Source organism: Salvelinus sp. IW2-2015, linkage group LG30 (assembly GCF_002910315.2).
Source record: "Salvelinus sp. IW2-2015 linkage group LG30, ASM291031v2, whole genome shotgun sequence".
NCBI lineage: Eukaryota > Metazoa > Chordata > Actinopteri > Salmoniformes > Salmonidae > Salvelinus > Salvelinus sp. IW2-2015.
Window position 1 is genome coordinate 13,189,195 of NC_036869.1, and position 106,572 is coordinate 13,295,766.

Here is a 106,572-nt window from a genome sequence, read left to right on the forward strand (position 1 = left end):
CTCTCTCTCTCTTCTCTCTTCCTCTCTCTCTCTCTCTCTCTGCTCTCTCCTCTCTCTCTCTCTCTCTCTCCTCTCTCTCTCTCTCCTCTCTCCTCTCTCTCTCTCCTCTCTCTCTCTCTCTCCCTCTCTCTCCCTCCGTCTCCCTCTCTCTCCTATACTCCTCCCTTCTCTTCCGTCACTCCTCATCTCCGCCCTGTCCCTCTCCCCTATCTCTCCTCTCCTCCCTCTCTCTCCTTCTCTCCCGCTCATCTCTCTCTCTTTTTTCTGTACACTCTCCTCCGTACACTCTCCTCCGTACACTCTCCTCCGAACACTCTCCTCCGTACACTCTCCTCCGTACACTCTCCTCCGTACACTCTCCTCCGTACACTCTCCTCCGTCCTCCATGACCCAGAAACCGATCGGTGGTCGAGGAGTGTGTCAATTCGTTAGTAGGCAAACGGAAGACGGTTCTCTCCTCCTCGATAGGCTCCTTTTGGTGAAGAAGCACAAGTGTAGTTTTGAAATCTGCCACATCCCCTTTGAATCAGCTGCTGCTTTCTCAAAGGAGAAAAGCATGCAAACATTTAAAAACGATATGCTACTCATCCTTTTAACTTTAAAATGTCTTGCACAACTAGCTACATTTGTTTTGGGATTCCACCCTGTAAACAAGCGCATTTTCGTCAACTTTCCCTCTCCTCGCCACGTCTCCTCGCCACGTCTCCTCGCCACGTCTCCTCGCCACGTCTCCTCGCCACGTCTCCTCGATTACCTTTGACCTTTTTCCAAAGTCGGCGAGAGAGGACAGCGCAGAGAAGACGCAGAAGTTGAGCGGATCTAACTGAGAAAAGGCCCGTGTCTGGGTTTTCCTTGTCTTATCTCTGTGGCCTAAACTGCAGCTCTGCGTCCAGATCAGTCCCTCTCATTCTCTCCTCCTCTTCCTCTCGCCACCTCTCCTCACCCGCACTAGTATAGAGCGCAGCGCCTCTGCGGAATGTACACTCTTAGAAAAAAAAGGTGCTATCTAGAACCTGAAAGTGTTCTTCGGAACTGTCCCCAAAGGAGAACCCTTTGAAGAACCTGGTAACAAGGTCAGGGGGTTGCTGAACAGGCTGCTGAGCGTAATGACAATATCATCATGAGAGAAATAAGGCTTTTTATAAAGTGTTGTTATTAACCTTTCAGGTAGTCTGCTGTTAAGACCGTTGGGCTAGTAACCAAGAGGCTGCTGGTTCGAATCCCTGCGCTGACTATGTGAGCAAGGCACTTAACCCTAATTGCTCCTGTAAGTCGCTCTGGATAAGAGCGTCTGCATAATGACTGTAACGTAAAATCCCAGTCTCATAATTTATTGTGTGAAAGAGATCGTTTCAGTGTTTTTCTTCTTCTTCGGTCATTTGTGATAAATCCTAAGACATGTGGTATGATCTGGGATAACAGGTATGGGATTAGAATTCATTCAAACTACACAGAGAGAGCTGTGAGCCCACCAGTCGTGTTACTATACTGAGACTACAGAGTAACACCTTGTGTTGGAGCATCATTTGACAGGCAAATGATCCTAGTAAAATATGATAGCTACACAGAGGACTACATGACGACTCTTCAATGTTCAGTTGAGTGGTTCACGGTTTCATTTATGACCACAACGATGGTTATCAGAGCTGTATTCTCACGGAGAGGATGATATGACCAGGAAGTGCTCGTGAGCCCTTATTACAGAGCTGGACTATAATACACATGTATTACTACTAGTTACCATCCCAACACACTGACAAGGTCGTTATTATTACTCTGGGGTACATGAAAAGTATTTCGTAACAGACAGAGGTTAATGGTCTGAAACGAAGCGTTTGAGAAAAGTAAAAGGTTAGATCGATTAAATGAGGATCACTAAAAAGTATATTTTATTGAACACAGGCCAGCTATCAGAGTAACACAGGCCAGCAATCAGAGTAACACAGGCCAGCTATCAGAGTAACACAGGCCAGCTATCAGAGTAACAGAGGCAGCTATCAGAGTAACACAGGCAGCCTTATCAGAGTAACACAGGCCCGCTATTCAGAGTAACACAAGGCCAGCTATCAGAGTAACACAGGCCAGCTATCAGAGTAACAACAGCCAGCTATCAGAGTAAACAGGCCAGCTATCAGAGTAACACAGGCAGCTGATCAGACGTAACACAGGCCAGCTATCAGAGTAACACAGGCCAGCTATCAGGTAAACACAGGCCAGCTAATCAGAGTACACGAGGCCAGCTATCAGAGTAACACAGGCCAAGCTATCAGAGACACAGGCCAGCTATCAGAGTAACACAGGCCAGTTATCAGAGTAAACACAGGCCAGCTATCAGAGTAACACAGGCCAGCTATCAAGAGTAACACAGGCCAGCTAATCAGAGATAACACAGGCCAGTTATCAGAGTAACACAGGCCAGCTATCAAGAGTAACACAGGCCAGCTATCAGAGTAAACACAGGCCAGCTATCAGAGTAACACAGGCCAGCTATCAGAGTAACACAGGCCAGTTATCAGAGTAACACAGGCCAGCTATCAGAGTAACACTGGGGGACGTTTCACCACCATTACAACAGGAGTTCATATAGAGGAGCTAGAGAGGATTTGAGATTGACTCGAGATCAACACATAAAAACAACTTCCTCTCTTTTCTCTCTCTCTCTCCTCGCTCCCCAACCAGCATGTAGTTCTTCAGTTAGTTCAAGTACAATTACAGCCTCTCAGTTTCAAATCAGGCCGCTGTGGAACCAGGAAAGACCAACAAGCGGTTGCCTCCAGAACACAACCCTCCTCCAACCCTCCTGTCATTCACAACCCTCCTCCAACCCTCCTGTCATTCACAACCCTCCTCCAACCCTCCTGTCATTCACAACCCTGCCTCCAACCCTCTGTCATTCACAACCCTTCCTCCATACAGTCCTCTGTCATTCACAACCTCCTGCCACCCTCCTGTCATTCCAACCCTCCCTCCAACCCTCTGTCATTCAACATTCTCCAAACTCCTGTATTCACAACCTTCTCCACCTCCTGTCATTCAAACCTTCTCCACTCTGTATTCCCACCCTCTCCAACCCTCCTGTCATTCACAACCTCCTTCCAACGCTCCTGTATTCAACTCTCCACCCTCCTGTCATTCCAAACCCTCCTCCAACCTCCTGTCATTCACAACCCTATCCAACCCTCCTGTCCATTCACACCCTCCTCCAACCCTCCTGTCATCAAACGCCTCCTCAACCTCCTGTATTCACACCATCCTCCACCTCCTGTCATTCACAACCCTCCTCAACCCTCCTGTCATTCACAACCTCGTCTCAACTCCTGTCATTCACAACCCTCTCTCCACCCTCTGTATTCACAACCCTTCTCCAACCTCCTGTCATTCACAACCCTCCTCCAAACCCTCCTGTCGTTCACACCCTCCTCAACCTCCCTGTCATTCACAACCCTGCGTCATCAAACCTCCTGTCATTCACAACCTCCTCATCCAACCCTCCTTCCTGTCACAACCTCGCTCCAACCCTCCTGTCATTCACCCTCCTCAACCCTCCTGTCATTCACAACCCTCCTCCACCCCTCCTGTCGCATTTACACCTCCTCCAAGCCCTTGCAGGGCTGAACACCCTTCATCCTCAGGAGAGACGAGGTGCTAGGCTTAAAGGGAAATGTCACAATTCAACTTTCATATTCATCATCTCCAGCACACGCCAACATCAACTATGTGAAATTGTGCATTTCCATGTTTTGTAATAAAGAAATAGTGGAAGATAGTGTTTCCATGACATCATCTGTGCCATTTTACCAATTGTGAGTAGGGCATTGCCTAATAATTGCCTACTAATTGGTTGTGATGTATAGGAACACTTAACTTCCTCTATATTTTTACTACAAAACATAGAAATGCACAATTTTCACATATGATGATGTTGGGGTGGTGCTGGAGAGGATGAATATGAGTTGAAAATATTTTACATTTCCTTTAATGACAGAGCCGGGGAACAGGGAAAATGCTTATATCAACAGGACCTTCTGTTACAATCACCTTTTCTTGTTATCATGCAAACCAAGCAGCTAGGACCAGCTCCATATTAAACACAGGGAATATTCCACTATGTCTGTGAAAAGGCTCTATTCTGCTCAAACATTATACAGTGGAGGCTCATTGTGCTCGGAATCCTGGAACAATCTGAACGTATTTGAGCAACACTGATGTAAATGGCGCGCAATTACTTAGTTACTAGGTTGATCATTTGAGCAATAAGAAATTCTTTAACACGATCGAGATCGGGTAGGATATTCCATCCTTCTCTCTGCTCCCCCTTTCCCAGACCACCCAGTCAGCCATGTCGTTTCTGTGCTGTGCTCCCAGCTGTTCTGGCCATGGTCGTTTGTGTTACTTTGTTTCCACATGGCTGAGGTCAGTGGCAGTGGCCTACCTCGCTCTCTCTCTCTCCTCTCTCTCTCTCCTCTCTCTCTCTCTCTCTCGCTCTCTCGCTCTCTCCTCTCTCTCTCCTCTCTCTTCTCTCCTCGCTCTCTCTCTCTCCTCGCTCAATCTTTCTCCTCGCTCGCTCACTCTCCTTGCTTGCTCACTTTCCTTGCTTGCTTTCTCTCTCTCTCTCTCTCTCCCCTCTCTCTCTCCATGTGATCACAAAGCAGAGGAAGGATGGTCTTTGTGAATGGTGCAGGTGTCCTGGGCATGAAAGGGCCCTCAGGGCCACACGGAGACCCAGGAGATTCAGGTCCCTGTGGAGGCCTTTCAGACCCACCTCCCATCTGCAGTGGAGCTTGACCCAGCTGAGTCAGCCAGTCAGTCAGCCGAACACCTTTTGTAGCCACTCTTTACGTGGCTACACTGAGGGTGGCAGGCCTCCCCTGGTCATCACTGAATCATGGCTAAAGACTAATCCACTTCAATCAAACCTCAGAATGTGAGGAAGAGATGTGAATGGACTCCAACTGCTGAGAGGCAGGAAGACAATGAGAACCAGAGTGTACCGTTGAATGGAGCGATCACAGAGAGACAGTGACAGACAGAAGATACAAAGTCTCCACATCAGACTGGATCACATGGGGGGCGTCTCCACGCAACAGGTTCTGGACACAACCACGTCCACATCCGACAGAGTCCCATAGATACAGAATGAAGACAGTGTTCCTAGGTGAGAACAGGTAAGGCTGTGGGTTCTCAGGTGAGGCTGTGACAACCAACATTGTCAACATACACAACGGTGGGTGTCACACCCTGACCTTAGTTATCTTTGTTTTCTTTATTATTTTGGTTAGATCAGGGTGTGACATGGGTGATATATGTGTTTTGTTCCTGTCTAGGGTTTTTTGTATGTCTATGGGTGTTGTCTAGTCTAGGTGTTATATGTCTATGGTTGCCTAGATTGGTTCTCAATTAGAGGCAGCTGTTTATCGTTGTCTCTGATTGGGAACCATATTTAGGCAGCCATATTCCTTAGGTAGTTTGTGGGTTATTGTCTATGTGTAAGTTGCCTGTGTCTGCACTATTTTCTATATAGCGTCACGTTCGTTTTGTTGTTTTGTAAAGTTTGGTTAAGTGTTCTTCGTTATAATAAATAGAAGATGTATTCATATCACGCTGCGACTTGGTCCTCCTCTCTTTCACATTACGACGAGCGTGACAGTGGGGCAGCAGCACCCTTGTGGTTGTGTTTAACCAACCAGTAGAGCAGTAGGGTAACTGACATATCAGGGCTTGAACAGTTACACATTCTTTGGATTCTGTTGTTATTGTTGTTGTTGTTTACGTTGAACCTGGCTTTTCTCTCTTTCTCATTGATGTTTACATTTGAGTCCACCTGATGCAATTACCTAGCATGCATTTAATTCCAGAAGGGATTTAGGAACTCAAGGTGTCCAATTATCCTGCGTGGTAGACTGGGACTCTCAGTCTCTCTGCGGGGGGCTAGGGCCATAAAATAAATGTTGTTTGGGATCCTGACTGGTCCCAGCAGAGAGGAGCGGGTCAGGGGAGGTTACACTTTAATGAGAGTAGGTACAGGATTTCCACTTCAACAGGGTCATTTAATACTAGCGCGACCCTCGGCACGCCACACCATTTAAAACATAGTTTCTCACTCTTTTGTGTAATATTCAACGTCCTCACATGCTCGTAATACTTGAATTTTACAGCAGCTTGAAAATACCAAATGGTACAAGCCTCTATTTTACAACCTCCTTCCCCCACAGAGCAGAATAGGGCTGTTCTGCTGCCTGTTTTTGCAGTGGAGTCGTAACGTGGTGTGGCAATGAGGAAATCATCTTCCTATAATAAAAAGAGTAAAAGAAGCCTTGCTATTTATACCATATTCAACGTTAAAATACCACCAGAATGTACAATACAGTTCAAAAGTTTGGGGCCACTTAGAAATGTCCTTGTTTTTTAAAGAAAAGCACATTTTTGTCCATTAAAAATACATCAAATTGATCAGAAATACAGTGTAGACATTGTTAACGTTGTAAATGACTATTGTAGCTGGAAACGGCTGATTTTGAATGGAATATCTACATAGGTGTACAGAGGCCCATTATCAGCAACCATCACTCCAATGGCACGTTGTGTTAGCTAATCCAAGTTTATCATTTTAAAAGACTAATTGATCATTAGAAAACCCTTTTGCAATTATGTTAGAACAGCTGAAAACTGTTGTTCTGATTAAAGAAGCAATTCAACTGGCCTTCTTTAGACTAGTTGAGTATCTGGAGCACGCATTTGTGGGTTCGATCACAGGCTCAAAATGGCCAGAAACAAAGAACGTACTTCTGAAACTCGTCAGTCTATTCTTGTTCTGAGAAATGAAGGCTACTCCATGCAACAAATCGCCAAGAAACTGAAGATCTCGTACATCGCTGTGTACTACTCCCTTCACAGAACAGCTCAAATTGTCTCTAACCAGAATAGAAAGAGAGTGTCATTAGAATGTCTAGTTTGAGAAACAGACGCCTCACAAGTCCTCAACTGGCAGCTTCATTAAATAGTACCCGCAAAACACCAGTCTCAACATCAACAGTGAAGAGGCGACTACAGGATGCTGGCCTTCTAGGCAGAGTTGTAAAGAAAAAGCCATATCTCAGACTGGCCAATAAAAATAAAAGATTAAGATGGGCAAAAGAACACAGACACTGGACAGAGGAACTCTGCCTAGAAGGCCAGCATCCCGGAGTCGCCTCTTCACTGTTGACATGAGACTGGTGTTTTGCGGGTACTATTTAATGAAGCTGCCAGTAACCAAAAAAGTGTTAAACACCCTGAGGTCCAACTCATCCCAAACCATCTCAAATGGGTTGAGGTCGGGTGATTGTGGAGGCCAGGTCAACTGATGTAGCTCTCCATCACTCTCCTTCTTAGTCAAATAGCCCTTACACAGCCTGGAGGTGTGTTGGGTCATTGTCCTGTTGAAAAACAATTGATAGTCCTACTAAGAGCAAACCAGATGGGAGGGCGTATCGCTGCAGAATGCTGTGGTAGCCATGCTGGTTAAGTGTGCCTTGAATTCTTAATTAATCACTGACAGTGTCACCGGCAAAGCATCCCCACACCAGACCAAAGGACAGATTCCCACCAGTCTAATGTCCATTGCTCGTGTTTCTTGGTTCAAGCAAGTCTCTTCTTATTATTGGTGTCCTTTGGCAGTGGCTTCTTTGCAGCAATTCAACCATGAAGGCCTGATTCAAGCAGTCTCCTCTGAACATTTGATATTTATATGTGTCTGTTACTTGAACTCTGTGAAGCATTTATTTGGGCTGGAATTTCTGACGCTGGTAACTTGAATGAACTTATCCTCTGCAGCAGAGGTAACTCTGGGTCTTCCTTTCCTGTGGTGGTCCTCATGAGAGCCAGTTTCATCATAGCGCTTGATGGTTTTGCGACTGACTGACCTTCATGTCTTAAAGTAATGATGGACTGTCATTTCTCTTTGCTTATTTGAGCTGCTCTTGCCATAATATGGACTTGATCTTTTACCAAATAAGGCTATCTTCTGTATACCACCCCTACCTTGTCACAACACAACTGATTGGCTCAAACGCATTACGAAGGAAAGTAATTTCACAAATTAACTTTTAACAAGGCACACCTGTTAATTGGTTGAGAGAATGCAGTGTGCAAAGCTGTCATGAAGGCAAAGGGTGGCTACTTTGAAGAATCTGAAATATAAAATATATTTTGATTTGTTTTACACTTTTTTGGTTACTACATGATTCCATACGTGTTATTGCATAGCTTTGATGTCTTCACTATTATTTCTACAATGTAGAATAGTAACAATAAAGAAAAACCCTTGAATGAGTAGGTGTGTCCAAACGTTTGACTGGTTCTGTATATCAAAAGATCTTTCAACATTCAGTTGGTTTCCCTTTTTTTCAATGGATTATTAGCCATGCCAAATTAACAGTCTTTTTCCACCACTGCACCTCCCATTCCTTCCCTCTACTCTGTTACGGGACATCAGTCTGAGTAGCACCGTCTGCTCTGTTCAGCCTCACTCACCAATTAAAACAATGGAGAGTGAGAGCTCCAATCAAATCCTGCCCTGGTCTGACTGCCCCTCCCCCCTCCCCCCCATCCCCCAGACCCCCTACCGGAACCCCCACGGCCCATCAGGACACGGTCAGACTCCTCAATACACCTCCACCCCACCTCCACACCTCAGAGCAGACCTAACACCAAGCAGCCTGTTAAAGGAGGTTTAAACATGTCTGTCTGCTCAGCGTCATGGCCTGCATGGGCCCCTAGATCAAGTCAAATTTACCTACAGCTATTAGTGGAGAACATGCGTTTGCAATAGAGGCCAGCAGGAATAGTGAATAGGGGCCAGGCAGCCAAGAAACCCTCTGGTCATGGTCCTCTACTATTTTCCAGGCCCTCTTTAGTCGAGGAGGAATAGAGCATAAGCAATTGTAGTGGAAACACTAGCCTGCTTGCTGTGTGGGGGCTAACTCCAAGTCACTGCACTGCACACTGCACAGTCTGGTTCATTGATTCATTTAGGCTTAAATGTCACTCAACAGGACAGAGCCCCACAGAGTCCCGGGGTGCAGGAGGACATGGAAAAACAGAAAGAACTCACGTCCCAAACATTAACTGAACTATTTATGTCTCTACATCAGGATGCCACATCACTGATGAGTAAATTGATTATTTAAAAATTGATTTATCCCTATACATGAACAAACGTTATTATGCAGTGTAACAAGTTTCAGTGTAACAGTTTATAAATATCTTACGGATATTTCATAAATGAGTCATAAAAGTGTATAAATATTCAGGCAATCATCAAGACATACCTTATAAATTATCTGATAATGGCTTATAAATGAAAAGTATTACACGTGTTACTACCTTACAGTATATGTGAACCCTGTGGTTAACTGGGTGGGCCTGGAAGCTGATGTGATTTAATCAGACCCATAATATCATGTTAATATCATGTCATCTGCAGCTTTCACTGCGGCTTATTGATCTACCAGATATTGATCCATAGTCTTTATTCATTCATGGACAAGTTCATTGCTTTGATCAGTGTGAGCATGGTGCTGAATCTACATCAAACATGCTGGGGAGTGATATCCCATCCTTGATGCAGGACTATAATGAAATCAACATGTTCATGCGCTGGTGTTCATCTGTTCCCTGTAGGGCTCATTTCAGCACCTCGGGTCCCTATCATCAGGAAGTGCACCTGATCCATCCCCAGTGGAAATAGACTGATGTTTTTATTTTTGCTTTAGGAACATTAAAGAGCCAATCCAACAGCAGAAGAGAAGAGACAGCAGAAGAGACACCTTATGTTTTTACATGATCTCAGAGACTTGACTTTGCTTCTGTGAGCAACAGTAACCGTACTTACCCACATCACACAGGTCCACACCAGTGGTGGCTGGTGGCAGTTTAAATGGGGAGGACGGGCTCATAGTAATGGCTGGAACGGAATAAATGAAATAGTCTCAAACACATCAAACACCTGGTTTCCATGTTTGATACCATTCCATTCACACCATTCCATTCATTATTATGAGCCGTCCTCCCCTCACCAGCCTCCTCTGGTCCACACAGTCTTCCCTTCTCACACTGCATCATCATGTAGGTTTGTCATTCCTCCTGATAGGTCACTGAGGGGCAAGAGGAACCAGTCAGAGAACAGTCATCACAACCAACCAAGATCCTGCTCATCAGTCCCTCAAGACGCACACACGCACACACAGTTCTGACGACTTCAAAGTAACGCTAAGCCCTGACAGCGTAGGGGCCAGTAGGGATGTTCTGAGTAACAGAAGGCAGCAGAGTTGTTTTTGACTTGAAGTTCAGTAACCTTCCTTCCAGTCGAAAATAGTCATATGCCAAATGTGAACGAAAAAGGGAAAGGGGATACATAGTCAGTTGTATAACTGAACGAATTCAACTGAAATGTGTCTTCTGCATTTAAACCAACCCCTTTGAATCAGAGAGGTATGAGTGGCTGCCAGTTTGAAAAACAAGCTCTTTCCAGGGATGGAAGGTGTCGCTGTACTCCTAATTATCCCAATAGGCAAATCAAGAAGATTGAAATACTGCTGTTTTTTTTTTTATAAAACATGCTTTTCCGTCAGCATGATAGGCTAGTTAATGCAGCTCATTGGATTCCATAAAAACGCAACACTTAGCATTGGAGTGAGTAGCTACCAGAAGGGTTGTGGAACTAAATGGGCTGCTTTACCAGTAGCTACCTAGCATGAGGACGAAGAAGGCAGTTTAATTAATAACTAGCAGTATTTTAATCTTCTCAATTTGCTGAATATGATAATTAGGAGTACAGTGACACCTTTTTTCCTGGATTGAGGTGGGTTTTCAAACCATTTCTCTTCTTGTTCACCGAGATGAAAACATATTGGAATTTGACCATTTGGACTTGAAGGTTTACTGAACTTCAAGTCAAAAACCTTTGGTTAATTGGTTCCCTGGTCACTGCGTAATAACAGTTTTTCAGGAAAGAGATGATATTTTCCCTTAGTTGTGGGGGTGGTAGATGCCTACAGTATCTTAAAGTGAAGTAAGGATGCTTAGAGTCATGATCAGTAGGCTATGATTAATCTACTGAATCTTCTAGTCAACTTTAACACGAAACGCTCATTTTGAGTCATATTGATGGTGCTAGCAGAATGTGTCACATTTCTAAGCAATGTGGCGACAATTACTGTAACCTCCTACTGTAGCCCAGATCTCATCTGGAGTTAGTTTAGTAGGCTACAACAGAAACCCATTCAATGTTTATTTAAACGGAAACGGTGCTAGAATAACAGGTTGAAGAAGCGGACTATAGTGGCCCAGAGGGCGGTTGTGTATGGTGTTGTGCTGCACCAGTTTTGAGATCATTAATGGTCACACACATATTGATCAGGCCACACCTCGCTACACCCACTAGGCAGGTAGCCTAGTGGTTAGAACTTTGGACTTGTAACCGGAAGGTTGCAAGATCGAATCCCAAAGCTGACAAGTTAAAAATCTGTTGTTCCCCCCTGAACAAGGCAGTTAACCCACTGTTCCTAGGCTGTCATTGAAAATAGTAATTTGTTCTTAACTGACTTGCCTAGTTAAATAAAGGTTAAAAAAAACTGGAGGAAATGTACCCGAAGGCTGTTAAAGAACAGTGCACACTGTTTTATGGAAATGTTGTCCATGAACGTACAAACCACCACGCAATGTAGAAAACATTGAACCGAACTGAACGGCAGTGGTGGAAAAAGTACTACATTGTCATACTTGAGTAAAAGTAAAGATACCTTAATAGCAAATGACTCAAGTAAATGTGAAAGTCACTTAATTTCAAATTCCTTATATTAAGCAAACCAGACTGAACTATTTTCTTGTTTTTACGGATAGCCAGGGGCACACTCCAACCCTCAGACATAATTTACGAAAAGAAGCATGTGTGTTTAGTGAGTCTGCCAGATCAGAGGCAGTAGAGATGACCAGGAATGTTCTCTTGGTAAGTGTGTGAATTGGATCATTTTACTGTCCTGCTAAGCATTCAAAATGTACTGACTACTTTTGGGTTTCAGGGTTTTAGTATGGAGTAAAAAGTACATTATTTTATTTAGGAATGTAGTGAAGTAAAAGTTGTCAAAAATATGAATAAAGTAAAGTACAGATACCCCCCCCAAAACTACTTAAGTAGTACTTTAAAGTATTTTTACTTAATTACTTCACACCACTGCTGAACGTCATCACTAGCTTCCATAGCTTCAAAGTCATAAACCCAGTCCATTTCTACAATTTATCTTCTTAAAATGTGATTTTAAACGTAACCTTAACCACACTGCTAACCTTATGCCTAACCCTAACCTTAAATCATTACAAAAAAATCTATTGTTTTGGACAATTTGGACTTTGTAGATGTGAATCTGACTTTGTGGCTATTGAAGCTAGTGTAAACCAAACTGAACGCACCCCTGTAGGTTATGTGCTATTGCAAGCTGCATGTGCTCAGCGCGAGTGACTTTAGGAAGTCATTTTGGAAAATCGGAAATTCTAAGTTTTCACATACACATTTTATAAGCTTCCCAAAAATAATATGGTCTCTGTGATGAAGGTTTATTCGATCGCTTTCCTTACCTCAATGCTACAATGCCATTCTGAAGGTGATTGCAGGCCTGTGGCCTAAAAACATGACAGAGGTCTAAGGCACTGCATCTCAGTGCTATAGGCGTCACTACAGACCCTGGTTTGATTCCAGGCTGTATCACAACCGTGATTGGGAGTCCCAAAGCGCGCACAATTATCCTGCGTCATCCTGGTTTGGCCAGGGTAGGCCTTCATTGTAAATAAGAATGTGTTCTTAACTGACTTGCCTAGTTAAATAAAGGTTAAATCAAATAAAAAAACATTGTCAATTACTTTGTAGCATTGGCATTGCATAGATTGAGAGCTTGAAACAATGTTGATAATTTGCACACTAAATATGAATGGGCTCCAGGTCAGCTTTTCACGGGATCGCTCGAGCCACTGAGGAGAAATAGGAAACGAAGTAACTTGTAATTAGCGAAGAACCAACTAGCCTACACGTGGGATCCCATTCATCAAACAAGATTTTACTTTATCCGGGATATATTATTCATCTCGCGTTTTGTAAAATCATTTTTACTCGGTGCCTGAAAAACGGACTTTTAAAGTTGCCGCTGTCCATGGTAACGGATGTGATAGGCTGAACCAGGGGAAGAAAGAAACTCGCCTCTTTTAGAATAGCTGCGGTGCTGGAGTAGTCTACACTCGTCGCCTGATAGTTCCAGGCAAAACGGAACATTGACCCTTTTTTATTTGATTCGATTTAAATCCTCTTCTCAAACAAGATGTGACTCTTTTCAAAGAACAGACTAATACCTTTAGAATATCCATGTCGTTCAGGATAGCCGGGAGAGAGAACGTCAAGGGCTTTTCTACGAATGGAAGTTATTTGTTGTGAGTTGTTTTGAATATGTTATTCCGAAGTGAGTTTGTTTTTTGTTTGTCTCCGTTCGTCGTGGACCTTTAATTTGGAATCTATCGACGAAATCCAGATCGTCAAGGGAAACCCAGAGCGAGGATTCTACAAAGCCAGAGAGCTCACAGACCGGGGATTTAAATTGTTTGGTGTGCTCCGGGAGAAGCGAGAGTCAAAGAAAGAAATTCATGTGGCCATTCTCTCTTTAGCAAAACATTTTGGATTGCAGAATGAGCAAGGAAAGACCTAAGAGGAATATCATCCAAAAGAAATACGTGAGTAACTACTAGCCTATTATTGTCCAATGTGTAAAATAATTTAACCTTTACAAGTTTGCACGTTCATTTCGCCTGTTTTGAAGAAAATGCATAAACTTCGATCACGGAGTGTGAAGGTTACCATTACACAGCTGTGGCCTATTGGGGCCGAATTTCCTTTTTAGATGGTCAAGTTGTAGAATGTGTTATCAATTAGACTTTATTTAAATTGTCGATTTATATTCACAGTGTCTGTGTTGCTTCATTTCTTCAACATCAGACAAGACGATTTATTTGATTATTAACTATCTATGGAATGGCAATGCGCATTCTGGAATCATCTCTGTACAATATAACAAACGACTTGTGTGAGGTTTATTGATTAAGTCAGAATTTTCCACAGGAGCTGGCTAATTGTTTTCAGAATGTCTTTGTTTTCTCCCATAGCCCCTTTCAGAGCCATGAAGACACAGCCATATCGCCCATGTCTGATTCCGGGTTTTATACCCCATGCTGAGTAGCCCTATATAAACTGTTATTTATAAATAAACACCTAGTTTTGCTATTGGATATCATAACAACATTCACTTTAGTTATGTTGATGCGACTTGAGAGTACCTGACTAGCACGGTCCGACCATGACGAGTGGACTGGAGCTCTTTAATTTTCTCCGTAGGGGGAGAGCGCAGAAAGGGGGTCAGGCAATTTAACATTTCCGTAGAATTTCCAATAATTTACAATCGTAGTGGAACGCTCAGGAGGAGTTGCTTGTCTGTGTTTGTTTACTAACGTATATACGCAATAAAGGGTCTGATCATTTTAATTTCGCGTAGCACGTCTGTGTGACCTCTGTGAATGGGATATATTGCAGCCTGAGCTTGCTGAGCAAGAATGTTAGATTCTCGGAGAGTTTTTTTAAATTATTCCAGTTAATAGTTTTTAAGCAGACGAGAGACCATGGATGCAACTAAACGAAATGTTAGCAGTTAGTTGATTAAGCGCTGGCTTGTTTATGGTGTAATTTTAAGGAGGCAGTGTTTCAGTCGCATTGCAGAGGTTCATGTGAAGGGGAAGCAAGAAGCGACCATTTTCTTTCTGCGATTACCTAATACCGGCGAATTTGGCAGAAGGGGGCGATACCAATGTTGGTAATTTCAAGGTTTTTACCCTCGGTGTAACCTACAACATTTAAAGTATTTTAAATTGGGGTTTAAAACAGGCGTAAGCTAGGCAATGACGTACTTTCAAACGGAGACACTCAGCACATCGCATGGCTGAGTTTAACCCTCACATTACAGCGTGTGTTCTCGTGTGAACTTTCCTCGCGTGAAAACAATGTGAAGTTATTATGAACCACAATGAATAATACTTTTATTTCAGATGTACCTTTTCTGTTTCCATTTAACTATTCTCAAAACATTTTGGCCACGTGTGGGCCTGCTGCTGACTAGGCTACTTTGTTTGTGGCCCACGATGCACTGAGAATAATCAAAGTCCATTATAACTGGCGATTGTTGCCTTCCCTAAGCGTTCCACTCCAATAACATGGTTGAAACATTATACTTTTATATTATGAGGTGAAATAATACTTAATTCTTGAAGTGTTAAGCATATAGTTTTCAAACTTTTGATTAAGTCAGTACATTTCCCCATGAGTTTGATACTATTTCTCCCCAAAATACTCACCTCTTATAACAATGCTATTAAAGTAATCAATGCATTACATTTCCAACTTTATTTTGGGGACTGGTGAGATGATTTGACAGTGAAAAAGACATGGGGAAAATTGCGGCTGAAGTCTAAAATTGTCTATTTTTATATTTTATTCTTAATTTCCTGCGTAATGCTAGATGTATGCTCACGTGGCTGTGTGTGGAATTGGACCGCACAGAACATGGCTTTCACATCTGCTGAGGTGCAGCAGCTGGGGTAGAAATCTGCTCAGACCAAACCATGCCAACAACAAAACAACCTGGAGGTGCCCCCCTCTCCTTGGGCCCCCCACTCAAAACGCAACACCCTCCCCCTCAACAACTCTTGGCCCCTCTGGTTTAACCTCCCCTTAATTAGCGTTAGACAATTATCCATGCTTGGCTTAAGCATGTCCCCTGGAACACTGTGAGTTGTTATTCTCCCCCATGTGCTCCATCCATGTTATTAAAATTCATCAGTCAGGAAAAAAACGTAATAAAAGCAAACAAGGCAAGGCAATTACCGCTCCTTTGATAGGACACAAAAGTTCGAACAGGCCCTCTCAAATAACTCTGGTTTCTATGATGGCTGATCACTTTGCCTGGCAATTTGACATACATTTAGAGGCACAAACACCTTCTCTCCTATTCTGAAATTCTATATTTGTATATTCAGTGAATTTGTGGGGGTGGGTTTAAGTCAGTTGGGTAGCAGCGCTAGTTATGTTTGTGGTGTTGTTTAACTGAACATAGCATTGAGAGGAGATGTGCAGCCAGGGCCAATTTGTCCTGACTAGGCTGTTCTCAGGGTGTGGTGGGATAGAGCTGCCTCTGATTCAGGCTGTGTGGAGCTGCGCTGGTCTCTGTGTGGTGGGATAGAGCTGGGCTGTGTGGTGGGATAAGTACAGCTGCTGCAGGGGTCTTTACAAATGTAAAGAAGCTGTCAGTGTTTCATCAGTCGCACAACTGATGAGGGCGAAGTTGAGAAATCCACTGCAGTGTGTGGCGCACAAAAAGAGGAAACAAAAATAGAGCGGGGGCCGGGAACGAGGCCTGTAAAGGTTCCGTCCCCTCTCACCCTCCCTCCCCGGTCCTTCAGCTTTACTATTTAAATGTGGGCCTCGTGTTCACCCACAAGGGTTTGTGGACCTGAGCATGAATGTGCTTAATTTAACCTTCTGTTTTAATGCAGATGGTCATTTATTTATTTTTATCCTTATTTTCTTCACGTGTGGTACACGGCAGAGTTCATAGTTCCTCTCTGAGGAGCCCTGGCACTGTAACTGGGTCAGTGAGATGATGTGAGGTAGGGAGGTTGTAACAGGAACGTTTCAGATACTTTCTCCTTACTCTATACCACTACCCTCCCTCGCACCTTCTCTTCAAGCGTTCTCAGTATTAGCTCTAGTTATATCCTCTCTTATATCGGAGGAACCACTCACACCACAGTACGTGGAGAGCCGTATCTCTTGGAAGGCAGGCAGCTGGTAGACACAGCATTTTGATTCAGTTCTTCTCAGTGTTTTGCTGTCTGCCAACAGACAATGTTCCACTTTACTGCATCGTTATGGGAGCTCCCCAAACTGCCGGTTTTAATTTGGGCCTCCGGTGATCAGCAGCAGCCAGCCCATCGCTTCCTATTCTCCGTTTTCTCTCTCTACTCTCTGTCCTGATTTTTATGGCAGCTTTACATCACACACCCTGACCCTCTTACCCACCCTGACCCTCTTACCCTGTCATGTAATGTGACCTTTCTCTTATCAGATGTTATCATCTCGGGACAATCTCTGCACACGCCACAGTTCCTCCTTTGTTAGTTAGACCAACCTGTTTATGGGCAAACTACCAGCCAGGATCATGCCTTACTGTACCAGGCAGGTGAACACAGTGTAAGGAATGTGCTCTGCTGTATTGATGTGGGTAATGACTGTCTGTGCGGAGGAGGATGTTTCCCTATGGACTGTATCCTGTCTAAAATATACACTAGCATATGTGCCAATATTCTGAGAGGACAATGTGTCGGACATTGTGCTGTATTGAAAGACTGTTCAGGATATATAAATAATCTCACTTAAACCATGTGTATTCTGGATCTATATATATGTGTGTGTCACGTACACCACATTCTCACTGAATGCACCGTTTCATTTTGCCCCATGATTTATGTCGTGTTACTCCTGTGGGTTTGGCCGGACAGCTGGACAGCCTTGAGAGGACCCAAGCTGTCTACACAACGTGTGTGTGTGGCAGCCGCAGCTCATCCGTCCAAGATCCCTGAGAAGCTGAATCAACATGTTAGATGTTTCTGGTTTGGCCTTAACATGCTTAAGCTCTGAGGAGGGAGGACACTGGACACTAAGCTGGACAGTAGTAGGGAGGCTCCATAGGTTTGACTGGAGGGCAGAACAGGGGTGACTGGACTGTCACTAGAATGGAGGCCATTATGAACACGAGACCGTGACCTCACCAGCTGAATGGATGAGGTCATGTTTAGAGATCTAGTGAGTCTCTACTGACTGTAAAGCCTAATGAAACTGTTGGTGCTGCAGCGTCCTGCCACCCAACCACTAACCTAACAAAGCAGGCCTCGAAAGACACTTGAGTCCCCACTTCTGTTCTTCGGGAGAAACGGAAGTTAGGTTGAAAATACGGTATCTTTGAAACCTGAAAACATCCACTTTCTACCTACCCTGCGGAGAGTGTCCAACCACAGACAGCAGGTCAGTTTTCTACGCTCTCGGTCAATCCGGTATTATCCCCAGATCCCCCTCTACCACTCGGACTTGTCTTCATCAGGCAGCAGTAAGCCTCCAGGGATAAAGCAATAGAATGGAGCCTTTGATTATATTGATCCGCATTAGACTCTTAACGCCTGTATGGCTACAAGCTGCTCAATGGGAAACGAGGAGGATATATCTTTTTTTTGCGTTATTCAACATGATTTATAAATCATTATACTCCATGTCTAAATATAGTTTACATTAGACTGTTGATAATCAGACTACACAGTTGTGTTAGTGCTTAGTGTTATACCTGGTTTATAGGCCTCGTATTTACTCATACAGTATCTGAGTCGTAGTGCACTCATAACAAAACTCTTATGGGGTTCTGGGTTTCCTCCAATTTATTCTCTATGAATCATGAGTGATGCAATCATGGTGATGTTTATAATGACGCTGATATTTCATATATATGGCTGTATAATATCTTTGTTTCCTGCCAGACAGCTCACATGGACCTTTTGGCCACTGCTCTGTGTTAGATTGGCACACTGACTTATCCACAGGTTGTTACATTGTAGTCAGCGTTTCTCAGATGTCACATTTACTGTGACGATGAAGATATCTTTTTACTATTTCCATTTTTATTGCAGCCATTTTGAGGCCTTTGAACAAGCCTGGGTCGTTTCTGAAAGATGACCTCCCTCTCAGTGCATGTTAATGCAGCCTTTTCAACATGCATCAGCCCCTTAGAGGACAGGCCTAAATCTGGGTGGCAGCTCCCCTCGGCTTTCTACGGTAATGAGCTTGTCCGAAAGTGGCTACATTGTGTACTCGGCTCACTATGAACTGCTCGAGTAGTTAGGCGGGCTGCATTGGCTTTGTGTGAGCTGTGTGCAAAGTGAAAGCGGGCTAGAGTGTGTGTGGGGGGGGGTCTCAAAGGTGGGGAGACAAGAAACAGTTGATTTTATTTTTAGGTCAATGGAGACAAGTTTCAGAGTTACAGCTCTGTGTGCTCCGTCGCCGTGAGAAACGCATTAGTCTCCCGCTCCATCTTGTCTTGTAATAGAATACGGAGTGGCTCTTAAAAAAAAAAAGTGATTCACTCGGTGTCATTACTCAGCCAGGTACAAAGAGCTGAGCGACGCCATTTCCAGTGGGATCAGCACGAGAGCAGAACGCTACGGCAGTTCTCTCCCGCTTAGCCAGAGATTCTCCTCCAAACTGCTGAGGGGTTGGCGCTGTTGCGGGGGGCTCTCGCTGCTTTCAGCACTCTTAGATTAGTTTCGTGTGTTTATGTATTCATCATCTGTTTGGTGGGAGATCCGTCTCCTTGGTGGTTTCTTCTCACTGCACTCTTCCCCCATTTTGTTGTTCTCGCTTCAGACTGCCAAAGGAAACGTTGGAAGCTTCCCCAGATAGATGTCATGCAGCTGGAGTCTAAACTGTGAATACCTCACCTCTCCCTCGCACCATAAACAGGCACCCTGTGCTTTGTCCCTGTGGGTCAGCTAAACGCATGAGGCCAGGAGTTTGGTTAGCCACACGGTCTGTCCCTCACAAATAGCATTAGAGCGATGCTGTTGCCTTGGCGGCCTGAAACATGGAAACATGAAGATGACTCAAAATATCACGTGGTTTCATAAAGCACTTTGACAGATGTTCATTATGACCTAACAGTGAGATTAATATTTAAAATAGAAGAATTTTCAGAAATCTGATTGTCTGTCAAAAGTAATGTCTTTGATCTCCTCTCTGCACAATGGCAGCATTTTAATGGCACTTCTAGCTGCTAAGTTTCCACTAGGCCTCACAGCAGGGTACTGTAGTGTTTAGTACACCCATGGAAGGGAGCCAAAGCCCAGGCTGAAAGGCTGGCCCTGCCCCCTGGCCCTGGATCAAATAACAGGCCCAAAGGCAGCACTAAAACACAACCTGTGACAGTCAGAGCAAACTAAAGAGGATAGAAATAATTAAATTGGGCACTGTCGTAGCTAATGACCGAGCCGGGTCTGGAAACTGATTTTAATCACTTCATGGAGTAAATGTAGCTCATGACAGATTCATATACTGTACACGCAGAGAACAAAGCCTGGCTTAAATCCCATTACATAAGTCATTTACAGCTGATTTACACTACAGCCATTTGGGCCCATAGATATCCATCTAGGCCTACAGTCTAATCTGACAGAGCGCAGTATGAGATTAGTAACGGTTCAGTTGGTCATCCTACAGCTCAACCCAAACCAACTGCCATGTAATGTCAACTGAATCTGGAAGTCACCTTAAAGACAGGGTAACCATAGTGACCAGAAGTTGATCTTTTTTTATACACCGTGCCATCAGAGGGGGCCTAACCACTCCGTTACTATAGCAACTGCTGGAGTGGGGCAGAACGGTACGTCTGTCTGTTTCAGACTTGACACTCAAGTGTCTGAACATAGTGGAGAGCTAAAGTTAGATTAAAGTATCCCTGCACAGAATGTACTGAGTGGTGGTTGTATAACCGGCTGAGAGGCATGACTTACTGTGGTGTGAAATGTGTGGCAATTTACACTCCGCTTGTGCTCCAAGCATTTCACACAGCAATAACTAAGGTATTGTCTGACAGAACGAGCTGTATCAGGCCTTTAATAGCATACTATTGTATTTTGAATGAAACCATTACCTGCTATTGTAAAACAGAGTTCCACTGAAATCAACTGTGGCATTTACTACTATCAGCCATTGTTGCCACATTTACTTGACTACCTGAATGGAGAGGGAGTGGAGGAGCGGCAGCCATTTAGTTTCCTCTGGCTTAGTATTGAATGGTCTTACTGGCTTAGTGCTCAGACATAGTGGAGTGGAACCACCGTTAGACTCTCCTCCTTCAAGGTTGGCTGAGTACCTTTATCACTGGACAGTCTGCCAGACCCGCTGACTGAGGCGGCAGCCATGGTTTGGTGTGGGGCTTTGGGTGACTGACTTGGCCTGATGGGACAGGAGGTGTGTGACTGGCTCTCCTGTTTACTGTGACATTGGCAGAGGATCCTGTAAGGGGTGACAGGTTTGTCTGTGTGCCTGAGACAAAGTACATTTATTTCACCTCCAGCAGGATCCCTTTTGAGCTCAATTACCAACAAGCGGGAGAGGAGCGAGATAATGAGAAGAGCGGGAAGGAGGCGAGAGAGGGAAAGGGGTATGGGTCAAACCAGCTGCTCCTCTCTGTACAATCTCTAATCTGCTGGAGATTCTTCCCTCCTCTCTCTGTATCTCATCGTTTCTCATACATCATCATAATGTTCTGCGCATGGATCCAGAGTATGCTGCCTCACCGTAACACCTCCCCATCCTACCCCTGTAACCCCTTCCCTGGGCCTCTTCTCTCCTGCAGTCCCCAGGCTGCCGCAGGGTTCTTTGTGAGGCAACGGGCCAAGCTGTGAGGTGAAAATCACTTCTTAATTGCCCATTTTCTGCAGCTCTGTGCCAGAGAGGGGCTTTAGTGTTGTGAGCCCCGAACATCCTGAACAGCTCCGCTAAACACCTGGCTTTGTGTTGATAGCAGGCTGGCCCACTGTAATCTACAGTCATATGGCCCTGCACTCTGAATGGCCACTTTCATCATGTGTTTCAAAAACATTGCTTGCGTTACAGATGTAAAAAGCATATCAAACATCCTTCCTCCCAATGAAGTTTATACAGTGTGAGAATTGCCAGAACAATCTGAGATACCAAATATTTGTCCAGGCTATGCTGGCATGGAATGGCCCTTTAAAAAAAGATATATGTGTGTGTGTCTTTGTTTTGCTATTAGATCCACCTCGGTCTTGTTGTTCTACATTCGAGAGTGTGGGAGCCCATATGCAGTACCACAGTGCAGAGCCAGGCTGGGGCCCCTCTGTGGTCAGTCAACTGTGTGTGTTCTGCTGCGGTCGCCACCATTACCAGCAGAGTAACGGCTAATCTTATCTACCTGACAGTTAGCATTACACTCAGCTTTCTCTCCTGCTGCCATCTCTTTTGAGCATCACTCTACAGTTCAGCCACACTGTCCCCTTGCCCTGTCTTCCTACCAGGCTGCTCATTGTCTCAGATGAAAGAGTGCTTTAGTTACTGAGTTGCAGTTTCTCCCTCCCAGTCAAACTGGCCTGTAAAGTCCAGGCCAGCTAATCGCTAGCCGCTTGTATCGGTCACCCACAGGGTGTCCTGTCGGTACACTGGGCCTGCTGCAGGAGTGCGGAGCTTATAGCTCCAGTAAATCACATGAAAACCTCTCCACTTAATTTTTCTTGGCCCTGATATCCACTGACCTGAGTTGTTTTCCTCCAGCTAACAACTAGAGCAGTGTAGTGCGACTACAACGTAACATAATAATTTAATCTCCCAGCATCTGGCAGGCGACTCTGCTCTCTGAAATCCACCCACCACTGGTTTTATGGGGCATGAATCTGTTGAAGCCACGGCTGCTGCTGGCTGACTCGCTCTTCTCTCCTGTTGTAAATAACTTCTCTCCATCAGAAATATTAGTCCTTTTATTATGGGTCATTTTCAGGCCTACTTTGTTTGAGCGTCTGAAAGGAGAATGACTTGTGAATGAAAGTAAATATGGTTGAAATGTGAGGGTCATATGGCTGGACTATATTGAGTAACCGTAGTGCTGAGAAAAAACAAATGGCATTTTCTGCTGCTGTTCTTTTGGTTCCTGGAACATGGCTGGTAGGTTGGCTAGGGGTTAAGCACAGCGTTTGTATACTGTGAACCCTCTGACCCTGATTGGACGTTTACAGATGGGACAAAGCAGCTTAGCGTCTCGGCTCAGTCAGGGCCTGCCGCCTCACACTCGCGTCAACACAGCTCCTCAACCGCCATGATGGAGCAGTGATTGTGCATGATTGGAGCTGCAGAATGCTCCTCTGTTTTTGTGGTAAGAGTAACCCTCCCACTACCCCTCCCCTCTGCCTCCCTGAGACACGTTTTTCCCGCTGCTAATTGACTGTGTGAGCATGGCTCTGGGAGCACTGTGCTGCATGGCTCTCCCTGGCTGTCAATCGCTCTGCTTGGTTGTGAGAGATGGCTACAGAGCTATGCCCTGTTCTGTCTGTCCTAAAACCACAGGACTGTGATGCTGCCACCCACACATGCATGGGACAACCACCTACCTTGCCCTGTCCAACTCACTCCAGAGAAACTGAAATTCTCTTCAGTCCATGCCACTGAAATGGATATTTGAGTTTGACTATACTCAGTTTATAATGTATTGGGGCTGGTTACTTGTCTTTCATTTTTATACATTTCTAAATGTTGATATTATACTGAACAAAAATAATAAATGCAACAATTTCAAGGATTTTACTGAGTTACAGTTCATATAAGGAAATCAGTCAATTGAAATAAATTCTTTAAACCCTAATCTATGGATTTCACATGACTCTGCAGGGGTGCAGCCAGGAGTGGGCCTGGGAGGGCATAATCCCATCCACTTGGGAGCTAGGCCCAGCCAATCCGAATGAGTTTTTACCCACATATGCCGCCACACCCTATTACAGACAGAAAAACTCCTCAGTTTCATCAGCTGTCCGGGTGGCTGGTCTCAGACGTTCCCACAGGCGAAGAAGCCGGATGTGGAGGTCCTGGGCTGGTGTGGTTACACGTGGCCGTGAGGCTGGTTGGACGTACTGCCAAATTCTCTAAAATTGTGTTGGAGGGGGCTTATGGTAGAGAAATGAACATTAAATTATCTGGCAACGGCTCTGGTGGACATTCCCGCAGTCAGCATGCAAATTGTACGCTCCCTCAACTTGAGACTTCTGTGGCATTGTGTTGACAAAACTGCACATTTTAGTGGCCTTTTATTGTCCCCAGCAAAAGGTGCACCTGTGTAATGACCATGCTGTTTAATCAGCTTCTTAATATGCCACACCTGTCAGGTGGATGGATTATCTTGGCAAAGGAGAAATGCTCACTATGAGGGATGTAAACAAATTTGTGCACTATTTGAGAAGCTTTTTGTGCATAATGAAAATTTCTGGGATCTTTTATTTTGGCTCATGAAACAAACACTTTACATGTTTATTTTTGTTCAGTATATAAACATCAAAAGGTATACAGTAGCCCTTCATGCTAGTTTAGTTTAATGTTCTCCCTCACCAGAGAAAAGCTAGTCTAAACCATACTGTTTTATTTCACGGTCCTGTGAAATGAATTCATGGAAAAGCTGAAGCCGTGAGTGTCTGACTCTGCAGTGTGCATATTCTCTCCCTAAATGAGGGCATTGATGTATGAATAACCTGTCGGAGGAATTGATTCCAAAAGCAGCTGTCTCCTCCTCAAACACATGGCTGTTCCCAGTGAGCCCACAGATTGACAGCCAAATGGAGGTTATCACCTTCTATCAGTCAGTAGGACGTCTTGGCGTCTAAACCTCTACCGCTCCCTGCTTCACTTTTGTATTCCGGGCCAAGTGTTTTTTCTGTCTCACAAAGGATTTGATGAATAGCTTTAATACAAGGTTTCCGTTTGCGCTCTGAGAAAAATAACGCCAATACTTTAAACTGAATGTGCAAGGGTCATTTTGTAAGCTGTAGCACTACTGCTGCCTTTTTCCTACTCTAGAAACTCCCCCTCTCTGTGGTTTCTCTTTCTCCTCACCCCTACTCTTTTTCATTGCCTGTCTCCTCCATCCATGCTGCAATTGTCTGTTCTGAACGAGACTCTAACGCCACATGCCTCCCTTTTGTGTGTGAACCTGTCCCTTCTGTCCCTCTAACCTGATGTCTGCAGGTGTTTGTTGTAAACGGTGTGGTCAGCCGTGTGTGTGTGTGGTCAGCCATGCATAGAGTAGCCCCAACTGTATGGTAATATGAGACTAGTCATTGTACAGCAGGGATTCTACTCTGAGCAACAACATGGATCTAGAAAGCACCTGAACCTTTATTCTCTTCACTCATCATTCAGCTTCTCTTACAATGGCTGATTGACAGATGGCCATATTTAAGGTTGTATAATTTTTTTTAAATGACAAACAAAGGAGAAAGGCATTAAATGTGCAATGTTAAAGGTCTTGTGTCCTGTGATTTAATGGAGCTAATGTATTTACAAAGGAGGATGGGACTGAAGCGGATTGCCAAGCCCAGTATCAATGTATTTTCTACGTTGAACTGGCTTTTATTCCTCAAGGCTGTTTGGACAAAGGCAGTGGTGTCTGAATAGGGATGCGAGATATTCACAGCTGTGTTCTGCTGAAGATGTTTCCTCTATAAAGCCACTACAGACAGGGGAAAGAATGTTGGAATTAGAAACGGATGATTTTCTAAGGACAGGTACACAAAAAAAGTATCCTTGTAAGAACACACACCACACTTTCTAATTTTTTAAATTGGGAAATTATAATTTATTCAATGTATTCATAATACAAAAAAATCGTATCTCATCTGTACCTCTTCTACAACTCTGAAATAAATCAATAGTAATTCAACTGCCCGTTCACAGTAGAGGAGGGCATGCGCTGTCAATCAGCGCCTCTTTTTTTCCATCTCATCAAAGGGCCACTGCTCCTCCTCACACGCCCAAACCTTTCTCCTCTCTTGCCGCATGATTCTGGCCAGGGTCTGTCTCACGGCTCGGCTCCTGGCGGTGTGTCTGAGCTGGTACATTCTGCTCGCACTCCCAAAGTCCCGGGCCGCCAGCCTCCACCTGTGCCATCCATGGTACAGCCTGTACAGATCGCTGGGTATAGGCACGCATGCAGGCACACTCACACACAGGCCGTATGGAGCAGAGCATATTTTAAGATGGCCGAGTTGTGTTGTGTGAGGCAGGCTGCTGTTAACACCTCTCTGTGCGGAAGGGAAGGGCCTCTTTCTTTGTTTCTGCTCTGCTCCCCTCGCTGGAGGAACGAGGGAGTACGACGAGGGGAGGGAGAGCCCAAGGCAGAGAGCCACAATGACATAACCCCCCCCCCCACCCACCTCCCTTACCCATCTCTTACTCTCCTCACCAGACGAAACATTTCACCTGGTCTTCTGTGGAACTGTGTATCCCTAAGCAGCCAGAGGAAGTGACCATCTGCCTCTTTTACTCCCAGTTCCCTTCCTGTAGTGATGATTGAAAAGTAGGTCAGAGCAGAGACCTCGTTCAACTCTGTTCTGTGCTGCGTAGAGTGGACCTGCGTAGAACGATATGCCTATGCTGCCTCAGCCTCTCTGTTTCTGTTCAGTGTTTCCTTCCGCCAGCAACCAGCCTGACATCCCGCTGCTTCTGAGCCGCTAGGCAAGAGGCCCAGGAGGCGTGTGTGTGTGACTGTTGAAACCCTTGGCTTGGAGGGGTCTGTTCAGTGTCCTCCTGAGTGGTTGAGGTTGGGGGGAAATGGCGAGAGGTGCGGAGGATGATGACTGCTTCTCCAAACCGGACAGGAAAACAGGGCGACAGAACTGTAGGGAGAGTGATCGACGAGAGCAGTTGGTCTGCAGAGGAGAGGGAGGAAGCGGGAGAGACTAGCATGCTGCTGCTGTTGTTAGGGGATGGGGGAGAATGGGTGGAGCCACCCACATGCCTTGGCCAATCCCTGCCAAGCTGCCTGCTCACCCTGCTGTGTAATTGGCTGATGTCTCCGTGGCAGAACAAAGTGCTTTTGATAGGCGAGCAGCCGTGTAACCAGACTGTGGGGGTTGAGGGGCTCTGGGGGGGGGGTGTCTCCCTCCTCTTCTCCCCTGTCTCCCTCCCCTGGGTATTTTCATGTGTTTAAATGGCTAATAAGAGCTGAAACGAGAGCTCAAGATGGTACTACTGCTCTCAGGACACTCTGTACCATCCTGACTATGATGCAGAGCATCTTGAACACAAATATGACTAGAGATCAATGCTGCCAACTACAATGGAAGCAGAGTTCAGAGTGAACTGTGTCAATAAAGTATTGATTAAGACCACAGCTGTTCTGTGTAATGTTGGATCAGGGTTATTTGAAGCATCCAGCATGCCTCGCAAACCGCATGGAATCACAGATGGATGTTTTAAGTCTACAAATGGCCAACACTGCTGTCTTTTAACTGTCAGTCATGCATGGCACCATGAGTTAGTCCACTTGGGGACCATGGCGCCGGTGTGGTTGTATGCTAGTTTCCTCCATGCCAGGATCAGAGGTCATCCAGTCTGTCAGTAAGGGCTCTCTTCTCCCCTCTCTCACTGGAGCCTTCTACAGACCCTGGTCACTAAGCCATCCCTCATGTCTCTGCTTTTCTTTTCTCATCCCTTCATCATTCAGACCTTGTCACATTTACCAGCATTCAGACTGACTCGTGCGTGCGACGATAATTGGCAGAAATTCCCATGTATTTGATATGTAAGCTGTGACTGGTGCTCTCGGGTAGACTGCAGCCTGGTCTTAAACCAGAGAACAGTTTCAATGACGACTTCTCCTCGAAAGGGGGGTGTGGTCTTCTTCAGATGACTGGCACTGTGACACGCGGGATCCTCCTGTAAGTGGGTGACCAACCAACCCTAGTCTGTTAGTGGAACCTGGAGAATTCACCTAAAGTGTGGTTGAGAAACTTCCCATCGGTCCTAGCCTGAAGAAAGCAGCGCTGTAGGGAAATGGACCGTGTTTCCTGTGGCGACTAAACAGGATCCTTCTGGCTGCTCTTCCTGTTCAGATGGTTACATCACTATCATGGCATTGTGGGTCATGGACTAGGGTCCATTCAGAAATCTGCCACCTGATAGGGGGATCCCCACTGCCGTCTGACAGGAAGACTGGTGTCAGAGGAGTTTCGCTATGAGAGGAAGATTATCAGATGAAGGGGAAATGGAAAACGTTTGTCACTGATTTGTAAGAAATAGTCTGGTCTCATTACCTCTTCATTTTTAACCCAAGATGATGCCACAGTTTTCCTCTGCCTGGTCTATTGGTGGCCATTAGAAACAATTACAATAGACCACACTGTGAGTCTGTAGCAAAGCCTTGCATCATGTGGATTGTGATCCCAGGGAGCAGACTCTTCTGTGTGGGTGGGAGCTGGGGGAAAGTGTTGGTATGGAAACAAAAGCTTTCTGTGCTCTGGTTGTTCCATAGCCTTGGCTTTCTTCTTATATGAGGGGAAACGAAGGAAGATGGGGGAGGGGAGAGTTTTTTTTTTTTTAATCATAACATGGAAGCTTTTATTCATAATTGAATTGACTTTAACTACGATGTGAGAAGGTGGTACAGTTACACATTTTAAGTTGGAGATGAGTGGGTGTGAACCTTAGGAAAAAATCACAATCACACTGGCTAGCACAAGGGGAACATCCTCTGATGTCAAAGGTTTTCCCACAGAACTGCCTACTCCAATACTGTACCTTCCAAGTGTTCCGAAGTAGCTTCTAGAAAAGGAAGTTTTAGTGTCCATACGAGGATGGGTAATTTGCAATAGAATGACCGCAGAGAAAATAGAAATACCATGTGATGTTTGTGTGTTAACATGGCTATTGAGGATACAGAGTTGGTTAGCCTGGTTCAAATCAAAATCCCACCACTGGCTTGGCTGGGCTGCAGTGGACTGGCTGTAGAGGGTAGGAGCAACCAGAGGAGAAAGACCCACATGTTTTCTACAGAGCAGATGATCAAGAAACTAATGGTAGACTGTGACTATGTCACACTTTGACTGGCAATATCCTTTGGCACTGACGGTGGAGGGAGGAAGACTGGGAGAGATGTCAATGGCTGCTCTCTGAATAACAGATGTTTGGGCCAGTGACTTCTGTACTTTCTGGTTTCCGCTGTGTGTAGACAGTGGTAGTTAACCTGTCTCCAGCGTCCTCCCCCAACCCAGCCCCTGAACAGTTTGTTATGAGAGCCACTCCAAGATGAGACAGCGCTACACATGCTGGTAGCTGGGCTCAGACCTGTCTGTCTGTCAGTCTACAGGGAACTGTGGTTCAGTGGGGTTAGAAATCTTGTGGCTTCCTATGGCTCGTCTGTCTACTGGGAACAGGCCCTCCCTGCAACAACACAGCTCTAATCTAAACCGGGAGAACCCTCTAAATATTCCGACTGAGGCCCCTGTGGGACTGTGTGTGTGTGCGTGAGGGAGTGTCTGTGTATAATTGGGCCTATCTGAGACTGAGCTCCCCTCATGGTTTCTCTTTTGGCTGATGCCTTGTCTGTTTGGCAGCCTCTGATAGGACAGCACCACCGAGCTCAATTCAAGGCTCTCGCTTTCTTGAGCTCTCCCCCTCTCCCTCATTCCTCCACACTTCTGTCATACAGTTCAAACAGAGCTTCTTCTGGCCCAGAGAATGAGTGGAATGTGAATGCAGGCTGAGGTAGCTCAGATCAGCTGGAGGTGGGTACAGTCTGCACACAGACTGACATAATTGATATGGATTATTCTAAATCTAGGCAGGGTGATTTTAAATGATTTGGATATTTTATTGTTCAAGTAAAAGGGAGTGACAGTGGTCTGATTAGAACAGAACAGGATAAACTTATCACAACCTGTCCCTCCTGCCTGTAGGAGGTAAAACTGATCCACTTCTGTGGTGTTTTTAGTTCCAAGACTGGCAGTCCAGTAGACATCTCCTCTGGCAGTGTAGTTCCCCCCCCCCCCTCTGAGCCCACTGGCACCCAGCCAACCAGAACAGCCAGGCGGAAGTGAAGACTGATTAAAAAGGGAAGAAGATATGGGGGTGGGAGGGACAGAGGAAGTTTCCTTTCCTGATAAGGAAGTGTACAATTAGGAGGCGAGGGCCTACATCCCGTTTTTTTATGGTGCTGTCAAAATGAACTGTTAATTCTCTTCAGCCTTCTCTGCCCCTGCATGCTGAAATCAAGCAAATGTTTTGCGAACGTATTTCCCACCCAGCAGAAATGTGTTCATGAGAACCTCCTCTGTCCGTAGAATATTGATGAACACGACATGAAAGAATGATTCAGGATGGCTGAGTCACAGTACTTTCCTCAGAGCTTCCTCCCTGCATCACATCCAATCGTTATGTGGGTTTTAACCCGAGGGGGTTGTTAGGAAGATGACATCAATATCTGAAGTGTTTTTCATTTTTTTACTCTTAGTTTATCCTCTACCAGAAGCTCCCTGCTTTGTTGACAAATGTTTGAGATCCTCCCCTGTCATGAGACTGAGCTGAAGGAAGCTAGTGTTGTCACCAAAGAAAACTCTTTCTCAGTTATTCCTCTTGCTGATGTCGGTGCCTTGTGGTGATGTCTGAACATTTCACAGATTCTGATCAAATGTACTTGTCACACGCGCCGAATACAACAGGTGTAGACTTTACTGTGAAATGCTTACTTAAAATAAATAACGAGGCTGTATACACGGAGTACCGGTGCAGGGGTACGAGGTAGTTGAGGTAGCTCTTCGGAGATGAACAGTTTCTCCACTTCAGTCCGTAGTGTTTCAGCTCTCTACCCTGTGATTCGGTGGACATTAGAACTGGTTTTGTGGTGTTTCTCCATGTGTCTTTGGTTTCAGGTTGAAGAACCCTGCCTGTCTGTCTCTGGGGCATACCGCCCCCTGGCTAACAACATTACTCTGAGAAGAGACGACTTGCCAAGGAGGGGAGAACAAGTTACTAACCATCAAAGACAAATGACCTCCAGTGGTTTCCGGAGCCGGGAGGCATCCAGTCATCCAAGCATCTAGGCCCTAACAATGTGACCTGGGTGGGCTGAAGTGGGATGAGCAGCAGGGTGGCCATCGGGGGCTTCAGAGGGTATGAAAGAGGAACTTGATAAGACAGTGGTCAGAGTAATCTGACACAAAGCGTTGGCAAGGCTTGAATGGTCTGTGTGTCAGTGTTGCTTTAACTCGGTCACATGATACACCTAACTGACTGAACCTCCGGTGGTTTGTTCCCCCACCACCATATTAAACAGGCTGTACTGAGTCATTTGTTTGGGTATGGGCTTTTGCATTATTAAGGCACAGAGGGGCTCCTCCATTAGTCTGTCAGACAAGGTCACTGTAGACCTATAAACACCCATGCGGACTGTATAAATGGGCTGTTTAATATAAACGTTGTTTGTCTGAATGAGGAGTCACAGCACTGCAGTGGTAGTGGGTTCTCCTGACCCCACCATGGTCTCGCTCAGGGCTGCCTCTGTAGCCCAGTCTTTGATCTGTCCTCTCTCCCAGGCAGCACCAGGCTGATGACTAGATTAAGGGTTCTAGAGTTTGGCACGGGGGGGGGGGGGGGGTCTGGGGGCTTAGCTGATGACGTGTTCTACTAATACAACTGAACTGTTTCAGCAGCAGACAGAAATATGTCAACTACAAAAGCGATGAACAAGGTCTCTCTGCCTCAGCGGCAGCACAAGCCTGTGATTTGAGACATAAGTGAAAAATGCACAGACAGAATGTTGGCTATTCCAATATAAACTTCCAAAGTATAGCCAAGCCCAAGCAACACATGGCTGGTGGCTCCGAGTCCAGATTTATTATTTAAATTGGACGCTCAAAGACCCAGTGGAATGTAGCTTACTCCAGAGCGGAAGTGCTATTGCCCTTATATGGATTTATGACCGACCCGAGAGGAGAGGGCTGCTAGGACAGATTATTTAAAGACTATTTGTTAACCCTGGAATGTTCATATTGATGTTTGTTACGTTCCTTGTTACGTTGTATAGATTTTACTGGAGGGCCAACTTGCATCTGAAAATGGGCCCTTGTGGAAAGTGTGTTATGTTGCTTCCAACATAACAATCAAATCTGCAACAGCAGTCATAAACAGTGTTTGAATGCTTATCTATTTGATATTACTGTAGCGACAGGAAGTCTAGTACATAATCTGGCCTAGGGGATAGTCCTACTTCTGTGTGTGGGTTGAAAGAGTTCCTAAGGGCACAGCCTCCTCTCTTTTCCTCCCTCTCTCTATCTCTCACACTTAACGTCCATTTTGTGCCTGCCTGGTGAAGTTTGTTGAATGTGGACCTTTGACATCAGCTCCTTCAGCCTCCCACCCGCTCTCCACCCACAGCGCTGGGTTTCTGTGTTGTGGTCTGTCGGGTTGAGAGTGCACGGCTACTGCAGCTGAACTGGTTGCCCTGCACAGAGAACAGAGCTGCATCTAATGCAGTAGTCTCCGCTGGGCTGTGCTCGGCAGGATCTCCGACGTGAAGCCACATACATGACTATGAGAGCCTCTCCCATCCATCCAGCCTGGATGTGCTCTGCCATTTAGTCCGGCAATAAGAGGCCAGGTTAAAGCTACAGCATGGAGCCTCGGACCTAGTCAAGCGTACTCTTAGGTCTGCGCTCGGCGCATAAGAGGCCCACAGAGATGGTGAATTAAATATTTCAAAGGTTAACTAGCAGATGCTGCTGTGGTTTTAGCTGGATGTTTGTTCGCTCCAGTGGCTGTCCCTACTAGACCTTCCAGGTTGACTTTGTCAAGAATATGTAATACAGTAGTGGATGGGGTAGTGGAGGGTTGTTAGGCTCTTATCATACTTGTCCACGACCTCTGAGGCCCCAGTTTTACTCGCTGCCCGAGCTGCTGCTCCAAAGTGGCCCTGCTTCCTGTCCTCCATTCTCGATTTCGTCATAGAAATGTGCTTGTGGGTGTGTATCTGTCTGTCTATGTATTTGAGTAGGAGGTGAGTGAGGGACAGTCATGCAGGATCTCGCAGTGCCAGTATCCACATATTTGTTGGCTGCACATCAAGATCATGTCTGTGTCTCTCTCTCTCTCTGTTCGCTCAGTCTGTTCATCTCGGGGTCTGGTGCCTGAGTCATATACGCACTCCAGCGCAGCGCGCCAGCCAACCCTGTGTGCGTCCTGTTATACCAGCCCAGCAGGACTGCCAGTCAGTCAGACACTGACAGCACGCCCCCCTCATGTTTCCCTCCCTCCGCTCTCTCCATCTCTCTGTAATTGGAAAGTATAATCAGAGTAGAGGAGGACGTAGCAGAAAGACTAGTCTTTTTTAATTAGAGGCTTGTTGTTCATACTGTGAGTCCACATTAAAAGCCCATCTTGTCTTGTAGGATGTTTAGCCTATTGGATGTTGGGATTATAGCTTTTTTTCTGATCGGCTGGAGCCACATCAGAGTGCTGTCTGTTGGGATGTGGTGATGTCTGATGGCAGGCAGCCTCAGCAGACAGACACCATCTATAATGTATTTCTATCTTCCCCATGAGAAAAAGGATGTGATGTGTTTGTACAAATTCGTGTAAGTATTTAACCCCCCCCCCCCCCCCCCCCCCCCCCCCCCCCACCATGAAAAAACATCCCTCTGAGAAGATGACTGTTAGCAGTTCCAGTTTCCGTGGGGGTTTAGACTGAACATCTGTTTCTTTATTTCTGCCCAAATAGGAGTAGCTGTATGGATGTCTTTCTGGCACACTGCCTTCCTAAGTACCTGCTTCTCAGCCAGGGCTGTGGGTCTGCGGGCAGCAGCCAGGGCTGTGGGTCTGCGGGCAGCAGCCAGGGCTGTGCTGGGTGTTTTCCCTGGGCTCATGGATGACTGTGTGGAATAATCAATGTCACCCCCTGGGCTTTAGGGAACCTGCAGGTCTGATCCGGTCCCCTTTTGATTTGACTCCAAACACCATTCCATTCTCAATACTATATTTTTCACACCTGGAATACAAACGTAATGTCCGTATTGTGTCATGATATTCCAGGCCTTTTGGGATTTCAGACTAATCATTTACTATGTTATATTGCCATTCCTGTCTGTCAGTGTGTGTTGCTGCTATATATAGAGTCCTGCCCCTGGTGTAAGTTTTAGGGACGTGATTACAGACCGAGGCTGTTAGCCTGGCCGCCTCCTCTCCTCCCGCTGTTGCTATTTTAAGCCTCTTTTGATTAGTGCAGAGGCCCTTGCACACGCTGCAGACCTCCTGGCTGACTCTTCAGCCCTGTGTCTCCTCCTCTCCATCTCTCTCTCCTTAATGCACTATCGACCCTCCCTGGACCCTGCTCTCCTGTGGCCTTGTCCTGATAAGGCAACTCACACTACCCTGCTCCACCTTGTCCCACCTTGTCCCTCCCATCTCCCTGCTGAACCAGCTGATCTTTATCCTCTAAGAAGCAGCCTTGATTTCTAATACGGCTGTGTCTAACAGGAGTCACCCCCCCCTCCCCCCAGTAGTAATGTAATTAGACTGTGTCCTGTCCTGGCGGAGCAGGGTAATTCAGTTTTCTCTGCTGCTGCTTGAGGCTTTCTGACGGCCATCACCAGTCTCACTCTTTGGCAGCATCCCCCTCTTCTCCCACCTCTTCCCTCCCTCTCTCCACAGCTAGTTGACACCCTGTCATTTCCTGCCTAAATTGGGTGAATCTGCTCCGGCTCAGAGACTCACCAGAGACTTAATGAAGCGGAACGCCCACTTTACCTGCCGCTTAACGCTCAGCCTAGTTGAGGCTCTGCCTGAAGGATGTCTGGTTAAAGCTGTGTCTGTCTGCTGCTTGGTTATCACTCTGTCTGGTCTCTCTACCTGCTGAGCATGCTGCCTGGATAAATCTATGCCTGCCGGTTAATGGTCTGCCTGGTTAAGGCTCTTTCTGGGACTCACTCAATCAAATGTATTTATAAAGCTCTTTTTACATCAGCCAATGTCTAAGTGCTGTACAGAAACCCAGCCTAAAACCCCAAACAGCAAGCAATGCAGATGCCTGGCTTTAACTGCGTGGTTAACATGCTGCCTGGATAAATCTATACCTCCTGGTTAAGGCTGTGTCTGGGACTGCCTGGCTTTAACTGCCTGGTTCACGAGTCCTAAAATATCCATCTACAGACGTGAATGTCATGTGTAAATTGAGCTGAATATTTTCAGATTAAGGGGATAAGTGTGTTTTATTTCAGGAAGACCCCTCTCACCCAAACTGCGTATATTTAGACAGTATTATCTAGATGTGCGTTGGCTCAGGGGATAAAATGGCATTAAAGGCTGCATAATTGCCTGAGATATGGCTCGAATGACACCCATAGGAAAAAGATGACTTCACCCAGTGAAATGTACTCGCTGCACTCTCCCTCTCGTCTCTCATCCCCCTCTCCCTGCACTCGGAGTCTGAGAATGCTCTCACACGGCACCTCTCTCTTGCGCTCTCTCTTTCTTCCCCTCTCGCGCTCGCTCTCTGTCCATTTTCCATGCGTATGATTCTTCTCTTGTGTGTAGGGGTGTAGTGTTGTGATTTTTCTATGAAAAGTCTCTCGGCCTAAATGAGCTGAAACGGAGACTGGAGCACTGTTACGGTGCGTTGAGCCCTGCGCTGCCAGAGTCACTTAGTCATTTAAAGAAACCAGCTCATTGTGCTAAATATTTGCAAAACATCAAGACCATCCTCTCCTACTGTACCCAACACACTCTGTTTTCTCTGAGTATTAGATGTGTTTCTGAGTTGTGTGTTTTCTTACTCTTTTGTAAAAATCATTAGAGCCTGTCTCCTTCAGACACTGAATGGATGGCTGTTATTCTACATTCCCTCCTCGCTGCGCCCCTCCTCCCTCACCCGCCTCTCCGCTCCTCGCAGCATCAGCAGAAGCCCTCCCTCCCTAAACCGGGCCGGGGAAGCCTCGTGCCCTGCCCGCCAGGCGCCAGCCACATTATTGGCTCGCTTAATTGTGGACAGGAAATCTGGGAGTCCAGCGTCCCCCATGCCCCAGGGGCACTCCGCGGGGGAGGGGGGGGGGAAAGAGGCCAGGACGCTCTGCTCAGTCCTCTAAGGCAGGCAGCTTGGAGAAATATGGCTGCTCTCTGGAAGCTTGATTTAATGGTTCTATGTGTAACTGGGAGAGTAATTGAGTAAGCACTTGTTATTTAAAATGAGCCTGGCTTGGGTCTGAACTAGCCAGCATCAATGCAGCCTATTGTGTCACTACAATGCTAATTAGGCTGCTATCAGACACAGCTTTACTTTGCTAAATGGTTGGACCGTAACCATGAACATCCAGTATACTTTATTGATATACTATTGAGTGTTCCACACCTACATTTTAACAGTAGCTGCTCCTTTGAGATCACTTTTGTGATATATATTAGACCTCATTTTATTTGTCAAGTCTGAGCATTTTAACGCCCTGGCACCAGTTGTGTCATTAGACATTCTGGTGCTGTACTGTTTTGGCTGCGATAGGGGGGAAACTTTTTTTCTGATCCATTTTTTTTCCTAATAAACAAGGTTTCTTTTCCAGCAGCAGCAGGGGCCTTCAGCTTCAAACCTCCCACTAATGGAACGTGACCATTTACCAGTGCAAAACCCCACTGCCATTCACCATGTAATTGAACACAGGACTTGATTCCGTTCCATATTGCTGACATCTTTAGAGCATCTTTTTATTCTGCTCCCTCTTTTTACGATACACAGAAACTGTAAAACCGACATCAAACCCAAAAGGCCCTTGGTGAGCCAGTACAGGAGAGTTATTGTGAGGTTCGCTAACAGAAAAATTGGTTACATTTAAACTACACATTTTATGAGGCCCTATAAATCACATAACATGTATAAGAGTCACGAACATACATTAAAATGCCAGGACTGGTTTAAATGCCTAGTAGGGTTTAATATAACAACCCAATCCGCTTGTCTCTCTCTCCTCCTATGGGTCTCTGTAGACAGACGGGAAAAGACTGATGTCCTGAGCCAATACTCTCCTTATTAGAGTCTTACAGAAGACAAATCGGCACTGTCTGACTTTGTAGTCGGTTAACGGTAGACCCTCTTGTCCTACAGTGAGTAGGCCTATGTGTGTGCTGTTGCCAGAGGGCTACATCCTCAGGTCTGCCTGACGCTTCTGTCTGGCTGAATTGTATTCACTGCCATATTTATTGTGTGTGTGTCGGGATAGAGTTCAGGGGAATGTGAAGCCACCGCATATCTCTAGTGTGATTCCCGGTGACTGGCGCAGTGGATTCCTACAAGGTTGTAAAAAAAACACAAACATTAAGTTATGACTCCATCAGGGTCAGTGAGAGGCCGTGCTGCTCCTCTCCTCCGAAAGGCAGAACTATCACTGTCCTTAAGCTCTGGGGATGAACACCATAGAAATTTAGCCGGTTGGGATGAGTGTTATCTGCGTAGGATCGGGCTGGGCAGTGCCGAGTCACAGACATGTCCTGACGTGCACAGTGAGGTATTGGGTACCTGTCCGGTAATGGCACCGGTGTAGCCGGTAAGGTTCCTAGTAGGACTACAGATGCTTATCCGGATCAGCGGGTAATAATTATGTGACCTGGCTTGACCTCTGACTGTGGAATGACCAAACTGGTGTTTGCTCCCAATATCCAGACATCAGAAATGAGTTTCTTAGGATCCAGGCCTGCTGCTAATGTGATAACATTATGTCCCAGTGACTGTCAGAGCTGACGGTCTGTCTGCTCCTAGTGCCACACATGCCATGGTCATTAAACAGAGCTGGAAGGGACCGACTGTCTCAGCCACAAAACCAGCCTCCTCATTCCAGGTCGTAAAACAACATGCTGTCACCAGTGGATCCAGTGTATTAGCATTGTAAATCATATTCCAATCTAGGGTGTTCGTCTGCAAATCCCATGGACTTCCTTGAGCTATATTCTCTCGTTAAAATATATCATTTCACACACACTCCGACACACAGGCACACGTCGCATGTACGCAACCTGGCAGCGATTTCAAACTGTCTGACTGTTGGTGTCTTTAAATAGACAGTGATTGATGGGAGGTATGATTTGTTTATTTAGATGCTGTCAGTGATTGATGGGGGGGACTGACATGTCTGAAGGTGTTAGGTGGGATTGGTTACTACTTCTCCCTGAGGAGGGCTCTGATTGGGCTGTTGGGAAGCTCTGTCATCATGGACCTAAGGGAAGGTCTGTCACAATGGCAGTTCTTTCAGGAAGTAAAAATTGCCACTGAAACATCAATGTCATATATTTGGTCTATTTTCTCATGAAAGCCAGGTTTAATTCCTCCTAGACCTAGCCTATATGTATTGACTGGCTCTTGTCTTCCAGTTTGGATGAATTGAATTCCCTTTGAGCCCTAAACAGAGAATTGTCTATTGATGGAGCTAGCACCCTGTCCTCTGTCTGCTGATATCCAGGTCAGATGCTGGCAGGGGAACATTTAACACCTTCTCTAGTATCACCCTGGAGGGGAAAGACAACCAGGGATGAAAAGACCCAGAATATGAGACACAATACCTGTCCCCCTCCCCCTGTCCTTTCCTCCTCCTTTGTCAGGACGAATTCAGCTGGTTGTGGGATCGGTTTCACCTGACAGATGGTTTGAGGGCGTTCTCCCTCTGGGAATCTAAACTCCAACGGAATCTTTACTAGCACAGATTGATGTTGTAGGCGATGAGCCGCCCTGTCCCTCTGATTCTTCGGTTTAAAGCAGGGTACTGACGATGGACCTGGTGCTACGGGGATTTCAGCCACCCTGGTATTGAAGAGTTTCTTTCATATATTTTTTTTGTCCTCTTTCCCCTCCCTCTGCCATTCTCTCCAGTACCACTTTGTCATGTAAAGGGGCTTCTATCTAGCAGAGACCCCGGGGCTATGAGGGTTAGGGTGGGGGAGACTCTGGATGGTAAATAATCAATATTGATTGACAGGCTCTTTGAGCAGAGCAACTTAGAGGTGTCTGCTGCGAGTCACCTTTAACCCCAGAGGCCGGCTGCCTGCCTGACCCCTGACCTCTAACCCTTGACCCCTCTGGTGCAGCCCCCTGGACATGATCCTGTCTCTGTTCGGTTATCCCTCCCTCCTGTCTGCTCCCACAGATGTGTTCTGTCTCTCCTGCTCCCACAGAGCTTCGTAATTTCTGTAGACATTTTGAAGTGTCCCCATCTGTCCAGACCGTTCCTCCTGCAGGCTCCAGTGTGTTCTAACCTCCAGAAGCCCAGCCCGCTCCGCCTTTAAGCCTGGCTGGCTGCTGTTACGTGTGATTTATGTTATTAAACATTTCACTAAATCATTTATTTCATTTTGTTGCCTTCGCAATGCGGTGTAATTTCTGTCTGCCCGCCAGCGCTAGGCATTAGTTTTGTACTGTCTTGTAAACGGCCACTAACATTGACAAGTTAATGGATGCTGGTGAACAGGGAAGTGTAGATTTAATTTCCCTTTCTGTTTTAAATTGGGTCAGTGTGTCAGATTGAATAAACAGAACACAGTGGACTGCAATGATAATTAAAGGCCCACAGTGGCTGTTTGTGTCTGTATGCCCCTCACTTGTGTGTGTGCTTTTCTCTCCCAGCCATGTGGAAAAAAGCAAAGCAAAGTGTGAGGTCCTAGTGGTTGCTGCCAGATCTGTTTCTTTTGACTTCTCTGTAAAGATGAGAGGACGGGAGAAGGCTGTGTTCGTTCTTCTAACCGTAATGGTATGCTTTTGATCAGCTTAGATAAGCTACTGGTTATAGCCATACTACTGCTAACCTCGTGGTAAACTGAGATGGTCATCACTCTACTGTGAATCTGCTTTTGACAAGCTGGTGCTGTCTGACTGATACTGGCTGACTGTTTTGACAGACTATTGCTGGCTGACTGGACCATGATGTATTGGCTTATTTCAGTCATGCTGTTAGCCTGAATACACTGTTCTGAAGCCTCAAAATGAAAAAAAAGCTCACAGTACACAGGCTCTCTGTGTTAGTTTGGAAAGAGTAGCCATTTTGTTGGTCGGTCCCTCAGCAGTCAGTCTCCATGGCCTACGTGGTCTCTGTTCTGCAGCAGAATCCCTCTAGGAAGTGAAGTGTGTCAGGGTCGACATATGTTCCATCTGACCCCTGTCGCTCGCAATTAATGCAAGTCCATATGGAGCTAGAGGAGAATGGAGGCCTTTGCTGAGCGATTGTGTGTGTGAGGCGGATGCAGCACACATCTGTGGTTTTACAGGGCTGAGGAACTCCACAGGATCTGGCTGGCTCACTGAGCCTCTGACCTGGGGGAGGAGGACACAGGATGCAGAGTGAGTAAGTGAGTTCAGGGCAGGAGCGGGTGAGAATTTAATTACATCACTAAAATGTCTGGGGTGAGGTGTGTAGGTTGAAACTCAGACAGGTTAACCAAAGAGAAACAGGTGACGCAGTCTACCAGGACCCCTACCGTCTACCCCCACCCTGCATCACACACTGGCTGGTAGTAATAAAATAATAATGGCCTCTGAACTATCAACTCACTGCCAAGGTTTATCAAAGACACCAGGCCCATGTGCTGTAAAACACTGCGGATGGGAGCCTGAATGTGTTGCTCTGATGGATATTATGAAGAAAGAGCTGAGCGGTGCTTGGTAGTCGGGCTCGAGGGAAACTGGCTTGACCTCACACACACGCTACAACATGCACTGCGGTTTCTATGGCGGGCAGCATTTTTATCCAATAACAAATGGACTCTAATTAGATTTCCCGACGTCTGACTCAACCTGACCCTCACCACTGACTCTCTCTGCTTAAACTCTACTTAAACCCTAAACACAGTCATCTGAAAACAGCTGTTCATCCTCCTTCAACACATTCGCTCGATCAGCGCTCAGGCCCAGTAGTGTACCACAGGGCCAGTGAGTGGCAGGGCCGAGGAGGGCATCCCAGAACACTGCATCATTTACCCCCACCCCCCCCACTGCACCGCGTGCTGCTCTGTGCTGCCCTGTGTCCTGACACCCTCGTTACACTCTACTACTCGCCACTCGCTGCAACACGTCCAGGCTCCAGCCCTACTGCTGCTGCCAACAGCTTGGAAATTATTTCTACCAGCTGTGAGAGGAGGCGCGAAAGCTCCCAGGGCTGACACACAGGTCCTGCATTGTTCACCCCGCTCGCTCTCTCCTCTCCCTTTCTCTTCTGTTCCTACCATGCTCCTTTCCTCCTCCGTGTTCATACACTACCATTGGAGTCATTTAAACTATGACTACATGTACTCAACATAACATGTGGTCCAGTGGAAGCCAGTCTTAGTGAGTCACGTGGTGTAAACAAGGTGGGACCGTGTCGCGCTAGGTCCCAGGGGACAGGGCTGAATAATAATCCCGGGACAGGCAGGTGGACGTGGGAGGGAGCCTCAGTACTCATTCATTTCAATAAGAGAACAGGAAGATTGATTTACCCCAGGAGACAGAAAGAGTCGCATGCTTCAGCATCATTGATTATGGTTACATGCACACAATAATATGATTTCTATTGTGGATAATCAGATTATTTGGATGCATTACCTCTACTAAATGCAGAAAATCGGCAATCAAAATGATCGTTCTACCACAGCGTCTGAATTGGGAAGCTTATCTGATTCTGAGTCCGGACATTTAAGGTTTGTACTTCGAAGACTCATACATTCGGTTGTTCCGAACTCCCTTCACTAGCGCTAAAGAGGGAGGCTCGCTTGGCTGGTGCTAGCACAAGAACAGATCACATACACCACTGGAACGCCGATTTAAATTTTTCAATATTTTTTTATTATTTTTATTTTTATATATGTATTTTTTTTAATGTATTATTATTATGATTATTATGTCCTAATAATACGAAAGATTGCTCAGAAAACCAGGTGTTTTAATCGGCGTATGCTTACTTCGATTTTGACCTGACGCCGATTTTTAAGATGAGCAGAGTAAGGTGTTTACATGACTATTGCATAATCAGCCTACTGCCATAATCAGTTTATCGAATTATTACTGTGCATATTACTGTGCATATACTCATTGTCTGGCTCTCTCCCAGGTTTAGTCAGACTGGCACTGAAGCAGAGTGGAGCAGGAAGTGGGAGTCTTTAAATGGCCTCTAAAAGCTCTTTCTCCTGCTCAGTGACAGTTCTCTCTCCTGACCTACAGTTTGCCGCCTCCTCTCTCCCCCTCTCATTTGTATTCAATTTCTCTCTGTGTGTGTGTGTGTGTGTACCTACAGCTGTCTGCTCTTGTTGTAATAAAATAATCTTCTGAGTTGAAGGGTGTGAGATCATATTCTGTGGTGGTCTGAACCCCCCCCCGACTGAGTGGATAACAGTAGTGACATGCTGCTGAATTTACATGTTTCCCTGAAACGGTGTTTCCTGCTTCGCAACAGACCAACGCAGGTGTGGGGACTGGTTGGTTGGCAGGCTAGCTTTCACTGTGCGCTGCTGGTTTCCAGCTCTAGCACAATGCTGACGTGTGTGCGTGCTATGTTTGATGAGTCGACTCTCCAGATTGTAAGGGTTGTGGTGACTCAGAGAGACCCAGTGACGATAGCCATGGAGAGACACACACACACACACAGTGCTGTCCCCAGGAAGCTCAGCTTGATCTCTTAGGGTTTGCCTCTGCATTAGCTACTTTGTAATGAACATCCTATTGATTTGGTGATCAAGGATTGTTTCAGGTCTGAGGTACAATGCTGCTTTTTCTTACCCACAATACATCCTCTTTCTAAATACAGAAACATTATTTTAATCCTCTCAGATTATTGAAAATATGGGGCAGAGAGGGTGTGTGTGTGTGTAGCACTGCAGGCTTTGAATACAGGCCTTTTGCTGTGTGTGTGTGTGTGTGTTCTGTAAAACAGATGAGACATTCACTGTTCACACATCCAATGGGTTCTCAAAGGGGGGAAACCCGAGATGCAGTGTACATTAGTCCTATGACTAATCACGTTTTGTTCGTCACATGCATCGTAAACAACAGGTGTAGACGAACAGTTAAATCATTTTCCGGCAAAGGAGATAATAGAAAAATAATAACCAGGAATAAATACACAACAAGTAATGTTAACTTGGCTATATACACAGGGTGCCAGTACCAAGTCTATGTGCAGGGGTACGAGGTAGTAGAGGTAGATATAAAGTGACTAGGCAACAAGAGACACTGTTGTTAATTATGCATGTGAGTCCAGAGGTCGTGCAAAAAGGGTCAATGCAGATAGTCCGAGTAGCCATTTTAACTAACTATTTTGCAGTCTTATGGCTTGGGGAGAGAAACTGTTCAGGATCCTGTTTGACTATGGGACAGTATGTGGGTGAAACACTACTGTACGTGTGTGTGTGTGTGTGTGTGTGTGTGTGGTATGTTTCTCTCCTAAACACAGGAGAAAATAGAGTATTGTAATTCCCTCAGATGTATTCATCCTGATTGGATGTTTCGGTTCACCATGTTCTCCACTGTGAGTCAGACCCTGCTGTTAGCTGAGGAGAGACCAGTCACAGGTAGTGACAGGTTTCCTGAGATGGATGGGGGGGGTGGGGGGGAGGACTACCACTACCAAGCCTCTTTATTGGTCAAACTTGGGCCCTGGAACCTCCCCGTAGCTCCTAAGGAATTGACTCTGCCATTTGTCTGTCAAAATAATCACTGCCCCCCTTTCCCTGCTCCTTTAAATCATACATTATCTTTCTCCTTTCTGCTCCAGTTTGAGTCTGATAGCGTTTTGTGCTCGACAGGGCTGAATGGCAGTGGCAGTCTGTCACTTAGACATGCTCAGCTGGCTTTAGCTCTGGCACGAGTGAGTGTGGCATGAGAGAGTGAAGAGGAAGAGAAACCACTCTCTACATCCCTCCTTCGGTTAAATTCATTATATGGAGTCTGGCAGTGTGTCTCAGATCAACAGTGTTTTCTCTCAGGGTGTTTACTGTCGGCCGCTGGGTACAGGGGAGGGCAGGACACACACAGGGATACAGCGAGGAGACGCGAGGCAACACCCCTCTTTCCCCCCTCGGCGTCGGCAGCCCCTAACCTTTCCAAAGTCCCCGAAACGGGATAATGTTTCAGAATGCTGTTGGTGCAGATGGAAGTGTTGTGGGTCTGCGACTGGGAACAGGGATGTGGTCAATCCCAGCATGATGGTGTTCAAGGGAGACCCTATGGATACGTCGCGGGCATTCCAATGCGCCGAGGTACAGGTGAAATGAGATGACGACATGAAGTTCCTCACACACCAGTTAACCCTAGGTTCTCTCTCTGCCCTTGTCCTGGTCTGCTCAGCCCTGCACTCTGGAATGGACTTATGCTGTGTTCCAGAACACTCCTTTGTGACAGGTGACTTGGTGAAATCCTGTTGGCTTTGGAACCTCTCCAATTAATTTGCAGCTTGTCACGTTTATCTGTAAGCTAAGTAAAAGTTATTTTAGGGGGGGGCTGTGAAAGGGCTATTGTGCTGCGTAAATCTGTGTGAAATACCCCTCCTGTTACTGATACACCAGCACTGACTGAGCTATGCATCTGGGACACATGTGGAGCCTAGAGGGAGAGATATGGGGGGGGGGGGGGGGGGGGGTGTTATACAGTACTAACACATTTCAGCCTGATCTCAGTTGGCTCCTGGCCCACATTCTCTGGTTGATGAGATCCAGACCATCATCAGCAGGCTATTATTAGTCTGCTATGTGAACTAACGCACGCGTGTTCCTTTTGTTTTGAAAGTGGGACAACCCCTCTCCTGTGTGTCTGTGTTTTTTCTTTTTTTTCCCTTCTCCTTCACTGTGAAATTAGGGTGTGTGTGTGTGAACTTCCTGCTTGGTTAGATGGACTTAATTCCTCTTTCTCTCGGCACCAAACAGCTCAGCCAATCCTCTTACAGTACACAGTAGGTTAGAAGAACAAGTCATCTTTTATTCCTCATTGCAGTGACCTTGTTTCTATTATTGTTCTCCTCACAAGACCATTTTTATTTAGTCATGTGTCTCACATCAGTACTACAGACATCTCAAGAGATTGGGTCTATGGTTTTTTCTATCGGCATTTGTCAAAATTGAGTTATTGACATAGCCTTGTTCTGTTCAATGTTCTCTACCTATATAGTACACTAAATACCCCAATTCAAGAGAAGACCAGATAAAAAATTGCTGACACAATTCAAATCAATGCGCGTTTAGAACTTTTTAAAGCCAATTATCTCAGAATCATCTTTTTGCAGATAAAACCTTAGTCCCAAGCTCTTGATCTTTATTTCTACAAATAGATTCAAGCTTTATTCCATCCATCATGCAATGTTAGTTGACAGATGAAACTGTTGTCTCTGTGCAGGTTATTCTATTAGTCCTGGTCTTAATGGATCAGGTGGCTTTAGAGGGGAAGTGTTAGGGGTTTACAACGCAGTGACGTGATAACATGGGACATCTCACCAGCTGCTCTATAAGATCCACAGGGACCTCCACCTTCATCCCGTTACTACGCATGTTGCTCTTAAAAGGACATTTCAAAAAGGTTCTAATCATCATCTCCAGCGCCACCCCGACGTCGTCAACATGGCGCCTTCAGAAAGTATTCACACCACTTGACTTTTTCCACGTCTTGTGCTACGCCCTGAATTAAAAATGAATTACACTTTAGATTGTTTTGGGGGTCACTGGCCTACGCACTATACCCCATTAATGTCAAAGTGGAATTCTTTTTTTTCGAAATGTTAAGACGTTTCAGTTTTTAATTTATTAGTTTGTCGAGTTGAAGAATTCAACTCCTTTGTTTTATGGCAAGCCTAAATATGTTCAGGAGTAAAAATGTAACAGTCACATAAGTTGCACGGACTAACTCGGGGTGCAATAATAGTGTTTGACATGAGTTTTGAATGACTACCTCATCTCTGTACCCCACACATACAATTATCTGTAATGTCCCTCAGTCGAGCACTGAATTTCCACCACAAAGAGCAGGGAGGTTTTCAATGCCTGGCAAAGAAGAACATCTATTGGTAGATGGTAGACGTTCAATATCACTTTGAGCAAGGTGTAGTTATTACTTACAGTGTGGATGGTGTATCGATGCACCCAGTCACTACAAAGATACAGGTGTCCTTCCTAACTCAGTTTCCGGAGAGGAAATGGCGACTTTAAAACAGTTAGCGTTTAAAGGCTGTGATAGGAGAGAACTGAGGATGAATCAAGAATATTGTAGTTGCTTTACAATACCAACCTAATTGACAGCGTAGGGGGATAAAAAGGAAGTCTGTAAAAAAATAAAAAATATTCCAGAACATGCATCCTGTTTGCAACGAGGCACTAAAGTAACACAGCAAAAAACGGACTGGAGTTTTTCAGGATAAAAAAAAAATGGAATGGAGCTAAGCACTGTTAAAATCCTAGAGGAAAACCTGGTTCAGTCTGCTTTCCACCAGACACTGGTGATGAATTCACCTTTCAGAAGGACAATAACATAACTCGAGGCCAAATCTACGCTGGAGTTGCTTAACAAAAATACTGAATGTTCCTGAGTGGCCGAGTTACAGTTTTGATTTAAATCTACTTGAAAATCTATGGCAAGACCTGAAAATGGTTGTCTAGCAATGATCCACAACCAATTTGACAGGGCTTGAAACACTAAGTACAATCCAGGTGTGGAAAGCTCTTAGATTTACCCAGAAAGACTCACGCTGTAACTAATTGCTGCCAAAGGTGCTCCTACAAATGATTGACTCGGGTATGAATACTTTTAACTATATATTTAAATTGGCAAACATTTCTAAAAACATGTTTTCACTTTCATGTGGTATTGTATGATTGAGAAAATATATTTAATCAATTATGAATTCAGTCTAACACAATGAAATGTGGTATAAGTCAAGGGGTATGAATACTTTCTGACGCCCCGTATGTGAAAATGGTGTGTTTTGTAGTAAAAAGGGTAGAGAAGTGTTTTTCAATGATGACAAGCAATTGGTCAAAATCGCACAATGAGAACATTGGAAACACACCATTTTCACATGTTGGGGTGGTGCTGGAAATGATGAATGTGAAGTTTCCCATTTAAGACAGCTGCAAATGTCCCTGCCTTAGACCCTGGTACTAACCCTGTATAAATAACCATACCACAGTGCTTCTAGTGTAAACAGCAGCCTCCGAACAGTCAGGTGTCGACTACGTTTCTTCCTGAAGCCTATTGGGGATGTTCCAGACGCTAAAGGGTTCACAAGTTGATATGGAGTTTCTTTTTGGCGTCTATTAACAGTCTCTACTGGCGCGTGTTTACAGTGTGATGAGGGAGCCAGCGTGTCGTCTGATGTAGAGTGGCTCCGTCTGCTGTGACAGACGTCTGTCTGGGACTACCCACCTTTAGTCTCTGTATGGGACTACCCACCTTTCCCATCCTGGCTCGTCTCAGTGGGAATGTTAAAGGAGTAGAAGCTCTTGATGTCGTTTAGAGGATCCTCCGTGTGTCTTTCTGTTCGCTGTGTTTGCCAAGGTGGAGCACTGTGGTATGAAAGGCAGTGTGCTCTGAGTCCCTTTGGGGCCCCTAAAACGTGTGTGTTGCAGAGCGTGCTGTGTGCCAGTCGGGCTGCTCCAGTAGACAGAGGCCCCAGCGCTCATTAGCAGGCTGTGGGTTCCCTGCGGGAGGGGAGGGTGTCAGCGGGCGGGGGGTGTCAGCTCAGTGCTGCGTGTTGTCTCTGTGGTGGTGCCAGCGCCACAGCTCTCATCTGAGCCCCGGCCCTGCTCTGCTCTGCCAGCAGCCCGAATCTCCCTCTCTCTGAAGAGGCCTAGCATCCCTCCGTCATCAGTCAGCCCCCTCGACGGCCTGCTGCCTGTCTAACTACCCACTCATGTGTCTCTGCTTGTCTCTCTGCCTACCCACGTCAGTCAAACTGCCGGTTGTGCCATTTGACAGAACCGGCTTTACGTACAGCAAAGGCACAATAGTAATGTTGGATTTCCATACCGTTGTTGGTCGGATGAACATGTTGTGATGTATGACTCAGTAGGTCTGGGGGTTTAGAGAGGAGCAGAGACCTAGTTATGAGTCTAAGGGGTTTAGCCCTTACTAAGCAGATGGACAGGGCTGCATGTCTGTTAAGGCCAGCGATCCACAGAATAAAGTCCCATTTTAAAAGATGTAACAGTGCTGAGTTGTTTCCGGTGAGGGCTGTGAACTTTTTTGACTCCTTTCGCAGTTCTTTTTCCGTTGACATTTGACTTTGTTGTAAAAAATAAATTTGCAACATTTGTTGAGTCTCTTCAGGGCTCTCGGCTAATGATGTCCAGCACTCCGCAGTTTACAACGTCGCGTCACTACATGTAGGGAGATGAGGAAATCACTCTGGCAGTCTGCCAGCCTCAAAGAGGATTTTTAAAATAATAATTCATGCAAATTCTTGGTCAGCTCTGAGTTCAAAGCCAGAAGTGTCGTCTGTGGGTGGGTGGGGGCCTGCGTGTTTGTCAGTCGAAGCTAAGTGTAATGAGGAGTGGTGGTGCACAGCATCAGCAAAAGACAGTCGAGTGTGTGTGTGTGTGTGTGTGTGTGTGTGTGTGTGTGTGTGTGTGTGTGTGTGTGTGTGTGTGTGTGTTGTGTGTGTGGTGTGTGTGTGTGTGTGTGTGTGTGTGTGTGTGTGGTGTGGGGGGGGGGGGGGGGGGAAACATGGCTGTCACCCACTCCGTTTCATCAGGAGGAGACAGTCTAACCTCCACCAACACTTTGATTATCATGCAATATCTCAGTGAAGGCTGCTACTGATGATAACTACAGGGCAATTCCACAGTAACTTGAAAATGTATGCCTAAGAAAAAACATTTGATTTCAAAGTTCAACAAAACACAACTCTATGCACAATTTACACAGTAAAAAAAAATGATTTCAACTTTACTGGAAACTGTGCAGATGCAAAATTTGGTAACAGAATTACAGTTAAATCTCCCTCAATTTTATTCTGTTACCAAACTTTATCTGTACAGTTCTTCCTGTGTGTTTTGGTAAAGGTGGAACTTGTTCATAGAGCTCTATGGTTTGTTAAACATTGAAATCAATGGTTTTTGTTTAAAATACATTTTCAAGTGAAAGATCTGAGAGTAATTCCGTTACCATGGAATTGCCCTACCGCTATTTCAGTAGAGATCCAGCGTGTTTGTTCACTCTTGTTTTAATCTAATTTCCTCATCATTAGTGTTGTTACACATCAAACAGTAGCCTAGTACAGCTGCACTGTGTGTAGGATGCAGCGCTGTACTGTGAGGGGAAGCAGGGTTATAAGTGTTATACAGTAAATCTGCTCTGTGTAGGAAGCAGGTTATTTCTGTACTCAGACACTGGAGACCTTAACAATGAAGCATGTTGGAAAGTTTATGTCCTGTATTGGAAGTCCATGTCACCATACCATTCTTCGGTCTTTCCTGGCAGTGTACTGCTGTAAGTATCGGTGCTTCATTGACTGTCTATCCACAAATGGTACTGGGATGGAAGGTTTATTGTCAGATGAAATGGTTCTGTAGGAAAAGGAAGTGGTGTGTTTAAGATGACTGTCACACTGGTTTCAATAACATCTTCTGTCTGTCAGCCAAAGGAAACTACTGGAACCTCAGTCATACTAGACAGCCATATTCTCCCTATTAATAAATGATTAGGCTTTTACTGAGTTACAGTTCATAGAAGGAAATCAGTCAACTGAAATAAATTCATGAAGCCCTAATCTATGGATTTCACATGACTGTGCAGGGGCACAGCCATTGGTGGGCTTGGGAGGGCATAGGCCCACCCACTTGGGAGCCAGGTTCAGCCAGTCAGAAATAAAAATTTCCCACAAAAGGGCTTTATTAAAGACACAAATCCTCCTCCGCACCCCCCTCCACCTCATGCAATCTTGCAGGTGAAGAAGCCGGATGTGGTTGTCCTGCGCTGCTGTGGTTACATGTGGCCTGCGGTTGTGAGGCCAGTTGGATGTACTGCCAAATTCTCTAAAACGACGGAGTAGAGAAATTAATGGTAGAGAAATTAACATTCAAATCTGGCAACGGCTCTGTTGGACATTCCTGCAGTGCGCATGCCAATTGCACGCTCCCTCAACTTGAGACATCTGTGGCATTGTGTTGTGACAAAACTGCACATTTTAGAGTGGCCTTTTATTGTCCCCAGCACTGTGTAATGATCATGCTGTTTAATTAGCTTCTTGATAGGTGTGGCATATCAGGTGGATGGATTATCTTGGCAAAGGAGAAGTGCTCACTAACAGGGATGTAAACAAATTTGTGCACAACATTTTAGAGAAATACACTTTTTGTGCGTATGGAACATTTCTGAGATATTTTATTTCAGCTCATGAAACATGGGACCAACACTTTACATCTTGCGTTTATATTTTTGTTCAGTGTATATTTGAACAAATATACAGTTGAAGTTCACATACATACGATCTTTGTCCCCATGTGGAGTTGCAAACCGTAGTCTGGCTTTTTTATGGCAGTTTTGGAGCAGTGGCTTCTTCCTTACTGAGCGGCCTTTCAGGTTATGTCGATTAAGGACTCGTTTTACTGTGGCTATAGATACTTTTGTACCTGTTTCCTCCAGCATCTTCACATGGTCCTTTGCTGTTGTTCTGGGATTGATTTGCACTTTTCGCACAAAAGTACGTTCATCTCTAGGAGACAGAACGCGTCTCCTTCCTGAGCGGTATGACGGCTGCGTAGTCCCATGGTGTTTATACTTGCGTACTATTGTTTGTACAGATGAACGTGGTACCTTCAGGCGTTTGGAAATTGCTCCCAAGGATGAACCAGACTTGGGAGCAAAAAAAAAAAAAAAAAGATGTCTTGGCTGATTTTCTTTTGATTTCCCCATGATGTCAAGCAAAGAGGCACTGAGTTTGATGGTAGGCCTTGAAATGCATCCACAGGTACACCTCCAATTGACTCATATGATGTCAATCAGCCTATCAGAAGCTTCTAAAGCCATGACATAATTTTCTGGAATTTTCCAAGCAGTTTAAAGCCACAGTCAACTTTGTGTATGTAAACATCTGACCCACTGGAATTGTGATACAGTGAAATAATCTGTCTGTAAGCACTATTTGGAAAAATTACTTTTGTCATGCACACAGCAGATGTCCTAACCGACTTGCCAAAACTATAGTTTGTTAACGAGACATCTGTGGAGTAGTTGAAAAACACGTTTTAATGACTCCAACCTAAGTGTATGTAAACTTCCGACTTCAACTGTAAATAGGAAATATGTCATGCTTCTTCCGAAGGACCCAAAATATCATGGTTTTGTTCTAGTTTTGCGAGGAATCACCTTTCTGTCTTCTGTGGGTCATGGTTATGTTGTGAGAAACATGGTGCATTTGGTGCTACTTGTAATGCTTTTTGATCTTATGCTAATGTGAGTGTTATGCTAATGTCTGGTCATCTACTATGCGGTGTTATGGTAACATCCTATTGCTAACCAGCTGTCCTGTGTTTTTAGGATGACATAGATGGGATCCCCTGGTCAGAGGAGAGGGATGTGAGGAAGGTGCTCTATCTCTCCCTGAAGGAGTTCAAGACTGCTCAGAAAAGGCAGCTTGGAGATGGAACCAAATACACAAATGGTGAGTTTCTCCAGGGACTCTTCTCTCCACCACTGACCCAGTCAGCCTTTTGTCTGGACGCTCATAGACCTGTGCTGGGCTACTGTGTTTAGTTGTTTACAGTGGACTAGCTGAAAATGATCTGGTAGTTGTGATGGAATAGTGACATGTTTAATATGGAGTTATTTCAGAGTGAAGGTGCTTTGGTAAACACAATGAAACAGAGAGGATGCTGCAGGTTTTTTTTCTAAGCAGGTGCAATATAAAGTCCATGGAGCTCAGTGTGTGTGTGTGTGTGTGTGTGTGTACACCTAGGATAAAGTCTGGTTTGTGCTATCTGATGCTGCTTTGTTTGACACCTTCGCTGTGCTTCAATCCACCCTGCTCTGTCTCCTCTCTGCTTCAAACCACAGCCAACTAGCAGATTAAACTTCACACAGGCCTCTGAACCTATTCTCCGCTGTCACTGACGAGACTGAGGGGGAGCGGAAGGCCTCTGGAGGTTCACAACGTGCTATGCAGGCAAGGGGAAGCCTCAGTTCAGATCTAGGTTACAGGCTCTGTCGCTGACAGATTGCACTGTACTGGCTGAAACTGTCCTCTATTCTGGAGAATCAGTCAAACACTACTGTGATGGTAGTGTTCTCACCCCCTCCTCCTTCTGCAGTGTTGTCGGTCTCTTTTAGAGGGGGTGTGTCCGGCTGGCTGTCTGGAGCCAGCTGCCTGCAGACACCCATGGATCCAACAGCAGAGGGAACGGACCAACCCTGCAAGTCCCTAAGCGTGTCAGACAGGGGGCCGGCGGTCTATCTCCCATCCATAACCGGCAATCATGCCATCTCCCCGACCACTTTACCTCTCACTGTTGGCAGGCGTCCATCTCTTTTCCTCTTTCTCTCTCTGCATTATTGAACTAATTACGTGATGCCCGTCTGCGTCCCATTCCTTCCTCTCTCTCGCTCTCTCCTTCTCCCTGTTATTCCTCCCTAGATGGAAGGCATCATTACATCAATAGGCCTCTGGTTACTGCTGCTCAGGAAGCTTTCTTCCGGCTCCCCTGCCCTCCTCAATCTCCCTCTCCATATCGCTCCCCCCGTGGTTCTCAGAGGGCGTAGCTCAGTTCTATTGATGGAACTACTGTCTGCGTTGGAGCTGGTGGATGGTAGTGACTGTCTTCCCCATAACACCACTGGCACCGGCTTTGTCCTGTCTGTCCCTTAGCACTGACCACTGAGACCTCAGGGGATGGAACTGTGGCAATTTTGGCTAGAACGTAGTGGCATAGGGCACAGTGCCTTGGTCATAAGGCTGGCCTTCTCTGAGAGAGAGTGTAACAGACTGCCAATCTGCAGCATGTCATTCTCACATGCCACATCCACTGGACTTGTTATGAACGTGTTATTTTTTCAATATATTTATGGTCTTTTCTGAGGATGACAGTGGGAAGGATGGAGGTGGTGTCAAAGAGCAGTAGGCCAGAGTTGAACCTATGCCAACACTAGACGTGTGCCAGAAGTGACTGTCACTTAGACTGCTAGACCAGCCTAGGCCACATAGACTTATTATTGGGTAGAGCTTTTAATTTTACTCTTAGTACTCGCAGTAGACATTACAGTTACTAAATAGGATATCTGTCTCCTTCGGTCCAGGGTTAAATTGTGGTCATAACTGTGTGGTTGGGACAGCCATTTTAAAAACACTACTTATGTTGTCCTATTGTAGTGTTGTCTCCTAGCATTCCCCTTCCTGGATCACGTTCTATTGTAGTGTTGTCTCCTAGCATTCCCCTTCCTGGATCACGTTCTATTTAGTGTGTCTCCTACATTCCCTTCCTGGATTCTCGGAGTGTCGTTCTATTGTAGTGTTGTCTTCCTAGCATTCCCCTTCCTGGATCAGCGTTCTATGTTAGTGTTGTTCTCCTAGCATTCCCCTTCCTGGATCACGTTCTATTGTAGTGTTGTCTCCTAGCATTCCCCTTCCAGGATCACGTTCTATTGTAGTGTTGTCTCCTAGCATTCCCCTTCCATGGATCATCGTTCTATTGTAGTGTTGTCTCCTAGCATTCCCCTTCCTGGATCACGTTCTATTGTAGGTTGTCTCCTAGCATTCCCCTTCCTGGATCACGTTCTATTGTAGTGTTGTCTCCTAGCATTCCCCTTCCGGATCACGTCTATTGTAGTGTTGTCTCCTAGCATTCCCCTTTCCGGATCACAGTTCTATTGTAGTGTTGTCTCCTAGCATTCCCTTCCTGGATCACGTTCTATTGTAGTGTTGTTCTCCTAGCATTCCCCTTCCTGGATCACGTTCTATTGTAGTGTTGTCTCCTAGCATTCCCCTTCCAGGATCACGTTCTATTGTAGTGTTGTCTCCTAGCATTCCCTTCCTGGATCACGTTCTATTGTAGTGTTGTCTCCTAGCATTCCCCTTCCTGGATCACGTTCTATTGTAGTGTTGTCTCCTAGCATTCCCCTTCAGGATCACGTTCTATTGTAGTGTTGTCTCCTAGCATTCCCCTTCCAGGATCACGTTCTATTGTAGTGTTGTCTCCTAGCATTCCCCTTCCTGGATCACGTTCTATGTAGTGTTTGTTCTCCTAGCATTCCCTTCCGTGATCACGTTCTATTGTAGTGTTGTCTCCTAGCATCCCTTCCAGGATCACGTTCTATGTAGTGTTGTCTCCTAGCATTCCCTTCCATGGATCACGTTCTATTGTAGTGTTGTCTCCTAAGCATTCCCCTTCCTGGATCACGTTCTATTGTAGTTGTCTCCTAGCATTCCCCTTCCGGATCACGTTCTATTGTAGGTTGTCTCCTAGCATTCCCCTTCCTGGATCACGTTCTATTGTAGTGTGTGTCTCCTAGCATCCCCTTCCAGGATCACGTTCTATTGTAGTGTTGTCTCTAGCATTCCCCTTCCTGGATCACGTTCTATTGTAGGTTGTCTCCTAGCATTCCCCTTCCTGGATCACGTTCTATTGTAGTGTTGTCTCCTAGCATTCCCCTTCCGGATCAGTTCTATTGTGTGTTGTCTCCTAGCATTCCCCTTCCTGGATCACGTTCTATTGGTAGTGTTGTCTCCTAGCATTCCCTTCCTGGATCACGTTCTATTGTAGTGTTGTCTCCTAGCATTCCCCTTCCTGGATCACTTTCATTGTAGGTTGTCTCCTAGCATTCCCCTTCCTGGATCACGTTCTATTGTAGTGTTGTCTCCTAGCATTCCCTTCCGGATCACTTTATTGTAGTGGTGTCTCCTAGCATTCCCCTCCTGGATCACGTTCTATTGTATGTGTGTTCCTAGCATTCCCCTTCCTGGATCACGTTTCTATTGTAGTGTTGTCTCCTAGCATTCCCCTTCTGGATCACGTTCTATTGGTAGTGTTGTCTCCTAGCATTCCCCTTCCTGGATCACGTTCTATTGTAGTGTTGTCTCCTAGCATTCCCCTTCCTGGATCACGTTCTATTGTCAGAAGTGGTTGGAAATTAATTCAAATGGGGTAAAATCCCAAATGTCAAACACATTGTTTATTTTTATATACACACTATGGTCCCAATCATACTGTGTCATAAAAGCTTTGAGAGAAAAATATATATATTGTTACTAGCCATAGTTGTGACGGCCACAGCACACAGTGAGTGAGCTAGCAGACCCTAAGCTTGCTCCATTAGAAACCACATTATTCAGTCGTAATCACTCTGTTTGTAAAGGTGATTAATCTGAAGTAATGCCACTCTCCTGGCTGTTAATATTTTATATCTGCCTCTGGGCTTCCTGTCTGCATTACTCCACCTCCCACTAATGGGCTACACTCTGTGGTTCGCTACGGTACGCACCACCTCACCTCTCCATCTCTCCTTCCTTCCATCTCGCTCGCTCTCTCCAGAGAGCAGGAGGAACATGGCAAGGCGATGAGCTTAGTTAAGCACGCATAAATCTGATTACAGACCCTTACGGATCAGCCGACATCCTCCTTCCCAGCTAGGCCTCACTGGGACCAGGGGAAAGAGTTTAGGCCCCAGCCCAGTGTGGCTCCCTCCATGACTCGCGGTCTGCGTCCCTGTCTCTATCTTCCTCACTGCCCGGCCCCTCACAATGGCACTGATGTGAGACCGACATGTGTAAAACAACTCCGAGGAGAGAAGAGGCAAGATGGCCCCACGCCAGGCTGTTTATGTTCAGTATGAGTATTAACCCAGTCACATACTACCACTGATTAGCGATGCGCAGATTAGTGTAGATGAATCTGGAGAATGCCTTTGAGTTATTGGTGCCTTTTTAAAAGCTTCGTGAAATCTGGAAAGTGTTCTTTAAAGTCATTCAAAGCCAAAGCTCTAATTTAGATTATTTCGAAAGGATGATATGTAAAGGTACATTTCAGGGAGGTGTTCCACCAACAACCTGCAGGTCAACGGCGTGACAATCTTCAGTGTCTTGAGTGTTACTGCTCTCGTCATTGTTAGCATGTGTGGCCCTTTTTGCCTCCAAGGAGGCCTACATGAGTGAATCATGAGAGCATATAAAGACTTGGGGCCTAAAGTGTCTCTCTGCCAGCTGAACACCCTACTAACCCTGAATATATTATATATACACGGTTGAAGTCGGAAGTTTACATACACCTTAGCCAAATACATTTAAACTCAGTTTTTCCACAATTCCTGACATTTTAATCCTAGTAATAATTCCCTGTCTTAGGTCAGTTAGGATCACCACTTTATTTTAAGAATGTGAAATGTCAGAATAATAGTAGAGAGAAGGATTTATTTCAGCTTTTATTTCTTTCATCACATTCCCAGTGGGTCAGAAGTTTACATACACTCAATTAGTATTTGGTAGCATTGCCTTTAAATGGTTTAACTTGGGTCAAATGTTTCGGGTAGCCCTCCACAAGCTTCCCACAATAAGTTGGGTGAATTTTGTAACTGAGTCAGGTGTTAGGCATCCTTGGCATCCTTGCTTGCACATGCTTTTTCAGTTCTGCCACAAATGTTCTATGGGATTGAGGTCAGGGCTTTGTGACGGCCACTCCAATACCTTGACTTTGTTGTCCTTAAGCCATTTTGCCACAACTTTGGAAGTATGCTTGGGGTCATTGTCCATTTGGAAGACCCATTTGTGACCAAGCTTTAACTTCCTGACCGATGTCTTGAGATGTTTCTTCAATATATCCACCTCATTTTTCTTCCTCTTGATGCCATCTATTTTGTGAAGTGCACCAGTCCCTCCTGCAGCAAAGCACCCCCACAACATGATGCTGCCACCCCGTGCTTCACGGTTGGGATGGTGTTCTTCGACTTGCAAGCCTCCCCCTTTTTCCTCCAAACATAACGATGGTCATTATGGCCTAACAGTTCTATTTTTGTTTCATCAGACTAGAGGACATTTCTCCAAAAAGTACGATCTTTGTCCCTATGTGCAGTTGCAAACCGTAGTCTGGCTTTTTTTATGACGGTTTTGGAGCAGTGGCTTCTTCTTTGCTGAGTGGCCTTTCAGGTTATGTCGATATTGGACTCGGTTTACTGTGGATAGAGATACTTTTGTACCTGTTTCCTCCAGCATCTTCACAAGGCCCTTTGCTGTTGTTCTGGGATTGATTTGCACTTTTCGCACAAAAGTATGTTCATCTCTAGGAGACAGAACGCGTCTCCTTCCTGAGCGGTATGACAGCTGCGTGGTGTTTATACTTGCGTACTATTGTTTGTACAGATGAATGTGGTACCATCAGGCTTTTGGAAATTGCTCCCAAGGATGAACCAGACTTGTGGAGGTCCACAATTTCTTTTTCTGAGGTCTTGGCTGATTTCTTTTGATTTTCCCATGATGTCAAGCAAATAGGCACTGATTTTGAAGGTAGGCCTTGAAATACATCCACAGGTACACCTCCAATTGACTCAAATTATGTCAATTAGCCTATCAGAAGCTTCTAAAGCCATGACATCATTTTCTGGAATTTTCCAAGCTGTTTAAAAAGGCACAGTCAACTTAGTGCATGTAAACTTCTGACCAACTGGAATTGTGATACAGTAAAATAATCTGTCTGTAAACAATTGTTGGAAAAATGACTTGTCATGCACAAAGTAGATGTCCGAACTGACTTGCCAAAACTATAGTTTGTTAACAAGACATTTGTGGAGTGGTTGAAAAATGAGTTTTAATGACTCCAACCTAAGTGTATGTAAACTTCCGACTTCAACTGTGTACACACACACACCAAACCTTAACCAGTCATTTCCCTGAGCACCTCTATGGTCTGACTCATACTACCAGAGCAATGTTAGGAGCAGTTAACAGCCATGACAGGGTCTATGACTGGCCTCCTGCTGTCAGGTAGTGACCTTCACTCTGTACAGACTTTAACTACCAGCTGCATGAGCGCCAAACAAGTTTTCAGAGGAAGCCACCGCTCAACTCAACCGTTCGCTTCTATGTCATTATTACCATTCTAATTTATTTTCCTTTGACACCTGCTGTTAGGGTTGTGGTTTGGGGTTGGCACATCATTTAAGGCGCCAGTCCTAAGAAATGTGATAGGAGGGTGATGTGTCGACTAGAAATTCCAGTACCAGGTAGTAGACACTTTGTACTACCTACAAAGAGGGTTTCGCTTAGTTTTTCTGCCTTGGCTACTCTTCAATTATGTGCTCATTCATTTGACTTGAATGTCTTTCTGAGCTCTGCTCCTTTCTCCGGAGTCCGGACTTGTTCACTTTGCTCAGCCCACGGGCCCCAAACACACATCAGCCCTCTTACTTTGTTCACCGCGTTTCTCTCCGGTCAACCTGTCCTAGCAGTACACGACATGGTCTCTAACCCCTGTCCTCTTGTCTCTGTAGGTTCACATGCCCGCGGCCAGCTCAACGGCTTGGGGCAGAAGGGCCACAAGGCTGACGGGTTGCGGTTGCAGAGCACAAATGGCAGCAGCGAGTACTCTGAGGATGGTCCTGCCAAGAAGAGGTGAGTGGTGTTAACCTATACTCTGGAGAGATCGTTCTCTCTGCGCGCTCTCTGCTCAGCAGCAGCTTTGGCCGAGTGAAGGTAGTGAATCAGGGGGAACTCTACAGTACTTTTTTTCATGGCCTGCAGTACAGCCAAGGTGTCAGGTGTTTTGAACAAGGTGATGTCAGCATTTGTTAATTCAGTGCTCTTTTGTCATGGGATTGTGTGTGTGTGGGAGCGAGAATTATCAAAGCAAAAATGAACAAATGTGCTGGTAAATGTATGAAAGCCTCTGCCGTCTTTTATTAATTAACTTCATTCCTGCTGTATTCTCTTCTCAGTAATGGGACATGACAGCATCAACAGTGAAGGGTAAAGACGAGTTTGATTCTGAAGAATGGGAGCTCTTTAACCAGCGTTCGTTTTTAAAAGGCAGAATGTTTTTAATTAGGGAGTTAAGAGATGTGTTGAGCGTTTCCAATTAATAATTTAGGAGAAACTTAATGCATTCAAATACAACAATTAGCTTGTTGCCATGTCATTTGTACTAGTGATTTGTAATCTGTAAAGGCCTTGGGAGAACTCCGCTTCAAGAGCTTCTCTCACGCCGTTTCGCCCCTCAGGCTCATTCTCATGGGAAGTAGAATAAGACAATTATTTGGAAATTGAAAATTGGTACATGTGCTTCTTACACCTTTTTATTCTCCCTCTGAGATTCAAGTGATTGAACTCTAATGGGTTCTTTAGATCTAGTATAAAGAGAGAGAGGACTGTCTGATCGGTGGGTGTGTGTGTGTGGAGATTGGATAAAGTTAGGGTGAAGACTCTGAAAACCGTCTATATAGTATATGAGTGAAATATTGTGCCCAGATTGAACATGTTGGCCTGGTCATTCCCTGTAGGGTTCCCCTCTGACGTGGTGCTCTGTACCTCTTGGCTGACTGTCACCTGGGAAATGTTTGTTTAGTTAATAAGATGCAGATACAGGAGACTGGTCCTCAGGAAGGGCAGAAGGAGACTGGTGAGGGACTGGAGGATACTGGGGTGGGCTGGTGGAGACTGGGGAACAGGGGTGGTGTGAGCGACTGGGAGGGCTTCGCTCTCAAACGGCAGGTCCTCGGCCTGTAACAGACCAGTCACTGTGGATTAAATGCATTGCTACACACACACTCCCAGCTACATTAAATGCTAATAATTCATTTACATATGCTGTATTGCAGAAGCCATAGCACATAGATTGGCCCTGTAATCTCTCTCACTATGAGACCCTCTGTGTAGCCAGCCATTGCATGTTTCCTATGCCACTGTCTCCACCTGTCCTATTTTCACCCTTGTGTGTGCACGCATGTGGTATCTTGCAGTACCTGGCCTTGCTGTACCTGTTATTGAATAGTCCAGCAGACCTGGTCATTGAGGCCTGGCAAACCTGAAAAGGAGAGCAAGGGAACAAGATGGACAGACGGAGGAGAGAAGGAGACAGGCGTAGTGTCAACAACAGGCCTGTGTTCACTAGGGTGCTTTTCATTAGTTCTCATGCAGGAAATAAAAGCAGGCTCTCCCTCTCTTAATGAGCAGCCGGCTCACAGAGCGCTTGGCAATGGCTCAGGCCTTTTGGTGTGTATTGTGTGTGTGGAGGACGACTTCTTGGCCCTGGCATCTGCAGCCCACGCCAGTCTATAACAGGGTGGCTGACTGAGGAGCTGCCAGGACCTTTCACACCTGGCAATGCAATAACAAGAGAGTGAGGGGGGAGGAGGGGGAGGCGCAGGTGCATGGTTTTGGCTGCAGCGTCCTGGGGGGCAAGGGAGGGTCCCTGTGTCTGAGGGGAGGTGGGTCCAAGGGAGGCGTTTGGGATCTGGGTGATGTTTGTCTTCGCAGGACACCGAGATGGGAGATCAGGCACCAGGACCTCCCCTCCCTGCTAAGTACTGGAGATGTGCTTCCCTCCTCTTCCCTTTCTCTCCAGTTCCCAGCCACACTACCCAGGCTGAAGTAGGAAACACAGGGTTCAGCCATGGTGACCGTAGTCTTAAAGCTCCACATCTTATGGTGATTTTATTGAAGCCAGTTCTCCTCAGTAGCAGAAGCCAAGTAGAGCTCATTGAGCTGCTTGTTTGTTTTAATGAATGCTAAGTTAGTAATGCGCTTCCTTTCTGTCTTCTCACCCATCTACACACAATACCCCGCAAAGACAAAGTGAAAACATGTTTTTAGAAATTTGAGCACGTTTATCGAAAATGAAATGCATATCTCATTTACATACACTAAAAAGTTTGAGGTCACTTAGAAATGTCATTTAAATTTTTTTTTTTTTTTTTAAAGTCCATTTTAAAATAACATCATTGATCAGAAATACAGTGTAGACATTAATAAGGATCCGTGGCTTTTTTTGTGCAAATTTTCGCCTAAAATGACATTCCCAAATCCCAAGGCCCTAGTCTATGGATTTTACATGACCGGGAATACAGATCTGAATCTGTTGATCATGGATGCCTTTTAAAAAAAATAGGAGTGTGGATCAGAAACAGTCAGTATCTGGTGTGATCACCATTTGCCTCATGCAGAGCGACACCTCTCATTCACCATAGAGTTGATCAGGCTGTTGATTGTGGAATGTTGTCCCATTCCTCTTCAATGGTTGTGCGAAGTTGCTGGATATTGGCGGGATCTGGAACACTGTTGTACACGTCAATCCAGAGCATCCCAAACATGCTCAATGGGTGACATGTCCGGTGAGTATGCAGAAACTCGGATTTATCCGTGAAGAGCACACTTCTCCAGCATGCCAGTGGCCATCGAAGGTGAGCATTTACAACGCCAAACTGCAGTCAGGTCAAGACCCTGGTGAGGACGACATCCTTGGGTTGTCTGCACAAACCGTTTTATCAGCTGTCGGGGTGGTTGGTCTCAGACGATCCAGCACTTGAAGAAGCCGGATGTGGAGGTCCTGGGCTGGCGTGGTTACACGTGATCTGCGGTTGTTAGGCTGGTTGGCGGTACTGCTAAATTCTCTAAAATGACGTTGTGGCTTATGGTAGAGAAATTAACAAAATTCTCTGGCAACAGCTCTGGTGGACATTCCTGCAGCAAGCATGCCAATTGCATGCTCCCTCAACTTGAGATATCTGTGCCATTGTGTTGTGATAACTGCACATTTTAGTGGCCTTTTATTGTCCCCAGTGCAAGGTGCACCTGTGTAGTGATCATGCTGTTTAATAACTAGCTTATCGATATGCCACACCTGTCAGGTGGATGGATTATCTTGGCAAAGGAGAAATGCTCAATAAAAGGGATGTAAACACAGTCTGAGAGACATATTTTGGGGGGATGTGTGGAACATTTTTGTGGTCTTTAATTTCACCTCATGAAACAGGGGTCCAACACTTTACACGTTGCTCTTATGTTTTTGTTCAGTGTATAATCAGTGGTGCCATATGTGAATGATTATATGTTGCACTCCCTCTAAGGAATCCCACCATTTTTAAAAGCAACCCATAATAGTACTATTGAGTTGTGACTTTACAGCTCATCAATAGTACTATTTACAGGTGAAGTGTTTAGCTATATAGAACATCTCTTGACGAATCACGGGCTGTGTCCTGCCTACTATAGTGTTGTAATGACTCAGGGCAGTTTAAACTGTCAGTATATCCAATGGATCTGACAGGCAGGTGAGATATCTAACCCTGTGTAGCTAGTTACTGTAGCATAAGATGGCCAGGCACAAAAAATGTATCACACTAAGTCACAGAGGATTGCCTGAACCATCTTCAGTTACCCTGCACTGTTACTGCTCTTACTGTTGTTACCCACAGTGCATGTGTGTTCCAGTGTTTTTTGTCTTTCTCTCTCTCATTTAAGTTATTATTCATGTTTGGTTTCGAAGTCAACAACCTCTTGTCACTGAGACTCATTTTATAATTCCTTTTAACTCCTCTCTCGCTCTTTCTCCTGCTCTCTAAACCGCTTTACCAAGCCTCTATAAAGATGGCAGCCTTAGGGATATTAATAACCAACTACATACTCTCACAGAGCGGTCTGAATAAACTTGATCACAATACTGGCTGCAGAGGAGTGTGTTATCGCACATTGTGATATTGTATACCCTGCCACCCCCTAGTGAACACAGTAGGTGAGATCTGAGATGGAGCAAGGCTTTGCCATGCACATTATTTGTTCCAGTTTCTCTATTCTCTGCAAGCTGCATGTATTCACTGAAGACAGTAGGCGTATCAAAGGAATAAAACTGCACCATCGCAACAAACTATACAGCAGTGCTGAAGAGAAGATGTTTGTTCTATCATGATCAGATTTGGACTGGGTGGCATTGCCCATGTTCCAGAACCAATCAGCACATGTGATGTCATGGATAATGTCATGGGTGTCTTCTGACCTGGCCCTGATTTTTTTTTTAAAGTGATGTCATTGGTGATAACAACCGCAACACAGCCTTTCTCTGAGCCTGAATATTGACCTGGCTTACCTTGATTTAAGATGGCCGCCAAGCTCAGGGGTTAGAGGTCAGAGGCTAGGGTCCGTCCGGTAAAGCGGTCGACCCACTGAGCTGAGGAGAGAAGGCGACGTTGTCCAGCTCTGACTTAATACACAGTTCATCAGCTCACTGCTCTAAGCATAGAGAATGGTCCCAGTACACTGGTAGTATACTAATGAACAGTGGTGGACACAGTAACATGGTAGTATACTAATGAACAGTGGTGGACACAGTAACATGGTAGTAATACGTAATGACAGTGGTGGACAACAGTAAACATGCAGTATACTAATGACAGTGGTGGACACAGTAACATGGCAGTATACTAATGAACGTGGTGGACACAGTAACATGGTAGTATACTAATGAACAGTGGTGGACACAGTAACATGGTAGTATACTAATGAACAGTGGATGGACACAGTAACATGGTAGTATACTAATGAACAGTGATGGCACAGTAACATGGTAGTATTACTATGAACAGTGGTGGACACAGTAACGGTAGTATACCTAAATGAACAGTGATGGACACAAGTAAACATGGTAGTATACTAATGAAGCAGTGATGGAACACAGTAACATGGTAGTATACTAATGAACAGTGGTGGAACAACAGTAACGTGGTAGTATACTAATGAACAGTGATGGACACAGTAAACATGGTAGTATACTAATGAACAGTGGTGGACACAGTAACATGGTAGTATCCTAATGAACAGTGGTGGACACAGTAACATGGTAGTATACTAATGAACAGTGGTGGACACAGTAACATGGTAGTATAACTAATGAACAGTATGGACACAGTAACATGGCAGTATACTAATGAACAGTGGTGGAACACGTAACATGGAGTATACTAATGAACAGTGGTGGAACAAGTAACATGGTAGTATACTAATGAACAGTGGTGGACAACAGTAACATGGTAGTATACTAATGAACAGTGATGGACACAGTAACATGGTAGTATAACTAATGAACAGTGTGGACACAGTAACGATGGTAGTAATTAATGAACAGTGGTGGACACGTTAACGTTGGTAGTATATAATGAACAGTGGTGGACACAGTAACATGGTAGTATACTAATGAACAGTGATGGACACGTAACATGGTAGTATATACTAATGAACAGTGGTGGACACAGTAAATGGAGTATACTAATGAACAGTGGTGGACACAGTAACATGGTAGTATATCTAATGAACAGTGTGGACACAGTAACATGCAGTATATAATAACAGTGGTGGACACAGTAACATGGCTAGTATACTAATGAACAGTGGTGGACAAGTAACATGGTAGTATATCTAATGAACAGTGTGGACACCGTAACATGGGTGATACTAATGAACAGTGGTGGACACAGTAACATGGTAGTATACTAATGAACAGTGGTGGACCAACAGTAAATGGTAGTATACTAATGAACAGTGGTGGACACAGTAACGTGGTAGTATACTAATGACACAGTGGTGGACACAGTAACATGGTAGTATACTAATGAAGCAGTGGTGAGCACCCAGTAACATGGTAGTATACTAATGAACAGTGATGGACACAGTAATCATGGTAGTAGATGAATGACAAGTGGTGGACATTTCAGTAACATGGTAGTATAACTAATGAACAGTGTGGACACAGTACAATGGTAGTATACTAATGACAGTGCTGATGGACACAGTAACATGGTAGTATACTAATGAACAGTGGTGGACACAGTAACATGGTAGTATACTAATGAACAATAGTGGACACAGTGAAGGGTACTATACTGAAGTGCAATAGTGCACACAGGACAGGTTTGAACCTCTCCTCTTCCCACAGTTCATGCATTATGCAGGACGTAGGCTTAGGTTGCTTTTAAGGAAATTATGTGCAAAGTGGATTAGGTGTGAAGATCATCGTGTCGGAGTCATTTAAGCCTTGTGTACACAGACATGTTAGTCTGTGATGACTTACATTGGAATGTTCGCCAACCCTCCCTGTTTCACATCATAAGAGAAACGTGTTCACCACTTGTGTGCTTTCGTCTTGTTTAAAATGTCGGTCAATGTGTCAGTGTTTTATAAAGGTATTTATTTATACAGTGCATTCATAATACAAGACATATGTGCCCTGTAGCCATATCATGTTTATTTAGGCCAATGTAGGTTGATCTATTGTGAAGATTACGTTTTATCTCCCACATCCATCTCTTTAAATCCCTGGGTATCTTTTATATTCCCTCAGATACAGTTCAATGCTGAGGTCTCAAACTGGTTGATATTCCCGCAGTATTTAGCCTGTGTCTATGACTACCAGAGCCATTGTGTCCAGGAAGCTGAAAGCAGCACACATCTCAATAGAGTTGTCTGAATAGAGAGCTCGTGTTTTACTGTGGAGCATCAGTGTCAAAGTCTAACAGGAGTCTAAATCCCAACTGTGCTTGTGAATAGACTAAACACCACCAGGCAGCATGGACCTGCATCAAGCAGGACTATCAAGGTTATTCAGCATCGGCACATTCCAGACAATGCTATAGTTACAACTATTGCACCTTTAGAATAATTTAATGGACCCTTAGATGAAATTCAAGAGATTTAGACTTCAAGACCCGGGGGTCACCAGGTCAGTCAGCTGCATCCAAGGCCATCTCTCCTCCAGGTGCTCAACACTCAGACAGAAAAGCAATAAACACATTAGCTAGAGTGGCTCTCTCCCTGAGTGTGGTTTACACTAACCCTGCTTTAGAATCCCAGTCATTTGGGTCCTCCGGGCTTAATGTTTTGTATTGACAGCCATGGGCGTGGTGCTGATGTTCCAGTGGAATGGTGCTGCTGTGAGGAGAGATGTTAGCCACAAAGCTTGTGGCTGTAGTTTCACCTGGATACTAAAGCCCATGGGGTTTATCAGCTACATACTCCTCTCATGGCTGTGTTAGTGTGATGTCGATCAATACTTTTAAACAAGGGCGCAAGAACCATTATTGCAGCTTAACTGAATATTGCTGACCTGCCTTGGCTTTACTCTGTCTTTCTGGGGCGGCAGGGAGCCTAGTGACTTAAAAGCATTGGACCAGTAAACAAAACGTCGCTGGTTCGAATCCCCGAGCCGGCAAGGTGGAAAAATATACCTCTCTGCCCTTGAGCAAGGCAGTTAACTCCGAACAACAACTCCTCCCCGGGATGTCGATTTTTAAGGCAGCCCCCTGCACCTCTCTGAGGGGTTGGGTTAAGTGCGGGAGACACGTTTTCTGTTGAATGCATTGTTGGGCAACTGACTAGGTATTCCCTATTTCTCTCTCGGTATCTACTGCATGAGTGTCTGACAGTACAGTCTTGTCTCCTCTCCAGCTGCTGAGCGCTGCAGTGTCTGCTGCTAGAGTTTATTAGGACCATCTGGAGTGGTTTAGAACCTCATTTAGCCGGGGGAACCCAGGCAGTGTTGCCGTGACCGGCTCTGGGGAACCCTCTGTCTGACAGCTAATCAATGATACAGAGTAGAGACACATGTAACATCAGAGGAGCGGCAGCTTTGAAGAGCGAGGAGTGGGAGGAAGAGGAAGAGGAGGAAGATTAGCCTTGGACGAAGGGGACATCCTGCAGTAATCCTTCCTCCTCCTCTGTATGCATGTGCCTCCACTGCAAGTGCTCTGCTCTCTCTCCGCGCTCTCCCTCCCTTGGGTGCATTGCCAAGGCAGCTAGTCTGAGTCAGGATTAAGTGGTGCGTGGTGGTAATGAACAGCCTTGCTGAACTTCAGAACATAGCTTGCCTTTAGACACCTATAGAAGGAATACCGGGTAAATACGAAAGCACCTCAATAAGCAGCTCCAAGTGACAGTGTTGAGAAGTTTGTGCGTCAGCGAGACCTTTCTGCAGAGAGGCTCTGGGTTCGAGAGGCTTGGTGTCTGTTGGTGTCTGCTGTTTGTGTCCATCTGGCATTGTGGGTACTTTGTGCCATGACACTTGGGGCATTGTGGGTACTTGGTGCCATGACATTCTGACTGTAGATGGTCTGTACTTTGTCCTCCTGGGGAAAGGTTGGTCTTGTGGTTCAGCCACAGTGCTCATTGGGGCTCAGGTTTGTCTAGACAGGATGTTAGAGGCATGGCACTTCTCATAGTTTTACTGGCTCATCTTTAACTATTGCAGTTCTCATAGAAACATAAGTTGTCCCAGTAAAACTAACTGAACCTACCTTTTAACAACCCTGCCCAGTTAAAGGGCTCCTATTTATCTCTGGTTCTATTCCCATGAAAGGAGAAGGATGCTATTTCTGAAGGGGTTTATTGAAATACATGTTTTTATCCTGTTACTGTCTGGGAGGCAGTCATTAAATACCCCTCATCCATGTTCTAAGGGAGTTGTAGTGATGGTTCTACCCGAAGGAAGTTGTAGTGTTGGAACTGCACTCTGGGAGATGTAGTGTTGGTTCTCCCTTCAATGAGCTGTAGTGTCAGGGAGCCACTGTAACTAATGCATTCTGCATCTCTAATCTGCACTAGTCTCCATGATGCACAGTAGCGCCCTCTCCTCCCTCCATGCATCCCGAGGCCCTGCCGGCTATAGTGCCGCCAGAGCCAGGCTGTTTAAACAGCTCATGTTTTACCAGTCTGGCAGTGAAACTGATAGTTCCATCCACAACATAATGATGGGCTGGCAAAACCAGCCGTCTGACACCGGTCACCAAAGTCCCGTTCAGGTGTGACCTGCGGCAGCCATTGGTCCTTCCAGGGGGAGCAGAAACTGAACCTTTTTTTTGTTTTTCTCTTCACTGGCTGATCAAAAGCATTGGAACAGATTGGTTATCATACTGATGCACCTGCTCATCAAATACAGAATCCTTCTTGAACAATGGCTACTCTCAGGAACCGGACGGATTATTCTGTCACTGAACCGTGTGTGTGTGTGTGTGTGTGTGTGTCGATGCAATCTCTTCACAGCTTCTTGTTCAAGGTATTTATTTTTTATATCACCTTTTATTTAACCAGGTAGGCTAGTTGAGAACAAGTTCTCATTTACAACTGTGACCTGGCCAAGGCAAAGCAGTGGGATACAAACAACAGAGTTACACATGGTATAAACAAACGTACAGTCAATAATACAATAGAAAAAGTCTGTATACAGTGTGTGCAAATGAGGTAGGATAAGGGAGGTAAGGCAATAAATAGGCCAAAATGGCAAAATAATTACAATATAGCAATTAAACACTGGCGTGATAGATGAGTGTGCAAGTAGAGTTACTGGGGTGCAAAGGAGCAAAATAAATAACAGTATGGGGATGAGGTAGATGGATGGGCTACTTAAAGATGGGCTATGCACAGGTGCAGTGATCCGTGAGCTGCTCTGACAGCTGGTGCTTACAGTTAGTGAGGGAGTAATTTGGTATTTGGTTGGGGTTATAGGCTGTGTATTGCTTCGTGATTCAAGTGCAATTGGAACACTGTAGGTTCCGGGGGCTTGATGGAATCAAAATGCATTGTGGGTGTTTCAGGGCATGATTTGCAATATTGAAACTTTTTAATGCATGAAAAAAATCGCTGTAAGATATCATGAAGCATTCCCCTACATGTAGCGCGATGAGACAATCACCCGGGTAGTCACAATCTGTCTGGAGCAAGCGGCTGTGGTCTCAATTGATTAGTGATGCTGTCTGTGCCTGTCAACCCGCCTAGCAGGGCTGAAAATCTCCTAACAAGCATCCGATTGAATGGGAGATTATTTCAAACAGCGCGGCAGTATACGGGGAGGCAGTATGACCGTGGCGTTGTCTTTTTCTGTTTATTGTAAGACAGGCGTGTATCTGGCATCAAACATCCCTGAGACAAAGAGATGATGAAATGATTGTGAAATGAAATGGCTGCGTGTGTGAGATAAGAGATGAAGAGGTCTGACCAGGTCCACCAGACAAGCTGCTCTTAGTATTCCATCCTGTCAGCCTGCTCCCCTTGTGGAATCAGAAGAAAGGAGAGACTGAGACCGAGCAGAAAAAGAGATCTGAAAGGCCCTGTGCATCTCAGAGAGGGAGATGGAAAGACAGAGAAAAAGAGAGATCTGGCCTTGAACGTCTGTTGGCAATTTGACGCCTCCTTTGTGCTTGTTATCAGTTGTCAGCTGCTGCAGAGGTCTTGGCTTTAATGGAGAACTTAATTATAAATCAGAAGTCTGTTGTTATGAGGTGGACGGCTGCTGGCTGGTGCTGCTGGGAGTTATTCTGAAGGAGCATTATCATTGTTTTAGCCTCCCTGGACACTGCAGTGTTGATATTAAAGATAATCGAATGATGTTCAAGGACCAGACTGATGAAATGCGTCAAACCAACAACTGAGACCAGAGATGAGTTAAACTGCTGAACAGAGGGGTATACTACAAAGCAGGATCAATGCGTTAGCCAGCTGACTTTGATTTAAAAAAAACAGAAATATGTGGATTTTCTGGTTCTTTAAGAAAGCTAAACATAGATATGCGTTTTTGGTTGTGTCAATAAGACTGTGCCCAATTCAGGCATACCTTTTTTATTTTTTTTGAAAGATATATTTCAGAATATTCAGGCAAGTTGGCTGGCTAACTCCTTGTTCCTACTTTGTAGTATACCTCTGTTTAGATCCATCCAGGGCAACTCGGTCATGATTTAAAGGCCATTGACCTAAGCCTGGGCTTCCAAACTAAATGAAATGCATACACAACACAGGGTAGTCTGTGTAAGAATGTATGGGAATAATCCTGTTTTCACCTGTCTCTTCCCAGGCCCAGACTGCAAGCGCAGAGGAAGTTTGCCCAGTCTCAGCCCAACTCTCCCAGCACCACGCCGGTCAAGGTGTCTGATACCGCCCTGCCCGCCCCCTCCGCTCACATCAGAGACATCTCCAGACGGAAACCCAAGACTGAGGACTTCCTCACCTTCCTCTGCCTGAGAGGTACAGTAACCCTGTAGTCTGTGCCTAACATCTCACCCTTTCATCAGCAAACCCGTTCATCCACCCCCACACACACTCAACCCTTCATCCTCCCACCTCACTGCATCTCGTCGCCAGGGCCCGATGTCAGGGCTCTGCTTCTCTAACATTAGTCAGGACTAGGGCTTCAGTCAGGCAGCCACACATCTCGAGAGGCCCAGGCCTCCCTCCCCAGCCTACCTTTGACCTAGATCCAGGCCTAGCTGTGCAGCAGGAATAGTTCAGTTCAAGGTCCAGGTTCATTGACCCTGTTTAAAAACTATCTGACAAGGCAAACACCCTGACAAGGCAAACACCAAACCCATTCTGTCCTCACAGGTTACACATTGACCATGTCTACAGGTAACATTTAAACGGTGTGTGCAGATAACAATGTTCCTTATTCAGTCTCAGCTTTAAGTGCCCCCCTCCGCACACACCTACACAGACATCCTGGTAGGGCCAGCTAATCCTGCTCCAGCACCTGAGGGCACAGAGGCCCGGGATGCTATCTGCCGCCCACCAACACAAACATGGCCCAGCTAGGGAAACAAGGGCAGCGTTACAGGCTCAGGGTTCAGCTGAAATCCCACCTCGTTTCTGTAGTGTTATAACGTGTTATACAGGACTCAAGAAGTTCACTGTCATGGCCAGTTTTCCTTTTACTCTTTATCTCAATTATAAATTGAAACCTCAAAAGAGAAATCGAGAAGCAGAGTGGAGTATAACCTCACATCAGGAACAAAGGTCCAAAAGGCTACTTAACAGATTCTACCCCCAAGCTATAAGACTGCTGAACAATTAATCAAATGGCCACCCAGACTATTTACATCACCGCTGCTACTCGCTGTTTATTATCTATGCATAGTCACTTTACCCCTACCTATATGTACCTCGACTAACCTGTACCCCCGCACATTGACTTGGTACCAGTACCCCCTGTACAGTCGTGGCCAAAAGTTTTGAGAATGACACAAATATTAATTTCCACAAAGTTTGCTGCTTCCGTGTCTTTAGATATTTTTGTCAGACGTTACTATGGAATACTGAAGTATAATTACAAGCATTTCATAAGTGTCAAATACTTTTATTGACAATTACATGAAGTTGATGCAAAGAGTCAACATTTGCAGTGTTGACCCTTCTTTTTCAAGACCTCTGCAATCCGCCCTGGCATGTTGTCAATTAACTTCCGGGCCACATCCTGACTAATGGCAGCCCATTCTTGCATAATCAATGCTTGGAGTTTGTCAGAATTTGTGGGTTTTTGTTTGTCCACCCGCCTCTTGAGGATTCACCACAAGTTCTCAATGGGATTAAGGTCTGGGGAGTTTCCTGGCCATGGACTCAAAATATCAATGCTTTGTTCACCAAGCCACTTAGTTATGACTTTTGCCTCATGGCAAGGTGCTCCATCATGCTGGAAAAGGCATTGTTCGTCACCAAACTGTTCCTGGATGGTTGGGAGAAGTTGATCTTGGAGGATGTGTTGGTACCATTTATTCATTTATTTATTCATGCCTGTGTTCTTAGGCAAAATTGTGAGTGAGCCCACTCTCTTGGCTGAGAAGCAACCCCACACATGAATGGTCTCAGGATGCTTTACTGTTGGCATGACACAGGACTGATGGTAGTGCTCACCTTGTCTTCTCCAGACAAGCTTTTTTCCGGATGCCCCAAACAATCAGAAAGGGGATTCAACAGAGAAAATGACTTTACCCCAGTCCTCAGCAGTCCAATCCCTGTACCTTTTGCAGAATATCAGTCTGTCCTTGATTTTTTCCTGGAGAGAACTGGCTTCTTTGCTGCCCTTCTTTACACCAGGCCATCCTCCAAAAGTCTTCGCCTCTCTGTGCGTGCAGATGCACTCACACCTACCTGCTGCCATTCCTGAGCAAGCTCTGTACTGGTGGTGCCCGATCCCACAGCTGAATCAACTTTAGGAGACGGTCCTGGCGCCTGCTGGACTTTCTTGGGCGCCCTGAAGCCTTCTTCACAACAGTTGAACCGCTCTCCTTAAAGTTCTTGATGATCCGATAAATGGTTGATTTAGGTGCAATCTTACTGGCAGCAATATCCTTGCCTGTGAAGCCCTTTTTGTGCAAAGCAATGATGACGGCACGTGTTTCCTTGCAAGTAACCACGGTTGACAGAGGAAGAACAATGATTCCAAGCACCACTCTCCTTTTTGAAGCTTCCAGACTGTTATTCGAACTCAATCAGCATGACAGAGTGATCTCCAGCCTTGTCCTCGTCAACACTCACACCTGTGTTATCGAGAGAATCACTGACCTGATGTCAGCTGGTCCTTTTGTGGCAGGCATGAAATGCAGTGGAAATGTTTTTGGGGATTCAGTTCATTTGCATGGCAAAGAGGGACTTTGCAATTAATTGCAATTCATCTGATCACTCTTCATAACATTCTGGAGTATATGCAAATTGCCATCATATAAACTGAGGCAGCAGACTTTGTGAAAATTAGTATTTGTTTCATTCTCAACTTTTGGCCACGACTGTATATAGCCTTATTATTGTTATGTAATTTTATTGTTTTATTTTAATTTTGACTTTATTTAGTAAATATTTTCTTAACTCTATTTATTGAACTGCATTGTTGGTTAAGAGCTTGTATTTCACGGTAATGTCCCAGGTCTACACCTATTGTATTCGGCACATGTGACAAATACAATTTGATTTAAAGATTTTTTGGGGATGTTTTTTTCTGAACAACCTTGGCCTTGGCTTTTACTGCCGTCCTCAGTCCCAGAGTGTGTTTAACTCTGAACAGTGTCTCCTCCCACCCAGCAGAACCCTCCATGACAAACAGAAATGGCCCTTTAGGAAGACTAATGCCTCGATTTTAGATTAATTTGGTATTGGCATTAACCTCTGCTGGCTACATAAAGTAGGTTAAAAAGAACTGCAGTCAGCTGGGAGTTGAGAGGCCCAGAGGAGGATGTGGCGGCTCGTGTTTTAAAAGCCAACGCCACTTTAATGTAACAGAGTGCTGTTCAGAGCACCGTAATTAGAGATCAGTAAAACTGACAGGGTTGGCTGCCTTATTCTCAGTGGAACAGATCGCTTCTCATAATGTCCCAGTAAATGTCTTCTGTTCAGGGTTTGGACAACTCCTGTTCATGTTTTGGATGCTATGCTAACTCCTGACCAGTTTCCTGTTGTTTATCTTCACTGTGCCGTGCCTGGTTGACCGTCGCACCCCCTGTCTCTGTGGCAGCCTTATTTATAGCCCTGTACCCGGCCGAGAGGCAGACTGAGTCCTCTGCAGAGCTCATGCTGCCTTAATGGTATTTTCCTACACAGGGTTTTGCTCTCTCTTCCTTCACTTTAATGGCCCGTGTGGAAAGAGGCCAATACATCGAGGTGACGTGCAAGATTGACAGGGCAGCGCAGAGGTGTGCATATGTGAGTGTGCATGCATGCGCCCGTGTGCGGTCTGTGTCCTGGGGACAGATGGATATATACCATAAAGAAGCAGCGTATCAATGTTTTATCTTTCAAAGTGCTTTTGGCCTTTGATTTCATTCAAAGGACTTTGTACGTCTGATTCCACTTTGGTGGCCCAGGCTAGCTAGGTGTGTAACAGTCGGTGGTGCACCAAGAACAGGCAGCTGTGTTTGGCTTCCAACACTTGGTGTCGTATACAGTTATTTCCATTTGCCCCATAGAGTGGACAGGGAGGGGTAGGCAAGCAGACGGCACAGTCTGGTCTGTTCCAGAGCTAGAAGAATAATGGCATTCCTGGTAGAAATTAGAGGTCAATCGGTCATTCTGTTTAAACTGCTCGAATCCTCTCAAATGTTTATCTTATCTGACAAACATACCACATACAGTTGAAGTCGGAGGTTTACATACACCTCAGCCAAATACATTTAAACTCAGTTTTTCACAATTCCTGACATTTAATCATAGTAAACATTCCCTGTTTTAGGATCACCACTTTATTTTAAGAATGTGAAATGTCAGAATAATAGTAGAGAGAATGATTTATTTCAGCTTTTATTTCTTTCATCACATTCCCAGTGGGTCAGAAGTTTACATCACTCAATTAGTATTTGGTATCATTGCCTTTCAAATGTTTAACTTGGGTCAAATGTTTCGGGTAGCCTTCCACAAGCTTCCCACAATAAGTTGGGTGAATTTTGGCCCATTCCTCCTGACAGAGCTGGTGTAACTGTGTCAGGTTTGTAGGCCTCCTTGCTCGCACACACTTTTTCAGTTCTGCCCACAAATTTTCTATGGGATTGAGTTCAGGGCTTTGATGGCCTCCAATATCTTGACTTTATGGCCTTAACCTCTCTAGGGTACGTGAAATGGTAGGGTCCCACCTCATCAACAGCCAGTGAAACTGCAGGGCGCCAAATTCAAATAACAGAAATCTCATAATTAAAATTTCTCAAACATACATGTATCTTATACCATTTTAAAGGTAATCTTGTTGTTAATCCCACAAGTGTCCGATTTCAGATAGGCTTTACAGCGAAAGCACCACAACCGATTATGTTAGGTCACCGCAAAATCACAGACAAACACAGTCATTTTCCCAGCCAAAGACAGGAGTCACAAAAAGCAGAAATAGAGATAAAATTAATCACTAACCTTTGATGATCTTCACCAGATGACACTCATAGGACTTAATGTTACACAATACATATATGTTTTGTTCGATAAAGTTCATATTTATATCGAAAAACCTCAGTTTACATTGGCGCCATGTTCAGAAATGCCTCCAAAATATCAGGAGAAATTGCAGAGAGCCACGTCAAATAACATAAATACTCATCATAAACTTTGATGAAAGATACATGTTTTACATAGAATTAAAGATACACTTGTTCTTAATGCAACCGCTGTCAGATTTCAAAAGCTTTACGGCAAAAGCACAATATTCAATCATCTGAGAACAGCGTTCAGCCACAAAAGGAAGCCATACAGTTACCCGCCAAATTGTGCAGTCAACAAAACTCATAAAAAGCATTATAAATCTTCACTTACCTTTGCTGATCTTCGTCGGAATGCACTCCCAGGACTCCCACTTCCACAAGAAATGTTCGTTTTGTTAGGTAATGTCCATCATTTATGTTCAAATAGCTATTTCTGTTAGCGTGTTTGGTAAACAAATCCAAAGTCGGGAAGCGCGTTCACTAAAAGCAGACGAAATGTCAAAAAGTTCCGTAACAGTCAGTAGAAACATGTCAAGCGATGTATTGAATCAATCTTTAGAATGTTTTTAACATAAATCTTCAGTAACGTTCCAACCGGAGAATTACATTGACTTCAGAAGTGCGATGGAACAGAGCTCCCTCTCATGTGAACGAGCATGGTCAGGTCATGATAGACCTTACTCAATCCCCTCTCATTCGGCCCCCCTTCACAGTAGAGGCATCAGACAAGGTTCTACAGACTGTTGACATCTAGTGGAAGCCATGGGAAGTGCAAACTCATCCATATCCCACTGTGTATTCAATAGGGTCTTGGTTGAAAATAGACCAACCTCAGAATTCCCACTTCCTGTTTGGATTTTTTCTTAGGTTTTTTCCTGCCATATGAGTTCTGTTATACTCACAGACATCATTCAAACAGTTTTAGAAACTTCAGTGTTTTCTATCCAATACGAATAATAATATGCATATATTAGCAACTGGGACTGAGGAGCAGGCAGTTTACTATGGGCACCTCTGTGCACCTTTCATCCAAGCTACTCAATACTGCCCCTGCAGCCATAAGAAGTTAACTGTATTCCCGCACGCCCACTGTCTGACAGCTACTGACGATAAAGCACTCGTTATGAAAGCAGGCCGTTCCCACCGTGATTTCAGTTTTCCTATCTTTTGTTCTCTACAGCAGCAGCTTGTAATCACCACTGCTTATTCCTCTGGGACTCAGCATCATAATGAGCTGTTCCTGTCTTCTGGTTTTTAAACAGGAACCATATATGTTTAATCCCTCTTGGGAAACGTCTGGCTGCTCTGATGCAATGTGGAGAAACATGCGACAGACACAAAATGGAGCGAATCACACTGTAGTGTTTATGTGCTACATAGCTTCTCAAATCCCTTTTTTATTACGGCTGTTTATATCCGTGGAGAAAGCCATTTGGAGGCTGTCCAGCCAGCCTGTCTCTGGGCCTTGTCTGTAGCCTGTAGCCTTGGGTAGAGAGGGTCATTGTCGGTAGTGGCAGTGACGCTATCCCTGATTAAAAAAAAACATTTCTCATCGCAGCTGAGCCTCCCTCTGTACACACACACACACACACACACACACACACACACACACACACACACACACACACACACACACACACACACACACACACAGGTGGGATAATGCCAGATAAAGTAGTAGATGAATAACCCCCACTAATATTCTCATTCAGTGTTACATAACAGGTACTTCTATATGCGTGTATGCCATGGCTGGCTGAACATTGAATGGGTCTAGGTCTGAGGCTGCTGCTGCGGCCGTGGTTACGCTATAAAGGGAAGGCTGATTAAATTTAGCCAGCAACTCCCAGAGCTGACTAGAGCCGAGGGCAGCGTGGGTTAATGGATTTGCAGACATTCAGGAATGTAAATTGGAGGAGATATAATCCCCGATCCTCTCGGATTCACTCCGCTGCATCGGCCTATAAAACAATGTTATTGAAAAAGCCCCAGTCGGCGCTCTTTCATCCCCCCCCCCCTCTCCACCTATCTTGTTCCTGATGAGGCACATGGTGAAGTATGAGGGGTACGAGAGGGCAGAGCGTCTGACATGGTCTCTCCACACACTGTCTCTGTCTATGACGGGGAATTCGGCCAGGGATTTGGCCCTCTGCTTCCGTTGGAACAGCTTGAGAAGAGGAAGCTCATACTCTTGACTCTCTGGGGTCAGATTTTTTTATACACAACTTGGAACTGCTTTTCCGACCAACTTTAGAGATTCCTGAGGGTCTGTAGCCTATAAGTGAGGACCATGAGACGTGCTCTTTTTCGGTAACATGGATGTTAATCAGATGATTATAAATGTGTTCTTTTTTTTCAGTTAACGCCCTTGATTGGTCGTTTAAACTCCTCATTGTTTTTTATTTTAAGTCAACCATTTTGGTTGTAATTACGCCTGTCTAGTTAAAATTCCAATCATAATAGACTGTTAGACTGCCTTCATTATAATTTGCCTGTGGTTCTGAGGCACATGAAAAGGCCCATAATTGAGGATAGGGAGGAGGGAGGGGAACAGGCCTGGAGCAGGGAGGAGGGAGGCCTAGGTTATATTTCTCAGTCTCTGGGAGCTGACAGACAGAGTCTCTGCGCCAGAGAGGCTGTTAAACCCAGCACCACCCTTCTCCCTCTGTCTGAGAACCAGCCACTGAAGATATAACCTAGCCATAGACCAGACGCCAGTGACCAGAGGAGCCAGCCCAACAGGCTTCCTCCTTTGGACTCTCTGGGGGTTACTGAACAAAAAATGGGAGCAACAGGCTTATTTTGGGCCCTTGGGAAAGGTTATAGGATAACATTGTCCAGTCTCATCCTCCCCTATTTCTCTCTCACTTCCCCAGAAAAAGATCCCTCGTCCACCCATCGGACAAGAGACCTATCCCTGTGCCCCCTGGGTCTGCTAGCTATTGACCCTGTGACCCCAGAGAAGGCAGTAATTGCAGCCATGTTGTTAATGAAGCAGGTCATTTGGAGCTGATTGGGAGTTTGTTGACTCTAAGTCACCCTGACCTCTGTCACTGGGAGAAAGGACTTTTTTTTTAAAGAGCTGGAGAACTGGTACAGATGTGCTATGTACCACACTCCCATACAGTCAATCAATCAAATGTATTTCTAAAGCCCTTTTTACATCAGCAGATGTCACAAAGTGCTTATACTGAACCCAGCTAGGCCAGTCCTCTACAGGTCTTAGCTAGACTGAACCCAGCACCTAAAACCTAGTCCAGACGTGGCTTCTACTCACGTTACACATTGTGCTCTACTCCTAAACCGTATTGAATGACCCCTAACCCTAATAACAATGGACTGGCGTCTCTGCTCTGTCTACATACAGAGCTAGTCAAAGTATCACGTTTGGCCACGCTGCCATTTTAGTCCTGCCGTGACGAAGCTGTATTGTGGGTACTGACTATGTTGTGTAGGCTTACTAACTGTATTCTGATGTGCATGTGATTCAGAAGGCTCCGATATCACTGTCATTCATTACTGCATTCAAAGTAGCCCTAACCCCATTGGCTCCCCTGTTGTCTGCCATACAGCAGGATGCTTAATTCAAAACGAGTCGCTGGTTAATGATGCTTAGCTTAAAGCTCACTTTGCTGCACTACACTACAACCAGGTTATATAATGATATTGATTGTATAGATTGGCATACATTTTAATTTGATAATGACGTTTTGGTTTGATGTCTGGCTAATTCTAGCTTCCCCATATCTCATTTCAGGTTACTCCTCCTGGCCAAATGAAGGTTGGTTACGTTTATACATTTCTTTTTAAAGTACTTATGATCTAGACAGTAAATGTTAATAATACACAATGATGTATTTCCCACTCTGTCATTAGGAATGAGCATTTTCACATGAATAATACACTACAACATAAACCTGTGATACATGAGATGAAAATGGAATGTAATGCAATGTAATGATTCACAACATTAGGCCTGGTCAACGCCTGGTCAAAGCTCGTTTGAGACCATTACAACGCTTTAAACCCATAAACCACAACGTCATTACACTAGTCATGATAACAATGGAGAATGAGGTGATGCAGACAAACCATCGCTTTCTTTTCCCTCTGCTGTCTCTAATGGTCACGAGACCAGACTCTAGTCCTACCCAGTGGTTCCATCCTAACACAATGGATGGTGACCTCCGTCAGCTGGCCATGGAACAGCTTGCTCTATTTACTTTAGGGCAGGGTTCCCAAACTGGTGGCCCATGGGCTAAATTCGGGCCACGGGTGATTTTATTTATATGTTTTCTGAGCAACGTTTTTTGTTAGACATGAAAGACTGTAAAACACCAGCAAATCAGCTCCAATTGATTTTAATTTAGGAAATCTGTTACAAACTATTCCCACGCATAATATACATATAATATACATTGAGTATACAAAGCATGAAGATCTCTCCATGACATAGACTGACCAGGTCAAAGCTATGATTCCTTATTGATGTCACTTGTTAAATCCACTTCAATCAGTGTAGATGAAGGGGAGGAGACCAGTTAAAGAAGGATGGTTAAGCTTTGAGACTTGGATTGTGGATGTGTGCCATTCAGAGGGTGAATGGGCAAGACAAAAGATTGAAGTGCCTTTGAACAGGGTATGGTAGTAGGTGCCAGGTGCACCGTTTGGTGTCAAGAACTGCAATGCTGCTGAGATTTTCACTCAACAGTTTCCTGTGTGTATCAAGAATGGTCCACCACCCAAAGGACATCCAGCCAATTTGACACAACTGTGGGAAGCATCGGAGTTAGTTAGTTTTAGACACCATGAGATTTAAAATCACCAGTTTTGCTTTTATGACATTTTCTGGGATGCTGTGATTTTACAGTATTGGTGTTTACCAGCACGGTGCACTCTCAGACGGCTGCAGGAGTTCTCTCTCTCCTCTCCTCACATAACTGCTCGGTAGGTTCTCATTGGTTTTAACACGCTCTCACTCTCGCTCTGTCTCTCTCTCTCTACCCCCCCCCCCCCCACACAGGTTCGTCAGCGTTGCCCAGTAACATGGCGTACTTTGGGAGCTCTCAGGATGAAGATGAGCTGGATGATGATGATGAAGAGGAATACGAGGATGTGAAGCCAGACATCAGTGTGGCGTCTACTTCCTGTCAATCCACGCCCAGGAAGGGCAAACCCCCAGGGAAACATGCCGTCAACGGCCACGGTACGACAACGTCCTCTTACCTACCTAACCCCGACAGTAAAACTGTCCTCTCTCTCCTTTTCAACAACCTAACCCCAAACTGCCCTGACCAATCACAACACAGACATTTAACACTCACCAATCACGGTTGAGGGCCGAAGTGGAACGGGTGGAATGGACCTAATACGTACAAGAGACCCACATGTTTAGAGCTGTCTGCAGCCGAGCATGGCTGAGTTAGTCTCCCCACTCTCTCTCCCTCTCTGAGGGAGCATTCCATCTTTCCACTCCAATTAACACTAGGAGTGAACAGAGGTAGCAAGGTGTTTATGCATTCAGCTCACAGCTAGCCAGGGAGGAGGGGAACAGGGACGGAGAACAAGGAGCACACACCCCACAGTCCCGCCTCTTACATGCACACACTGTACACTGCCCAGACGTGGAGCGATGGACAGCTTAACAGGAACGTTGGAAAATCTCTCGAGGGAAAGTGTGTGTGATTCTGAGCGGAGCTTGTCTTAATGAAACGCGTCATGTTAAAACAGAACAATATGCCAGTGGTGGTGAAAGCTACAAGCAGGCAAAGCCACACAATAACTATCTACATGTTATCAGTGGCATATGCTTGTAGGTGCTCGTCAACTTTCAGTGGTTATCATAGAAAAACACACAGTGCTGTGTCCCAGACGCTGTAGTCCTCCCTGTGACAACATATCCTCCAGGCCAGGCAATCCCCATGGAAACAAGGCCAGTGTTTTAGTTCTCCCTCTAGACTTAGACAGGGGTTTAGAAAGTGAGCACTTTAACATAGTAGCGTGGCCAAAGCAATATTTACCAAATTAGCCTGTCCTATGGCAGCACACTCGCTCCCAGTACAGTGTTAGGCCTGGACCGTAAGTACCGTAGAAGCCTGTCTCCCAGTACAGTGTTAGGCCTGGACCGTAAGTACCGTAGAATGCCTGTCTCCTAGTACAGTGTTTAGGCCTGGACCGTAAGTACTGTAGAAGCCTGTCTCCCAGTACACTGTTAGGCCTGGACCGCAGGTACTGTAGAAGCCTGTCTCCAAGTACAGTGTTATGCCTGGACCGTAAGTACTGTAGAAGCCTGTCTCCAAGTACAGTGTTATGCCTGGACCGTAAGTACTGTAGAAGCCTGTCTCCCAGTACAGTGTTAGGCCTGGACCGTAAGTACCGTAGAAGCCTGTCTCCCAGTACAGTGTTAGGCCTGGACCGTAAGTACCGTAGAAGCCTGTCTCCCAGTACACTGTTAGGCCAGGACCGTAAGTACCGTAGAAGCCTGTCTCCCAGTACATTATTAGACCGGCCCGTACAGTACACTATAAGGCCGTGTGTCAGATGTGACACTTTCAAATGCAGCATGGGTAGGACTCCAGTAGTTTATATTAGCTGCAAGGCACAGAGAAAGAGAGAGTGAAGAAACCACAGAGCTCTGCTTTCATTCACTGCACCTCACTAACCCCAGCCATGTTTACATTTCTAGATTAAACACCTTTTTTGAGTTGAGTTTTCTGGTAGCTTTTCAAAACGCCAGCCTTTCAGCAAGGGACTTTGGCAGATGGTTGGCGGGGGGGTACATGTTCATTTTATAAACGTCAGCGCCGGTTGATATTAAAACACTGTAAAAATAAAGTGAACCTCATAAAAATATAAAGCGAGAACTATTGAATATGTGTTAATTGAAAGGTTCAGACAGTTAATATCAGTGTTTTTGCACTAGTCTGAGGTTAGCAGGGCTGTAGTCTGGTGCTTGACCAACATAATGTTCCCACTAGTGACTGTACAAGACTGGAGAAAATATTTCATTGACATTATAAATTCTTGTTGAGGTTTTAATATACAGTGCTTTCAGAAAAAAACTCACACCCCTTGACTTGTGTTCCAGCCTGAACTTAAAATGGATTAAATTGAGATTTTTTGGTTGGTCACTGGACTATACACAGTACACCATAATGTCAAAGTGGAATTATGTTTTTCAAATTTTATACAACTGAAAAGCTGAAATGTCTTCAGTCATAAGTATTCAACCCGTTTGTTATGGCAGTCCTCAATAAGTTCAGGAGTAAAAAATGTGTGTATTAACAAGTGACATATAAGTTGCATCGACTCACTCTGTGTGCAATAACTACCTCATCTCTCTACAAACTCAGCGGCCTTGTTATTTAGAATGTCTGCCCCGAGATTGGAAGATTGGGAGTTCGATCCTTGGCCGAGTCATACCAAAGACTGTAAAAATGGGACCGATGCGTTTCTGCTTGACACTCTGCATTAAGGAGATTGATTGGGGGTAAGGCCCTGTGATAGACTAGCATCCTGTCCGGGGGTGTACTTGTATACTGAACAAAATATAAATGCAACATGTAAAATGTTGGTCTCATGTTTCATGAGCTGAAATGAGAGCCCATAAATGTTTCATAGGCACAAAAAGCTTATTTTTCTCAAATGGTGTGCACAAATGTTAACATCCCTGTTAGTGAGTGTTTTATAACTTGTCAAGATAATCCTCCACCTGATGGTGTGACATATCAAGAAGCTGATTAAACAACATGATCATTACACAGATGCACCTTGTGCTGGGACAGTAAAAGGCCTCTCTAAAATGTGCAGCTTTGTGTCACACACAATGGGGGTGTATTTATGTCTGTAATAAAGCCCTTTTGTTGGTAAAACTCATTCTGATTGGCTGGGCCTGGCTCCCAGTGGGTGGGCCTAACACTGGGAGATGAATTCACCTTTCAGCAGGACAAAACCTAAAACGCAAGGCCAAATCTACACTGTAATTGCTTACCAAGAAGACCGTGAATGTTCCTGAGTGGCTGAGTTACTGTTTTGAATTAAATCTGCCTGAAAATCTATGGCAAGACCTGAAAATGGTTATCTAGCAATGATCCACAACCAATTTGACAGAGCTTGAAGAATGTCGAAAAGAATATGGTCAAATGTTGCACAATCCAGGTTTGGAAAGCTCTTAGAATTACCCAGAAAGACTCACAGTTGTATTCACTGCCAAAGGTGCTTCTACAAAGTATTGACTCAGGGGTGTGAATACTTATGTAAATTAGATTTCTTTATTTCATTTTCAATAAATTTGCAAAGAATTCTAAAATGTTTTCACTTTTTCATTATGGGGTATTGTGTGTAGATGGGTTAGAAAAAATTATATGTTTATCCATTTTAAGTTCAGGCTGTAACACCGCAGCATCCTTGTACACAGACCTGGATCATCTTTTCTCTACTTTTGGTCCAGTGTTCAACCTTCTAATTGATCTAAGATCATCTTTTCTCTCCTGTTTGTTCAGTGTTGAATGGCCAAAGCAAGTCGCCCCGGGACAGCCCCAAGCCCAGAGGGAAGGAGTGGGTGCAGGTGAGGGAGCGCAGTGAGAGGGCCGAGGCCCGGAGGGAGCAGGCCCTCAGCCAGCCAGAGGCCACAGCCAGGGGCACACCTTACCAAAGACCACACTACCAATGGACTGCCTCACAGGAGGGCTGCAGAGGAGCCCCGCAAGCAGGTACTGCATCTATACCTGAACAGTATGCTTGGTTGATTTGGCTAATATGTAACTCTATAACGGTCATAAAGATGGCTGACCAGCATGCTTCAGTAACCACCAGGCGAGAGCAGACATTATCATTAGATGAGCAGTAATGTGTGACGACGATGAACGATGACATATTATTAATACAGTAACGTAACAGCAGCATGCTCTGTGTGAAATCCCTGAGCTCCTTTCCGCTCCTGCCTTGAACACAATCATTACACAGACGCAGTCTGCTACTATATTTACTACTGGAGCTGGGCTGTGAAAGCTGCCTTCCTGTCCAAGAAGGAGCTCTGCTAAGGAGGAGGGGATGACGGGAGGGGGAGAGTACCTTTGGCCCAGTTTAAAATACACATTGTGGTTCTGACAGTTACATGAGCTAATCAGAGGGGAGCACTGGGGGCTTTGCCCTCGTCAGAGAGAGCAGCATCATGACCGGCAGCTCGGCTCCCCCAGACGGCCGGTACACCGGAGCCGGGCCACGCTGTCTCATGTTGATGCCGGGCCTGTCAGTTTTAAGTGCCGCCAACTGACTAATTAAGGAACAATGAATCTCAATGAGCAGGGAGAGCCAAGACAAACTACGCTGAAGTGATTGGCCTTTGTTCTAGCCCTCTGCCTCTCTGCTTTCTGTCTCGGTCTCTCGCTCTCTCTGTCTGTCTCTCTGTGTGTGTGCTCATGTGTTATACTGGCAGATTCACCGTCCTTGGCAACAGAGCTCCAATCATGTTGAGGCATTCACATTTTTTGTCTTCTGATATTAACTGTGAGAGTGCAGCAGCAGGCCGAAATCCAATCCCCTGGCCGACAGCAACGTGATCCTGATCCCTAGTCTGTGGAAGGGAATCAGCCATAGTTCAAAGATTATCATACAAGAACCCAATGGCCCTGTTATACAGCATTTAGTTAGCGCAAGCCAGCTAATGATATTCTGTGAAATCTGAACTGAGGGATGTTATTTGGTCAGGAAAATTGAGCTGCTGCTCCTGTCTCCTGTTGACCTTTGTCTCGGTTTAAAAGTCATTATGCTGAAGACTATTCATGTAGACAGACCTCGAAGACCATCTTTTCAGCCATACATTGATGTGCTTGTTTTTTATGTACTTTTGGAGTGCTACATTGTTTGTGTTTTTTTTGATAAGTGTGTCTGTTTCTCTATGCGCTGGTAGAGTTACGGTTTACTCTTCCTGATCCAGTCTTTTCAAATTGGTTGCTGAGCTCTAGATCTCTTCCTATGGGCTGCTGAGCTGCAGTGGATCCAGTCTGTTCCTGAGCAGCTGATTTGCTGTAGGTCCGTTCTCTTCCTATGGGCCGCTGAGCTGCAGATGTTCCGTGTTAATCTTCCTGCCATCCTGCAGATGGACTATAGCAACACATGATGTCATCCTGAGCCATCCCCCGCCACCCTCCTCTCTTTCCACCACATGCGACCAAAATCCACTTCAGAGAGTTGGCTGTGGTTCTGTTCTCTCTTGCTCTCACTCTTTCTCCCTCTCCCTCGCTTTATGTCTGTTTCCTGTAATGATTTTAATTTATTTCTCACCAGTCTTTCGGTGCCTTCTACAGGGGCTTCACACTTCTCTACATGGGCCTTCACCTTCTCCACAGGGCTGCGATGTAGCTCGTCTTCTCTCTCTCGCTCCTCTCTGTCTCAGACCAGCTATTACAGAGCAAAGGCCGCTGCTCACATGCACGCGCAACCCTTGAGAGGAGTTGTACAGCAGAGTAGAGCCAGTGAGCACTCTAGTGGTGAAACTAAAGTAGACAACCACCACCCAGCCTGCTGTGCCTTTGTCAGCATATCTGTTCGATCACAGCTGGCCCACTGGCTCTCTGTTTCTATTCTTTTGGTCGTGAAGGTAAAATGGATGAGTTTGACCCTTAAAACCTCTCTGGATATGTGGAAACGCTCAAGGTACCCAACTGGCCAACATCCAGTGAAAATGCAGAGCGCCAAATTCAAATAAATTACTATAAAAATGTAACTTTCATGAAATCACACATACAATACACCAAATTAAAGCTACACTTGTTGTGAATCCAGCCAACGTGTCAGATTTCAAAAAGGCTTTACGGCGAAAGCAAACGATGCTATTATCTGAGGACAGCACCCCAGCAAACAAACAGACAATCATATTTCAACCCTCCAGGCTCAACACAAAATGCAGAAATAAAGATATAATTCATGCCTTACCTTTGACGAGCTTCTTATGTTGGCACTCCAATATGTCCCATAAACATCACAAATGGTCCTTTTGTTCGATTAATTCCGTCGATATATATCCAAAATGTCCATTTATTTGGCGCGTTTGATCCAGAAAAACACCGGTTCCAACTCGCGCAACATGACTACAAAATATCTCAAAAGTTACCTGTAAGCTTTGTCCAAATATTTCAAACTACTTTCCTAATACAACTTTAGGTATTTTAACGTAAATAATCGATACAATTTAAGACGGGATTAACTGTGTTCAATACCGGAGGAAAGCAAAGTGGAGCGTGCTTTTCAGGTCACGCGCCTCTATCAAAGAGTACACTTCTCTCTACCCTCGTTCTGAACAGTGCTACTTCTTCATTTCTCAAAGGAAAAACCTTAACCAATTTCTAAAGACTTGACATCCAGTGGAAGCGATAGGAACTGCAAGAAAGTCCCTTAGAAATCTGGATTCCCAATGAAAACCCATTGAAAAGAGTGACCTCAAAAAAAAGATTCTGAATGGTTTGTCCTCGGGGTTTCGCCTGCCAAATAAGTTCTGTTATACTCACAGACATGATTCAAACAGTTTTAGAAACTGCAGAGTATTTTCTATCCAAATCTGCATATCTTAGCTTCTGGGCCTGAGTGGCATTCAGTTTACTTTGTACACGCTTTTCATCTGGATATGAAAATGCTGCCCCCTATCCCAAATAAGTTTTTAAGCAAGGTGTTTAAATTCTGCAGACAGAAGTCTTGAGAATCTGATGTTGTCTTTGGTTATAGCCCTATCCCTCTAGAGTTGAGAATCTGATGTATTTGTTGAATCTCTGGCATTGTGCTGCTTTGAGACCCTGGCAGACATCACGCTGCGTTTAGCCACTCTGCCATCCATCACTCTGGCCTGCTGGGGCGACGGGGTTCGCTCTCTCTCGCGCTCGCTCCTCCTCTCGCTCTCTCTCTCTCTCGCTCCTTTCTCTCTGTCATTCTCTGTATTTTTCCACTATTGAGGGGAGCAGGATTTATGAAGGGGGTCACATTTCACTCCCCTTATCTTTTAATAGCCTCTCTTTGTGTTGGCTGCACCTGATAGGAGTACAATACAGCTGCAGCCCTGCTTCTAATGCAGAGGCGTTCAGGGGGCAGCAGAGGGAACTGAGAGGGAGACAACTCTGCTTCTTCCGCTGGTGGGTCTGGATGGCTTTATTTCCCCAGCTGCGTTTAGCCAGTGAGGTCCCCGATGTAACTTAAGCTACCTACATTTCAGAGCTCACATGTTCAGCAGGGGTTCTCAGATCTGCAGGAAACAAAACTTTTATTTGAGGCATTAAAGGCGAATTAAAGAGCTTAAGGAAACTATACCAAATAAAACTGGCTTCATGTGCTGGGATAGAGTTTCAAGTAGTAACCTTTTTTATGTAGTGTTCTCTACATACAGCAGTTGGCTCTAAAATTAAAGCCTCACTCCTATTAGGGACGGGGTGGCTTTTTTCAGCTGTTGTTGAAGCTAACATTGTTTAGTTTTTTGCCCTGTGAGAAGAGTGTTTGTCTACAATATCAGATTTAAAAGTACAACAACCTGTGTATAGGCTTCATTGAATAGCAGCAGTTTTTTAAATGTTTGCTTACTAGTTTTTACTTCTTCAATGTGAAGCCACAGCTCCAGAGGGAGAGAGAGTGTGTGTGTTAGAACACAGAACCACTGCACAGAATGTTTATGAACAAATGTTTCTGATCTCCCGCTCTCTCTCTCTCGTTCTCTCTCTCGCTCTCAGGTCTTTAAAGTGAACGGCGTCACACGGGTGTCCCAGCCAGGCGTGCACACGGCCGGTGCCCAAAAAACGAAAGACTTCAGACTGCCGTCCAAAACTGTGAAGGGCCAAGTCACATACACCAAAGCAAAACGAGAACTGGTCAAGAAAACCAAACTGAACCACCGCAAACACAGCACTGCTGCTTCCCATAGAGCCAATAGCAACAATCACCACCGCCACCAGCGACTCCCCCTCTCCAACTCAGGAAAAGCCCAGAATAGCAAAGCAAAAACACGCAAACAGGTGTTATTATCCAATGGGGTGTACAAGGTGGCTAACGGGGGCGGTGTGCGCCTCAACGGTCGCCTCTGTGCCAAGCAGGAGGTGGGCAGGCAGGGGCGTGAGGGGCTGAGGAACTCCAAGCGGAGGCTGGAGGTGGCGGTAGCAGCCATCGGGGCGGTGGCTGACTCCCAGGGTCAGCTGGTCATCCTGGAGAATAACCCCAACCCTAAGAAGACAAAACAGCACCAGACCAGCCCTCTGGAAACACGCAGTAAGAAAGCCTGTCAGGACAAGACCTTGGTCCCCAACGGACACATCGTCATGGAAACCACCCCTCCCCCGACCCTGCTAGCCCCACCCCCTCCACCGACTCCTCCTGCCACACCACCAGCCAATCCAGAGCCAGAGCGCCAGCGGCCCAAGCGGGCGTCAGCCGGCAAGCTGATGTTCATCAGACAAGCACAGCACCGGGCGCAGGCTGCCTCTAACCCTAACCACACCCACACCCTTAACCGCTCAACTACCTCAGAGTCCCCTGGCCACACCCCCGGGCATACCCCTCACAAACCAGCAGAGCCCCGACCTGACAGGGAGTGGGAAAGGGAGAAGGAGAGGGCGGAGAGGAGCAGGGCGAGCTGGGCAGCGTTGGGTGAGGCACCAGAGTTCAGTCCCACCCAGCGGGAGTTCCAGGACCCCCTGGTGTACCTGGACTCTGTGCGGGAGGGGGCGGAGCCCTGCGGACTGTGTCGGGTGGTTCCCCCGGCTGACTGGCGCCCAGAGTGCAAACTGAACGATGAGATGCGCTTTGTGACCCAGGTGCAGCGCATCCACAAGCTAGGCCGTCGCTGGGGCCCTAACGTACAGAGGCTAGCCTGCATCAAGAAGCACCTCAAATCTCAGGGCATCACCATGGAAGACCCACCACTCATCGGTGAGTCTAACTCAGACTGTCCCTACTTTACCAGCAACACAACCCTAACACTGGTCATCAGTTAGTCAGACACACTCACATAGGCTGGACGACTGTCGCAAAACGGACCTCTTTAGCAAACATCACAAAAATTGGGTATCGACAGTATTGACAATCCAATAAAATGTTTGTTGCATTCCACCAACCGTATCTGGTATTTATACTGTGAGGTCAATATCAATGTTCAGATGTGGCCTGTATGTCTGAGACAATAAAACTATACCCAGCAGCTTGTCTGTCACTTTAGATCTCTCACTCAGCAGCTTGATGTGTTTTAAACAGCCTCAAGCCCAGTCAGTCTATATGGCTGAAATAAATGTTTACTGAATCGGTTTGAGAATACGGCCGATGTAGTGCTATCATACTACTGCACTGTTGGAGCTAGGAACACAAGAATTTCGCTACACCCGCGATAACATCTGCTAAATATTTGTATGTGGCCAATTTGATTAGATCATTACTGTAGGAGTGTTAAACTCACGGCCATAGACCCTAACCCATCTCTCTCTCCCCAGTCGGCTGTGGGTTTAGGGTTAACTCTATCTGACCCCATAAATCTGTCTCTTCCCCCCAGGTGGCTGCGAGGTGGACCTGGCTCGGTTCTTCCAGCTGATTAATGACATGGGCGGCATGCAGCAGGTMATGGACCTGAAGAAGTGGAGTAAACTGGCTGATCTGCTGCGGATCCCCAAGTCAGCCCAGGACCGTCTAGCCAAGCTGCAGGAGTCCTACCTCCAGTACCTGCTGTCGTATGACTCTCTGTCCCCCGAGGAGCACCGACGCCTGGAGAGGGAGGTGCTGCAGGAGAAGGAGGGCTTGGAACGCCTCAGGGGGCCCCTGGAGGGCCACACAGAGAGGAGCCTGGTCCTGCCGCGCTACGAGCCTAAGAACGGGCTGGCCGGCAGTCTGGTGCAGCGCAGCAACGGTCAGCTGTGCAGCCGGCTGAAGGAGCTGGACACTCAGCAGCTGAAGGTGGGACGCCGGAGGCTGTTCGCTCAGGAAAAGAATAATGGGGACAAGACACAGCAGGATGAAGAGGAGGCGGATATGGAGAAAGGCGTTCTCAGTGACCAGCACAAGTGTATTTACAAGGTGAGGACCGGGCAACAACAATGCACATCCTTTTTAAAACTGCGTTTTTGTTCATTCCGCTCATTCCTCTCACGCCTCACACGTTATCTAGTTCCAGTCCTGCCTGCTCTATTCTGTTGTTTTAGCTGATGGAATGTAGGTCAGTGCTGAGCTGGCTGAAATGGAACCACAGACAGCAGGCCTCTGCTTCTCTACTCCACATCGCTCTGCTCTGCCCTGCCCTGCCTCTCTCTGTGTTAACACTGCCCACACTTCGGCCTACACACACATACAGTTGAAGTCAAAAGTTTACATACACTTAGGTTGGAGTCATTAAAACTTGTTTTTCAACCTCTCCACAAATTTTTGGTTAACAAACTATAGTTTTGGCAAGTCGGTTAGGACATCTACTTCGTGCATGACACAAGTCATTTTTCCAACAATTGTTTACAGACAGATTATTTCACTTATAATTCACTGTATCCAGTGGGTCAGAAGTTTACATAAACTATGTTGACTGTGCCTATAAACAGCTTGGAAAATTTCTGAAAATTATGTCATGGCTTTAGAAGCTTCTGATAGGCTAATTGACATAATTTGTGTCAATTTGAGGTGTACCTGTGGATGTATTTCGAGGCCGACCTTCAAATTCAGTGCTTCTTTGCTTGACATCATGGGAAAATCAAAAGAATTCAGTCAAAACCTTAGGAAAAAAATGGGAGACCTCCACAAGTCTGGTTCATCCTTGGGAGCATTTTCCAAATGCCTCAAGGTACCACGTTCATCTGTAGAAACAATAGTACGCAAGTATAAACACCATGGGACCACTCAGCCGTCTTACCGCTCAGGAAGGAGACGCGTTCTGTCTCCTACAGATGAATGTACTTTGCTGTTGTTCTGGGATTGATTTACACTTTTCGCACCAAAGGCCCTTGTGAAGATGCTCGAGGAAACGGGTACAAAGTATCTATAGCACAGTAAAACAAGTCCTATATCGACATAACCTGAAAGGCCGCTCAGCAAGGAAGAAGCCACTGCTCCAAAACCGCCATAAAAATGCCAGACTACGGTCTGCAACTGCACATGGGTACAATGATTGTACTTTTTTGAGAAATGTCCTCTGGTCTAATGAAACTAAAATAGAACTGTTTGGCCATAATGACCATTCTTATGTTTGGAGGAAAAGGGGGGACGCTTGCAAGCCGAAGAACACCATCCCAACCGTGAAGCACGGGGGTGGCAGCATCATGTTGTGGGGGTTGCTTCAGGAGGGACTGGTGCACTTCACAAAATAGATGGCAGCATGAGGCAGGAAAATTATGTGGACATATTGAAGAAACATCTCAAGACAACAGTCAAGAAGTTAAAGCTTGGTTGCAAATGAGTTTTCCAAATGGACAACGACCCCAAGCATACTTCCAAAGATGTGGCAAAATGGCTTAAGGACAACAAAGTCAAGCCCTGACCTCAATCACAAAGCCCTGACCTCAATCCTATAGGTAATTTGTAGGCAGAACTGAAAAAGCGTGTGCAAGCAAGGAGGCCTACAAACCTGACTCAGTTACACCAGCTCTGTCAGGAGGAATGGGCCAAAATTCACCCAACTTATTGTGGGAAGCTTGTGAAAGGCTACTCGAAACGTTTGACCCAAGTTAAACACTTTAAAGGCAATGCTACCAAATACTAATTGAGTGTATGTAAACTTCTGACCCACTGGGAATGTGATATAAATGAATATATAAAGCTGAAATAAATCATTCTCTACTATTATTCTGACTTTTCACATTCTTAAAATAAAGTGGTGATCCTAACTGACCTAAAACAGGGAATTTAGGATTAAATGTCAGGAATTTTGAAAACTGAGTTTAAATGTATTTGGCTAAGGTGTATGTAAACTTCTGACATCAACTGTATACACACACACACACACACACACACACACACACACACACACACACACACACACACACACACACACACACACACACACACACACACACACACACACACACACACACACACACACACACACGGCAGCTTCCTGACCCAGGCGCTCCCCCTGCTGCTCTTCTCAAATCATGTCACATGTGCCACATATAACAGGTGTAGACCTTACAGTGAAATTCATACTTACAAGCCCTTAACCAGCAATGCAGTTCAATAAATAGTTTTTAAATAAAATAAAGTAAAAAAATACAAAGTAACACAGTAGAATTACATAACAATAACGAGGCTATATACAGGTAAATGGTTAGAGGGTAATACCTAGAGTGTGATGAGTGAATATAGTTTCTTCCCTAGCCCACTGTGTGTCTGTGATCATGACATCTCAACACTGTTCTGGTCTGGATTCCATTTCAATCGTTTCCCTCCCCAACACAAGCAGACCATAAACGTGAGATCAGTACAATTACAGTAACCCAGAGACAGTGCAGGCAGATTTTATCGACCATCATGGCCCCTCCAATCTGACGAGGCATCCCAGGGAAGGTTCATATTAGCTAGTCATGCTCAGAAACGTTGGACACAGATATGGAGCTGCAGAGACTTGCATACAGTACACTCAGGTCATCCAGTCTTTCATTTTCATTGCATAATTAAGCCCTGGTGTGTATGGCTATATGTTTCGCTTTAAGGCTCGTCCATAGGCTGGTATTTGCTTTTACAGGGTACCTGACTCTATTTGATGCTAGTTGAACTACGTGGCTCATTTTGTGTTGCAGGGGAAATCTGTATCTCTCACCAACTTCTTTAGGATAGCCAGGAACACCATGACCATGTGCTTTAACAAAGAGCCCGGTGCTGCTGAAGTCGAGGTAAGAATGGCATGTCTTAGTCACTACTGTAAATGGAGCTTCTTCTTTTTTTGTGTGCACATTTTATCGATCACTGCTCACTTCTCCTTTTTGTCTTCCTTGACAGCAAGAATACTGGAGGATAGTGGAGCAGAGGCACTGCCATGTGGCAGTGCATTATGGGAAAGTGGACACCAACACACACGGAAGTGGCTTCCCCGTGGGAAAGTCAGAGCCATTTTCTAAGTAAGAAGACCCAATGTCATCACACACTAAACAAAGAAATACCCAATATGGTCCACTTTATATTACGTTTGGCTCCATAAAGCCTTCAAAATGCCTTCATAAGCACTACATAAATGTGTTAATCTATAACCATATCTCATGCTTTTATAAAGGGTTCATAAATTTGGCATAACTGACAATCACCAATGTCAAATGTGACATAACCCACTATGTCAAATATGATACAGTATGACAGGGTTATAAATGCTTTGAAGCCTCAATTTAATGATTTTAAGAGGTGCTTATGCCATATAGTGGGTTATGTCGTATTTGACATTGGCGGTTATGCCACATTTATGAACCCTTTATAAAGCATGACCTACAGTTTATAAATTTGTAACACTTTTGTGTAGTGTTTATGAAGGCTTTATGAAGCTTTTATAAGCTGCTCGTCATTTAGTGTGACCAACAATATCTCTTGACTGGCCACTGTGGAATGACTGTGTCCTCCATCTGACCCTGACAGTGACTGTTTGTGTCCTCCATCTAAACCTGACAGTGACTGTTTGTGTTCTCCATCTAAACCTGACAGTGACTGTTGTGTCCTCCATCTAAACCTGACAGTGACTGTTTGTGTCCTCCATCTAAACCTGACAGTGACTGTTTGTGTCCTCCATCTAAACCTGACAGTGACTGTTTGTGTCCTCCATCTAAACCTGACAGTGACTGTTTGTGTCCTCCATCTAAACCTGACAGTGACTGTTTGTGTCCTCCATCTAAACCTGACAGTGACTGTTTGTGTCCTCCATCTAAACCTGACAGTGACTGTTTGTGTCCTCCATCTAAACCTGACAGTGACTGTTTTGTCCTCCATCTAAACCTGACAGAGACTGTTTGTGTCCTCCATCTAAACATGACAGTGACTGTTTGTGTCCTCCATCTAAACCTGACAGTGACTGTTTGTGTCCTCCATCTAAACCTGACAGTGACTGTTCACTCTCCGTTTCAGACATGGATGGAACCTCACTGTCCTCCCAAATAATTCTGGATCCATTCTGCGGCATCTTGGAGCCGTGCCCGGTGAGATTTTTACCCTAACCCCTCATCCTCACTCTAACCCTCACCCCTGATCCTCAACCCTCTCACACACAAACCCTCACCCCTGAGGTACCTCTCTCTGCTGGAGACAATGGGAAGATCTCAGTTGCATACTCCTCGTCTCCTTCCCTAAACCAATTGGATAAGAATGCCAGAGGTCCCTCCCTTGTGACCTGTTCCTCTCAATGGTTTTGAGAAAGAGCTGAGGAGAGAGGACGCGAGGAGTATTGAGATCTTCCCATTGTGAGGCCTGTGTGGTCTCTACGTTTTAAAACTGACTTCTCTGTCTCTCCGTAGGGGTGACCATTCCCTGGCTGAACATTGGCATGGTCTTTTCTACCTCATGCTGGTCTCGAGACCAAACCGCCTTCCATACATTGATTACTTACACACTGTGCTGACTGCATTTGGTAAGTATTCCAACATGACCACCTCTGTCTCTCTTCCTCCTCACAGGTCATGTGACTGTACAAGGACATTACAAAGATATGTGGTTTTTCTAAGGTGACATGGAATTAACACCCATCTCGGATCAGGCTTGTAATTAGCTGATCAAAATCCATCTTCCTTGAACACACGCCAGTCTTTTGGAAATATGTATTTATGCCAAAGTGGCTCTCTTTAAAGCCACCCAGAAATGACTGGGTGGCAGCGAAGCCACAGACATTAGTGTGTTGTGTATTTGACCTGTTATGAAGGCAATGTTTAATCTCTTTGCATTAGCCCAACTTGAATGTAATGGTAATGAAGGGGTTGAGAAAGGGCATTGGCTGTAGACATCCACCAGCCCAACCCCTCCCTCCCCATGTATGCTACCTGCTCATTGGTGGTGACACAGGTGAGTAGKAATGTGCTAGGAGGTTCCTGAGATGAAGGCAAGTCATAATCATCATAATTGACTGCCTGCTATCTTGAAGTATGAATGTTCCCCTCATCTTTTCATGGTGTGTCTGCATGTATTAGGCCAGGGGTTCCCAAACATTTTCACTCGGGACCCCCTGTCCAGCACACGCCATGTCTATTTCTAAGGGCACAAGAACCGCTCATGACACAAACTGTTCACACCCCTCTTGGTGGTGGAGAGAATTTCAGGTTTAAAGCATATTTCCTGCACTTCTACACATTTTGTCATGGGGTGCAAAGAAAATGTTGTAGTTTTAAAGCAAATTTTCTTCCAATTCTACGTCTAATGGCATGTCTAATGTGTATTCTTGTGATATTTGAGTGACCAAAAAATTACAACAGTATCTATGGGCTACAACATCTAAGTAAAAAAAAAATTGCTGACATGGGCTAGTTGATCTGGACATTTCTTAAGTTATAAATAGCTCTCTAAGGTACACAATATATACAAAAGTATGTGGACACCACTTCAAATGAGTGGATTTGGCTATTTCAGCCACACCCGTGCTGACAGGTGTATAAAATCGAGCACACGGCCATGCAATCTCCATAGACAAACATTGGCAGTAGAATGGCCTTACTGAAGAGCTCAGTGACTTTCAAAGGGGCACTGTCATTTTATTTATTGAACCTTTATTTAACTAGGCAAGTCAGTTAAGAACAAATTCTTATTTTCAATGACGGCCTACACCGGCCAAACCCAGACAATGCTGGGCCAATTGCGTGCCACCCTCTGGGACTCCCAATCACGGCTGGTTGTGATACAGCCTGGATGCCACCTTTACAACAAGTCAGTTCGTCAAATGTCTGCCCTGCTAGAGCTGCCTCAGTCAACTGTAAGTGTTATTGTGAAGTGGAAACGTCTAGGAGCAACAATGGCTCAGCCGCAAAGTGGTAGGCCACACAAGCGCACAGAACGGGGCTGCCGAGTGCTGAAGCGTGTACCGTGTAATAATTGTCTGTCCTCAGTTGCAACACTCCAAACTGCCTCTGGAAGCAACCTCAACACAAGAACGTTTTTTCGGGAGCTTCATAAAATGTGTTTCCATGGCCAAGCAGCCGCACGTAAGCCCAAGATCACCGTGCACAATACCAAACGTCTGCTGGAGTGGCGTAAAGCTCGCCGCCATTGGACTCTGGAGCAGTGGAAACACGTTCTCTGGAGTGATGAATCATGCTCCACCATCTGAGAGTCCAACGAAGAATCTTGGATTGGCGGATGCGAGGAGAACGCTACCTGCCCCAAATGCATAGTGCCAACTGTAAAGTTTGGTGGAGGAGGAATAATGGTATGGAGCTGTTTTTCATGGTTTGGGCTAGGCCCCTTCGTTCCAGTGAAGGGAAATCTTAACACTACAGCATACAATGACATTCTAGACAATTCTGCGCTTCTAACTTTGTGGCAACAGTTTGGGCGAAGGCCCTTTCTCGTTTCATGGACAAAGCGAGGTCCATTCAGAAATGGTTTGTTGAGATCGGTGTGGAAGAACTTGACTGGCTTGCACAGAACCCTGACATCAACCTCATCGAACACCTTTGGGATGAATTGGAACGCCGGCTGCGAGCCAGGCCTAATCGCCCAACATCTGTGCCCGACCTCACAAATGCTCTTGTGGCTGAATGGAAGCAAATCCCAGATTGGAAGCTGTTATAGCAGCATGGGGGGGGACCAACTCCATATTTATGCCCATGATTTTGGAATGAGATATTCGACGAGTAGGTGTCCACATACTTTTGGTCATGTAGTGTATGCAATGACTAACATAAGAGGAACTGATGATGAACTACCCAATTTTGAAAGTGCACCTGGCGCCTTCTACGATTATAACTTTCAAGAGTAAGTTTAAAGCCGACCCCTCGCACCCCCTCGTTTGGGAAACACTGTCCTAGAGTTACAGGAAAGGGCCAGACAGCCTGTCTATATGTCCTAGAGTTACAGGAAGGGCTAGACAGTCTAACGGCATGTCCTAAAGATACAGGAAGTGCTAATTTGGGATGCACTAGGACAAGCATAAGTCTGTTACACTATTCCCAGAGGACTTAGTTGTCCAGGTGAGTCTGTGAAAAAGATCTCATTCTATAATGCAATCAAGATCCTCCATTTGACAGATGAAACCACAGACGGACTGACCAACTCTCTCCCCACAGGAAAGCGGCCTCTCAGGCTGTCATTCACTTTGTCAACCTTCTCTCTCGCACATCTTGAGGCAGTGCATAAGCACAGACCTTCCTCTGACTGTCAAAGCTGAGGGGTTTCACTGCACAGTTGATGTCCAGCATCACACACACACACACACACACACACACACACACACACACACACACACACACACACACACACACACACACACACACACACACACACACACACACACACACACACACCACACACACACACCACACACACACACAGCACACACAAACACACACAACACACAGTTGGATGAGCCTGAGTGGTCCCCTCTCGCCCTGCCAGGTATTCTGTTCCTGCTGAAGAGAAGGTGAAGCTTGACAAGGTGGTTCACACACTGCTGCAGGCCAACGGGACTCCCGGGCTGGAGATGCTGGAGAAGAACATCATGATCTCTCCGGAGGTGCTTTGTCGAGAGGGTATCAAGGTCCACCGCACCGTCCAGCAGAGCGGTCAGTTTGTGGTCTGCTTCCCTGGGACCTTTGTGTCCAAGGTCTGCTGTGGCTACAGTGTGTCGGAAACCGTTCACTTTGCCACCCCCCAGTGGATGAACCTGGGATACGAGGCTTCTAAGGTAAGGCTGAAGCTGGAGCTGCTGTCTGCTGCTGTCTGCTGCCTCCCTGTGGCCATTTAGAGATATAGCTCATTGTCTACAACAGTATCTCTAGAACAGGGCTGCCCACCCCTGTATCTGGAGAGCTACTCTGTCCTGTAGGTTTTCGCTCCAACCCTAATTTAGCACACCTGATTCTAATAATTAGCTGGCTGATGAGATTAATCAGGTTAGTTCATTGGGGTTGGAGCTGAAACCTCCATGAGGGTATTGTAGCTCTCCAGGACAGGGTTGGTGAGCCCCGCTGTACAGTCTATGCACATTTTTGTTCCTGTTGATTAGTGTAGTGTCATATGTAATCTGTAATGTAGTTTAATCTGGCTGGTACAAAAGTCTGTAGAATATTCTGTCAATGTTCTGTGTTAACCCAGTGTCTCTCTGCCTTCCATCTGTAGGACCTTAAATGCCGGCACATAGCCAAACCCTTCTCCATGGAGAAGTTACTCTACCAGATCGCCACGGCCGAATCCAAACGCGAGAACGGACACCTTCTGACAACAATCTCCGCTCTTCTCAAAGACCTCAGGTGAGTAGCTATGGAAACCGGTCACATCAAAACATGGATGCTGTTAGCGTCAGCTGCCATGGCAGTATGATCAAAGACCCCAAATGCACTCCATGCTTTAATGAATGGGCTTAGTGTCTACATCAAGGCCGAAAGACATTGAAATAGTACTGACTGTTGTTTGCTGTACTGTGCTTATTCCCTGAGTTGAGTTCTGTTGTGGCGTTCGGAATCACTGAGTTGTGTTGCTTTGTCTGCTCCAATAGGAACATAGAGATGAGACAACGACAGGAACTGTACGAGGCGGGGCTTCTGTCTTCTGCCCGCTACGGAACACACGACAACAACCTGGTGCCCGGCGACGGACGCAAGAAACCCAGGAAGTGGCTGGCACTAGAGTCCTCAGAGAGACGCTGCCAGACCTGCCAACACCTCTGCTACCTGTCCATGGTGAGAGCTGTGCCACGGGGAATAGTGCTAGGGCTGGGCTACGGGGAATAGTGCTAGGGCTGGGCTACGGGGAATAGTGCTAGGGCTGGGCCACGGGGAATAGTGCTAGGGCTGGGTACGGGGAAAGTGCTGGGCTGTGCTACGGGGAATAGTGCTAGGGCTGGGCTACGGGGAATAGTGCTAGGGGCTGGGCCTACGGGGAATAGGTGCTAGGCTGTGCTACGGGGAACTAGTGCTAGGCTGGCTAGGGGAATAGTCTAGGGTCTGGGCTACGGGGAATAGTGCTAGGGCTGTGCTACGGGGAATAGTGCTAGGGCTGGGCTGACGGGGCAACAGTGCTAGGGTGGGCTACGGGGAATAGTGCTAGGGCTGGCTACGGGGAAAGTGCTAGGCTGTGCTACGGGGAGATAGTGCTAGGGCTGGCTACGGGGAAATAGTGCTAGGGCTGGGCTACGGAGAGAATGTGCTAGGGCTGGGCTACGGGGAATGTGCTAGGGCTGGGCTACGGGGAATAGTGCTAGGGCTGGGCTACGGGGAATAGTGCTAGGCCGGGCTACGGAGACTTAGTGCTAGGGCTGGGCTAACGGGGAATAGTGCTAGGCCTGGGCTACGGAGAATAGTGCTAGGCTGGGCTACGGGAAGAGTCTAGGCTGGGCACGGAGACTTAGTGCTAGGGCTGGGCTACGGGGAATGTGCTAGGGCTGGGCTACGAGAAGAAGTGCTAGGAAGCTGGGCTACGGGGAATAGTGCTAGGGCTGGGCTACGGGGAATAGTGCTAGGGCTGGGCACGAGATAGTGCTAGGCTGGGCTACGGAGAATAGTGCTAGGGCTGGGCTACGGAGAATAGTGCTAGGGCTGGGCTACGGGGAATGTCTAGGGCTGGGCCAACGGAGACTAGTGCTAGGGCTGGGCTACGGGGAATAGTGCTAGGGCTGGCTACGGGAATAGTGCTAGGGCTGGGCCTACGGAGACTAGGTGCGGCTATGGAGGAACTAGTGCTAGGGGCTGGGCCACGGAGAATAGTGCTAGGGCTGGGCTAGAGCCTAGGGCTGGGCTACTGGGGAATAGTGGCTAGGGCGTGGGCTACGGGATACGTGCTAGGGCTGGCTATGGGAAAGTGCTAGGGCTGGCCAGCGGGGAATTAGTGCTAGGGCGGTGCGGGGAATACGTGCTAGGGCTGGGCTACGGGGAATAGTGCTAGGGCTGTGCCCACCGGAGGACTAGTGCTAGGCTGGGCTACCGGGGAATAGTGCTAGGGCTGCCACGGAGACTAGTGCTTAGGGCTGGGCCTACGGGGAATAGTGCTAGGGCTGGGCTACGGGGAATAGTGCTAGGGCTGGGCGACGGGGATAGTGCTAGGGCTGGGCCTACGGAGACTAGTGCTAGGGCTGGCTACGGGGAATAGTGCTGAGGCGGGCACGGGAATAGTGCTAGGGCTGGGCCACGGGAATAGTGCTAGGGCTGGGCCTACGGGGAATTAGTGCTAGGGCTGGGCCACGGGAGATGTGCTTAGGGCTGGGCCACGGGGAATAGTGAGCTGTACGGGTGGCTGGGCTACGGGAATAGTGCTAGGGCTGGCACGGAATAGTGAGCTGGGCCACGGAATAGTGAGGCTGGCACGGGGATATGTGTAGGGCTGGGCTACGGGGAATAGTGGCTCAGAATAGTGCTAGGGCTGGGCTACGGGGAATAGTGCTAGGGCTGTGCCACGGAGACTAGTGCTAGGCTGGGCTATGGAGATAGGCTGGGCTACGGGAAATAGTGCTAGGGCTGGACTACGGGAATAGTGCTAGGGCTGGGCTACGGGGATTAGTGCTAGGGCTGTGGCCACGGAGACTAGTGCTAGGGCTGGGCCACGGGGAATAGTGCTAGGTGTGCCACGGGGAATAGTGCTAGGGCTTGCTATGGAGACTAGTGCAGGCTGGGCCCACGGGAACTAGTGCTTAAGGGCTGGGCAACGGAGACTAGTGCTAGGGCTGGGCTACGGGGAATAGTGTGGCTGAGGATGGCTGGGCCACAGGCGGGAAATAGTGCTAGGGCTGGGCACGGAATAGTGCGTAGGGCTGTGGGCCACGGGATAGGCTGGGCTTGGGCACGGAGATAGTGCTGGTGGGCCAGGGGATAGTGCTATGGGCTGGGCCACGGGAACAGTGCTAGGCCTGGGCCACGGAGACTATGCTAGGGTGGCCTAGGAGACTGGCTAGGGTGGGCCACGGAGCTAGGTGCTAGGGCTGGGCCTACGGAATAGTGCTAGGGCTGGCACGGGAATGAGTGCTAGGGCTGGGCACGGGAATGAGTGGGTTGGGCTGGGCCACGGGACTAGTGCAGGTGCTGGGCTAACGGGGAATAGTGCTGGGGCTGGGCCACGGAGGCTGCGATAGTGCTAGGGTGGCTATGGGCGATAGTGCTATGGGCTGGCACGGAGACTAGTGCTAGGGCTGGCTCAGGAGCTAGGGTGGGCTAGCTGGGGAATAGTGCAGGGCCCTGTGACTACTGGGGAATAGTGCTAGGTGCTGGCTACGAGGGAATAGTGCTAGGGCTGTGCCACGGGCTAGTGCTAGGGCTGGGCTACGGGGAATAGTGCTAGGGCTGTGCTAGGAGCTGGCGGAATAGTGCTAGGGCTGGCTATGGCGGCCAGTGCTAGGTGCTGGGCCCCACGGGAAAGTAGTGCTAGGGCTGGGCTACGGAGAATAGTGCTAGGGCTGGGCTACGGGGAATTAGTGCTAGGGCTGGCCACGGGAATAGTGCTAGGGCTGGCCACGGGAATAGTGCTAGGCTGGCGACGGGGAATAGTGCTAGGGCTGGCCCACGGGGAATAGTGCTAGGGCTGGGCTATGGAGACTAGTGCTGAGGCTGACTACGGAGAATAGTGCTAGGCTGGGCTACGGGATATGCTAGGGCTGGGCTACGGGGAATAGTGCTAGGGCTGGGCTACGGAATAGTGCTAGGGCTGGGCTACGGGGAATAGTGCTAGGTGCTGGGCTACGGAGACTAGGTGCTAGGGCTGGCACGGGACTAGTGCTAGGGCTGGGCACGGAGAATAGTGCTAGGGCTGGGCTACGGGAATAGTGCTAGGGCTGGGCCACGGAGACTAGTGCTAGGGCTGAGCTACGGGGAATAGTGCTAGGGCTGGGCTACGGGGAATGTGCTAGGGCTGGGCCACGGAGACTGTGCTAGGGCTGGGCTACGGGGAATAGTGCTAGGGCTGGGACTACGGAGAAAGTGCTAGGGCTGAGCTACGGGGAATAGTGCTAGGCTGGGCTACGGGGAATAGTGCTAGGGCTGTGCTACGGGGAATAGTGCTAGGGTGGCGCACGGAGACTAGTGCTAGGCTGGGCTACGAGAATAGTGCTAGGGCTGGGCTAGGAGACAGTGCTAGGGCTGGGCTACGGAGAATAGTGCTAGGGCTGGGCTACGGAGATAAGTGCTTAGGGCTGGGCGTACGGGGAATAGTGCTTAGGGCTGGGGCTACGGGGAATAGTGCTAGGGCTGGGCACGAGGACTAGTGCTAGGGCTAGGGCTACGGGGAACTGAGCTAGGCTGGCACGGGAAATAGTGCTAGGGCTGGGCCACGGGGAATAGTGCTAGGGCTGTGCTACCGGGAAATAGTGCTCTAGGTGCTGGGCCACGGAGAAGTGAGGCTGGGCTACGGGAATAGTGCTAGGGCTGGGCGACGGGGAATAGTGCTAGGGCTGGCTACGGGGAATAGTGCTAGGGCTGGGCCAGCGATGAATAGGTGCTAGGGCTGGGCTAGCGGAGACCTAGGGCTGGACTACGGAGAAAGTGCTAGGCTGGGCTACGGGGAATAGGCTAGGCTGGGCCACGGAGCCTATGGCTGGGCTACGGGGACTAGTGCTAGGGATGGCCACACGGGAATAGTGCTAGGGCTGGGCTATGGAACTAGTGCTAGGCTGGACTACGGAGAATAGTGCAGGGCTTGCTACGGAGACTAGGGTTGGGGCTGACGGGAATAGTGGTTAGGGCTGGGCTACTGGGGACAGTAGTGCTAGGGGCTGGGCGTACGGGAATAGGTGCTAGGCTGTGGGCTACGGAGATATGAGGCTGGTGCTGCGCTAGGAGAATAGTGTTAGGCTGGCCTACGGAGACTAGTGCTAGGCTGGCGTACGGGGATCTAGGGCTGGGCTACGGGGAATTAGGGTTAGGGGCTGGCTACGGGAATAGTGCTAGGGCTGGGCACGGGGAATAGGGCTCGGGCTGGGCCACGGGAATTAGTCGCTAGGGCTGGGCTACTGGTAGAGCTAGGTTGCTAGGGCTGGGCTACGGAATAGTGCTATGGGCTGAGACTACGGGGAATAGTGCTAGGGCTGGGCTACGGAGAATAGTGCTAGGGCTGGGCTACGGAGACTAGTGCTATGATTAGTTGAACTAGCGCTGGTGCTGGGTGAGGATGAATGGAGTTGACCACTCCATGAAAATATGTGTTGTGTTGTCTACACCAGGTGGTCCAGGAGAATGAGAACGTCGTCTTCTGTCTGGAGTGTGCTCTGAGATACGTGGAGAATCACAAGTCCTGCAGAGGCCTCAAGATGATGTATCGTTATGATGAGGTAAGATGCCTTCCCAGAAAACCGGGAACATTCCCAGGACATTAGCTAACGTTCCCATTTAACTATTGCGCTATTGAATATATTGCTGAAGCGTTACAGATTGCGCGATGGACATGTAAAGTACATTTTCCGATTGAGCTGTCACATGCAACATTTACCATGAACGCTGTCTCCATCACCTTGGGAACATTGCCTTTTAAGTTTAAATTGGGCTTTAACGCTGAACCTCCACGATACGGATTGAATAGAGCCCTAAACTAGTTAGGGTTTTATCTAACATTAGGTTGATAACGTCCCAAAAACATGAAAATATATATTTATTTTTTTATGTTTTAAATGAAATATCCTTGGCATGTTTTGTGTTATTAGAACTTTTGGGCAACCTAATGAATGTTCTGGGAACAATCACAGAACCGATTTTAGTTTGCTGGGATGGCCCGTTCTTATCTGAGTAGAATTGCTCAGAACCTTCAACAGTAGAGTGATGTAACATGCATATAACACATATGTTTTCTCTCTGATTCCTCCCTTCCCTGGCTGTGTCCCCCATGCTTCACCCCCCTGCAGGAGCAGATCAACAGCTTGGTGAAGCAGGTGTGTGGCAAGGCCCTGGAGAAGACGACTGAGAAATGTAATGCTGCGACCCCCTTTAAACCACCACCCAAACGCGGTCCCCGGAAGAGAGCCACCGTGGAAGTGTCCCTGTCCCGCCTCTCCTCCCACCTGTCTCCCGCAGCCGTCTCATAAGGACGTTAACACCCCCCACTGCCCCTCCATCTTAGTTTGGCGAATCACTGTTGTCCTTTTTAAAGAAAGAAAAAATATTTCCAGCTTTTAATGCCCCAAATCTCCCCTACCTATGCCCCTTACCATGACAAACTACCCCCCCCCCCCCCTTAGTATGGCAAACTTGTGAAAGCAAACTGTATTTTTTTGCACTAGCACAGAAAAAACTATTTCAGTAAAAATAATTGGGGGGGGGTTAGTTGATGTCATCCTTAGCATTAATTGAAAAGTTCACCGGTAAATGTTGTGCCCCTTGCACTGCCCCCCTCGACACTTTTTGAGGAGAGGGTCAGATTGGTCTTCCCTATCCACACTGCAGTCACACCCATCGCCACCTGTCACTCAACTGTGAACAAAGGGACGAACGGAGAAGGTGCTCCTTTTTTCCTTTTTATTGAAAGTAGAACCCAAAGTTTGCTCTCGTCTTCAGTTTTTGAAGATGAGTTGTTTATATTCTCCTCTTTTACCTGCAGCAGCTCCTGTTGTTTAGGGTCTGTTGCGCCCTAACCCACGCCAGGTAAAACTTGAAAGGCAGATGTGTTTTGGCTTGCTTGTTTTTATTTTGGATTTTAGCTTTGATTTTAGTCTTCTGTGTTTATTTTGTCGGTTTGTTCCTTGGTGGCTGTGGAACTAGCGGTGCCGTGGCTGTAAGTCAGAAATACAGGCTGGTGTGCCGTATGTCAGAAACACAGACCTAGGTGCTGTGGCTGTACGTCAGAAATACAGACCTGGGTGCCGTTGGTCTCTGTGCCCGTAGTAGAAGGGAGGCCTCCTTTGCTAGCGAGTGAAAACTGTGCCTAATACTCAGCAAGGAGATCCATAGTTTTTGGTGCTGTTGGTTATTATTACTGTATAACAATACAAAAGAAAGGTGAGGTGCTGGCTAACTACTAGCCTCCTCTCCCACAGGTCGGTAGCCTCTACTCTCCTCTCCCACAGGTGCGGTAGCCTCTACTCTCCTCTCCCACAGGGCGGTAGCCTCTACTCTCCTCTCCCACAGGGCGGTAGCCTCTACTCTCCTCTCCCACAGGGATGAGGTTCAAGGTTTTCATGTCCCACAGGGTTAGGTTAGGGTTCTAGGCTCTCCTCTCCCGCAGGGTTAAGTTAGGGTTCTAGGCTCTCCTCTCCCATAGGGTTAAGTTAGGGTTCTAGGCTCTCCTCTCCCACATGGTTAGGGTTCTAGGCTCTCCTCTCCCACAGGGATAGGGTTCTAGGCTCTCCTCTCCCACAGGGTTAGGGTTCTAGGCTTTCCTCTTCTAGATGTGCAATCATGTTAACATTCCATTCTTCCAGTCCTATTGTTTCAGCTGTACCAGTAAACATTAATTATTTTATTATTATTTTATATTTTTCTTGTGTATGCGTTCTGATGTGCGCGTAGAACCACTAGTCAAAGGGTGTAAAATGTGAAATATGGAAATCCATGTTCTTTTTTTTGCTTTTGCATTTTCCCTTTTTCAGATGTATTATGTATGATTTTAGGAGTAAGTCCAACACAAAAACATAAACTTTTGTACATAATCCTGTAAATGTCTTTAAATACTTGAGCCTTTTCTGGGGTGAAGGAAGGAATGATGCCTCTAAAGGTATTAGTGGAAGCAAGGGAGGAAGTGCTTGATGAAGAAAAAGCCTTACGTTTCAGTTTCTTCATGTGTGTGTTTGATGCTTACAGGGTTGCTCTGGTTACGTGTATACATTTAAGTGCTGCTTACATCAGTGAGAAAGATATGGAGTAGCAATGGCCCCCTATTTTATTTTTATCTTTTAGCTTTACTTTTTTAAAGAAAAGGGAAAATATGTTCACAAAAAAAATGGTTTTAAATTTTCATTACTGAAAATTCAACAATGTAGTAGCTCCTCATGTTGCACTGAGCTTGCCAGTGGTGGCTGACAAGGTGATCCTATTATCCAGTTTGTTGGTTGTTGTCCTTTACAGAAGACTGAACTGTTTTAGGAGTATTTAATGAAAACCAAGTTGGGTGTTTTCCACAGAAAGTGGTTGTCAAGTTTTTATGGCCTTACAATGTATTTTATTCAGATTCTTTTTTTTTTTTTTGCATTTTCTTTTTCTACAGTATAAACTATTGCTCACGGTCTGGCAAGTTAATTTATTAGCGATGCGTCTCCAGCTTTCCTTCCATTTGGAAAGATTTCATGTTGGTTATATTGCCAGTTTTTTTACTTTTGCAGTTTGTACTAAAAGTTTAATAAAAACGTACAGACAATTCACTGTCTTTTCTTTTGAACCTGTGTGTATGTCTGTCTTTGTTGTTCTGAACATGTCATGTTACGCAACTGACTAACCATTCTACAAATAAGTCTACTGTCCATGTCCAGGGGCCAAGCCTGACTAATTGGTCCATAACTTGATATAAATGCGGTCAGTATGAAACTAAAGAGTAAGCGGACCGATGTTGTCTGTAATGTACCTGCATACTTACCAGGGTCCAGGATGAGTTCTGTCCCGACTCTAGTAAGCCAGCCCAACCAGCTCATTGAAGTTCAAATGGTGACAAATAATATAGAAAAAGGGAAATTCTAAAAGGCATGCCATAACAAAAGGTATGAAACCAACGCTGTAAGACCCCACCAGACCGAGAGGCTACTTAGTCCCCATCTCACTCTGCAATAACCTGCTATTCACCCACACCTGTGAGCTACTACTCCATTAGCAGGCCTTTTGCTGTATGATATGATTCTATATAATCATGTTACACAGTTTACAAGTCGTTCTAAACACCTATTCTTTCCATTAGACTGACGAGGTGAAAGCTATGATCCCTTATTGATGTCACTTGTTAAATCTACTTCAATCAGTGTATATGAAGGGGAGGAGACGGGTTAAAGAAGGATTTTTAAGCCTTGAGACAATTGAGACATGAATTGTGCATGTGTGCCGTTGAGGTTGAATGGGCAAGACAAAACATTTCAGTGCTTTTGAACGAGGTATTGTAGTAGTTGCAAGGCTCACCGGTTTGTGTCAAGAACAGCAACACTGCTGGATTTTTCACGCTCAACAGTTTCGTGTGTGTATCAAGAATGGTCCAGCCAATTTGACACATGAACCAGCATCCCTATGAAATGCTTTCGACACATTGTAGAGTCCATGTCCCAACGAATTGAGGCTGTTCGGGG

At 46.0% G+C, this 106,572-nt stretch overlaps 1 protein-coding gene and 1 long non-coding RNA gene across 2 annotated transcripts; both read left to right on the plus strand.

Annotated features, from left to right (window-relative positions):
- The first annotated feature begins 13,232 nt into the window (after positions 1-13,232).
- On the plus strand, positions 13,233-103,543 carry LOC111954892 (protein Jumonji-like). The gene is given in 21 exon segments (XM_070436184.1): positions 13,233-13,752; positions 51,162-51,285; positions 58,092-58,212; positions 69,422-69,591; positions 78,049-78,072; positions 79,315-79,497; positions 82,793-82,946; positions 82,948-83,002; positions 87,002-88,193; positions 88,807-89,324; positions 92,027-92,119; positions 92,226-92,344; positions 93,333-93,403; positions 93,719-93,778; positions 93,781-93,813; positions 93,816-93,831; positions 96,801-97,089; positions 97,524-97,654; positions 97,900-98,083; positions 102,544-102,651; positions 103,219-103,543. Coding segments are annotated over 21 exon segments (3,870 nt in total). The 5' UTR covers positions 13,233-13,707; the 3' UTR covers positions 103,399-103,543.
- Positions 103,544-104,532: 989 nt separating this feature from the next.
- On the plus strand, positions 104,533-104,701 carry LOC139023303 (uncharacterized). Its single transcript, XR_011474435.1, has 2 exons — positions 104,533-104,576; positions 104,644-104,701. It is a non-coding gene; the product is annotated as an uncharacterized lncRNA (long non-coding RNA).
- The last annotated feature ends 1,871 nt before the right edge of the window (positions 104,702-106,572 follow it).